Source organism: Manduca sexta, chromosome 17, assembly GCF_014839805.1.
Source record: "Manduca sexta isolate Smith_Timp_Sample1 chromosome 17, JHU_Msex_v1.0, whole genome shotgun sequence".
NCBI lineage: Eukaryota > Metazoa > Arthropoda > Insecta > Lepidoptera > Sphingidae > Manduca > Manduca sexta.
In genome coordinates, this window is record NC_051131.1 from 6,259,328 (window position 1) to 6,403,506 (window position 144,179).

The 144,179-nt window shown below is 33.2% G+C and overlaps 1 protein-coding gene across 2 annotated transcripts; it reads right to left on the reverse strand.

The window, feature by feature from the left end:
* Positions 1 to 56,420: 56,420 nt before the first annotated feature.
* Positions 56,421 to 113,745, reverse strand: LOC115454644 (sex peptide receptor). 2 transcript variants are annotated; one of them, XM_037439757.1, is made up of 6 exons: positions 113,583 to 113,745; positions 89,226 to 90,092; positions 80,187 to 80,367; positions 63,194 to 63,360; positions 61,541 to 61,614; positions 56,421 to 56,919 (listed from the first exon to the last, which is right to left on the reverse strand). In XM_037439757.1, the coding sequence occupies exons 2-5, from the start codon at positions 89,985 to 89,987 to the stop codon at positions 61,597 to 61,599; spliced, it is 1,128 nt and encodes a 375-aa protein (XP_037295654.1). In that variant the 5' UTR covers positions 89,988 to 90,092; positions 113,583 to 113,745; the 3' UTR covers positions 56,421 to 56,919; positions 61,541 to 61,596. The 2 variants fall into 2 exon arrangements, with proteins under 2 accessions (XP_037295654.1, XP_037295653.1); XM_037439756.1 differs by having other exon boundaries at positions 63,182 to 63,360.
* Between the last annotated feature and the right edge of the window lie 30,434 nt (positions 113,746 to 144,179).

Below are 144,179 nucleotides of genomic sequence, written 5' to 3' on the forward strand. Positions count from 1 at the left end.
GATTGGCTACATCCTGAAGCGTGCTTCAATAAAAACCTATTTCAAGCCGCCTAAGAAGATTAGTCAATTTTACCACCTGTCAAGTGCCATATACCTCTGCAAGAACTGGGTGTATACAAGATAGACTGCAACTGTGGCCTCTCTTATATAGGACAAACAAAAGAAATATAGGGACCCGCGTAAAAGAACATATAGCTGACGTGAAACACCGACGCTCTACGAAGTCTGCAGTCGCTGAACATTCTGAAGGAGGCTCAATCATTATTTGCGATTAGACAAGCCACAAATCCTTGCCAAAGAACACCGATTCCTGCCTAGGATGATTCGCGAGGCTATTGAAATTAAAAAACACCCAAATTTCAATAGGGAAGATGGTTGGAAGCTTGCACAAGCCTGGGATCCTGTTCTACATTTAATTAAATCGGATCCCAAAAGACCGGCTGCCAGACCTCAAGACACTGTGAGCTCATTCTGCGTAGATCGGACCGTCAACAGATAAAATTTTAAAAAGTTGTATATTTGAAAAATGTAGGTAGATATTGTAACTTTGACTTTACGGATGAACAACACCTCAGTCCCCCGTGACCATGAAGGCTGCAAAGTCTTCGAAACGTCGGGAGAAAATAATAATATAAAAAACCGCGATAAAATCCGTTTAAATAGTTTTTAGTTTTTATTTCGGTTAATTGTGTCGAATTTCATTCCAATTTATTCAGCTGTTATGTTTAATTATGACTTTAGTTAAATTAATAAAATTAATAGTGTGATATAGATCCCAATATTTTTAATAAATGATTTTAATAAATTATGAACAAAAACAAGACAGACAGCTGAGGTATACCTCAGCTGTCTGTCTTCTTTTTCTTCATTTGGTATACCAAAGGATAAATTATTATCACATAATCGTGGTTACCTGCAATGCTAGAGGACACGTGATTACGTAATTGGAGAACATTCATCAATTTATCTCACTGTTCGCAACCCAACAAATCTTCCAGCTCACGTCGGTTTACTGTGTGACAGAGGAGTAATTCGATCAAGTCACATGCTGTAGCCGAAACTAGTTTTGGCGTGGTTCTAGCATTATGAACGAGCTTGCTAATTCAGTATCCGCTATAGGACACCGTTTGATTTATATGGTTACTTATTAAGGTACATTTGAGGTTTTTATAAAACAAACATAAACAATGCCTAAAAATCTTTAATAGCTTTTCAAACCATCTAGTCCGCACCTAATTATATCTTGGGCATATTACACTGTTGGGCACGGGCCTCCTCTACTACTGATAGGAATTAGGCTTTAGTCTACCACGCTGGCCTAGTGCGGATTGGTAGACTTCACATATCCTCAAAATTCCTATAGACAACTTCTCAGGTATGCAGGTTTCCTCACGATATTTTCCTTCACCGTTAAAGTAAGCGATAATTCAGAAAAAATACACACTTAATTTAGAAAAGTCAGAGGGGTGCGTATACTTACTTAACTATAGTATTCTTTGCTCATGTAGAGCTTGCTTTAATCGCCTGTGTAGTTTAACAAAATACATTATTGCCACGGAAATGTTTTCGCTCGGCAACACAAAAGGCCCTTTTGAAGTTCTCTGCTAAACGTTTAATTAAGAAGTTTCTATAGATTGTGCTTGAGTAGAATACGAACTTTCTCGTTAACTAACAGACATGACGTTTACACTTTCACCGCTGGGAGGTAAGTTTGGTATCAGACAAGCTCGTTTTATTTCGTTGTAACCTCGACATAAAACTAAAAAAAATAATTACATATTTATTAAATACTTCATATCTACGTGTAGGATTTTGTGTTAAAGTTCGTGCAGAGTAGTTTTCATAACACATTTATATAGGATAGGTAAACGAGTGATTTAATTTCTAAAGTTTTTATTACCTTCATTCTATTTAATGTTCTAGTAAAACTGTGGCAATAACGTCCTCCGGATCTCGACTCCCGAGTCACCGCTGAACTCTGTAACATAACGCCACTCCGTTAAAATATGCTGAAAGTCAGTACATATAATCACGTCTGTTATCCCCTAAGTATGCAGAACCGTAAAACTAGTGCATCTACTTTTCGTCATGTTTGTTCCGTCCCATGATATGACCAGAATAATTAATACTGAGCAGAAATCCCAATATTCAGTTCAGTTCAGTTGTTTGGTTTACTGTCAAAAAGTTTTTGATATGGATGAATGGCTCTGTAAATAAAATTTTGCCTCAGGGGCTTCACAGTATGGCGAGGTTATTCAATCTAATTTTTATAGGTAGTCTTCTGGCTATGGCTTTAGGTTTCAAAATACTAAAGTATGATATCTACACAATCGCCATTTTAGAAAATATTATTAGGTCTTTAATAATCATAATTTCTTAGATACATACATAACTATCTTATACAATGCAAGTGCTTTAAAAATAATTATATTGTATTCAATAAAAATAGTAGCGAGGATCTTTGTATACGTATGTAAAATAAGCGATTCGCTGGAGCCACTCATTTCGCCAGCTGCACCGTGTCGAGGTCAAATGAAACTGGTTCACACAAAAAGATGGGGCTTTACAGTATTACGGGTCACGTGACAAAAGAACTAGTTCTTTGTACCTTAATACTGACGTTATTTTGGTAAAAATGGAATGCCAGTTTATAAAGAAACTGGGCAGTGAAAAGAACCCTTTTCAACGGCTTAAATATGATACATTTATGAAATGCAACTCCCAGTTATATGGTTAGTCTGCGCTTTTTCAATGTGGCTAAAGAGTAAGACCTAGATTTCTTGAGGCATATTTTCTCTTCGGCGACAAATTTTGCGGATTTACGTTCATTTAAAAAGCTGCATAATTGTTACATTTTACGGCAGTTACGTTTAAAGCTGACTGACGTCCCAATTGTTCGAATTGAATTGTTTGTAAGTATTTTTAGAAGATAAATACATGTATTTCTGTAAGTGTAGAGCCGTTGTTTACGAATTCCTATTCTAAATGAATAATATTATTAGGCATAGAATATTTTATTGATATAAACATTTCCCCATATCTTTTTTTACAAATTATTTTAAACTTATTTTAAAATAAATCATACTCTCTGAAAACAATTTACCCCTATCAGAAGTTAATGCGGAGTCCAATGCAAAGCCTAACCCTCGGTGAATTAAGGTAAAATTTTGGCTTCCCTGTCGACTAATTTAAAAAAAATATTTTTTAGTATTAAAGTTATTGATCTTTATTTTTAGTGTAAATCCTCTGTTGGTTTTATTTTATCGTAACAAATCCGCCTAGAATCTAACGCACCAAGTACCAACGGACTGTGTCAATGACATATTCATTTGGCGTTACATCACCTCCTCCTCTTTGATATTAATATCAAGGGGGTTACTGATACTTTTTAAAAAGAATATATTATAAGTTAATAAAGTTTGAAATATATCACAGTATCGATCGGTGATAATAACTTACTCTCCTTGTTCACCATTATATTATATTACAGCTTTTAACTACTTGGACTGCCACAATGTTTCATGAAAGTTTAAACGGAATGCCTTCCAAATTTAACTGCTTTACGGGATGTTTAATGATGTCTGTTGATAGTTTCTCTTGTTACTAATTTACCTCTATCAAACACTGTCAGATAAAGACTTACAGAAGTTATTTGACCGACAACAATTATTGGGATGAATAGGGGATACGGAGTCGAATATAAGTATCAATAGTAGAATTTTATATATTTCTGTAATACGTTTGAAATAATCAAACAAATCCTGTAAATTCATGTGTAAGAGTTAGGAGTTTTATCCATATAACGTACTAAGAATCTTAACCACCACTTATTCCTTCATATTTTTATTAAATTGAGTTTTATCATAGCTATGTGAATTTACTCCAGTTTTATTGGTATAGCCGGCAATGTTTCCAGAAATAAGAATATTTTTAACGCGCAAAATCTGTGATTCATACCTTCCATAATGATAGATGATTCCAGTTTATTATTTTCTTAGTTTAATGATGTATTTGTTTATTTGATTATGTATCAAATAATTTTATAAAGGAATTTAAACCACAATGTGTTTGGTAGAGCTTTACGTTAAATGCCTGTTCACTGCGCTGGTTCATTGAATTTGTAATAACTCAGTCAAATCGATTCTGCGACAAAAGTACTTTGTAAAAATAGTTTGTGCTGACACCACATTGTAGTGGCATAGGGGCATGAGTAACACTTTTACCCGCAATGAATAAAAAAGAGAAAAAAGGAAAGAACTATTTCACTTTAAAATTCCTTTAGAAATTGACGCGGGATGCTTACATTGCGAGCGGGCGCAGTACTTACCGGCTATTTGTTGAAATCTGAAAAGTTAAGTGAGTCTTTTAAATCCTTCAAAACAAAGTGAGCGATCATCTTTGTTTTCAATGTTATAAAACTAAAATGATATCCAGTCCTTTATTTCTTTTCAACTACGTATATGGTTATATGAAATACAAAGTTTGCTTACGAATAGTACTACTAGCGCAGCCTTGCTTGTAGATTGCGTACTTGAAGCTAAGCTTTTTAGTATTCAGTTAGATACTCTAACTCATAACACAGAATACGAGTGTATCAGAAGTTTCAAAAGAGTATAAACTATAAAATAAACTCAAAATAAATACCTATTAAAACTTTGGCAATATTCTTTGTAGCTGTTAGCATAGTGAAAATTATGTGTACTAAATTACCGCAAGCGCACTAGCTAAAAGGAAAACCCCTACCTATTACCTAAGGAGATATTTAAGACTATCGCCCTTTATATTATGTCGATAAGATTCCTATGTCAAACAGACTGAAATCTCGTTGCAAAGAAATAACAATAAGAGTTTATTTTTCGAAATACTAATAGCGACATTGACAACTTAAATCTAGAACTTGGAACTGGGTCATACGGAAATAAAATAGCTGCAAAGCAATATTAATATTATAAATTATAGTATTTGACGTAGTGTTTTATATTAGAATGAGTTAATAAATCTTATTGTATTTGCGAAAATAGGTAGTTATAAAAGAGTATTAAAACAATCTGAGACGGAGAGTAATAAATATGTTGACTAGAACCAAAGAGAGCGTTCGTTCGGTTGCCGCCAAACTGTAAAATTCTGTAGTGTTAAGTATACTCACATAGTATTATATGATAATAATAAAGACTATTTTTGCAATAAGTATTTGTAATTACACATTTTATTGTGTTTCGTGCAATGAATAAAATATAATTAAGAAATTGTACTGAAGCCTTGTTTCTTTCTGATTATATCTGACATATCTCATGCCATTTTAAAACGAGGGCTAATATAACGGTTTTGCATTAAATATTATAAGTTTGTAGCATTTTCATAAGAGTCGTTATACTTTAGTTTGTTTGTAAATGAGTTATGAGGAGTCTAATGCTCTATATAACTTATAAACTACGTTCCTACTTTCTTTATCTTTCATTTAATAATCATTCACGTTCCAAATAGGATTCAACCAACTTACATCAAGCAACTGTGTGTAAACATTACTTTGTTCTAATTTGAATGACATTGAAGCAAGTTGAGTTGAGTTTAAGTTGTGAAATTACATGTTTCGGTACACATAACGTGGGTGTATTCAATCGGTCTTTGCAAATATTACACACAATAATCCGCTCTATATTACGACGGAAGTGGTTTAACTTTTATCTAATTTACATGATCGCCACTTGTCCTTTCAACACCATATCTTCTTCAATTTGTGTATTACTTTGTCCCGAATTTCAAATTAAGGGCCAACTGTACCCTCTCGTATTCCAATTTAACTAGCTGTTTATGAATTATCTCACTTGGAGTGGTACGTTTGTATTATACGCTTATACGATTTTCAATTAATATTATTTAGTAAAGTTATTTAGAATATATTCGTATTTCAAACCCTGAAATAATTTGAAGTCGGAGTCTAATTAATCCGTAAATTTCGCCTGTCAGGACTTGAAGTTAATTGCTGGCTAACGGGTATTTTATTGGTTATAATTACGTGAAGGTAAATACCGAAACCAAAGGTGTTGTAACACAGTGGGTTACATACAAATTAGATTCTAATTAGTAAGTAGTAAGTACTTAATACTTACCATTCATTAGTTGGATACATCATTATGCTATAAAACAGGCGACCCGGCCCGGCATTGGACGTATAGGACAAATAATTTTCAATAGTCATTAAGCAGATGACTTTTGGTGCGGCTGCCTACCAAACTTTACAGAAAAGTTCACAGGAAACATACATACATAGATTTATTTTTTATATTTATACATAGATAAATTTCCCTCAAACAATTATTATTGCGATGTCTACTTTAGTATGTTTATAAGTTCTTTGTAAATTGAATGATTTAGGTGCTGAATGGTGATCACAATTGTATATATTTTTTTATTGCTTATATTTTAGGGTACTAGATACTTTAAGCAGCGCGTTTACACGAAAATAAGCTTCAACATATAAATATAAGTAGATACAAGAATTAAAAAAATACTATCAAAACGTAAATTTAAACGAAGCCTCAGAAAAATAAATTAAATATTTAGGCCGGAGGAAAGTAATTCTATGTTAACAAAGTTCATTCATAAGAATTATTTGGGCGGGCTTGGCTACAAATTAACAAAAAAGGACCAATTACTTACGCAAGAGCTAAATTAGGATTTAATTAATTTAATAGCGTTTACTGTACTTATTTTTGATAAAATATTAATAGTTTATGACACTTAAATTACAAAAAGGTCTTGAGAATATAATATAAAAAATGTATCTATTTATTATTTTGTAAATGTCGCCAATACAAATTATCATTTAATGCTATTTTCGCATATAATATGAAAATATTACAACTTATTTAGAACAGCGCATTTATCTGTGGTTCCTATCTAGGTGCAAGTAATAAACGATATGATACTCAATTAAAAGATAAAATATTCTTACTATTACTCCTGTGCATTCTACGCGAGTACAATATAATATTTAGTTATTATCTTGTTGCAGAAAAATCTTATGATTTTTGTGTGCGATATACAAAAGATGTTTTCCTGTTGAGAGTAGTTATACATCTCAGAGACGCCTCTCCACACCAATGGTTAACGGTTCAATGAAATTTCGTGTTCACAAGCCAAGAGTACAGCTTCAGACCTTTTTGAGTACCTTGTAAGTGGTTGTTTCATGCTCTTATTTTTTAGAATATTCCAGCAACATTAAAATACAAATTCGCACAACAGAAAAAATGAATGTCATAATATAATTATGCAAATGTTTAAAATTTTACACGTGTCGAAATTACAAGTCATGTTTGGAGGTCCATTATAAAACCTTGGTTTCGTTACAATGTATAATGTACCTACTAATATCTAAAACACACAAAAGAAAAATATGTTCGGGCATTATTGTTTGTAGAAATGCCGTCGGCGTTTATGTTTGGGACTAATGTGGGTACAGCGTACAGCGTTTCTATTTGTCTTTTTGTAATAACGTGTCCTTTTAATATTATAAGCTAATTAGCGAACTAAATATTATAAAATTCTCGTGTTGTAGAATAGGTAATAGCTTTGATTAGTTATATTTTTATCTGTAAAAGTTTGATAATAATGTCTTGTTAATAGTTTTGAGGAAAAAAGTCTGAACAAAACTACATGCCATCTTGGCTGGTATGAAAAGAGTGTATAATAGATCCAACCTTTTTTTAAACGTCCACGGCAAATTAGCTAAATTGCTTCTGATAGTAAGTGGAGTGGGATCCAGATAGAATGATTATTGACAAGACTTGATTACCCTTCAACAGTTGACACAATTACGTCGGCCGGTTAGAACCGAATATGCACTGGCTAATCCCGGAACTCGATAGTTCCACTTACGAGGCCAGTGTGACAGGTTTAAACACCTTATGCATGGTGGTTGCTATCCGGGCGGGTGCTAAACGTATTTTATAACCATTGTTCCATGAGCCAAACACACAGCTATCCGTTATTTTTGTCTGAATTGTGACGTAAGTCATTAATAAGCCATGTTAGTTGGAAACGGTCGTATGGATGATCGCTCTGTTCGGATCCATTAGGTGCCTGTCACATAATATATCCCTGAATATAAATACAACTGGTATTAAGTGATTATTGGTTTTTATAAGATTGAGTTTGCCTCATGCTCGTGCTTGGTAATCCGTTAAGCCGCGCGACGACGTTGATTCCCTGCCGAGTGTCAAAATATCTCAACATGGATTAAATCCTGAAAAGAAACAAACATTAAATCTACGCTTTAGTCATTTTTAATGTGTTTTGTCTTTGAGGAAAATGAAAACTACTAGGAAATACTAATAGGGACATACTCGGTGCACATCGGCCTATATTAATGCCTTCGCCGGCATGCGATTTTCCGTAATACAAGTCCCTCTGTGCTGCTTTTGCAAACAAAAAACAAACGTAGAGGGCTTTACTTATCTGTATGGCATGTTTCATCCGAATTCATTCAGCGCTTTGTGTACCTACTTGTAATTCCAAAATTTCTCATTCAGGTAAGGGTGTGTGCAGGTTGATAAATCTTTTATGATTTAATTTAAAAAACTTCTAAACATATTCTAAGGCGCCGTATTTTGTTTTAATCAACGGCGCTTCAACGCATGACAGGCAGATTCAACAAGAATGGAGTCAAAACCCATAAATACGCAGAGTAATTTTGACATTGCGTTACTAAATGAAACCACATAAGTACTTATCTTCTTTAAGATAATAATTTAAAATATGTTACTTGACACGTAGATGTAAACAAAATATCTTCACTGACTGTCGCATTTATAATATTAAATCATTAATTGGTCAAGTAACTACTGCTACTAACTCGACGCGATATTTAACCAACTAGTGTCTGGCCGAAGACCGATTTCTTGCTGTAACCAAAATGGATTAGTCGGCTATCGTCACACTCTTCAGTCGAAGCCGAAAACGAAAGCTTGAAAACTCAAAGAAATTTGTTTCTTTATTTTTATTGCTTTGAACGACGAGACGTATTAGCCGTTTGCCTGATGATAAGCGAAACACCATCCAACACCTTGAATTATAAAGTATTGTTTGGTATTCCATTGTACTCGCGATCCTGAAACATGAAGTATTAAGTCTTATTATGTTCAGTAGTTACACTGGCTACAATATCCTTCAAACCGGAACAGAACAGTGACTACACAATGCTGCTTGGCGTTAGAAATAGACATTGCGGTGGGACCTACCCAGGCGGACTATCACATATGAGAGACCTACCACGAGTAAAGTTTGGTTCAACATTAGCTACAAGCTACAGTTAATAATATAGTAAATGTTTAGACCTTTAGAATAGAAGGTATATATTGACTGAAGTTTATCTAAAGATGCTAAAAATGACTGCCATTTGTCAATAAGAATAGCCTTTTGAAGTAACGGGAATTATATCAATTATTTTCTGTTTTTTTGCCAAAGATGGCCGAAGCCGAAGCCGAAGCTTCCGTCGGTCACTAAAATCAACACACCGTGAAACAAGGGCCATTTTCAAGACAGCTGTTTGAAAATACTTGTAATTATGTCAAACAATTGAGTCATGTTTGCCTAAAATTCAATGTCAGCAGTGTAAGCCTGTGAAACAGAATCAAGAACTTTGTTAAATGTGCTCAGTCGAGTAATTTCACGTACAAATTCGCGCCTAAGCCTTGCGGCAAGCAATTTGCGACTTTCAGTTAATACCAGCTTCAGGCGGGTACGAGCGTACGTTACCCAAAAATACTCAGAATAAATTAAATATCGCGTTTAATTCGTGAATACTGCGGTAAAATTACAAAATTTCTAACATTTTAATTAAGTGTTAGGTATTGAGACCAAAAATATGATAAAACTGGGTAATTATGGAGCAAAAAAGATTTTAGAGATTTAGAAATAACGATTACGTCCAGTTACAAAAACTCATTATAACGCTCACACACAAATCATGACACCCCACACACAAACACGCACATTAGGGTGGAGCGTCAATTTTTTTTTTATATTTTCTATGTTGAATAGCACTATAAAGTTGCATATCATACTCAGTTTCATGAAAAAAATATTAAAAAAAATATTGCAACCTATTTTTAGCCCTCTACCGACGTTTGAAGGTCATGAAAAATCGTCAAATCGAGATATTTTTAAATATATCATAAAGCCAGAAGTGATTATTTCTTATAGTGTTATGTAACTCATAATATCTTAAATCACCATATTTATATTTATAAATAGTCAGTACATTGAATAATTAACAGCTAAGCAAGAAAACATAACGTCCATACGAACGAAATAAACTGTAATTGCGGTTACAAAAGAACATATTTCTTTAATAATGGAGCCAGGATCACACTATTTAGGGCATATAACTACGTTGTGTGGTACGGGAAAAAACCATAGCGGATTCAAAACAGTTGTTTTTTTAATAAAAATAATATAAATAAACAAATCCATTAGCTATTGGATGCGACGGAACTGCTACAAATACTGGTTAGAAAGGTGGGGTAAATCGTTTCACATTGAAGTAAAATAAAATAGTTTATTTATCACGTAGGCGAACAAAGTTACACTTATGATACGTCAAAACAATTTATAATATTATTATTTCCAAATAACAATTAAAATTACTTTTGTAACTATGGACATTTTAAATTAGGGATAAAATTTGTAATGTATACAAGGTACAAACCGATGTAATCAGCTCGGACTGGCGCAGGTAGGGGGAAATAAAAGGATAACGCGTCGCGATCCTCACCGGCGAGTACATGAGCCCTAGCCTAGCTAACCTACAAGCTTTTCTCTAGCTACCTAAGTGATGACTACTCGAAGAAGAAAGGCAGAAAGAAACTCTGGGCTTACTTTTTTGTCATCAATTGTTCAGTACATCTTTTGTATTTTTTTTCCAAGTCTTTCATGTAATTAGGCAGACCACTGCAATGGTTTATTTATCTACTACACGCGCAGGAATGAACCCTCCGGCATTTGTTTATAAAATAAGTTGGAGAAACCAGCGGCCCTCAACTCTATTCCGGGCAAATAGAGAAAGAAAAAAACTACTGATTTTCTTGTTACTGAGTTTTCTCCTAATATACCGACAAACATACCCGTTTTACTGAAGGAAACTGAAAATAATCTGTGTACAGATCAGAAATACCAAATGTGTCAACCTATAAGTAGCAGCTCATGTTCTCAAGGCTTGTCTAACAGAAATCCAGGAAAAATAGCTCATTTCAGGTGGTTAACAACGGCTAACAGAATCTTAAGACTATAATATAGTCTTAAATAGTAGTAGTACATATTATGTAGTGTCATCAAACCCTTCTTCTCAATTAATTAAACTCACGTAATACATTTTAAAAGTTTATACCCCTGTCTGGTTTTGTATAAAGAAAGAAAGTACGTTTAAACAACGACCAACCTACATTTTCAAATAAATAGAATTTTTTCGATGTTTGACCGTTGACGTTAAAAAGGCTATTGATCGTGTTATATAAAGAAATTCATTTAATGTATATCCTAAAAAACCTACTTTTAGCAATGCTGTACAATATCCGACCGCATATAAAAGTATAAGGAGAATAATCGGGGCTAAAAACATCAACAATCTGGGCTAAGAATATTTAAAGTTCCGAAGTTAAACTTTGAGTCTAAAAACTATACTGATATGGTTATTTGGAGCGATTTACAAGTTACATGTCCTCCGATGTTATATGTTAATGGATATCAGTGCCACGGAATTGAAAGATCTGATGGTATCAAACTCCAATACTATGATAGAGTTGCCGGATTATCCTTGTCATACACAAGCAGTAGAGCGATGTGTAAAAATGGTCACTGAAGCATCAATTATGGTAGGTGGTGAAAAGGCAAGAGATGGATTATTTGATCTAAAATAAAATCGCGCGGAATTATGCCATATTTTGAAACAAAAATACTATTTTAAAATACACAAAAAATCTGAATAATTTACTCAATTTTCCACGATTTTGTTATTATTGCCTAACAATTTCATATTGATTTTTCATGCTTTTCCCTCAATAAAGAATTCAGTTTAGTTTATTATTAGTATTTTAATTTTAGCTTTACGCTAAAATATAATAGTTTACAGATTTTGGTGTTATTTTGTACTGATTTAAAAAATATCTTAATTAATGTATTTTTTGAAACTTTGAGCTAAGGTAGAGGGCTAAAAAATATGTCAAAAAAATAAAATAAAAATATATTTACATATAATTTTGCCATATGCAACTTTCCACAGGTGTTCAAAATCGATTTGATGACATTTTTTTTTCTCCATACATTGACGCTCCACCCTAACGCACATACACATATACACTCACACACCAACACAAGTACACACACATTAGCAATAAATTAGGTAATACATACATCTATTAGAGATTGAACAGCCGTGTTAAGCAATACTATGCTATTATCGTGTGGCTTTTTAATTTTAAATGTATTTTATTCTCTATGTATTTTACACAATTAATTAATGGCTCAATATATTAGCTGTAGCATGTAGCTTTTCATGAGTAACACCTTGTTCTGTAAAATTTCAGCATCTGAGACACAGGATACCCTAGTTCAGATGCTAAGGTCCCGATGAATTTGTAAATTTCGGAAGTGTTACTATAAAAAAATTATTTGATTATTTTATTGTTTGCGACTCCGCTTACGAAAAGAACTCTTCCGGAATAAAAATCTAACTGATCACTATGTTTGTTTCAGTATACATTTACGCGGCCTATTTATTATTTCAGCAGATCATTTATATGTGTGTCAAAGTTTAATTGAATAATTCCTATAGCGGGTACCTGCATTTTCTAAGAAACCTCCAAACATCCTTACTAACTTTCGTATTTATAATTTAGGAAAGAAGTAGGTAAAACAAAACCATGCTTTTGTGTTAAGTCGGCGACAGCACATTTGTGATTTTCATTTTATTATTATATTATATTTCTTATAGTAGGCAAATTACCATAAATAGCCGCGTTATGTTTAGTATTGTATTCAGTAGGGTTCCAGAGGATTACTACCGTACCTAGTGAGGAGACAGCACATAACAATAACAGCAAATCATGCGCTATGAGGTGACAACCCTACGTGACAGTTGGCAACCGCTTAACTTAGGTGATCCGCTTATTCGTCTGCAAAACTAAGGTCTCCACCAAAGTGTAGAGTTTCAAGGGATCCTTACGGATGATCCCCGGCTTCAGACTATATGTGCCACGTTTCTTTGTTCTCAGAGCTGTTACAAGATATGGGAAGCTTTGTTGGGGCGTGTTTTCGTTTTGTTTCGGATATACAATGCTACTTTCACTTCAAGGAGGATTTATGTTGTTCAGATCAAACATATTTATTACTACCATGTAACTCAAAAGGAAGCTTATTATAACTTAAACTTTCTAGTATTTTAAAGTAGTCATTATGATACCCTTACCATTATTTCTACGGTATTTGTTACAACATATGGAAGAGTATATATTAAAATTTTACTAAAAACTAAAAATAGAAATTGATAATTATAATAAGCCGTATGCTGTCCTCAGACATCAACATAAAATAGTCAGCTTATTTGTTGCTAAAGGTAGTTAATACTAACTCAACTGATGAAAACTTTTGAATTTGGACAATTGAAAATTGTTTGTGTTCTTAGAGTCTACGAATTTTGTAATTGGCGTTATTGAACTATCAATTATTCCAATACCTATAAGGTACAAGTTTTAAACATCAATTCTAATACATTACTCTACACAAATCTTATTATTAAACCAACCAAGGAGTAACTCATTTCGTTATAAGTTTTTAAATATTTCTCCAGTTTTAAGTTTTGACCCCGTCGGCCGAATTACATTATTATTTCGCATTGGATGTCGTATATATTTTAAATCTATTGACATAGAACAGTGACGAAGGGACCACATAATCCGATTCCTGTCGGCTTTCCTGTCGTAATTTATGTAAAAGCGATTTATCATTAGAACGAATTTCAAACCGCATTTATGCATATTTATAGTACCTATAAGTTTTGTCGAGTTCTCTTTCGAAAAAAATGATCCTTCGCTACTGGTATATAACCTTGCACTTTGAAGATGTAGAAGGGAACTGCTCAAAATCAAATAAGATTTTGATTATTATTTTTGTGTTGGGTTCAGTATAGCTTCATCATGCTAATCTGTATGGCCTTCATAAAGTATAACATATTGTAAATATGATTATAAGTTGATAATGTCAAAAAACCTACACTTGAAACAGTAGTAGACTTTTCATACTTACGAGCTTTATCAAAATTTACTGGCTCGATGTAAATCCGGGCCTTACGTACACTTGAGAATATCAGGTGTTGTATAATTCCGATGACTTATGTACTTCCAGCGCCTTATATTCTTTCGGTGTTTTATGTACTTTTAGCGCCTTATATATATGTGCACATGCGCCACAATGTGTAGGAGTTAAAGCTGCAGTTGATAATATAAATTAATTTCCCCCGGTGACTGTATTTCAAAGTTTAAAATTTAAATCATAGTAAAAATTTAATTGCTCTGCAAAATAAAATCCAGGCCGGTATGATATAAAATTAGTTTACGCTTTTCATTGTTTGACTCTTAGCACTCTTCAAAGTGTATATGATGTATACAAAATTCAAGAAAACTCCTACACGAATGCTGATTTGCGCTTCGTCGCGTCCCGTGGCACAGATCTTGTCTAGACGTATACAATGTCTTTATAACCTGTTTTATTTCTTCAACATAGTTCGCAGGAATTTCTTTTTACCTTTTCTCAACTAACTAAAAGGAATCAATAAACCTACATGAAATCTCTGGGATATTTTAAGCTGCTTATATTAAAATCAGTTGTATTTTACTAGAAATTAGAACATCTTTTACGGACAGGGATAATCAACATACTCGTTAGTCATACCATAAGTTCACGCAAGAAACAAATGGTATGGAACGTGCAGTTTCGTTCACACGATGAAATTTGATTACCCTTACAGAGATTAAAGTACCCATTTCCAACATCAGTGCCCTATAAAGTGTTTATATTTTGCCGGTGAAACATAGAATCGTCCCATAAAAAGAATATCTTTATTTTTAATCTGTGTTTTTCTACCTTGGAACAAAAACAATCTGCACGAAAATTATAAAGATGATAAGTTTGTGAGTTTGTTTGTTGGTAGGAGCTTAATCTATGGAACTACTGAACCAACTTTTTATCCCGGTAAAATATTTATCCCGGAAAAACTTTTCACACGAGCGGAGCCGCGGGCAATAGCTAGTAATTAATAAAGTAGAGAAGCGACAAGCAGTGGCTGCCGGTTGAGTTAGTGTCGTTTAATAAAAGTGGCTTCCGAGCTGTGCCGGATGAATAGCAGCTACGTCGCTAGTCCTGCAGTATCCATCTCAGCGGGAGTTCAACGACCCGACAGTAAACAGGCCTTATCTTCTTAATTATCTCAGTGCAACAAGCATGTTTATTTTTATAATTTAATGTATCATAAATATCAATTTAATTAGGCCTTTGTAATATAAGTTTTATAATATTTTCATCTGTAATGGTTTTGTTTGTCAAGTAATTATAAGGAAACAATTAGTAAGATATTCTTTATATCCACCTACCTATTGTAAAACTTGGATAGATAAAGACAAATGTTGAAGATACAGTTGCTTTGTGTTACTTGGGCACGCGATCCGACGTAATGATTACCCATTGTACGAACTTTTACGACTTCATTTCTTAATGATATAATCGCCTGTTAGCACATCGTTTTAACCATAATTTTGACATAAGTTATTATGTACAGGTCCTAGTTGTGTAATTTTTTTACACAAGCGATTCATTTTCTACATTCAAGGCCATTATAATGAGTTAAAATTAAATAGACTGGGTGTTATGATGCCCAGTTTACATATTTAGATTTTGTGTCACCTCTACACATACCTATATTACGAGCGCGGCCATATAATTTTCGAGAATTTTCTATTAATATTATCACTATTAATTAATCATTAAAGCCAGTTTTAACTTAGCAAAAAACGCAGTAGTTGTCTTCCGTAAGCAATTATTACTATGTAAAGAATCAGAGCAAGCTGATTGCTGGCGGTAGGATATATTTTCAATCGCTCCGATAGCGACCACTGTACACAAGGTGTTAAAACCCGCGTTAGTGACCCACGTTAGTTTCAACAAGCCGGCATAATTGTGTCGACTGCCGAGGAGTAATAATTTCTCGCCGGTCGACATTCTATTGGACTACACTCCTCTTACCTTCAGGTGCAGTGCAGGCACTTTGTTGTGCCTGCACAAAAAATAATAGCAATTATAGCTGAATGACTTGAGGAATCGAATGCTGAGGTTAGAGTTTAGACTAATAGTTCTCGCAGCAATTTATTAGTGCAATATAGTTGATTCAATTGTGCTTGATGGTTCAATAAGTTCACTACAGAAACTAACTCAGCATAGTGTGGGTGGATTAATTATACCTTTATGTTACAATTCTGGGTAAGGTAAATAATATTATGTTGTGATCTTATTATATTGGTTATTAATTTTATTTCCTATCGCTTCTCAATTAATTCAATTTGGAAGTAAATTTAAGTCAATGTGAAATATTAAATATATTATTTTACCATTTCTTAACTGGCTCGAATGTAGAGCATTCGAAATACATTTTTAAACCGTGTTGCAGAATCGATTTGTGTTAGTTTTTACCGTTGATCGCCTACTCGATGCTATAAACTTTGTAGCATAAATAAAAATTTCGGCAAAATTGAGTTGTAGAAACAAATATAAAAACATTAAACGTTTGCAACACACACCTGTCCCAAATTTATAGAAACTTATATGTCAATAATATGATCGTTTGAATAAATCGCCTAATAATCAATTTTAAACATAAAATTTATGATCCATTCTGACAGTTTTATTCTATTACCTTTCTAAAGCAAAGGCTTTTGCGTAATCGGCACTAAAGATAAATGGTTTAGTCATATTTTACTACTAAGATTTCTAGCCTTCAACTATTATCTAACTCAAAAAAATATAGCTCCTAAGCATGGTTTCAGCCATGCCAAGTTATACTATTTTCCTTAAACAGAGTGAGAAAATGTGTTAGTATAATCATTTAGAATGTAAATATTTCGAAAGCAGTGGAAGGTTTTGGAGGAGGCCTTTGCTATATGGCAGATCGAGCAGAGGGACATATTGTAATTAAGATGCATCTATAAGTCATTCATAATTGTATAAAAGTTCGGAAATAAAGACTTTATTATAATTATATTAGAAAATGAACATGGTCGAACTAAATATTTAGCCGAATTAATTAGTCCGAGTTACTTTAATATGGTAAATGCAGCGTAAATATTTCGAATTACAACATAGACGAGGCCTGTATGATCGATTAGTCTTCAAGAAATGTAAATGATTGATGTACGGTAGAAGCTAGTCCACTACTAACATTTTAGGCTAGATTATTAACACCTGAGTCGCAATAGTCCATATAATATGATGCCTTTGTTTAAAGAACATCTAATTTAAAAGTTTAAATAACATCATCAAAAGAAAACACTAAAAGTAAAAAAGTATGACGTGTATCTTTATATTTATTACCTAAGCATCCTCCTTCGGGCGACTTCTAAAGTAGTATTTTCACCCCCCGGTCCAGGGTTCAGTAGACCTTAAACTCATAAACACGCCACTCTTTCCGTCGTGGTTTAAAATAGAGTTTCAGACCAATTACGGGTAATAATCATCCAATGATATACCTGGCTCAATTACTAGATCTACTGATTCGCAATAACTGGAACCGAAGGCATTTCGTATCCACTGGAGCGCGGGACGAACCGAGCTACAATCGAACTACTTTTATAACATGCTATGATTTACTTTCTCATATTTATTTAGAAGCTATAGTATCAGCATGTTACTGGCTTTTGGTCGCGGTTCCGTCCGGGTGATACACTTTTACCGGGATTAAAGTCATATTATGTACTTATAATATGTACTGGTGGTAGGTATGTATGTATACGAGAGGCTCTCTGGGTAGGTGCCACCGTAATGTCTATATCTACCGCCAGGCAATAGAGTGCATGTAGTGTTGTGTTCCGGTTTGAAGAACATTGTGGCCAGAGTAATTACTGGTCATTATGAGATTCTTATGTCTCAGGTTAACTAGTGAAATCTTGCTCCACGCAGTTCTTTGTAATTCAAATGTTATAGATTGTTGTTTTTGGGCGGCCCTATCATTTGCCATCAGGTGAGCGGCATGCTCGTGTTGTCATTAAAACACTTTTCCAAGATTAAAGGCAACCTATATATTTTCTTATGGTTTATCTTTACTTCGTACTAACTAATATCATAATCGGTTAAATAGTTAAGATGTGAAAGCATAACATAAATAAAATTATATTGCATTTATAATATTAGAATAAATTTGTTCTTTATATATTAATCACTTGACTGAATAATATAAAATCTCGATTAACAAAATCACCTAAGTCTGTAGAGTGTAATCTACTAATAAAACCAGCTTTTTTAAATTTGTTAGTGATTTCGTTATTAATGAGCGAAAATTAAGAAACAGTAAAAAATATGCCACAAGGAATAAGCCCGACGGGGTCATGTGTATTCTATACAATACAAGATATGTCTATATATTTAGGATTATCAAACATAATTTCTGTATAAATAAGTGTGTAATGTATTTTTTATTTATCTATACTATTATATAAAGCTGAAGAGTTTGTTTGTTTGTTTGAACGCGCTAATCTCTGGAACTACCGGGTCAAAATGAAAAATTCTTTTTGTGTTGGATAGCCCTTTGTTCGTGGAGTGCTATAGGCTATATATCATCACGCTATACCCAAAAAGAGCGGAGCAGTAATGGCTAATTTCAGGAACTACCGGTTCGAATTGAAAAATTCTTTTTGTGTTGGATAGCCCTTTGTTCCTCGAGTGCTATACGCTATATATCATCACGCTATACCCAAAAGGAGCGGAGCAGTAATGGCTAATCTCAGGAACTACCAATTCGAATTGAAAAATTATTTTTGTGTTGGATAGCCCTTTGTTCCTCGAGTGCTATAGGCTATATATCATCACGCTATACCCAAAAGGAGCGGAGCAGTAATGGCTAATCTCAGGACCTACCGGTTCGAATTGAAAAAATATTTTTGTGTTGGATAGCCCTTTATTCCTCGAATGCTATAGACTATATATCATCACGCTATGACCAATAGGAGCGGAGCAGTAATGGCTAATCTCAGGAACTACCAATTCGAATTGAAAAAATCTTTTTGTGTTGGATAGTCCTTTGTTCCTCGAGTGCTATATATCATCACGCTATGACCAATAGGAGCGGAGCAGTAATGAAACATGTTGCAAAAACGCGGAAAATTAATTAGTTTTGAGAGCTTCCGTTGCGTGCACTGCGTAAACGGTTAAAGTTATGCAACAATGATATATGACGGGATCGTTCCTCTTAAAAAGTTCTACAAAAATATATTATAAAACAAAGTCCCTCGCTGCATCTGTCTGCCTGAACGTGTTATACTCAAAAACTACCCAACGTATTAAGATGAAATTTGGTATGAAGACAGTTTGAGACCCTGGGAAGAACATGGGCTCCCGGGAAACTACTCCTTTTATAACGGAAAACTTTAGCCTGAAAAACTTTATAACGCGGGCGGAGCCGCGGGCAAAAGCTAGTTTAATATATTTCTAATGCTTATTAATAATATAGTTTTTTGGCCTTCTTGTCCATTTTAACTTAAACTGTAAAAATTTAACTACTCCTCCGACCGCGTAATTTTCGTAAGAATGGACTACAAAATTTTTTGTTTCACGTATTAAATATAGATTAGGAGATACTTATCGCTACCTGCCAAAGTCAAGAACCGTCATTACTCATTAGACAACGAGTGGTGTTTGGTTTATTTCAATTATAGTTATTATATTTGTACAATTTATAGATTATAATAGGTAGTTTATTAGAATCTCATATTGAAAAAAAACTTATTCCTAATTGCTGTAAAAATATTCCTGAAGATTTTTCAATTACAGTTCGCAAGTTAATCTTGGAAGGCATTGATATTAGATGTTCACATTTAAATTCAATTCTATTTAATTTATATTTTGTGTCTGAGATTTAAGCTAAGAGTGCCCGAAAAATAATGGTTATAATTATTTCAAGATTAAACACCAGTGATTTACTTACGTTTAAAATTTACAGAATCTAAGTATTTGACGCGTTGAAACTCCTATTAACACGTCAAATATTCCTTTTCTTTTTTTCTTTCTTTCTAAATATATTATGAACGCGGTAAAACGAGACATCTCTTTTATTTTCGATACTTAGCGGCTCTGATCGTTAAAATACTTTGACCTATATAATATTTCTTAATACAACTTGTCATAATATTGTTAAAAATATTACTAAAATAAATATTATGTACGGTTGCGCCACAGTATAAAGCCTGATTATTTTCCTGAAAGTGTTGTCTACGGAGTACTCGTGGCTTGCGGTTAATTTAGGAATTGCGTCGACACGCGTCGCTTCCTATGCGGCAGTAACAAAATCACGTCGACTGCATAATAATAATTAAATTTTTATGATAGCTGTTCCTCATGGTTTCCTACGTTGCCCTTAAGGGCCCTTTAGGATATAACCACGGACACGAACCACGAACATTTACTTTAAGACTTGGGATGTATGTTACTTTCATGATAAAAATTAGATATTCATTATTTCCTGAGTTTCATTAATAATATTATTATTATTATTATTTCCTGAGTTTAGGATTAAGGACGCCTAAAACTAATACCATGGCTATTTTATTTTCCCAGCTGGCAATTAAAGTTAATTGCAGAAACTGCAAATTAATCCGACCTATCTTAATTGGATGTACATCGACAGATCCTAGAAATGACTCTGCGGAACAAGGTTTTTCGTCGCATTATTCATCGTATGGACGGTAGTCGTTATGGCAGGAATATTCAGTTCCAGAATGTACATTTCTGTCGGAGTATTCAATATCTCTCGATAGTATTTTTTTTCTTTAGGCCTGGTACTGAATATGGTGATGGAGTTTTTATTTTTGGTTACAACGTGGCAGGTTACTACAGATCAGTGCAATAATAATAATAATATCAGCCCTGTATTATATACTTGTCCACTGCCGAGCACGGGCCTCCTCTACTACTGAGAGGGATTAGGCCTTAGTCCACCACGCTGGCCTAGTGCGGATTGGTAGACTTCACACACCTTCGAAATTCCTATAGAGAACTTTTCAGATTTGCAGGTTTCCTCACGATGTTTTCCTTCACCGTTAAATCGAACGATAAATTCACAAAGAATACACACATGATTTTTTTGAAAAGTCAGAGGTCTGTGCCCTTTGGATTTGAACCTGCGGACATTCGTCTCGGCAGTCCGTTCCACACCCAATTAGGCTATCGCCGCTTTTCTATCGGAATCGATCAGTGGAATGTTTATTTTTAAATATTGCGTGCCGAAAGATGATGCTCTAATGAATCATTGGATTTAAGGTTGCTTGGTACGTTAGTTTAGTTTTCAATTTACACTCGTTAAACAAAAAAAAACTTTCGGGTTTGAGTAACGTCGAGACAAAAATTTAATTATTTAAATAATAATAAACAGAAAAGTTTAAGAGAGCTACACTGACACGCACCTATGTCCTGGCTTTAGGTATTATTCCGAGCTAATTCTATTAGTGTTCGAAGAAAAATGGAGAAGCAAAATCCTACTCACATGAGTGATAAAACCTCTGAGGTTTTATCTAATAAGTCTTCCAATTGAAATGTGGCTTATCGGGGTAACTGCTAAGAAAACATTTCAAGATAATCAATTCCCTGACGAGTTTTAAAACCTCATATCAATTTATCATGCCTAATTTGAAAAGCATACCACAGAGTTTATTGTGTGTATTGTATGTGTTTGTTCTCAAGAAAACTGCCTAGACTACAAAATAATTTAGGTAACTATTTGAACTCCCTTTGATACAATAGAACGTAAAGAAAGTTTGCCTATTCAAAGGGATTTTTGTAGTTTATTACTTCGTATTTTTAAAAATGTGCCTGTAAAATGATATAGGAAGCAAAATGGATTGCTGGAGGCGGTCTTTTAATAAGGGTAAAAATGTGCAGAACCGCTAGAATCTCACAGGTAGGTAGGTACAAAGGCTGAAAATTGCTTTTGAAGTTAGTCTGTTGTGTCACTTTAAATAAAACTCATTACGTTTTAAAGGAGAATGCCCATTTTTGTATGAGAGTTGGGCTACGCTTGCGTCTGTACAAAACCTTCACAAAACTATAGGGAATATATCCTAATTTTTATACAAATTGGAAACAATTAGATATTCGATGGGAGTTCGGAGTAATTAGAATTTTTATAGCGCGGTTATTTTGAAGTTAAGTATGGACTGCAATAATGTAAGGTAGAAAGTACCTACGTGCCTGATTAAGTTCAATATTGCAGTACTTACTTGTTATTGCTATAAACGATTAGTGGACGGTCTTTTCACCTAGCTTTAATTGCCCTCATAAGAAACTGATAGGTACTAACATATCTGATAAGACGAAACTCCAATAAAACTTCTAACATATTATGGCGGAATATTAGTTTTTCACGGAGCATACATCTGTATACATATGTCGGCGATAGCCTAGTTGGGTGTGGAACGGACTGCCAAGACGAATGTCCGCAGGTTCAAATCCCAAGGGCACACACCTCTGACTTTTCTAAAAAAAATCATGTGTGTATTCTTTGTGAATTTATCGTTCGCTTTAACGGCGAAGGAAAACATCGTGAGGAAACCTGCACATCTGAGAAGTTCTCTATAGGAATTTCGAAGGTGTGTGAAGTCTACCAATCCGCACTAGGCCAGCGTGGTGGACTAAGGCCTAATCCCTCTCAGTAGTAGAGGAGGCCCGTGCTCAGCAGTGGGCAAGTATATAATACAGGGCTGATATTATTATTTATTATTATTATACATATGTTACCTGACCTTTTGTCTATGCTTTTCTGACTTACAACTTATTCTATTACATGGATTACCTAATCATTATTTCCACCTACCATTATCTCACTCCAATATGGCATCAACACATATTGTAGAATAGATTCAGCTTAGTTTTTATGACCGGCCGTATGCCTGACGCCAACCCTATTTGGAGGATTCCGATCCCAGGCAACTCATGTTAAAAATACCAGATAAAATGTTGCTTGGCTTGGAAATCGAACCCAGGAACTCACTTCACAGACTGATTAGGCTAATAGTTAATTATCATAGGGAAAGAAAAATAAAACCAGAAATACGAAATCCGATGCATATTTTTATATAAATGTATATTTTTAATAGAGGTTTATATTCTTGGCATCCCAAAATAAAAACAAGAATTTGATATAGCTGCAGCACGTTTATATATACTCCTGAAGTGAGTGTATGACTTCTTGCAGCACTGGTCGGGTCATGTCATGTTGTTGTCTATGAACCTCGCTATTAGCTGATCTCCAGCAGACAGCATAAACTCATTCCAGCCTTGAAACCTAAAATATAATGTAGAAGTTGAGTAAACATGTTTAGATTATTATTATTGTTAAACTGGTTTCTTTAACTTTGGCAAAATATTTCCCACATTGTGGGTATGTTAATAATCATCTACATAACTTAGAAACTGGACAGCTCGTCCAAGAAATATTCTTGTCGTTGCTGTGGCGCCGCAAAGGTGCAGTCAATACACCGCCGGGATATGCCGTCTCGATTAACTGTGCTAGGTCTAGGCTCTAGACGACATCGTGTTGCTTACTAAAAGCCTTCCGTCTCCAAGTTCGAAACACACACTATACACGTTGTTTTTTAACGGAGGATTTTTCGACTCAACATTAAAATACATAAGAAAAACACTCCGATCTTGAGTAAGATAAAATATATTAAAATATTTTAATGATTTAACATTCAAACAAATCTGAAGTGTCAAAATGTCATTAATTTCAGTTGCCAGTGCAATAAAAATCTGTACTCATATATTCATCAATTAAAAATAAAGTCCAGACATGTTTTAGCTGACTATTGTATTTCTGTCAATGCAAGTACAAGTCGCTATTAGTTTGTTTTTGGAACAATTAATATATTCTCTTTTTTTACCAGCTATTTGGAGTTTGGTCACAATTATTAAGTAAAATATATTATTTTATAACAATATATTTGAGATGAATAATATATTTAATACATATATTATAGATTCAAGTACGGGCACATTTATTGTACATAATATTTTCTTTTTATTCCATTTAAAAAGGGAATTTGTTATGAATTGGTATCAATTCGCCATATTGGCAGTATATTATCCGGTGTTTCATTTGCAACAATTAAACAACTTTTTTTTTTCATATCTTTTAAACCCCCATTCGCTTCCGACGGAAATAAATACAAATGAAGTAATATTTAAAATGATGATTTTTCGTGGATATTTGGTTAAGACGCATGACTGACGCAATGATAGCCTGGTTTTGGGCATTGTCCTTTATCAAATCGGTTAAAAAATGATAGTATGAGTACGAAATAAAGCAGTCATTTATGTCAGGTACATTAAAGAACTAGCTCTGCCCTACCCACTTCCACCTGCTCCAAGTCTTGTTGCTACTGGCACTGGAACTATTACTGACATTGATACTGTAATGATTTAGTATTGTAACTATTTTATTTAATTTCGATACTATCAAAAATACGCACTTACCCATCTACCGTTTTTTTATACAAAAGTGGATAACTTGTTTTATAATTAACACTTTCCAAAGTAGATTCGTCTTCTCTTTGAGCAATTACCTCATCGGATAATCAAATTTAGCTTGTACCCAACAGATAAAAAACTTTAATTTGTCAGTCGTAATTTGCGAGATAGCCGTGACCAGCGTATTTTCAGTAAATCATTTAATAAATATTTTTTTAAGTGAAAATATTTTAATTACAAAGGTTTTCAATAATACTTTTATAGCTATGATAAATTTAAGAGATATTAATTGAATTGCCTAAAGATTACGTCGAGTAAACAATTTGAAAATTGAACATTATTATTTTATTTGTGTTCCTTGTCGCTTTAATACACATCGGGGTATTATAATTTCCTATTGGTCTATACTATATAGACTGTCTCGGTCTCGGCATTCTCGGCTATAAATCCCACCGAGAAATTTGTCTCGGTTCTCGGCTAAAAACTGCCGAGAGTCTCGGTTATGACCGAGATGTAACTTTGTACGGAACAGAATGAGATTCAAAACAGCGCGCGGCCATATTCGTCGCTCGGTGTGAGTGAGTGAGTAGGCAGTCTGCGTTGTGATTGGTTAGAGTCCCAGTTGGTGAACTGCGGCCGCCTTCGCGCCGTTCGTTCACTGTTTATTTAGCTATTGTTGTTACATAGAAATTAGTTTAAATTTTGTAGTTAATAAAAGTAAGTAACAAACCCACACTAGGCTAGCTTGGTGAATGCCGAAACCGTCTCAGTAGTAGAGGAGAGATGTTCCCAGCAGTAGGATCCAATATTTAATACATCGTATAAATTGTATTAGCGATGATATCCCGGACATCAGTCTGTGTGAGATTGAGATGGCCCTGAAGCAACTTAACAACAACAAGGCGCCGGGTGAGGACGGAATTACTTCAGAGCTTCTGAAAGCGGGCGGAACGCCGATACTGAAAGTCCTTCAGACGCTCTTCAATTCCGTTCTCCTCGAGGGTTCAACGCCAGAGGCATGGAGCAGGAGCGTGGTGGTACTGTTCTTCAAAAAAGGTGATAAGACTTTGCTGAAGAACTACAGGCCCATCTCGCTCCTGAGCCATGTCTATAAGTTGTTTTCAAGGGTCATCACAAATCGTCTCGAACGCAGGTTTGATGACTTCCAGCCTCCCGAACAAGACGGTTTCCGAAAAGGCTTTAGTACCATGGACCACATTCATACGCTTCAGCAAGTAATACAAAAAACCGAGGAGTTGCCGCTTTGCTTAGCGTTTGTGGACTATGAGAAATCCTTTGATTCGATCGAGACTTGGGCTGTTCTACAGTCTCTCCAGCGGTGCCACATCGATTATCGGTACATCGAAGTGTTGAGGTGTATATACAATAACGCCACCATGTCGGTCCAAGTACAAGATCAGAGCACGAAGGCTATTCCACTACAGAGAGGCGTGAGACAGGGAGATGTTATATCTCCGAAACTGTTCCGACGGATCTTAATCGTTTATCACTATACTGTCAAAATAATTTTCTTAATTTAAATATAAACAAATGCAACATAATTACATTTTCACGCAAGAAGTTCAATTTTATCTATAATTATAATATTAATGAGCAAATTTTGGAAAGAGTCACGGTGGTCCGCGATTTAGGAGTATTTCTGGATACTAAGTTAATCTTTGACGTCCATATTAAAACAATAGTGGATAAGGCTTACTGCATGCTAGGCTTTGTTTTAAGAACCTGTAAGGATTTCAAAATGATATCCACTTTTCAAACACTCTATAATTTTTTTGTGCGGTCTATTTTAGAATATGAATCTGTTGTTTGGAATCCTCAATATCGCACTTTTATTGACCAACTTGAAAGGATACAGAGAAAATTTATAAAATATTTGGAATACCGCTGTAGTACATTACATTCTAATTATAGTTCTAATATCTCGGAAGTCCCAAAAATGATGTCTCTTGAGCACCGTAGATTGATTAAAGAACAACTATTTTTACACAAAATCATCAATAACTTTATTGACTCTCCTTATCTTTTAGGTGAAATTTCATTCAAATGTCCCCGGATTAGTTCACGTAAGGCATGTTTGTTTCAGCCTCCCGCGTCTAAAACTAATTATGGTTCTAATATTTTTATTAGTAGAGCAACTGTTAAGAATAATAAGTTTGCTTCAATCTCCGATATCGATATATTTGGTCAATCGTTACAAATCTACAGGAAGGCATTAATTGCTATTATGGATAATTTAGATACTTGACTCTATTGAATTATTTACCACGTTTGATTGAGTTTGTTTGTTTATTTTCTTTTTGCAATTTTTAATTTGTAATATTGTAAATTAATTTTCGTCTACTCTCTTCTATGTATGTATTACCTATTAGTGGAAACTGTGTTGGATTAAGAACCTTAATTTACATTCATTTATTATTAGTCATAATTTGTTCTGTTTGTTTCCCAAATAAATAAATAAATAAATATTGTAGTCTTGGTAGAATCGCTGGAAGACCTTAGCACTATGCTCGAAGACCTTAATCGAGTCTCCCAACAGGTGGGTCTTAAAATGAACATGGATAAAACAAAGATCATGTCAAATGTCCATGTTGTGCCCACCCCCATCGGAGTTAGGGGCTCGACTCTCGAAGTTGTAGACGAATATGTCTATTTAGGACAAGTGGTCCGGTTAGGCAGGTCCACCTTCGAGATAGAGGTCAATCGTCGAATCCAAATCGGTTGGGCAGCGTTCGGGAAACTTCGCGACGTCTTCTCGTACAAAATACTTCAGTGCCTTAAATCGAAAGTCTTCGATAGTTGTGTGTTACCAGTGATAACATATGGCACCGAGACGTGGCCTCTCACTGTGGGCCTCATTAGGAGGCTCAAGGTCACTCAACGAGCCATGGAGAAAGCTATGCTCGGTATTTCCCTACGAGATCGAATCAGAAATGAGGAGATCCGTAGGAGAACAAAGGTTACCGACATAGCCCATAGGATTAGCAAGTTGAAGTGGCAGTGGGCCGGGCACATAGCTCAAAGAACCGATGGCCGTTGGGGTCGAAAGGTTCTAGAGTGGAGGCCACGTACAGGCAAGCGAATTGTCTGACGCCTACAAGGTGGACGGACGACCTGGCTACGGTCGCAGGAAGTCGCTGGATGCAGGCCGCTTCCAAGAGGTCGACGTGGAGATCCTTGGGGGAGGCCTATCTTCAGCATTGGACTTCCTGTGGCTGAGATGATGATGATAAATTGTATAAATGTAAGTACTTTTAAGTATTGTTTTGCTGAGTTATAACTTGTACGAGGAAAGGAGACACTCTTTGAAAGGTGAAAATGAAAAAAAAAATGTTTTATACTATATTAGGTTATTTGCTGCTTGTTCTTGTTCTGAGGTTATTTGACTTTGATTGTTAAAGCGGTTTTTTTTTGTATAAAACAGTGCCTACAGTAGTAAATAACATTTTTATAGTTTATTCACGATTTGTCTATTCTCGGTTTCGGTTCTCGGTCTCGGTCTCGGTCTCGGCTGAGATTGAGAAACCCGTCTCGGTCAAGCCTTAGTAATTTATATAGTCGTGATTTTCTTAATTTGCTTGGAATGCCTTGTAATGTTACCAATTATACCTATATACTCTGTTAACGTTAGTAATATCCTTCTAATTAGTCTTCTGTGGTTATAATGTGAATGATTTACGCCCTCGCAGTTATAACTACCAATCAGCATCATCATTGCTTTGAATTGTCACTTGCTCTGATCTATGTACGTCTTAATGGCGCCTGTATAAATAAGCGTGCAACGCCAGTCGCCGTTTTTTTAGCCATTATATTTGGCCGTGGCACTACATATTGTTACACATATCGTTGTTCCCACTAGGGTGAGTGTGCCCATTTTATTAACCGCTAACTATGTACTCTGGGCAACAGGGCTTGTGAGCTGTCACGAGTCGCTGGCGCGGAATGTAAGCCTAGCTTGCATTCCGACCTGGTGGATTCTGATTCCAGGTTCTTCCACGGTATTTCCACGGGGCGCTTTCCACGGCGTGCTTTCCACGGCGTGCTTTCATCGGTATACTGTCATGGTGCCTACATGGTGGGCCGCAGCAGATGGACGGGAGAGCTGCCTCCCGACCACGTCCAGCAGCTTCTCACTGCTACCTATCTGCGTGCAGGCCCTAACCGCCGCAGCCTCACACATAAAATCAAATTAATAAGAAAATATGCACGTTGCAAACTGTAAAGTAACCTAAGCTACACTAAAATCTTCATATTATATCGCACTCTTCGTAAAATAATGACTCATTCCAAAATGCCAATTTGTGGGAATCGTCAAACAACCAATTTCTGTTTGCAACCTTTTATTTTTTTCATTTTTTTTATGCTAGGTATAGGTTTAATTTTTTACCTATCTTTAATAAGCTCAATTTTATAGCAACTTCAAAAAAATGGTAGCAAACAAAACTGAGTTTTCCGACGACGACGATTTTGAAATAGATCATTAAAATAATGATCTATTAGGATTAAGAGTGCGATATATCACTTCAGTAAGGTTATGTCTTAATTCATTCTAACCCAATATATTATTTAAGTAGGAGAAGGTTCTTATGAAAGAAAAAATTCAAAAATTGCGAGGAAAATTAGAAAATTTAAGAAAACTTAACGAAAATATTAATTTTATATAACTGTCAATTGTTTGAAATAACTGTCAGCGATTGACAGAATGCGCGCTGCAAATTCATAGTTAAGACGGGACAACGACTGTCGGGTCAACTAGTAAAATATATAAACCCTTTACCGTCACTTTCATTGTAACAATGTAATAATACGTATGCGGTGTTTTTGTATGAATTTTTAGTGGAGCTGTAATTTGAATTCAAAACCAACTTTCATTTCCTGCGACTTGCGCGTATGTTATGTTCAAATACTTATAGTATAACTATATACTCTCTTTGCAATTTCGAGTTAAAACTCTAGATTGTAAAAGTGAGAATATAGTTTGCCTCCGTTACCAGTTCGATACGAAACAAGCTGTAGTATTTGTGTTTCGTGCGCCAATATTAAAGTTTGTATTGGTAACTAACAACACATATGGAATGTAGAATTTGGTTGATAGTCTAGATGAATAGTTTTCATTTTAAATCTTAGTATAGGTAATAATCGATGCATCGATAATGCCAGAGTCATCAGACAACAATCAAACTTAAGCGTAATGAATAGCGCTATACCTGCGGCTATCATCAATCAGGATTTTGTGGGATTTGCTTTAATTAGAAAACCGTCCAATGGCATTTTGTAGCCTGATTTATGGTCAAACGAAAAAATGTAGAAAAGTGTTTAATACTAGGCTGAGAACGTCCAAGGGGATTGTTTTTGCATACCTTACTTATAAAGCTACGTCTAAATAATAGCTAGTCAATAATTATTATTTATTTTATTTCGTCTTTAACTTTAAATATAAATTAAATTTATTATTATTTTAATGGAACTTGTACGCGTTGCCTAATTTGGATACGCGTTGTATACATAATACTTCTATATGGATTCTGACTTGTCATTAGATCAATTATAATGTAATTTAGATGATTATTGTTAGTTATCAGTTTAGTGTATCTTTATAAATAAAATAAAATATACATAGTGGTTGATTTTGTGAGGTAGGTATAGTTGTAGTTCTTATTTGTCCTTGCTCTGCCTATTTTGATTGTATAATCATTCACATAGTAGGGATTGTTTATATCATAATCATATGAGTATGTTGATAGCAAAGAGCCGTAACCAACATTTTCAGTAGCTTTTAATTGGCCGTTAGGTTAGAGCCCAGATGCAGAAGGCAGTATTACTGGACACGGCGCGCATTTTGGGGGATTCCTCACTTTTAGTCTATAACCACCGGTGGCTTAGGTCTTGAGCTTCGCCATTTGAGGGTAATGCATTTTTTATATTTAATATGCATTGTTATTTATAAGATATATATAAGATGTAAAAAGTAACATCCATGATAATGAGCACGAATATCTTATTTTTGTGGGAAAAAAATATCATTGCTCCCGTTATATAACCACATGAGTTATGACTTGACACCATTAAGAAAGGATATTGTGTAGTATATTACTTTACCCATAAAATACCACGTGTCTTTTATGTCCCCTCGTGATAGCTCGAGATACATAAAACTTGGAAAATAGTGGTCTTTGTTATCCACACTGTTGCCCACTATAATAAATGTAAAGAGGTTTTTTGGAGATGTTTAAATATATGGTAAGTAGTAAGATGTTTGTTAGAAATCAATTTATAGGTAAACTTTAGGACAGATTTCGATGAAATTTGGCACACAGATTGTTTATGTCCTGGATTTACATGTAGGTCCAGTGGCGTAGCTAGGCGTGGACGAAGTGGGCCCTTGCCCACGGTCTCGCATTTAAAGAGGCCTCGCGAGGCTTATTTAAGTGAGATTTTTCAAATCTGTATGCTTTTCAATATTCACCCACCGCACATTTATATTTTTTCAATATCATAAATAGGCATGTTATTCCAAAGCATGTTTGATAAAATTTATTGCGTAGATCTTGGGAACGAAAAAAAAGGAGCCTTACTAATGCGACTTCGCCCACATCTATATTAGTCCACATTACGTCACTGTATAGGTTATTTGATTTTAGACAAAATGTACATTATTTTAATCACACTCTGTTGTGTGTATCCTGTAGGTAGCTGCTAGTAAAAACACCGTTTTTTGTTGTGAAAAACCAAAGCGTTTTGATGACTTGTAAGCCTGGTATATTTATTTTGATTAGTCAATTCCGTCGTCTTTGTGGTTACCTTTGATATTATAACAAATTGAGGTTGTTTACCTGTCAGCCATCTTTATTTTTCCATTATAAGGTTATCAAGGCTCTTATTCACAAATTTTTAATTTAATCTTTGAACCGCGAGGATCTGGCCTTTATTCTTGGGTGTGTGATAAAATAATCTGTCACAATATCGATTTGAAAAAATGTTTATTTAGTTTGGAAAGCTGCATCTGTTCAACAGATAGCTTTACCTTCATCCATCTCATCATGATGTCTGTTTATTCGCTATGAATACACAGGTATGTACATCAAAATGTTTCATTTAACTTAAACCAGTTTCCCCAAGATCGATAGCTCTCAGGGATTAATGAGGAAGCTAACTACTTCCTAGTTACGCTTGAAGAAATATCGTCAGTGTGGGTTAAATAAATGCAAAATTATTTAAATATGAATATTATCTTCGAGAGGCATAAGCCAAGACGTCTTTTTACAATCGTTAAAGCTAATAAAAAATAAATAAATGGGAATGAGATATCCGATTGATAAGTCCTATCGTGAAGTCATGTCATACCCATATATTTTTTTATCCTATTCGCGTTAACCATTATAGAAAGTCGTTTTGGCTACGGACTTCGGGTGTTATTTATCAATCAATATCGGTTATGTGCTGATCTCGGAATGCGACATATTTATGTGGCCCATTGTGGCGGAATCTACACCTTGTGCACGGTAGTCGCTGTCCAGGCGGCTACATTATCCAATCAATATTACTTGGTTACCATACCGTTTGTAATTAATATGCACCTGTACGGTCTACAGAATATAGATACTACAGAATGTTCGGATATCCCTAAAATTATGTATACTCGTTAGGAACACCTTAGTGAGCAGGTTACGTTACCCATGCAAATAAACGCCCGAGTTTTGAACCGACAGCGTAGAAAGCGCGGTGGCGATCGTTTAATATACCGACAAATTAAAGTCAAGCTTATCGATGTAAATCACCTAATATTATTAAGAGCATTGAGGTAGACTATGATTTTTTACTAGGTAATATTGGAACCCCCTCGGTAGTAGCTGAGGGCCAGCAGTGGGACAGTGTTCTTTTTCAATACAATGTTCTTCTTCTTCTTCATTTAAAAATAGCTCCGCCGTCTCATAGTGTACACAATGTTAGAACTTACATTAAATTTGACATTGAAGCATTTGTGATCAACGCCTAGTTGTGCAAAGAGGAATAGAAAAACTGACAAGATAGAAAGTCGTAAAAAATATTAGTTCAAACTGGTTTCAAGTGGTTCAGGATTGGGACAAATATTATATTATCTAGTAGGACACTTTTGGCTTAGGAGACGGTGTTCTTGCAAATCACAGATTTTTTTTACATTAAGCTGAAAATACGAAATGTTAAATATTTTTGAGATTGGATATAATGTTCCAAAACTTCATTCACTTTACAAGCGTTTTGCTTCCCTAGTCTCTCCTTATCAAGTATCACAGGGCATTTAATAAAAAGTGAACTCCTTGTAAGTAAAGTATCTTCCTTCTCGGCACCTGAGGCGTAATGAGCGGAGTTTTCAAGTGCTTCGAACCATGTTCGTTATATAAAGTTTCTCAAGATTGTTGAAAACGCAAAAAAATTCAAGGAATATTTACATACTGCTTGCAATTCAAATTTGACAAGTTTCACAATAGTCCAGGTTTGAAATATATGGCAAGTGTATAGTATATATGTATACTCGGGATTATAAAACTTACATCTAACGTCTCAGAACGACAACCACTGATAACTTTATGCGGTAAATATGTAATGTTTGGTTATATAAAACATTGTGATTTACCTAGTTTTACTCCAGCCGCTCTGACGTAGTCTTTTTGGGCTTTTAGAAATTCAGTCCCTAGCTAATAGTGTTCAAAAACGAACAAAGGCTATTGCGCCATAAAATATGTATATCAGTTTCATTTCTCAAGCAAATAAAGACCGTTATTTGAGTAAATACATATTTTGGTAGATAAAATACGAATAAATTATAAGAAGATCGTGTTTTTTAACTAAACTATGAATATCTAACTGAAGAATAAAAAATATTATGTTTATTGAGATAAGACTTTACTATTACCTTTATTGAGGACGCGTCATAGAAACTGCAATTAATAAACTAATATAAAAGCGTCGTTGTTAGAAACAATGTGAGAATATCGTGAAAGTTATCAACTAGGGTAAAGTTGTTAAAATAAATCACATCCCTTTTAAACTTCAGGAAATTCAACATAATAGCAATGTATGTCTTTTGAGGCTTGATAATTTTATATTAAGTGTACTTGTTAAATGAGAATCATTTATGATCCGTATACTTTTAGGATTCAAAAAGAACCCTTATAGGATCGCTTTTTGTCCGTCTGTCTGTTTGCAAGACTTATTAGGAACGCGTAAAATTACGCAACTTTCAAGTTGAAATTTGTGATTTCACAAGGAAATCTAAATCTTCAACTATGAAATTTGGCAACACGCGATGTCTTGTAACACGCGTAAATAAAAAAATCTGAAAACCCTAAATATGTACTTATTTATTTAGAATTACAAACTGAGTTTACAATGATAATTTACAAATATATCAGTACTTGTAGGTATCTTATGTAGTTAGATATCTACAAGTTTTTACAAAGTCCAATTCGCACCTGTAGAGTTTTTTTTAATTATACAGCCCGCGTCGTAGTGGTTCTCCACATAGGCTGAGAACAAACCGGTCAACTGGAATCCCCAGTCGGGCAATTATTAGTACGAGTTTCCGAACTGACGGACGTGCGTTGACCAATGTCTTAATTGATGTAGATTACTTTCATCCCGAAAAAAATCAATGGAATATTTTTCGGGAAAAAATATTTTTAGCAAGCGGAGTCATGAGTTTAAAGAGTTAATTTTACTTTATAATTAGGCATTATCAGTAATTACTATATTATTAGAGAATAACTAGAGAATTAAAACAATAACGACATCGTCAGACAAAGTTTATGAGTACAAACTTTATTGCCGTCGGTTCTGGTCGAGATAGCTTAGGCCTTTGTTACGCTGGCCTAGTACAGATTGAGAGACTTCACATACCCGCAAAATTCTTATAAAGAACTTCTGAGGTATGCAGGTTTCGTCAAGTTCTCGTTCATTGGTAAAGCAAGTCATAATTCACAAATACCCACATAACTCTAGAAAAAGCAGAAGCGTGTACTGTTTAGGATTTAAATCTGTCCATCTCGTTCCAATCCCACTTAGGTTATCGCCGTTACATCGTGTTATATGATTGAACGTATCCACTAATATCCAAATATTTCATCTTAGCTTTAGAACAACGGATACTAAGAGAGTTACTGACTAGTTACATCTATCAGCCTGTTTACGTAGGCTACTGAAACACTAAAACACGAACAAACAGATCATTATATCAGCTCGTTTATCTTTTGACATAATGTTATGTATCGTTGATCTTAAAGTAGCATTGGTATGTGTTAATCCTTAACTTAATATCACGAACAACAAAATAATTAAAAGGTAATTACTTTATGTACCTAATACGCGCATATTTAAACAACTTATGTATAAACTGTCCAATGTAAAACAGAATGTCCTGTCATTGTATATAATTTTATTTCACTAGTAGAAAGCAACATTACTCCTGAGTGTTATAAGCTACTAATGTTTTAGGAAAATATCTATTCCGGAAAAAAAATTCACGCAGGCGAAAGCTAGTGAATTACACATAAACTTTCCTCTTGAATCACTCCGTTCGTTAGCGAAAACCATATGAAAATTCTTTCGGGAGTTATTAAGTTAATTGAATTCAAACAGACGGCCAGAGGCGAAGGGGGACTGTGTTTGATATGTAAAGAATACTTCATCGATGTAAAAAAGTTTCCGATGTAATAATCCGGGACGTGGTTCGTCCGAGTGCTATTTATCCAAATCCAAAGAATAAACAATAAACATCCACATTGAAATATTCGTAACATCTTAAATAGGATCCTACTAACTAAGGAAAATTAGTACGTAAGTGATAAAATGTACGGTAAGAGCAACTCAAAAGATGTGTAATGTACGGGAGAGCCCATCGTGAGAGCTTGAGTAGTCAATTCCTATGCATTTCCTAACAAAAGGTCCATTTCAGCTGGCAATATAGGCTGAAAGTCTTTCTAGCCCCTAGATCATGGACTTGTTTTGAGTCCTAGACATGCTTAAGATTCTAGTAAAGTAGGTAATCTAAGAATACGACTGTTGGGGGACATTCTGTTTTACACTGGACAGTTTATACATAAGTTGTTCAAATATGCGCGTATTAGGAACATAAACTGTTAAGTTAAGAATTAATACATACCATAATATGCTACTTTAAGATCAACGTTACGTAACAGTATATCAAAAGATATACGAGCTGACATAATGATCTGTTTTCCGTGTTTTAGTGTTTCAGTAGCCTATGTAAACAGTGTGGCAAGATGTAAATAGTCAGTAATTTTCTTAGTATCTGTTGTTCTAAAGCTAAGACGAAATATTTTGATATTACTGGATGCATTCAATCATATACACGATGTAGCGGCGATAACATACTTGGGATTAGAATGAACTATCGAGATGGATGTTCACAGATTCAAATGCTAAACAGCACGTGCCTTTGTTTTTTCTGGAGTTATGTGGGTATTTGTGAATTATCTCTTGCTTTACCAATTAACGAGAACTTGACGAAACCTGCATAACTTAGAAGTTCTCTATAAGAATTTTGCGGGTATGTGAAGTCTCTCAATCCGTACTACGCTAGCGTAGTGGACAAAGGCCTAATTCACCTCAGTAGTAGAAGAGGCCCATACCCAAAAGTGGGGCAGTATTATATAATACAGAGCTGATTTTATTATAAAACACGATGTACCGTAGAGATATTCAGAGAATAGAAAGGCTACTCGCATGTTTATAAAGAGCCAATTATTCATATTGCGGGCAACATAAGGTTAAACCTCCCTTTTAGCAAGATTGAATATGTTCGTTTTAGAAAATAACGTTGTTTGTGTTGGAATAGGTAAGTCTGATATTTTTTTAATACACATACAATATGTATATTAAGTATTATCTATATTTTAAACCTATTCTAGTATAACAAGTGTGTTAGTGGGTGTGTGCTGGTCTCTAAGGAAATATCTCTTATTATATTATCTAACATCGTTTACTCGATGGAGAGCAAGTCCTGAGAGGCGGCTGCGTAGTCATCCATAATTATATTTTTCTTAAAAGAGCCAGCGCAGGAAACCATTACGTATTCCAGAAAGAAAATTTTCCTGCAACGCCATAGCAACGGGATTTCTAATGCTTTTAATTAAATAATTTGACTGATTCATATTTTTAATTTAAAAGTACATAACTCGTCCTTTCCTGCGTCTGTTTATGGTAAACATAGTTTTAATCAACCTTTCATAATCGGTCAGAGATTGTTATTACGTTATTCTCTTTGTTGCATAGCTTGGTTACTAACAAACGGATGGTATTTCAACCATATAGACAACTTTTTAATTTTAAACGGTATAGAGATAGACCCCACGGGGTATTTAGAGCGTATGTACTATGTTCGTTGTTGTCCGAATATGTGATCATACGAATTGTCCTTTTCAAATTTTACGGTTATAAGCACGTTACTACCGTTCAAACGACCTTTTGTATTTTTGGGTATTGGATACTTGTACGTTCGCACTTATTTTGAAATAACTAAAGAAGGTTCATCATAAAGTTACATGATCAAATTGTTTGTTTGCTGCCCTATTAAATAGGATGTGATAAGTGATAGGACCCTTTTTTTTATTTTATCCGTGGTGCTTTATAACTAGCTTATCTAGTTGTAAACGTTCCTATTCTTGAGGTTAAAACGCCTCCTTAGATCATAATTTTGTCACGCGCATTGCTATGGAGGGAAGTGGACAATTAATATTTTCAACTCCTCCCTATCTTTCTATTTGATTAATTTCGTTGCGGGATAATAAATGACATATTAGTTTTCCCTGAGACTCGCCGAGATTCACTGCGCGGTGTCATAAAATGCGTGCCACTGCTGATCCTGGCTTACAGGAGTTGTAGTGGTGAGTCTGAGGGCGGGAAAGTCTCTGCCCTATTAAATAAAAAATGCCTACAGTATTATTATATAATTATCTAAAAAAATCTGTAATATTTTTACAGATTAATTGCTTTCGAAATATTCAATGATTCTATTTGTAAATAAATATAAATTTAGTAATGGATTGTGTATTTATCATGTTATCGATACGACCGTTAAACTCCAGTTTGCTATCCATTATAATTCCAAGATCAAGTGAGATTCAAGAAGTTTTTTCACAAGTTGTGACTGAGCACTTTAAGGTTTAAGAGAAGCTGATTGTTTACAAAGTGTTTTAATGGACTTAAAACGATAATGAATTTTAACTAGTTTTAGTATTGACTCAATAAATCGAACGTAATGGCGATCATTTAAATTACTTACTTTATTTTTTAAAATTTAGGACGTCATGTCAGTTCTTTGTATGTTTGTACATAATGGTACAGCAAAACAATGCTCTGCCTGTGCCATATTTTCGCAACAGCTATTACAGAATGACATACCTCAATGTTGAGTAGAATCAACTTTGCTATTTCGTTTCCTACAATAATTATTAATTGTCGGAGCTCCAACGAGTCTCTCTCTATTTCTAGTCATCATATCCCTAGCTAAAGTTTCGACAATTCAAAAATAGGCCGTGTGCAGAGATAACGGCCTTGCTTATTGCTTGTAGTGCATATAAAATTTGGAGCTCGCACTGCTACGACTCCCGGCGTCATACCGTGCCGTCCGCTAAAGAGCTTAGCAACGACATTGACAAATGTTCTCTATGTTTTGGATCCTACGTTTAGAGCCTGAAGGGAAGGGAAGCCTGTCGGGACCTTAGCTTTCGACTAAAAAAGCCGTCTCATTTATTAAACAGTACAAAGCTAATTTAACCACGCTTTTACATTTTTACAATAGAGGGGAATGAGATCCGTGATGTTATTTTGTGTTTCTGGATTAATTATACTTGCTTTGATATTATTAGAAAAGAGAAAAAGACGCGTATCTAAATTTTAAAACGAAACTTGTAAATATACAGGAAAACCTTAGAAATTCATAATTCTAGTATAAGTAGTAGAATAACGTACCATACATTTACTTAATAATTTTTTTGACTAACTGACAGACATCGTACAATATAAACCAGCGACTCTAGATGTGGGGATATTTTTGTACGAATTCCATAAATAACGGAGATCAGCACTAAGAAGGGATTTGTGAAATTCATCTTCTAAGAGGCTTATGATGTCGATGGAAATACGTATCGAGTACACAGCTAGTACATAAAGGCAAAAAATTAAACAATTTATAAGAAATTCAAACAACGTATTGGTTCTTTTTTATAATATTTTTAGAGTTCCGTGTTTTAAAAGGAACCCACATAAGATCATTATGATGTGTGTCTGCCCGTCTGCCAGTCTGTTAAGACTTTTTATCCCCTGTGCGCGTAGAGGTTGTCGAAATTTATATAATATACTCGGGTCTACGGTCTCTTTGAGCTGTGAAACAATTATACTTGTAAGACAACGCTGTGAAAAAATATCAATGTTTATATCACATATTTTGTGGTTTTACAAGGAAATTAAAACTTATAGTGTATGTCCCGTTGACCTAGAACCATGAAATTTGATATGAAGCAACATCTTACAGCACATGAACATGAAAAAATCTGGAATCCTAAAATATGTATTTTAATAGCAAATAAAAACAGAACCCTCAGAGCGCGAGTCCAACTCGCACTTATCCGGTTTTTTTTTCTATTGTTAAATTATTCTACCTATATAGAAAACTTTGAACTTTATTCTGCTTTAGATACAGGTATTGTTTATTTTTTGCACACACCTACAGCATTATCTATCAATGCAAATTTATGCAGTTTAAAATGCCCTATCAGTACTGGTGTTGGCAGACGTGGATCGTTCTTAAAGTTATTACGATATACAAATATTCATACTTCGTCTGATTGATATATTGATCTAACTTCGTTTGTTTCGATGCAGGCAATGTAAATTCTAGTTATTTTATCAGTGAATATTTTACGTAATTATTGATATAGTTTAAACTATGAATCATTGGTCTAGTCATTCGATTCTGTTAAACTTTCTTAAGTACCTGGAGGTTGTACTACGTTTTGTTAAATTATTCTGTGCCTTTACATTATAACTTCAAATTACTTGTTAACTTTTATAAATGTTTGAAAGAGATAAACATAAATCACAATTATTGTATGAGTGCTCTAGTAACCTGTGTAAGTATTATTACTTAGGAGGAGGTGCCTAAGTAAATAATTGTACATCAGCGAATCATACGTGTTTCCAAAACTTTATCTTCAAGAGGGAGCGTTCTCTATGTCTTTTGTCTTTCTTTGTTTCCTTTGTTTGTCTTGAGCCGAGCTTTAAAACGTTTTATGGACCCTTAAAGGTCCTTTTATTACTTTTCGCTCCGATATTTCTTAGTATAACGAATAAAATATCACGAGCTCCAAAAATCGCTGTCTATAATCTAAATAAAATCATCTAGAAAAAATTGAAAGTACATTTGTGGAGAAACGAAGGGTTATGTTTATTTTCTATGATGAATTAAACGACTCACGCTCGTATAGCTTAGAAAAGAAGCTAGGAACTAAGTTAAGTACAACATGTTTATCCAATAATTATATTACATCTTTGACCATAATTTTGATTTCTAATCTTTAGTTTTTAAACTTTTTGCATAGAAGTATCCTTTGAAAGTTAAATAATAGCTCCTTTTAGTTTAGTTTTCAATACAAAGAAGACTTTCAAGGATAGTTGGACTTTATTAAGCTGATTGTGAAACAGCGTATAGAAATTTGCAGTTAAAAATATTATAGTGTAAGAGTTCTAAAACCTTACTTAGATAATATTATAAATGCAAAAGTTTGTGAAAATGTTGGGACGTTTGTTAGAAGTAAAAATGAAATTCGGCACATGGGTAGAATATGCCCTGGATTTAACACATTGGCTACTTTTTGTCCCGGTAATTTACTCCCATGGAAAAAAATATAATTATTTCATCTAATTTTTAAATAGGTTTGCGGTAAGGACTTTTCACGCGTTCGAAGCCGCCAACGGTTTCTCGTCTTTAATAAGTTTCCAATTATATAGTGATAATAAGAATTATTCAATTTTGATTATAAAAATGATGTAACATATAATTGTACTTGCCATTTCGTGGTTTGCATAACATACATTTATGATTAGGGTTTTAAATGGACACCCAGATTGGATGACGAATGTCTCGATATCTGTCTAGACAGAGGCCCTATATGCAGTCTTCTTAAACAGTTTTAAGATACAACAGTCACTAATCGAGTAGTTGAAGTTAGATTACAACGGAATCATCTGATCTTAGATTTTATATGTACTGTGCAATAGCTAATCAGACGAAGTGCTACAATTGACTCACAGAATACCTACGTCATGTTTCTGTTACGTAACGATAGATCAAAGAGATTGCATGAACCTCTACAAATCCTTAAATCCTCATACCTTTCCTTATAGGTCGGCAACGACCCTTTTGGCTTTAGATGATATTAGGCGTTAAGGATTAGGTACAGCGACAGCATGAGGTGCCTAACTAGGTGGATTTTTGTTTTCTGATTTAAATAAGACACTAGGAAAATTGTATGACGTTGGAGAAGAAGCCGTCTCGCTGAATTAAAGTTTTAAATTCCCTCGAATATAGCCGTCATTTTTTATGACAGCTATATTCGAGCCGTCATAAAAAATAACATGTATCTGCAATGCCCACATGGGAATGGATTATAGAACGAAAATTAGTCTGAAAGTTTAGAGATTTAAACTACGTTGGAATTTTGTATTGCAAACTTTCCGAGCAACAATTTAATTAATATCCAGCCCAATGGGTATATAATGTGGATCGTGGCTTGTGTTACTGTTTCAACATTGTATAATTCGTGTTATAAGGTCCAATATATATTTCGTGTATAATATGTCCAATATAATGCCGAGTTGTGAATGTCACGTAATAAACCAAGTGACCGGATGAAATTTACTAGAAAGTAAATTGTATATTGTAACAATACTGGAGTTTAACATTGTTGTAGTTGATACATTTCATTGGACATTAAGGGATCTGATCTTTTATGAATATTATTTGCAATGATTGTTTGTGGAGAGATTTGTTATGAAGACAACTGTTCTCTTACGAATATCATTTATTACTATTCGATTGATTATAAATGTTTTATGTTTATATACCATAGATCTTACCTTTATAATATGTATTATGTTCTTGTACAACTCACATATAGGATACCTTTAGCTATTGTACCGTTATCAATACGAATGATACTTATGATGTTATACTTTATGAAATGTTAATTATTATCATTATTGTATGTTTTACTGACCCCATACCTCGCGTCAAACCTCTTACAAATTATTCACGGTAATTATAAAAATTGTAACTTGGTCTTTCAACATAAAAAAATAAGACTTATTAAATGTAAGGCGACTAAGGAAATTTTAGATATGAATTTATTTTTTAAAATGGCTTCGATTGTTAGTAAGGTCTTAGGCTACAATTGATCCCGGAAAATGGAAGTATTCTCGCGGAATAGAGTTCAATCCCTCCGTAGAGTGCGCAGTCACGCACAAGCGACGTCTGTTCAATTTGTGCCTTTTAAAAACATCTTACCTGGACTTCTACGGGCCGAGTCAACTATAAATCCTAGTGTATAATAAATCCCAAACGAACTAAAGTCCGCACAGCCTTCCGAGGCTCCATCATTAAAGTCCTCGAGTAACCCGAAACTCTGAAACCATTAAGTAAATTACTGATATTAATTAAACGGGATCGATAAGCGTTCCAATTAAATTTAAGAAACATTAAGAAAATATCGACAGTTTTAATAGTGATTTAGGTCTGTACCATATTGTTAATACCTACGTCACGTCAGAAAATTCTGGCGAACCAGGGATGACTTTAATCATAAGTACAAATCGTTACGTTTGAAAAACTGGCAAAGGGCTGTTGATTATGTTTGAATTATTAAAAAAATAATAAGTCTTTTCTCGTGATATTGAAGAGGTAAAACTTATGAAAATAAATATATTAAAAAAAATCATTTATTGTTTGTTCGAGACTCTGCGGAATTTGAGTTTCGATAAAATTCTAAAAGTCTGAGCAGCTTGTGCTGGAAACTTCTTACAATATTTGCACAGCTATGTTAATCATCAGCTTTAACTTTGATATTTTCAGAATATACTGTAATGAGCGTGGCTGAACAGTTTGTTTGAATTAAGTGTAATAGATGTCAAAAAAAGTATTATATATTTTACTTGTATACGGAAAAATGAAATTATAAAACCTTTTTAACAAAAATTAAACTGCCTTCAAAAACCACCAACAACCAAAAAATATTTTAACATAACAAGTATAATATATTGGTGACTAATTTTGGAATCGGTGACGACTTACAATTTAACTTTCTATATTATTTACATATATATTTTTTCATGTATTTATCTAGCTTAGCTAGCAAATCAATTAGCCGACTTCAAAAAGTGAGGCGTTGTGAATTAGACGTGTATTTTTTTTTGTTTGTTGCGTCATAACTCTATAATTTATTAGCGATTTGAAAATTTCCCTTTTTATTTGAAAGAATATACTTACATCCAAATTCGGATAGTTACAGAATTCTCAAGTAAAAGGTTAGAATATATTCACACTCCACAACTTCAATGCAGGCGTTTCTGTTTTATTTTTGTAACAAAAACCTATTTTCTTTCTACCTTGATAAAAAATATTATTCTCCTAATTTAAAATCAGTTCGAGTGTAGTTTTTTATATAAAAAAAAACTGCATTTGTATTTAAACTCGGATTTTTCTGATTCAATTGCCCTATTAATTTTAGTTTTCCGTAGAATTATATTTTTCCTTTCATGTTAAATGTATTAAAGATCTATATAATAATAAATTTGCAGTATTTACCAACAGATAATAAAACGTTGGGTAATGGGCTCGATAGACGAATGAAGAAGGTCAATAGATCATTCATTTAGCATAGGGTTAGGTTACTTGCTATTGGTATTATGCTGTGCCTCCGCAAATAAGCAACGTAATTACAACCAGCAAGAGATGTCGGAGCTTATAAAACGTGTTTCGAGGAAAAAAAAAATAACTAGAAGCTCGAAAATATTAGTACCAAAATATATTTTAAATCCAAGACCTATTGAACAGTAGTGAGGATTTCTTTGTATTGTTGTTCAATAGAAGTCGAGCTTCATTATTATGAAAGAAAAATCACGATTCTTTATACAACGATCCTATAGCAGTAGCACCCAATTGTCTTCAAACCAACCTCACTTGTAACTACAAACTAGTTGCGGGTTAGTTAATTAATGAAACTCACATTTCTTTGCAAAATGCGTCTGTGGTCTGGGAATGATTGTCAAAAATAATAATACAAAATAATCATTATACCGTAAACATAATCAAAGGATTCCACTTTTTGTATTTCTTTTTGACCTATCGTGTTGCGCTGTGTCCGATCCTCTGCCACGTGGGCGTGTTTAGTTTTATTACATCTTAATAATATTATATTCAAGGATATCATTATCAGTTAGGAATTTTCGAGGGTGTGTGAAGTCTTCCAACCCGCACTAGGCCAGCGTGGTGGACTAAGGCCTATTCCTTCTCAGTAGAAAAGGAGGCCCGTGCCCAACAGTGGGACAATATATAATACAGGGCTGATATTATTATTATTATCATTGTCAGTAAAATAAGGTGTGCCGCTTCAATAATCCGTTTCGTTACTCATATAATATTATATTGTGAAAATTCTTATGAAGTCCCTTAAAACCTTTATTGCCTTTTAGAAGGTCTAGTCAAGGTGGTACTTACTGTAATAAAAAATATTTTTCATATTCAGTGTCCTAGTTATATTGGTGATGATGTTGAAAAGTTTTAATGTGATTCATCATCATACACTTTTGTACTATTTTAAATGATATATGTCTCTGATGGCAGAAGCGGTACTCGTTTGGCAGTAAATCCCGCATCGTCGATAAGTATAATAGCGCCATTAATATAGTTGCGTGTCTTACGGTATGGGAGATTGAGGGGACCCAAATATAAAATAAATATTTTTGTAATTTATCCCACATATACGACATAAGTACGTCATACTGCAAGGCAATTATTATAATGTTATTAAATTGTATAAATATGTAGCAAAGACGACCGACATTCAATTTCTACGTAATATTAACTTATAAGATTTCAGTTCTTTGCATTTATAAACCTGGAGGCGTTTGAATATTTAACTTGCATTTATTGAACTACAAATAGCATCATTTGTGAAAGCTCCGTTTTCTAGGAAAAACCATCAGTATAATTTTATTGATTTTCAAGTTATCATAGCTGTCTAGCAGTTCTTTTTCTATATGGCGCACGTATGAATTTCTAAGTCAATTGCGGCTCCGAACCATCTCCGAACGTTGGATTTAACAATAGTTCATATACGTTGGGAACAAAATACAGTTTCTAAGAATGACCTTCGGGCTTTGAAAAGCTAGATGTCGATGGCCAAGTCAACTAGTTAGGTTTTATCTTAAAAACTCATTATATCTACCGCTATCAATTAAAATTTTGTTGTCTTAAGCGCGCGCCTTATAATATATACTAAAACTATAAACTATCTACCACGATGAAAAGCTAATTTGTTCCTACTTGAACTTGTTCCTGACTTGTGCTTGTTCCTGTTATTAACGTGTCTTAGAAAAGAGTGATACCAAGAAAGTTCCCCGACGAATTAAACGTGCAAATGTACTGCGCATGATGTACGAATTACAATTGCTTAGTAATTTGTTAATAAATTTAATTGGTGCCTGTTGACTCCCAATATTTTCAATTTCACCTATAATGTGTGTGTGTGGTTCCTGCACCAAAAAAAACGTGTCTTATCATAGTAAATATTGTTTTCTTTTTGTTTACTATTGTTTTATGTAATTAATACTCTAACATTATTTAAATCTATGAATGCGTAATCACGTTGTCATTATGCAACATCAATTAAATGTAGGTAAAGTTTTCGATTCACTAAACGAGCTAGCATTGATAACCTCGTGCGTGTAACCAAATACTATCCCTAGGGCAACAGCAATTTTAATCAGCTTAAGTAATTGGAGCTTACGTGAATTCTATTTTTTCTCATTCATTTTACTTGACTAAGTAGTCCGTATTGTGGACCGCATAATCTTTCGTCGAAATCAAAGTTCCACAAAAATGACTTTGCCCATCTGTGCCAAAATTTAATCCAAATTCACACACTTAAACGTAATGTGCTATCAAGTACCCAAACATCTTTACAAACTTTCACATTAATTAGCAGGAGAAAATTTCTTGCAAATCCAAACCCTGTTTTCTTTCTTAAATACATAACGCCGGTAACAGTGCGTGACTTGCTGATTCAGTTTTAACAATGAATCAACGAGATAAGTTAGCTATCAGGTTCCCCTGGATGTCGCGTTTAACAAATGTTTCCTCTGAGATACTCGTAGCTTTCAGTGTTTTATTGCTCTTTCTTTTTCTCAGTAATTCATTCGGAGGATTCATTTTAGAGATGAATAGACATCTGGGTATTTGAATTATTCTTCTTTAGGTAACTAATTTAGGGACATCATTTTTAAATTATAAACTTTTAACTCAAGGTTTGGTACTTGGCCGTTGTGTAATAAGTACTAGTGTATTGAATTTAGACTCTAATGTCGGGATCAACCTGTGTATATCCGATTCCAAACGGCCGGCATAATTGTGTCGAATGACGAGAGGTAGTCATCACTCGTCAGTCGACATTCTATTGGACCCCATTCCATACTTCCTGTTGGCTTACAATCATGAAATCGGGCGAACAGCAATGTTTTACAATATTATATGTAAAGGAAAAAATCTGATAACCGTAAATATGTACTTAAGTACTTTAATAACAATAAAAGCAAATTTATTATATACTTATTAGTAGCGGTTGGCGTAATCACCGTGTATGGATCGAATGCCAAAGTTATGATATTATCAAGGTTGAACTTAAATACGTAGATACCTATCCTATAATTTTTTGTACGGAACCCTCGGTGAACGAGTCCAACTCGCACTTGTCCGGTTATTATACTGTCTAAGTATATATTCTTATTGATCTAGAACATGTTAAAAAATTAAACTTCGCAAACGGCATTCGATACTGACGATGTCGCTGAGCTGTATTCTTTTATTTTTCAATATATACAATCCATTCAGCCAAGTGATTTTCAAGCCGGGATGCAGAAAATGTTTATTTTCTTATTTCTCGTTCATGAAGTTACTACGGTGCTTGTAGTCTGCAAAGTAAACAAACTTCTTCTTTAACAGGGTAAATAGCCAAGATAGAGTGCTGTTGAATTTGAATTGACGCCATGATCCCATCAATGTTCACAAATAAAAACCAGTTTTAATGTTTTCCAGACAACCTAATAGCTTCCAGCTTAGCAAAATATCCAATAAAAAGTAATGAACTGTAAAATATTTGAGACGGCCTTAAGAAAATCGTCTAAGATTCGTTAGGCACGATAAAAAATTAGCAACTGTTATAATATTAAAACGCTCTTTTGTTTACGTTATTTTTAAGATTATTCCAGCCTTTTAAATAGTCATTGCTTTGATTTATTATACTATTATGGTAACGGGCAATTTAATTTACATTAGAGGAAACTTATACAAAATCTGATTTAGCTTATGCTTCTTTCTACGTAGTATGAGGATCACCGCTTACTATGTATCTATTTTTTGTTGTTCATGATTTTACAATGTTTATATTTATTATTTAGTTTTAGGCAGTTGTTCACGCTAGTAAGATGTCGGGTAGGAGTGGAGAGGAGCGAGGGTCCGCTATTTGATACGTACGTAGTTTGTCCCCTGTATTTATGTATAGCTAATAAATGTAAATCTGTAGAATAGATAAATAATTTATAAATTATATTTTTTGCTATACCTACCCTTAAGAATTGATATGTGGTTAAAGTATTTTTTGTGAAATTTCAAACTTTGGAATAGGTTCAAATATGAATATATTTCAACATTATAAATTGATTCACTTACAAATTCGATATGATACTTTTCATGTATCAATTTGCATAACATAATATTGCCTTTGTAGAAAATACAGGCAAACAAATAATAATGCAAATTTGTTTGAATATATAGGTATATCGCGTCTCAAGTTTTATTTTATAAAAGTGAGGTAATTGAACCATTGATGGACCACCTTATTTTGGAAACTTTATAAAATTATTGTATAGAGAAATATATAAAAAAAAAATCGATTTAATTTAACAGATTTTGAATAAAAAAGTCATACAAATTACCGAAAACATGGATGATGACTATGTTAGGGAAGGTGGCCAACATAGCCCATAATATTATATCAACGTAAATATGTATGCTATCGACATTAGAGTATTACTTTCTTCTTATAACCTAAGGAAAGATAGTTTTATTCCTAAATATAATAAAGTATAAGAAGCAATTAAAAAACTTAGTCGTGGCGTATGATAGTAACTAAAAATTTAAATTATAAAGAAATAAAAATTATTCACTGAATTATATATGTCAATTTGTTGTAATCTAGCATAATATTTATCAACAAAATAACAATAAATGATGTTAATATTCCGTCATATACCTATTTTTGTTGTTGTTTGGCAAACCTGTGGTGGGCTATGATTAGAACACTTCATTTGAGTTCAGCAAAATCTTGTGAAAATACATATATAACTCAATGACGAACAGAATAGGTGTGTTCTTACAATAGAAGAACAATGCAGTGTATTTTAAATTCCTTTTTTTAAATTTACTTCGTGGATATCATAATTTGGTCAGTCACGACATACTACAGAAAAATGGCAACGCATTTGGAACCATTATGTATATTCAACTTCGTGAGTGTCTGCAGACGCATAAACCCAAATAATTCTAAAAAGATTGTAAAGATTTACAAGGATTATTTAAAACTGGGCTATGTTGGGAACCGGGCTATGTTCGATCAAAGTACCTTACATGTAATTTATATGCGACGTTCTCAATAAGAATGAAATATGAGTTTTTTAACATCGATTCTATAACAATTTATTATTAAAATATAATGTTAACGCCTTATGACTAATTTATCAAATCGATGCGTAAGTTCTTTTGCGCGGATAGCCTTAATCATGACTTATTTCCATTGCGAACTAGTTATAATTATCAGTATAAATTACGTGACGATGAAAATCTCTATATCCAAACATGTTATTAAAATTTATAAATGACACAACGAGCATAATATAATCAAGATAGTGCTAGTAATGTTGAAGATCCAAGTATTATTATTCAACAGTTTTAATTTTCTTTTAGTGATGTTGGGGCATCGGCTAAGTCTCTCTATTTCACCATTCTGGGGTACTAGCGTGTTGAACCTTCTACTTTTATTATATACGGTAGGTCTAAGAAAGAGGCAAGTAAATCTATTTATTTAGATGTCATGATGCATCACGCGTGAGTGCACAACATAATGGCCACGATCGAGAGCAAGCCCTCGTAACAAGCCCGAACCCATCCGAGCATAAACCTCAGCGAAATGCATAAAACCATTAATCTTTAAGACTTTCAAAGTGTAGGAATATCGTTTGTCTTGTAATTAAGTATTGTAAATTAGTCTCCCTTATTTAGCTATTTTTAAACTCAAAGTAAAATTGTTTAGTGAAGCCTTGTTATCATAAGCTGCTATAAGTCATAACAGAATTCAGTTGCGTAATCTGACAAATTACATTTTATTATGTAATTTACTCTATATATAAAAGCGGTTTTAAACGTATTTTCATAAAGAGAACCATGTTTTTTACAAATGTGGCAGAAGATGAATATACATTACGTGAGTAAAATAAAGAACAATGTCGTCATTATTTACGCCTCTAGTTTGGGATTGTGATTTCTGCTTTCCGCTAAATATTATACTTAACATATTGTATACATAATTAAGATACGCTTTGACACGTGATTTATATAGATTGGTGTAAAAATTATCGCAGGAACATATTTCTTAATATTATTCCTTAAAAACACACAGTAAAACAATACCTACCTGAATGTAAAATAACCGTGATATCGTGACTTCATACGTATGTACTTACCCCGAAAATAAACGATAAAAAGAATAACACATTATCAGCATTTTATTTTAGAAAGTTTGTAGAAAATGAAACAAAATGTCTTAATTGAGGTTTTTTATGTTGTAAGACGATTCTTACGAAAGATTTAATATTTTTTAGCTGTTTAAGAAGTTTGCAAGGAAACCGTTATTGTATTCGTTGCCACGAATGAAGTTTGACCACAATTTTAATATTTTGGCTCCTTTGTATTAAAAGCCTGTTTCATGTTTACCGATAAGTTGCTTACAAACTTTGATGTCTCATTATTTATTTTTGGTTCATTGTTTCCACAACAATGGAGTTTTTTTTTGTGAAACCATAAATACATCGTAGGTATAAGGTATATCTCATTTGATATTACGAAGTATTATAAGATAAATTTTGTGGTTACGGGTTGTATACTCGTCGGAGTGGAAGAGATCAGCGCTTGTGGCGAAGCGGCTTACGAAGATCGTATCCTAAGATTAAATTGTAAGCGAGGCTCAAACATGCCTAGAAATTAATTTCGATTACCAGGTTTCACTGCTCGTATAAACGAGAAGTAGAAAAAGGCGTACTAAGTAAAATTTGTGGTCTTACACTCAAATCAATCGTTTAATATTTAATAAATGCACTCATTCTAAAATGTGACAATTAATACATGCATCGAGATTAGTACTTCAAGAAGTAGTTGTTAAGTACCGAGAATGTATCATAAAATATCCTTTAGTTCATTTAAAACCTCCCATGCGACCAAAACTTTACGCTTGCCGGAAAGCTTTTTTATTTAAGCTCTCCCAGAGAGCTGCTTTTTATTTTCCGTAGTACTATTTACGGCTAACTGTAATTTACAAGCAACCAGAGCCGGCGACGGTACGCCGCATCATTTTGGCATTTCTATCAGTCCCAATGAATTCAATGTGACGTAAGAGGCGAAGCTTGTATTTCGGTTTACAAAAGTGATGTAGATAGGTAGGTATAAAACAATACCTATACAATCTATAAAATTATGTACTTGTATTTATCTGTGTAATATAAAATCACAGAGTATTAACACAGCCTCTTTGATATCAATTTAAATGCTCGTTAAAAGTATTGTAATATGAATACTGGCATCATTAATTTCTGTGTAAAGTAACATCATTTTCAATTCGCTTTTTCGAATGTATTTTTATCACGAGGTATTTCATTATATGAACTCATCTTCGATGTAAATTGTTCAAAATTAATATTGAATTTTCATTAAATCATATTCTGAAATATGTAGTTCATCGAAGTTCAAATAATTATAATTGTTTAACATTATAACTCTTTAAATCTTATCATTTAAGCATTGTTTGAGCATTTGCCTATAATATAATACATTCCCTTTATTGTGGTATAACTAAAATGTATGTTACCTTGTCATAAATTGTAGACCTAAATCCCTATATTGAGGTTAACGGAGTGGATGATTTAAATTTTTTATATTGAAATAAGTTACTTTAGACACGAAAGTATATTTAGATCGGGTCAAGGAAATTGCGCGAAACCTGACGTAACGGCAATAACAAGGAAATCAATATTTACGAGTCTATATTTTTTAGGATTCTGTAGGTTAATATGGAAATTGTATAGTTCCATTTTTAAAAAGCGGCGATAGCCAAAAAGCGGCGATAGCCTAGTTGGGTGAGGAACGGACTGCCAAGACGAATGTCCGCAGGTTCAAATCCTTTTCTAATAGTCATGTGTGTATTCTTTGTGAATTTATCGTTCGCTTTAACGGTGAAGGAAAACATCGTGAGGAAACCTGCACATCTGAGAAGTTTCTATAGGAATTTCGAAGGTGTGTGAAGTCTACCAATCCGCACTAGGCCAGCATGGTGGACTACGGCCTAATCCCTCTTAGTAATAGAGGAGGCCCGTGCTCAACAGTGGGCAAGTATATAAAACAGGGCTGATATTATTATTATTATTTATTATTATTATAGTTCCATTTTACACCATCCTTTTATTTCGTCGTATTTGAAGGTGAATTATTAAAAATAGTTTAGATTAGTAAGTTTGACGTCTGCCTCGAGCTGTCTTGATATGATCTAAATACTCATCCTATTATTTGTAGCATTACATATGCCTGTAGGTTTACGAGCATATTTGGTAGATAGAATCCATAACTATATGCAATGAATTGGACCTACAGATTGATTACATTTTTATGCAGACATAAGATAGCTTTGCAGTTATGTAAGTGTCTACATATATTGTGAGTATTTATTCCACAGAAGCTAGACTATTTTTTTCATGCCCTAAAATATCAGCCATGGTTGTTTTTTCAGTTTGCTATTTGCATTAACTTATCATTAGCCGTATTCAAAATGAAAAGTTAGACTTCAAAGACTGACAAGGGAAATTAATCTTAGAAAATTTTGATGTTTGCTGGAATTACCGCTTGACAAATGAAAGCGAAAAATATAAGGTATATCCGCAGAGATTTTGAGAAGGAATAATAAGGAACATCATTTCTTTCGTAGATAATGAAACAGATAATGCGGTGGTATCTACTAGCTACAGAGCTTTACTGTTGCGAAATAAAAATTACTAGTTAAATGACCTCTTTATTATGTCAAAGAAATTTAAGTGTTATTTCCTTAATTAATCAGTCTGCGATTGACTGTCTTATATAATTAACGCTTCCGTGTACATAAACAATTAGGTGTAGCTCGTAGTCCCGCTCCCATGAAAGACCTCGCTCAGTATAAATTTTCACAATACTTTTCCGGAAAAAAGTATCTTATAATGCGAACTATCATCCAAATTTTATTAGCAGTTTCTGTATTTACTTTTAAAAATCCATCAAACCTCCAAACATCTTAATCTTGCGTATTTTTAATATTAGTAAGACGTTGCTATAAAGAAAATATCGTTTAGAGTCGACTTTGAAACATAAATCTTTATTTAGTAACAAAATACAAAGCGATGTGTATGCTGATATTATTTAACCTCGGTCTGTTCAAGTAACATAAGTTTAAGCTGCGAACTCGTACAAATTGAATGACATGTTTCTTTACACTTAAAAGCTTTTAGCTAACACCAAATGTAATCCAATGTTAATCTACTTATTCTGGGTGTTTCTACAGGTTTGTTGTAGTACTTTTGTTACATGTATATCTTACAAAGGTAGGAATATATTTATAAGGTAACGAAACCCTTGAAGCCTAATTTTAATATTTGTATAAAATCACTTCATGAAATAATTTAAAGACAAACCTTTGATTAAATTGTAACACATTAGTATAATATATTACAAATTGTAATAATAAAAGAAAAACAAATATAATAAATATATCTTTTGTTGATTAATTGAAACCTTTTAACTGCGCTATTAAATCATGGAAACAATCATTAACAGTTTAGATAATAAATTTATCCAGCTCTATTATTATATTCACAGTCAAATCTTATAATATATTAAATTGTGGGATATACAGAATACGTGATACCTGTGAATGTCGATACCAGTGTATTACTATAGATGTCTCTATATCTCTGGGAATTAGTGTCTCTATTTGGTAACGGACTAAGCAATGCTTCATAATTGATCAATCCATAGACAGATACTCACAAAGAGTCTATACGTCTGTGGTCCTGACATTCTTTACCTATATATATGGCTCCATGTTGATATTATTTTATTTTTATTTTATTACACTTTATATACAAAGACTATAAAGGCGGACTTAATGCCGAAGGCATTCTCTACCAGTCAACTTTTAGGTTATTATCTCTTTCTTTCTTTCGGTACTTAGTAATTGACTTAGTAAGTGAGGTTTTCTGAGGCCTAACCACGGGCTTCTTTCTCCTGATCACTATTTATTTCCTTTAAAGACGACAGCACATAATTATTTTGGTATTACGGTCCTGTGTGAGGCATATTCGGTTAAACTCAGACCACATATGCATGAGCCTTGCTAGTTGATACTATACCGAGTGGTCAGATGTTATAAAACCTTACGTCTTGTGTATCGTAGTTTATGATGTGTAGTAGTCCCTACCCACGGCACGTTTAGTATTCACCACAGTATATTAATACCTAATGGACTACCTACCCAACGTCGTAGAAATCGAACGTGTTTACATTCAATAAGTTATGTATTTCAATGTGCTATCAAACAAACGCTAACACTGTATTAGATTATATTGTTAATTAAAGTGTTCGTGAAACAGTTAATTAATTTGTGGTAATCTCTGGTTAATTATTAAGCTGTTAGAAAGTTCAAACAGGTTTTTGGGGCGCCTAATTTGTTGTATTGTCAGATTACATTATAAAGGTAAGTTTCCGTTTGTATTATGTTGTTTCAGTTTTTAGTGGCTGTTACTTAATTTAAACTACGACAATAAATATCATTTGTGTCATAGCAAGTACATCAAGGGAGTTCAATATAAAATTATTTTTAGTTCTGGAAGTAGTATTAAAATATATGAGTATCCAGAATTACTGAGATCAATATGATAAAACTTGGGTCCATATGTTTTCTAATCAAAATACATATTTATGAATAATTTATAAAAGCTCTTAATTCGTCATACTTTATTGTTTATAAGAACAATATCTTATGTATGCAAATGAGTATGAAAGGCAAGAACGAGGACACGTGACATTCAAATAGACAATGTGTTGGTTTATGAAAGGATTGCGAGACAATATAATTTTAAAGGGATGTAAATCCTTTTATTCCCTTGCCGGTTCGGTAACTTGCTGTTTAAGTAAATACCTACTTTAACCCTTGTGAATAAATATCTCACTCCCTCGCATATTATCGCATATGTTTTTTAAATATTTTTCATCAATACCTTTAATAATGTCTGCATGACAGCACTTATAGGCATGTTATTATACAGCCTATTTTTTTGTAGAATATGGAATTGTTTCGCATAACGATTATATACATAAAACAATTATCACAATCGGATCAAACTATAAAAGAAATGCGAAAGCGTACAAAATAGAAACAAAAAAATATTGTTGAATTAAGTATCTTACATATTTGTCGGTAGAAAACGACGCTTTCATTCAAATCAATGGCCATGCGGGGAGCGGCTTGGGAACCCATCACCGTGCCACTCACTACCCGATGTATTTCACTAATGTATGGCTATTTTATTCGCATTTTAAGTTCGTAACTTGTCAATTTCATGTTTAAAATATATATTTTATACTTATGTGTTAAAAATACAAATCTATCTTTTTTTTATATGACCCAAATCACACACCATCGAGTAACCAATACATTCTTATCGGCTTTCCGCTAAATAAACTTTTCCTTTTTTTAATTATTTCAAATTATTTGTCTGGTATACGGAAAACTAAACTACAATAAAAAGGAAAAGGAAAATAAATAGAAAACATCATGCCGGCATTTTCAAATGAACTTTAATTAGGTAATGTAAATGAAAAGGAGCGGTTGAACACTTACGAAAATTATAGTCGTCATATGGAACAAATTAACAAGGGAATATGTTTTATTACTAGGTGTGGCGTCACACACAATAAACCCTTGGAAAGACGTACATAACATGAAATTAATGCAAACAATAAACCTTTTGAAGAATCTAAACATTTAGATATTCAATCAGATGAAAAAATAAGAAATACAAATAGTGAAAAGATACTTTGCGATCCTTAGAGTATCAAGACATCTTTTATTTACAAACGATAATGTTCTTTGCTAAATAATTTTTTTTTATTTATCATTCTTATCGGTATGACAAGTAAAGAATAAATAAACCAAGCCTTTGCAAGCAAAGGTCATGACACTTTGTTTATCGTCTTTTAACGGTGACTGAAAAACAGTAATTACTATAATTGTCAACTGCACACAACAAACCGACAATCGAAAAATCCAAATAAAATTGGCACGTCAATCATCGATATATAATATGCAATTTCTCTTTATAGTCGGTACGACACTTGGTCGAGTGTGAATGTTGTGAATTGCTGTTGAATTATTAATTTTGTAATCATTTATTTCTGTAGGTACTTGAAGCCGTTTGAGATACTAAAATTATAAAACAAAATACTACAATACCTAGATTCTGGCTTGGAGTCACTAATTCTGACGTATTTTTTCGTAATAAATTAACTAACGTAATTACAGGGTTTTAGGAAACCATTTGAACGAAATTAACTCGGGTTCATTTTTTAAGTTCAACCAATGAGAGAGTCATTCGACGTAAATTAGATTAAGATCTATGCCTAATCTTGGATGTATACCGGCTTTCCACAAGAAATTCCAAATTAATTTATTTTGGCAGGATTTCTTCACATTGTATATATAGGTCGCCATTTAATTAAAAGAAATAGTAAATATTTCTTTAAATAGTTACGTTCCAATCAACATAGTTCATACTTTATTAAATAATGTTAAGCTGTTAATTGGATTAAAAAAAAAGCAGAATGTGTAATGAAATATTTTTATTTGCACACTTTTGCGCACAGCCTTGGTTAAAAATGAAACAGCCAAACATACCGAGTCCGCCAAATGGCTAAATATAGGGGCTCTAAAGGTGTCAGGAGAAATAAAACAACCACATTTAAAATAAGATGTTATTCGAAGTCAGATTAACAAATACAGATCTGCATTAAATTAATATAATTTATAAATGCTTAATATTTTACAATGGTTCACAATAATTACACTTACGAAGACAATGTAATCAAAAATACAATACAAATTTGCAAAATTTGTAACATTATTTTTAACTTTAATAATTTAAACATTCGTTATGTCTTAATAAATTCAAACATTATTTAGTTTTATTTACAAGGTCGTAAGTTATTATGTTCAGTAAAAGATCAATATTTGGACCCTAAGTAAACAACTACTATACGATAGAGATATTAAAAATATCTTCAAATATTTACAATTGCTTTGTTTAGTTCTTGCGTCATGGCTCATTAGACGCAATAACTACCAAAAGCTTCCATTAATAGACATTTCTTACTTAACTATTGCCTTATATCAAATACATTTATACTAGAATTATAGTTAATTAAATATTAAAACTGATTCACTTAGAGAGCGTAGTTACCTGTAACAAAAAATCCATGTAAGTAGCTGGAAAGTCTTTTCTAAATTAAATTAAATCGATAAGCTGTGATTACACTGAGCGAGACAATAAATAAAATGAAAATTTATCTGTAATATTGTGGTAAAAGTCAACAATTTTAGAAATATGCCGACTAATAAATATTTCATATTTTTCGACGCATTATTAAAATAGATGAATCAGAGTTAAGATTCCATTTGAAATGCCAAAATAATTGAAAATTGTAACTGCTACGTTGTCTGTGTTATTTAAATGATTAATTGAAATAAACATAATCCATAGACTCAGGGCTTCGGGATTTCGGAGGTTTAATTACCTATACTGTGAGGTCTACCCCATGAACCGCCACGGCAAAGCGGGACCGTCTAATGCCTTTAAGAACTAATTTTGTAAATCATCTAGAATTACTATAAGGGATCCGCATCAATATTATTAAATCTGTGCAGGTTTATTTTTGTAGGTATGATCCCTTCAGGTTAAGATTAGAAAGTAATATCGTATTAGCATTCAATTACTGCGCAAAGAGCTTAAGTGGATGGATTGTTATTCGTTACGTACTTTAAATTGATTGCTGAATATTTCAATTTATTTATAATACAATAAATGTGATTCGTTTATGATTAACTTTTAAATAAAATAAATACTTACACTATTTAGATTCTAGACGTTTAAAACCACTAAAACGATCGGTACATTCGTTCGAAGCTATAATGTCGCAGATAACTACTTATATGTACACAGATACACAACTTAAATAACATCAGTGTAAATTAAATACAATATTATTAGGAGAACATTGGTAATAAACCCATTATACTGTAACTAGGACAGGCCACTTATTAAAACATTTTAGAGATTTTAGAATTTTTAAAAATTTTATCATAAATACTGACGAGGTTATCATGTGTGGCGTAGACTGAAATTTTCCGAAAGGAAACCCGACACAACTTATAAGGACTAATAATATGCATAAATGGGGTCTGCAAATCGTTCTAATGATAATAAAATTTTATATCAATTACGAAGAAGAAACAATTTTCTTTGTGAATTTATCGTTCGCTTTAACGCTGAAGGAAAACGTCGTGAGGAAACCTGCACATCTGAGAAGTTTTCTATAGGAATTTCGAAGGTATGTGAAGTCTACGAATCCGCACTAGGCCAGCGTGGTGGACTAAGGCCTAATCCCTCTCAGAAGTAGAGGAGGCCCGTGCTCAGCAGTGGGCAAGTATATAATACAGGGCTTATATTAATTATATCAATTACGAAAGGGGAGTCGACATTAATCGGGTTATGTGGACGCTGCGTCACATATGTTTATATATTATAAAATCTAAGGTGAAAAATTTCGCAAATAAAATCATCAGTCTGAAGGCAATAGTCACTAGATACTAGATTGACTTTAATACTGACAACACTGTACTGATGAATATGATGAAGATAATGATTTGGGAGTGATGATGAATGATGATGATGAATAATTATTTATCATAGTACTAAGAATTTGATGAGACCTGCATATGCATCCGCGAGAATTATCATACCTGCAGGATTTTCAAAGTATTTGATGAGTAAAGGACATGTTCTCTAGCTTACTCCGCTACCTACTCAGAACAAAAAAAAAATTACGTGTGAACCTCGATATTCGATGACTACAAATACAACAAATACAAATTTTAAAATTGCACAAAAGACTGACCAGTAAAATATATGACAGCTTATAATTAAAAAAGAAAACAATTATTCGATTCAATAATAAAATATGTAAAATGTTCTTTATTGTTTTATAGTTTATGTTTAAAATTGGAAATATTTCAAAATACAATATCTTACGTGACTGCCTCGGTGGCGTAGTTGTATTGCATGTCCGGTACAATAGCGCTCTGAGGTCCTGGGTTCGAATCCCGGGTCGGCTAAAGTGATATTTGGTTTTTTCTGCTCAGTATCAGCCAGGAGTCTGGAATTTGTGCCCGATATGGCGATAGGTTCGCCCCCTATCACATCATGGGACGGAACATACTTGGCGAAAAGTGGGTATAAATGCGTGATGTTATGTATGTATGTATGTACAATATCTTATTATGATACACCAAAGTGGTATAACTGACAATTTGATTATTTATTCTGTTATTTGACAAATTCGCTTTCGAAAATATGCATTAAAATTAGGTGTACGGGTAAAAATGATTTAGATCTTTTGAAATGTAAATGTAAAAGTTCTGCTGTATTGAGTGATAACACCTAGTGGGACAACTTTTGTATTTTCATTCATATTTAATGTTTCAGAGTGAAGTGCGCAGTGTTACATGCAGTAACTTTTTAATGCAGGCCAGAACAATACAATCATATTTTAAAATAAACATACTTCTACCTAAAAATTTAATATATATTTTTTTATTGTTTGTGTGTTTATTTAAAATTACATATATACATCATTTTATATCTTCTTTCCTGCCAGCCCGAGCTGGCTTCTTTGTTTACTATATTTTTCATTTATTTTATTTTCAATATCAATTGTCTTTGTTTATATAAGCTAATTTAATTAAGTAATAATTAAATATTCTCATGTACCTTGACTTATCATAAGTGCAACTATGTTCGCCTACGTGATGAATAAAGCATTTTATTTTATTTATTTATTTTATTTAACACATTAAAATATCTTTGTGATGTGGAAAATTTATAATTACTTTACTGGAACCTTTCAGCGCTGTTACTAACCGAAGGATAAAAAGGCACGTACGACAAAATTAAACGGTTACTTTTTCTGCAAAACGTTAGCAATAAAAACAGATCGCTTGAAAAATGTCATGAGTCATTACCAATTCAAAAAGAAAATGTAAATTTGCTACATTTGTTATTGAAACGTGGCGTTGCAATTTAAATGAGACGGTTGACCCTATGGACAGACCTCAAAATATATCTTCTTGTGAAACATAAATATGTCTGGTTAAGACCACGCCAAACCTTCAAGTCACGTCTTTAGTTCTTTTCAGACGTCATTCATGGCGTCTTATTTGACGGACAAAAGATTCTTTATCTTCGTGACGCTAAATGGCCACAAAAGAAGTTTTTGATTAAATTTACTATTCAACGTATGTTTAATATTGGTATTGTATTTGAATCATTAAATAAGTTCTATTTTAAGCGACGTGTGTGATCAAATTAAATGTGAAAGGTTTTTACCCCGGAGTTTAGAAACTACGTGAGTACACTGATAGCTAATAAACATCGGGGCAGCTGAACTGTAAGTATATTAGTTCGAAGCAGTCTGGGATTAAAAGGCTTATAACTATTCTAGATATTAACCTTGCGTATAATTTCTGAGTAATAAGTGACGGATAGATAGCCTTAAGAAAATCTCCACTCAGTTATTATTTTTCTAAAGAGAAACGCTTATGTACAATGATTTTTTTAATTCTATATGATTTATAATACTTAATAGTTATCAGTGTTAAAGAACAGCAGAACGCTCAAACAATTTTCTATGTTTAAATACTTTATATAATAAATGATTTATTACACTTAAGTTAACTTAAAAGTAAAGTCAGTATGTATTAATTTTAATCACAAAATTCAAAGTGTTTTTCTAAAAATTGCAAAAATTTTTACACCTGTCGTTTTTAGTTTAAGAAACTTTATTTAGACTTATAATTTTAATTTAAGAATATCACATCGTATTTATAATTTAATGTTTGACTTTTGGCGTTTAATTATTTAGAAGACTATATTTATAGGTTAAATTTACATAGTTCTGAATTTGGGGGCTTATTATCTATACCACACGTTATTTTGACAGTGCGTAACAAGCACGTAACGCACCGCGGCGCGTTTAACACAATAGAAATTGAAATACTAACAGAATACCATTCCACGCGAAGATATGGTAATTTCAAGAAAATATGGTAACGCGGCCGTGTTACCAATTTAATATCATAGTATATGTAACCCATTGGAAAAAAAAGTTGTGGATGGCATGCTGCGAGTGTAGGTTTATGGAAATGATAAAGTAATGGCATCGATTAGACAAGCCCTATTTTCGTTCCATCGTTTGATACTAAAAGAAAAATAACATACAGAGTTTCATACGTTAGATGGTTAAAATGTACTTCAAGGCACTGTGCAAAAATCCGGGTGTTTGCCCGTTTCCCCCAAAAGTCGCCACTGCTCATGATGTTATCGTATTAGTTTTATTAAATTTTGCATTTGACCTTGCCAAATATGTTTACCTAATTTCGTGGGAATTTTAAATATCCGGCATAGCCAATTGTTACACGAACCGTCTACCCACACATGTTAAGTGTTTTGACGGCAAATTTTTTATCTGTGTTATGAAAATAAATAGTAATAAAAAATTCTACAATACGCAATTTAATCAGAATTCGCCAGCAAAAAAACACTTTTAAATATCAATTCCATCTAATCAAAAACATCTAATAGAATTATAAAGCGAATCCGCTTAAATAGTTTCCCCTAAAAATTTTAAATTAAGAATGATATTTTAAAAAAATCTTAATCGAACAAAAATGTTTTTTCTTGCTCATGCATTTACTCATAACATCGATTTAAATTATATTTGCTGGTTAGACCAACAGTTAATACAAACCTTAATACTTAAATGATACTCTCCTCCACCACCCTGATGAGGGCGGGGATCTGTCGCTATAGCGGCCCGGTGACCTGTTTGAGATGATTAATCATTAGTCATCGCAATATCATCATCTATCACACTGGGCATTCATAATTGTGACATACGTCATCTTCATCATTGGAGAACATAATACTTGTTCTGATATTGTATTATTTCCCAAGTTACTGTTACTAACTAAACGACCAGATTTTTTTTTAATTTAAGTGGACCTATTAAAAGTAACATTATTATAAGTAATAGATACAATATTCTTTAAAAACAAAAAATACCAAAGTTATCTTTTATATTCACAAATTAAAGATAAACGTAACGACATTAAGAGAAAGCGCGCTGGTGTCAATATTAGATTTTCTTACTTAATAAACATTTATCAGCCATTAACAAAATAAATACTGAAATAGCTTCAATAAGTAACATCATTAGGGCAGCGTAAGATTATTTATTAAGTAACTCAGAGTGGTATCGACAATCGACTTAGAATTATATGAACCTATTTCTTCATTAACTGGTGATAGGTCTCTCATATTTGAGAGTCCGCCTGGGTAGGTAGCACTACAATGTCTATTTCGGCCGCCAAGCAGCAGTGTGTAGTCACTGTTCCGGTTTGAAGGACATAGTAGCCAGTGTAACTACTGGACATAATGAGACTTAACATCTGAGACTCAACATGGCGAGCGCAGTGAAATACCAAACAATACTTTGTAATTCAAGGTGTTGGATGGTGTTTCTACTGTTTTAGGGTGGTCTTATCGCTTACCATCAGGCGAACGGCAAGCTTGTTTCGTCATACAAGTTGAAATAAAAAAAAATACAAACAAAAACTAAAGTAAAAGCCATAATAGTTGCCACGATAAACGTTCTGATGCACCTGCTGGATGCAGGCCGCTTCTAACAGATTGGTCTGGAAATCTTTAGAGGAAGTGTATGTTCAGCAATGGACTTCCAAATGCCGAAGAAGACGAAACGTTATAATTTAGACAAAAGTAACAGTAACTTTCACTGACACTGCCAATGAATAAAAGAGCCGTTAGTCTGTCTGTACCAATTTTTACGTATCCTAGAGGAGTATTTATTACGGACACTTCAATTTATCGGGTTTTTGTCTTTGTAGTCAACGTGACGCACGCATGGTTCCGATGGGGCTATTGTTTCGTCTGTATTTTCACGCCGTCGCCTACACACTCCTTCGTGAAAAGATTACGTCTGCCAACGAGATTAGTTAATGCTATTGCTTTATTATTGAGTTAAGTTGTAATAACATAGACAATTACGAACATAAATCCACATGCGTATATGTTTTATTTTACGCAGATGAGATTCGACAAAATAATATATTATATATCGACTAATACTTTTTCCAAGCTCATTACGACGTACATCTTAAAGCATTATCAATTTAAATAAGTATCTTAAAACTCTGCCAACAATATCACGATGCACACAGAATCCTAACCTCGTATTTAATATTATGCTATATTGCGATAGAATTAGTTAGACATGCTGCGTTACGATAAGCGATGGTATCAGTCACATTGGCGGTTATAACATATTACCTCGCGACAGAGACCACGTAATATATCGATGGTCGATCCTTACTTGAAAATTTACCTGTGTGGTGGGCTCCAACTTTGCAGCGAATTTGGCGGGTTCTTCTGAAGCTGACAGCATGCCTCGAGCCAGTCTGGCGAAGGTGCATCGAAACTGTCTACTCATGCTGCAGTAGAGTACAAAATTCACCGATGAAGTGAATAGCGCCAGCATGTCCATTAGATCTCCTGGTAACAAGAATTGATAATAAGAAAAAAGTTGTGACACAAAGAGTAAAGAACAATGGTGATTATTACTAAGGTAGGTTATTGTCCTTCAAATCTTATTTCTTTTCAATAATGTAAATGCGAACGTTTGTAAATGTTTGTTAGAAGTAAACGTAGAAAATGCAGAACGGATTTGGAGGACAATAATTTGTGTACAAATGAACCTTGTCCTGAATATATTTTGAGATACTGTGAACAACATCTTGAAGAAGACAACATATTCACGGTGACACATTGGCTTGTAAATTTATCTAATGGCATCATTTTAGCTGTTATAAATGATTTGAGTTAATGAAACTTGTTTCTTAAACGTGAAACCATAATTTTAAGAACCCTAAATAAGTTTCATGCTATTTGGCACAGATCGTATTGTTAACGTATTTTAACCGAATTTCTACAGCCTACTTTTACATAAAACAAATATAATTAATTAATAACATTGTTATATAAATACATTACGTTATTTGGAGTTGAAAATATACAAGGTTTAATTGTACACCATTAACTAGGTGGTAAATCTTTCGCATGTTACTTGTGAGAATCAGCCTGGTATAACTAAAATGATTATAATTAAAACTAGCTTCCGCCCGCAGCTTCGCCCGCGTGGATTTCGGACTTCAAAAATGGATCCGGTCGCGAACGTTCGGGAATGTTCGTTTTACGAAGCTACTCGCTAGGTGATTCGTTAGCCTCTAGGTGCCAAGCAAGCCGCCTGCCTGTGCGTTCGCGACCTTATATATATACAAAAATAATCCTTATAGCATGATTCAGTATTCACGCATGATGGCTTATTATTAGCGTATTTCATGTATAACTTTGGTGTTTCTATACCGATTTCTATGATTCTTTTTATGGAATATTTAATAATGTTAACTTTTTTAATTAGGGATGACTGAGAGTGTTATAAACGTAAGAGTAGACAAATATAATGAGAAAGCTTCGAACTGCTAAGCTATTGGGAGTTACACGTGTTATTGTGAGTCAACCATAAAAGATAGACATATGCTGTTGTGGGATATTTTTTACATAATTTTAAGGAGAACATTTCCGTCATACATGATTTCTGTGTAGCTTTAACCATTAAGGTTGCACACGCGACGGAAGCTTAAGAAATGTAACTTCTCCCGTTTTCCCAACATTTCCCTTCACTGCTCTGCTCCTATTAATTGTAGCGTGATGAAAAGTATACTATAACCAGCACAGGAGTATGACAAATAATTGTACCAAGTTTCGTTAAAATCCGTCGAGTAGTTTTTGTTTCTATAACGGTTATACAGACAGACAGACAGACAGACAAAAATTTTACTAATTGCATTTTTGGCATCAGTATCGATCCCTAATCACCCCCTGATAGTTATTTTGGAAATATATTTCATGTACAGAATTGACCTCTCCACAGATTTATTATAAGTATAGATATAGATAGAAGATAGAAGATATACATTTGTATACCCTGAGAAGACTTTTAATCTATTGGATAATCTACTACAGTATGAAAACACATAAGTATATCAAAATCTAATACCCAACAGGCACAATATTCTTTCAAAACCAATGTAAATGACCAGACCCGCTGACTGCAAAAGTTTATGCTAATATAAAGGTTTTGATCCAGTCATGTTGTTCGACCCTAAATTATCATAATTTACCTTTCTGACAGATCGCGATAAATTGTTCGTGACATTGAACTTCTCCACTATATTTAAATGCCACTTTTGAAATCAATAACATGGTTGTATATATAAACGTATTTTCTACATTGACTACCCGTACTTTATGTGTAAATGGTAAATATTGTATCGAAGCTTGGAGGAACGTCACAGCTGGCGGCAAATCGTGGCTATAAAGGTTAACGAGTTGTATGACAGACTAGTATCTACCTTACAGAGACTAGGTGTGGTACAAAGAAAATCAGCGTAGTATCAACATTAAAAAGGTGTGTTTGGCAAGAAAAACTGCTCAGACAAATTGGTACGTGACTTTTTAATTTATTTACCTATAATATTTCAACCGCTACGAGATATTGCGTTCGCTCCTGTCTAGCGGTTAATATATAAATATTATATAGCATGGCTATAAACTCCTGCCCTCAAATATAACACTAACCAACTATTTACAGCTTCATGGTGATGGGGAATAATCATATTCAATCGCGTGTGCAAATGCAACCAATTTGATGTAAATTAGTAATTAATAGCATTTGCACACTATAGAAATAGACCTTGCGGTGATAATGACTCAACGAGTTTCCTGTAGGAGGACTTATCACAAAGTAGGTAATATAATTCTCTAGAAAATTACCGCGGCTATTTATTTCATTTTTGATTTTTTAATCTTTACCTACAATTCATCGTTTTCGAAATAGCGTTAGAGTTAATTTTGTATAATATCTATAAGTTAAAAATATTATGTAAACTTTAGATAGGCGAAGCACCTGAAGTTCGTATTTTATTAACATACCTCTTGCGATACGTCCAAGTTTTCTTGTGAAAGCTTCAACGAAATATGAAAGTTAACGTTATTAAAAAAGATAACAATTTAACTTGACTACAATACTGAAAGCTCCCGCACGCCACGGCATTCTTCAGCGTAATGTGAAATTCTGAAACCGTTTTATTTACTTTGAAGTTGAGTTTGTGGTAGATTTTACAGGTTTTTATTTTATTAACCTGAAAAACAATACTTACTATTTTTTTTTATTTTAATCAACATTTGACTATATTTTGATCAATAACATTTTTCATATTTATTTATACAAATTTATTGGAACAATGCGAAAGATTGACATATTTGATGTATTTTAATTTAAATTATTGTTTGTTTAAATTTCAAATGAGATATTGAAAACGTTGAATGTATAATGAATCTTATTCTTAACTTATATCAGTCATCCAAAATATATTTTATAATTACATACAATGGAGCTATGATTCAGCCAATAATTCAGACTCTTTTTAGTACTATATGCAATATAGTATCCAACGTAACTTATACATATGGCATGGTAAAAATCTATACAACATATTTTATTTAATACCATTACAACAGTGTGTAATATCGTTATTCTTTTGTAGGAAATTGTGGAATGTTATCATATTATGGGGATATAAATCACCCACTGTCATGATTTAGCAATACAAAAGTAGTTCGTTTTGTTTTACGCGGCACTAACATTGCAATACAAATATACATAAAACATTATTGCCCACTTAATCCCATCTAACGTGTTGTATTACACTAGTTATTTAGGATGTTTGGTTGAACTCAATGTAAACTGTCTCTGGGGAAATTGCGTCGAATTAGCACAAAGCCATTTTACTGTGTCTCGCCCTTCAGGGCATATTTTATTCCTTTGAGAACAGAATAAATGACACACTTTAACAGCGAATATTACATTCATTACGTTCTTTATAGCTTTTGAGGCATATATCAAACACAAAGGACGTTTTCGAGCAGATATAGAGATTATTTATGAAAGACAAAATGATTTAGAGCAATTAAGGCTAAAGGCCTAATGTTTCCGATTAGGTAAACATAGGTACAGATACTACTTTCGTCGCATATGATAGGGGCGGGCCTAGCGTTATTTCGAATGAAAATAGCAAACGCATACAAAAAGTATGATGATAAGTATATATTATACAACTATATATTATTGATTTCTGGTGTCAATAAATTATTTATATCTTTAAATTATGATTTTTAATGTCATACTGCACAGAATGTAGTTCATCAGTTACTCAATTCGATGGCTCCTACGTATATAATCGTATCCCACAATTTTGCTGTTTTTACTTTTTTGTGTTTTCTAAATGAACTAGATGTGTTCCATGAACTGTGTAAATTTGAAAGTCAAATATTGAAAATTAAGTATTTTAGATTTCCGTTTTCTATCGTATGTTGTCTTTGCAAGCGACGTAACTGATCGTATTTACTTTGGCCACATTTTACGGGGGAGAAGGGTCAAGCGCCGTGCGTCGTATGTATCACTTACCGGTCGATACGTTGAGCATACGCATGTTCGAACCTAAAATATTAGTTTAACTCGATGTGAGCATTATTGATTGGTTCTACTAGAAATATGTAATTACATATTTATACCTATCAAGAAATATTCACGAACACAAAAACTCTGTGTTATTTGCTTGTGGATTGGTTTAAAATGACTACAATGTTTGTAACGTTGTAAATAAAAATGAAGAGGATCATTGCATTTCAAACAATTACACTGAAAACAGGCTATTGGGTAAGTCTTTTTGGATTATATTTGTAATATTTACGCAGTTTATTATAAAATACAATTTTTAGTAATGCTTATTAATCAAATCAAGTAAGAATATGGTTAGTAGCACATACGATTATGTACGTTGTTTTTGTTTTTAAAATTATATCGCATGTGACACATACATTTTTTTACATCGATCATTATCGAAAGTTATTTATCGTATCTAATACATGCAATATTTTACTTAGTTCGCACAAAAGTGTTTACTATCGTATTTATATCTTAATATAATTTACGTCGCTCTATCTCTTATCGTAACTATCAATACAATAGTATACATGGAACTCAACAAAAATAATGCTGTCTTATGTCAGTTTTTTAATGTTTCAGTCTCTCCGTCACCAGCCAGGGTCGACCTTATTGAAATTTTAGCCCTTTCTGAACTCTTGGGAGAAGATTTTGAAAGTATATCACCAACATTAACGACTTTAACTACTTGTGATATTATCTATGAGGTTATTTAAAAATTCGGTATTATTATTATTATTTTATTATTGATGGATTTTGTATGGTGATTGTTTTTCTCCATACAAAGTAAATGAGATGAATCATGTAAATTTTCTTGATTTTAAGTTGACGCTACAAGATAAAAATTGGTGAAAAAGTTTGCAGGGTAATACTGTTCAGTGGTCTAAGATTAAATAATTAAAACTACTAGCCTTAATATCATTCTACATAAATATGACTGATGAACAGAAGTATATGACAATTGTTCATACCATAATTCACCCATAGGGGTAGAGACAGACTATGGATTGCCATTTTGAAAGATGCTGACATACTTCTCTCGCTTTCTTCACCTTCATCAATCTTTTCATGCATTCCCGCCGGTTCCGGGTACTTTTGTCCTGACCTATACTAAGAATGTCAGATCTGACATTCAAAGGTACGGTGCGTTCGACCCCTATCAGCTCCTCCATCCACATTCGCCTTATAGATCGTCTTTGTCAGTCTCTTATCATCCATCCTCTTCAAATGCCCAAACCACCTTAGACTGTATGAAAATTGTGACGAAAATGAATACCCGGCGTCGACAACAAAACAATGTTTCTGTAAATCCAATTTACTACAATGCATTGGCCATACATTAAGCGAAAAAAATGATTTGATTAGTCTTTCTACTAGTGGTGTCATTTTAAAAATTCACCACAGTTTTTACAAAGGCCTTTCATTAGAACCTTCATCCTCTCGATATCGAGAGAGAGACTTATGAGAAGGATTCAGAACAAGACATCATTATCTTCTCAAACCGTTATAGAAGATACCGATTGTTCCTTATGACGGTTACGAGATCTCTTTTATTCTTGATTTTAATATTATCTTAAGTACAGTAAATCATGTGATACTAATCCTTGACACTTAAAATGATCTATGTAATTATTATTTCATTTTTATTTTACACTTTATATACGTAAAATGTGTAAAGGGCATTCTCTACCAGTTAATCTTTGTGTGATGGAGTCTAAAGGCAATAAAGGTAAGTGTAAAAAAAATATAATATGGAATGAATAAAAATTGTTAAAAATAATAAAATAAATGTTAAATGTTAAAAAATGTTATAAATAAAAATATAACTACACGGACATACATATGTTAGGCAACAGCAGTAGAACCTTAGTTTTGGATGCAAAACGATTCGTGGTCGTCCTAATATCGGGGTGAGAGTGCATTCCGGAGAAGAATGGATTGATTTGCAAAGGCAGAGGTGAGTAAAGTCGAAACTGTGAGAGGGACACTTAACTAGAAGATTGTTTGAGGAGCGAAGGTTTTTATTATGAGTACTAAGTACTTAGATACTGGAATTGAGAAGGTAATTAGGAAGGAGACTTGGGATGTGAAAGTATAGAGAAAGTATAGTGAGTGCCCGTAAAGAACGGCGTTGACGTATGGGCAGCCATTTCAACTGTGAGCGGTAGGAAGACACATGACCATATTTACGGAGATTCAAAATGAATCGAATGCAGTTATTTAGGAGGCAGTCAAGTTCATTGAAGTGGTCTGCATTCAGATCAAAATAGCACGCATCATCGTAGTCTATTATAGAAAAGATAAGGGATTACACAAGCATTGCCTTAGTTTTGGTAGGGAGAAAGTTTTTCAAACGATAAAGAGCACGCAGAGTACTCATAACTTACTGGCAAACAGAGTTTATTATGTTATGTTTTTATATGATATTAAATAAGCTTTTAAATGATTTTAGATAGCCATTATTACTACTTTTACGGGTTAATGTTCCTCATGAAAGTTACCTACTAAATCTTTCTTATAACGACTGTTAAAATCTAATTAATAAAAAGATTATTACGTAAATTGTGATACTCAATTATAATACTGCCAATCTATACATAATAAAATATCTAGTATATAAATTAAACTTTTATATCTAGATGTCACTGTGATTCTAGAAAATTAAGGGTAATGAAAGGGTCACTTTGTTTATTTAAGATAACATTTAGTTCCTTGTTGCATGTACGTAGGTAAAAAAAATTACCTATACATTGGTTACATACATTTCAACTTGTATACCCAGAAAAAAACGAGAAATTGTGTGTTAATTTCATAATTATCTTTGGCTATTTATTACTGTATAAGAATAGTACCCACCTAAATACTTTATAATAAATATAACATAAGGTAAAATTTACTGTTTTTATTTAAACCTATTTTAATAAACTATTATATTAAAAATCCGACTTATTTAATATAATATTATAATATAAATACATTTTTGATCACCTAATCATCACAGACACTAATCAAGTAAGTTTACAATGTACGCAGTTAATTATGGCATGTATATGTTACGTCTCAATTTTACTTGAATAAGATCATTGTATACTACCGTAACTTTTATATACGATATTTCTATAAAAATTTAAGCAGGCGTAAAAAATCGTAAGTAGCACTTACTATTTTTTTACAATATGCATTTCCGACAGAAATCATCGTAACTGCAATATTTAAAAAACTACAAATAATTAATATTTTATTTCTACCCTATATTGTGCCTCCCTAGATCATCTATGCATAGATTAAATTTCAAAACAAAAGGGTTAAAATTAACGATACGGTGCAAGAAAACACCTTTAAAGCTCTGTCCTGAAAAAAGTGCAAAACAAACATACGATTATATACGTAGGAGCCATCGAATTATAGTAATAACCTTTGTTTTTTGTTATTAAAACGTCAATCTTAGCCTTGAGCAATGGAATTCAGATGCCATAACATATTACGTCAAGTTTTAAACGTGACGGTAAAAAACCAGTACTTATGGTAATTTTAGTTTATACAAGTAGCATAATTAGCAACTGTTTATTTAGTATTACAATAGTTTAGATGGTCATGGGTTATTAGAAACCAGTCAAGTGCGAGTTGTACTCGCATATCGAGGTTTCCGTACAAAATTGTGGGTAAGGTATCTATGTACAAGTTCAAACTGAACAAGCTTAACGTTGCTGTTAGATCACTAGATACTGTACTTGCATCAACCGCAAATAATAAGTTTAATTTTGCTGTTTTTTGTTATGACCTATTTACCGTTTTCAAATTTTTCCTTCATGTGTGCTGTAAGATATTGCTTTTCGTCAAATTTCATGATCCTACGAGACATGTCAACGAGAAACATATTTCAGGTTATAATCCTCTTGTGAAATCGCAAAACATGCGACATGGTAGGACATATCTTTAATCGCCTTGAGTTCCAAATTAGAATTTTATATTATGTTTGAAAAATTAGAAAAATTCTTACATACGCGATTTTATACGCCACGGAAGTTGGATGTAAAGTGGAGCAGCAATTTATATTTCAAATATTGTCAGAAGATGAGCGATTGGTAAAACATATCGCTACTCCCGACATGCCACCGTAATAGTGTATGCCGGTGAAGTGACTGCGGCGACACATCTATCACTATTTGACACTTACCTCCTCATTAAAAACTTTTTATTCCGAATAACTTGTAATGGTTAAGTTTTTTATTATAAAATATGACTATATTTTACCAACCCTGTTGTACTATTAGGTAATTAAACAAATTAAACGAGGATTAAATTATGAACACGTTTCTAATTTAACTTGTGGAAAAAATATTTATGTTTTTTATTTTAATACAGTGGATTTTATTAAGTGTTGCGACGATTTATAGATTACAATTGACGCCATTGCGTGTTTATATATTGCCACTGGTACATCGACGCTGTCACACTATTAATAATGGCCGATTCAGCATAAATAAAATAAATAAAACATATTTTTTATTCAAAAAGAATGCTTTAATAAAACTAGCTTCAGCATGGGGCTCGGTATTACTGAAATTAGTTAGGAATTGGGATATAACTTATACTAATTCAAGACTTATGGCATTGTCTGCACAAAATTTATTATTTGACTGTTTTACGTTTATTGCTTACAAAATTCTGGAAAATTCTCAAATTTATTACAACTTCAGGTTCTTTACGTTTAGGCGCTTTATTATTTAGTGTATCAAATACGATATAATTTATAAATTATCAATAATTCTAAGCGACCAAATGGATATTTAATTAATTACCTCGAAACTGTGTCACCAAAGGGGAACACGAAGATTAATGAAGCTATATTAAATCCGCCGTAGAGAAGGTAAACATGCGTTGTCGCACCCACATGTGTCACTATATTACGCTCCGACTTCAAATTAAACCAATAAAATAGTCAGGGAATATCATTAAAATATTATGAAGGAGCTGAGCTATTTAACTGGTTTTCAATCCAGTGCAAATAGAAAGTATCGAAACCGAGTTACTTATACAGATTGCATTTAAATGCTTACAGATTTCTTCAATGTCTGCAATTAATCTTATAGCAATTTTCTATGTCTGTATTTAACGTGTTACACATTCCAATCATCGCTGCGAACGCCTTTTATATAATAAAACTTGAATATGTGCGTAATGGAGTGTATAATTCCTCCATATCGACTGACATGAATGAAAAAAATCTCTCCGATTTTTGTGAGCACCATTGGCACATCTAACCTAAATAATAAACATAGATAAGTCTATGTAATGTATTATATTTAAAACAGATTAATCAAACATACCTACTCCTTCCCAGTTTATTAATAAAACTAAAAAAATATCCATAATAATAAACTCCACGCTCATACTAATGATACATACAATAACATACTTATATATAATGATCCATTGATATGGGAATGAATAGTATATTTGCTTTACGAATGAATAATATGCTCTCAACACTCGTTGAATATTTAAAAATATTAGTTATATATTCCATAATTTATTGCACGATCACTCAATAACAGTAAAGTTTGAAAAACGGAATGTCAATATTAATTGAAATGTGTGTACACATGCGTGTTTTATATTTTGTGCATGAATATAATAATATTAATTGCAATACAACTACCCCACCGACTGCCTCGGTGGCGTAGTTGTATTGCATGTCCGGTACAATAGCGCTCTGAGGTCCTGGGTTCGAATCCCGGGTCGGGCAAAGTGATATTTGGGTTTTTCTACTCAGTATCAGCCCGGAGTCTGGAATTAGTGCCCGATATGGCGATAGGCTCGCCCCCTATCACATCATGGGACGGAACATACTTGGCGAAAAGTGGGTGCCCTAGTTGCGCCTCTGCATACCCCTTCGGGGATAAAATGCGTGATGTTATGTTATGTATGTAATATTAATTTCAATTTCATAGCCATATCATATTCGGTATAACTGACGTTTCAAGAGTGCTTTGAATTATCTAGTTGAAAGCATTCCATTCAAGTTTAATTTCATCACGTTGTTCTTAGTTCTATTCCAATTGTATGTAGATATAGGCCTATGTATTTGCTACCCTATTGGAACACAATAGGCGCTTGAGAGTAAATTTTCCGAAGATTGCCGTCGGCTTGTCATTGCCCTGAATATATTAGGGGGCCGTTCTTATTGCGGAATACGTAAACTTTATCCTTACATATAAATTGGAAGTATCTTGGCTGAAACCCGGGAGGTAGAATTAGAAAAATATATCGTATCAATGTTTATATCTATGTTTTTCCAATGGTTTTCATGAAATTAATTAGTGAGCCAATTTTTACTGACTGAAACTGAATTTATAGTCTAATATAAATTTTATAGATTCATTAAAATGTAACGTGGTATCTCATTTCAGTTTATACGTATAAGACGCACACAACTGCGTTACGTCCTGTTTATTTAAAGCAATACTTTTTGATACATCCCATTTTATAAAATAAATCCGTATCAGCTTGATGGGACGCATGCTCACCTCTCTATCACTGCCAAATCCTACCTTGTGCCATCAGAATAAGAATCCGTTATTCGGACACGACATTAAACATTTCTTTAGTGGCATCATCTTTTATTTTCTGCTATGTATGCTTGATCTATAAAAAAGAACATTAAAATATAAATGTATACATTGTTTACTGCCCATACGTTAAACTTACATACAAACTAAACAATGTGTATTAGATTGTAATTATGAGTAAAAAATAGCATTTTTAATGGCCACCTTTTTTTTATGAATTATAGTCTTTTCTACTTGTTCACAGCTGAGTTTCTGCATTGTAATAAATTAGTTATTAAATTAGACACTATTGGATACTTGATTATCTCGAGGGGATTAGCGCTGTAGACCGAAATAGAGGTTCTTCCTACTTCGGCTACAGATATTCCCATATTTTATCAAAATTGTATTATTTATACGGCTCTACTCAGACTGTTAGAGGTTAAGTATTAATACTGTAATAATATCAGCCCTGTATTATATTGTGTCCCACTGCTGGGCACGAGCCTCCTCTACTCATTAGTACTGTACTTTTTTTAAAATAAATAAATTATTATTATTACTTAATTCGCCGATGTAACTACCAATATCATGTATTATTAGTATGCCTTTCCAACTTTTATATTTATAACCACTTTTCAAACGTTCGAGCTATTTTTCAAACCTACGTAGGATTTGATAAACTGACAAGATTTCGTTACTACGTCATTATTTATATGCCAGTACATAGCAACATCTAGACGTGAAGTAAACAACAACGAACATGATTTATCTTTGCATTCTTTCTGACTTTTGAAGCATTTGCTATTTATATCACATATTCTACAAACATAAGACACTCAGATATTCCACAAAATTAATGACACTTATTATGTTGTTGGATCATGGATAATGGAACGTGATAAAACTAGCAAAAAGAAAAAACAGATTTTCGTTCCTTTTCTATTTGGAGTAGGTGTATGCCTCAACAAGGTTTCTATTTTTATGAATATTACTTTATTATCATTAATAATATTATAAGATTTTCTAAGTAATAACAATAAGTAGTACCTAAGCCGCAGTTCATCCACGACAATATATTTAAAACTTAAAATTTAAACATTATGCTTAAAACCCAAAAAGTAAGTAATAATGTTTTATTCTGCTTATTTCGGTTTGAGCACGTTGAGCCATTTTGTTTAGTATTATGCATATCTTTGGTTTACCTTGAAATTTTTAATATCAGATTTGATATATTTTTGTGTATCCAAATATATTATAAAAATAATTTCTACAGTATAATGTGCATAAAAGAAAATAGTTAAATGCTGAATAATAGCCGCATCTACTACTGCACTGTTATTTTTACCGATAAGGTAATAGAATGTACGATTTATTGATAATATATATATATATATATATATATATATATATATATATATATATATATATATCCGCATACCTTGAAAGTTTAATTATGCTAATTTATATTTAATGAAATAATTTAACAAAAGCAACTAATATATTTTCACATCGTCCGCGAATTTATACAAATTGTCCTAATTAATAAGAAAATTATGAAGTGTCGTTTTTATTACAATCCAGGGGCCTGTGGGGTTATTTAATTGAAGTCGGGGAATGACTTCGTTTAAACTAATAGAGTGATTGAATAAAAACGTGGCCCGCGCAAACTGTACTTGTAAATACGAGTGTAAATTATAAATTCAAGGAGAGAGCTATTTCAATAGACCACTAGGCACTTTATTTAGGAAAGTAATAGTAAACAGTAAATGTAATATAAGATGATGGAGATGGAAGTTAAGCTCTTGTGATTGAAACCTTGTTTTATATACACTTCAGCAGTAAATTGGTATCTTAGCAGTGCCTAAAATACCCTCACGTGATCTACTATCGCCCACGCGGACTCACGTACGTTAACATTAACTAATTACTAGATCGTTTTTAGATATTTTACTGGTGATATGTGAGAGTCCGCCTGGGTAGGTATCACCGCAATATCTATTTCTGCCTCCAAGCAGCAGTGTGTATTAGTAGAACATAACTGTTGTGTTCCAGTTTGACGGACATTGTAGCTAGTATAACTACTGAACATAATAAGACTTAATATCTCATGTCTCAGAATGGCGAGCGTAGTGGAATAGCAAACAATACTTTGTAATTCAAGATGTTGGATTGTGTTTCTGCTGTTTTTGGCGGTCGTGTCGCTCATTATCAGGCGAACGGCAAGCTCGTCTTCTCTTTCAAGGCAACAAAAAAGCGTGAGTTGTGCTTGGCGGTCAGTAGAAGTCCTAACATACCATCACGTATTTTCTCTTGTCAGGGGTCGGCTGAGCTACAGCTGTGAGCTGACACACTCAGATTTCCTTAGCCATGTAAGGTTTTATAATAAACGGCAAGTCTATACCTATTACCGGGTATAATATCCCTGACTCTATTCCAATACTGAACAGAAAACTAAGTATTAGTTTACGGGACCCAGAAATCGTAATCCAGACGTCAGCGCAGTAGTTGTAACGAAACCAAGGCAATGAGAAGAATTATTTCCAAAATTAAATAATGTATAAAAAAATGCTCAACCCCACATACACAGTACACGTACTATGCACTTTTCGCCATGTGTGTTCCGTCTCATGATGTGATTAGGGGCGAGCCTATCGCCAAATCGAGCACAAATTTCGTACTACATTTGAACAGAAAACCCCGTATCATCTTTTCTGATCTGGGATTAGAACCCGGGTCCTCAGACCTGTCTGTATCTTTACTACGCTCGCAATACGACCACGCCACCGAAACAGTCAAGGGAATATAATAGAGTTTATATATTTACTGTTATATAAGTAAGAACCCTTTCCCTTAACCAACAACGATTATATTACACGATTATATTGAGTTGACGTGTGACTTGTTTGATCTCGCAAAAACATTATGGAAATTGAAGCGTCGCTATCATCATATTAGAAGAGCAAGAATCACGTCAGTAGACCGATATCATTATACGGCGGCGTTAGCGTTGGAGAATGAAACGTATTTCTACAAAAGGGCGAGAATTTTATTTATATATTTTTACTTATATCTATATGGTGTGCATTGTATCCAATTTAGATACATAATTAAAGTAATAACTCGTTTTATATTTTATTGAAAAACTGATATTTAATAACTAACTGTCCTCGAAATGACATTTGTGTAGTTCCATGGACTACTGGACTGTATTTTACTACCTATAATGGTTGTATTACAAACTTTATTTACAAAATAATCGCTCTTAAGGCTTGTATATTTTGCTGTTTTTGTGATACGAAAAAACTATTTAAAAAAAAACATTAGGTCCTACTATTACTGTTTTTGTTTGGAAAACCGCCTTACATTTTTATCATTGTTTTTGTATTATTAATGAAAATATCTGGTTTAATGCCATAATATTGTATTCTGTAGAAAAAATTACCGTCCCGTTTGAACATTTTTATTATTTTACACAATTCAGAGTAAAACGTCTCTGTATAATGTCTATTATCTCTTAAATAAATTTGTTAGGCCGTGTACGTTACGAATTTTATCTACTTAAATTATGTCTATTTAACTTTGGTTTCATTGCAAAAAAGATAAAATGAGTAATCTACAGTTAGTTGAAATTAGGACGGTTGTAAAACAGCAGCTGAATACTTGTTAGTCTCCTTTATTCCGTGGAGGATAAAATAACAGTGCCGAAGTCTTCCGTTTGTTTTTACATAACGCAAATACAAAATTATAAATGATTTTATAAAAATCTTTTCTTATGAAATTTATGTTCGTTATAGGTTACAGGTACTAATTATATGTAACTTATATTATTATAACAATTATGATATAAAAACAATACTGGGAATGTTGAATAAAAATGCGCAGCTTTAATTACTATGCAATATCTTTGTTATCCTAAGTCATCAGGAATTGAATTTCACAATTCCTATAAATAAAAATGGTCGTGTTCTGGAAAACGACAATGGTTACTTAATATGTACTGCTTAATAAGAAATAGTAATGTTACCCATCCCAAATGTTTTCGGAATGCAAGTAACTTTATATAACATGCACAGAAAATACTATTGGTACAAATCTGTCCATCTTACGTTTAAATTACAAACGCTCTTTCCTGATTTAGAAGAACGCAAAAACCCTCTCTCTATAAACATTTATAAGCCTACTAGAGATTTCAGGGTATCAAAATGGGTAGTAATCTTTTTTCGATCGTTATCACGTACAGAAACTGGAGAAAATTCGCAATATTTACATCTGGGTTCTATTTATTGTCTCATGAATAAACTATGAACTTTTTATAAGGGTCGTCCGTAATAAACAACTTCGTTTAAATCTAACATATATTTAAACGGACTAGTAGTGTAGAGTAGGGACAAAATGCTAATAATAAAAGTTTGCCAAAATGTATACTTTGTCCTTTCATAATTTGTTGCGTTTAGTAGAATTAAGAAGAGAGGAATTGGTCGTGGCGTTTCCTTTTGTTTTTATTATTTAATTGGAATCTTTTCTTGCTCTCGCCCGGCGGCTAGGCAAATTTTGGGTCGTCCCAGGGTGACGATAACCCACGCTACGTCACTGAAATGTACAAGTACGATACAGCAAAATTAAAATTAATTTTCAAAACTGAATTAGAACATGGTAAAGGACTGGAAATTTGCACTAAAGGTTTATTATCCTTAAAAGGAATTCTGTATCGACAACTTTATATTTATAAGTTAAACCTTTGGCCCAAAATATAATTTTACGCAAGATTTCTTAGTAAATAATTAAAGTTAGTGATTTTTACTCCACTTCATTTATATTTTTTTACTTAATACCTATGAGACAAACCGGTTCCTAAATAACTCTTATTATTCAATGAATTTCTTATGTTTACGCGAATGTTTGAAATTGACAATTTTACTCCCAACTGCAATGTTTCGAAGGCTTCGTGGCTTTTGTGGACTGAAGGTCTTCAAAACGTCGGGAGTAAAGATAAAACAGATTTATTGCAAATTAATCCGTAAATTAGTTGTATTTCAATGTCTTATATATTTTGTCAAGCGCGTTAATCTTAGCTGTGTACTGGAGGTCACTTTACATAATCATAAAGTTCTTGGTAGTCTCACAATAATATAATAAGCAATTTCGCACTTGCATTTCAAAGCTCGTTATGGCTTCTCGACTTGTATTTACAGAGCGTAACTATGTTTATAAACAACGCCTTGCGCGTGAATAAGTAAATTGTTTATGTACAACCAAACAGACATATTGCGTTAACAAGCTTACAATTAATAACCGTAATAAATAAACATATTAATTAATAACTTTTGCTATCAGTTCCGTTACTGTGAAAATCTTAGCCCGGAGTAAAATTAACAAAATGAGTTTAGTGTCATTCAGTATTGTGTATTATTATAGTAAATTTTTTAGTCAAAATTTGTATTGCAGGATTTTGGTCTCTCATATGTGAGAGTACGCTAGGTAGGTTACCACTGCAAGGTCTATTTCTGCTGCCAAGCAGCAACGTGTAGTTACTGTTGTGTTCCGGTTTGAAGAACATTGTAGCCAGTGTCACCACTGGACATAATAAGACTTAACATCTCATGTTTCAGGATGGCGAGCGCAGTGGAATACATAGCAATAATTTGTAATTCAAGGTGTTGGATGGTGTTTCTACTGTTTATGGGCGGTCGTATCGCGTACCATCAGGCGAACGACAAACTCGCCTCTTCATTCAAAGGAATAAAAAAAAAGAAAATTATGTAGATGAAACGTGAACGATTTAATAAAATATCATAGTATTCGTATAATATTCTTTCTATTCATGACTTGTGATTACTTCAAATATGCTACATATCTCAATTTAAATGCAATGCTGCCCTGTATAAATTATGATATAAATTCACATTTTTTTAAATATATGGGTTCCAATTCCGAACATTTAATTCGAGACAGTTAAAGGTAATATAATAATAATATTTTTTATATACTTCTTATGCCAATGCACTTTTAGAAAACGATGTTATTGATTTTGATATTTTTGTTTATTGAATTAAAATATTTGCTAAAGCGGGGTTAAGGTAGTTGTCATATGGTAAACAAATAATCAGAATTATTTATAGACTTCAGTATTACGAAATACCTAACATTTTAAAATCCATAATAATATTTGGTACTAAATAAAAAAAAAACTTTTACCATACCGAACATTGCGTAGCAGTTTTTGAAGAAGTTCGGAGCTAGCGCACTGGCTAGTCCCAATAATCCTTGTGGAACCTCTGTAGAGAGGAAAAGGCCCAAAACCGCAAGCAGCATGCGCGTGGTGCGGTCTGTGCGACTCGACCGGCGCGCGCACGTCTCCTCCGCCAGGCATTGCTTCTCGGGCTGGAAACAAAAGGTACAGTTATACATACTATGCTTTAGCTCGCAGCTTGGCCCGTGTGAAGAATTTTCCGGGATAAAATTCCCGCTATATATTTTTCCGGGATAGAAAGTAACCTTCCCAGGGTCTTGAAATATCTTCATATCAAATTTCATAAAAATCCGTTCAGTAGATTTTGAGAAAATCGATAACATATAATCAGGAGTTTGTTTGATAATATCTATAGATGACATAGCATCATGCTTTTTTCCGCTTTCAAAGGTAAACAGGGTTGTTATTACAATCACAGATCCCTACTCCCTAGTTATGTAAGATTCCATGTAGCTTGATATGTACTTCAGCGTGGCAGACACAAACAAAAAGTCACAGTTTATATAGATACCAAGCAATTTTCAATCTTCTTGAATGTAGGAGTTAATTACTCGTCCTTTAACTTCTTGCTCATCATAATTTGAAAACAACAAACACGATACAATTCGAGAATGCGAAACTCTCGAATTTTATAGCTGAACATTATACAAAAGAGGTTTTTTTCGATACATTGTCCTATTGCTTACGGATAAAAGAAATCGTCAAAGCATATTATGAGGTACAATAAGGTTTTATGTTAAAGTATCACAGCCATCTATAAATGCCTATTATGGAATGGAATCGTGAGTATGTTATCGATCTTCCTGAGAATTAACTAGGAACGTGAACCTCTGTAAGAATATTATATGAAATGTTTGTAGTCTTAGCCGTATAGAATACCAATGTGTAGAATTCTGGTATATAAAGGGGGTAAATGTCGAATGAACAAAAATGATTTAAGGATTAATAATAGACTTGTCCTATAACATGTTCAAGGATAAGTCTATTATATAAAAAAGTTATTTTTTTTACGTATATTCATGAAGTGATTAAGAATGATGTCATTTAGCTAATCATGCATTGTCATTAAAACTGGTAATTGGTTAGGGTTAATGCTTGTAAAATGAGTAAGTATACTATTAGTTATGCTATTAAAAATGTAACAATAAAAAAACGTGTTTGGAATCTGTATCTTGCATTCTACTTTCATGACTTCTCTTTTCTTGAATGCCAGTCAAGATACATACATTACATTCTGTCTGGTAGTTACACACACTGATGCGGAGACTCATAACACTATCCTTCTAGGGTACCTATACCACATTTCTCATAATATTACTAAACAAGACTGTCTCTGACTATTCTAGTCCTATATGACGTAGTTAAACACTATGAAAGTATTTGGAAAATATTTTACGGGTTTGAAACCCCATTGAATTAGAACTAGTTTTATTTAAAATACACCACAGCTTCAAATAGAATACCAAATCGTAATGCGAAAAGTGTTTTACTTCGCGTTGTTTACTTTCCTATATCTTAGGCCCCGAACATCCGTAAAAAATTACAGAGTTCTGTCAACGCCATTCCAGTAAGATGTAACTACATAAAGGAAAAAAATCACAGACACGCGTTCTAATATTTTTCGATCGAGAAGCGAGAAAGCTTTATAAACAAGTCTCTTTCGTGATTCTATAGACAAAACATATTTTGGTTATACACGCACACATATACATTGTTGATGCCTGTGATGCTATTTGGGAATGCTCGGAGTGCAAACAAAGTAGATTAAAAAACTTTTGTTACATTTTATTTACGTTTTTTGTTTATCTTCATTTTATGATGGGAATGTTGGCTTGTTCCACAAAAAGACGTAATAAATGTAGTTTATACGTCATAAAAATATGTTTGTGTAAATTCGCATTCGTATTCGCAAATATTATGGAAATTCGTATTTACGCAAGTTCAAATATTATAAAATACACAAATAAAAATTTATTGCTCTATTATAATATGAAAGAGCCAAGAAATTTGACATCAATCCTCACTGCTCAGATGACATCGCCCATAAATGACCAGTTAACCAATGAGTTTACTTATAATTTGAACCGATGCATATTTTCTCTATTATATTTTTAACGAAATACAAATATTTCACAAGAAAATTTATTGTTCTGACTTTGAACTGTTCGACTAGCTATTTTAATAACATAGCATATATGATGTACCTTAAAAGAGAAGTAGTATAAAACATAAGTTACGTCGTTCATAGTTTACATAATAATATGTAATATACCTAAGCAATAACCGGCTATAGCCTATTCAGCAGTTCAACGGACTGCCGAGACGAATGTCCGCAGATTCAAAACTTAAGGGCACCGATCTCTGACTTTCCTCAAGATATGTGAGTGTTCTTGGTGAAAGGATATTATGATGAGAAAACCTACATACCTAAGGAGATCTCTATAAAAAAATTTGGTATATTTGAAGTTTGCCAATCCACAGTAGACTAGTGTAATGGATTAAAGACTAATCCGCCTCAGAAGTATAACATAGAGCTGATATTATTATTATTATTATCTATACTATTATATAAAGCTGAAGAGTTTGTTTGTTTGTTTGTTTGTTTGTTTGAACGCGCTAATCTCAGGAACTACCAGTCCAAACTGAAAAATTATTTTTGCGTTGGATAGCCCTTTGTCTGTGGAGTGCTATAGGCTATATATCATCACGCTATACCCAATAGGAGCGGAGCAGTAATGGCTAATCTCAGGAACTACCGGTCCAAACTGAAAAATTATTTTTGCGTTGGATAGCCCTTTGTTCGTGGATTGCTATAGGCTATATATCATCACGCTATACCCAATAGGAGCGGAGCAGTAATGGCTAATCTCAGGAACTATCGGTCCAAACTGAAAAAATCTTTTTGCGTTGGATAGCCCTTTGTTCGTGGAGTGCTATAGGCTATATATCATCACGCTATACCCAAAAGGAGCGGAGCAGTAATGGCTAAACTCAGGAACTACCGATTCGAACTGAAAAATTCTTTTTGTGTTGAATAACCCTTTGTTTGTGGAGTGCTCTAAGTTATATATCATCACGCTATGAACAATAGGAGCGGAGCAGTAATGGCTAATCTCAGGAACTACCAGTTTGAACTGAAAAATTCGTTTTGTGTTGGATAGCCCTTTATTTGTGGGGTGCTATAGGCTGTATATCATCACGCTATGACCAATAGGAGCGGAGCAGTAATGAAACATGTTGCAAATACGGGGACAATTTATTAGTTTTAAGAGCTTTTGTTGCGTGCGCTGCGTAAACTAAACAGTTAAAGTTATGCAACAATGATGTATGACGGGATTGTTCCTCTTAAAAAGTTCTAAAAAAAATATTATAAAACAAAGTCCCCCGCTGCATCCGTCTGCCTGAACGACTTAAACTCAAAAACTACCCAACGTATTAAGATGAAATTTGGTATGGAGACAGTTTGTAACCCTGGGAAGAACATAGGCTCCCGGGAAACTACTACTTTTATAATGGAAAACTTTAGCCTGAAAAACTTTATAACGCGGGCGGAGCCGCGAGCAAAAGCTAGTATTATTATAAGCATTATTTCCGAAGCGTTACCAAAAATAAAGTTTGATAGAGAGAGTGTTTATTCGTCGTCTAGTGATCATTGCTATGATATAATTTGAAAATACGCGAAGAAAGAATACTGCGCGGTATATTGAAATCTACAGTATCATTGAACATTGTTTACAAAATGAACAAGATTATTAAAAAAGAGTAAATGAATGCGCCTTAACCATTATAACATAGTGATGTAAATTTTGTTGGTGGTAGAATATATTTTATATCCGGCAGGATAGCGAACACCCTACACAAGATGTTATAACACGCCATCGTGGCTCACATAAGTGTCACGTTCCGGGATAAGCCTGTGTATATTCATTTCCAACAGGCCGCCATAATTGTGTCGACTGCTAAGGGGTAATCATCTTTCGTCAGTCGATATTCTATTGGACCCCACTCCACTTACCATCAGGTGTAGTGGGGTCACTATGTTGTGCACGTAACAAAAAGAGTTCAAACACATAGCTGTATGATCTTTACTATATTTATACTTTATAATAATAATATAACCTAAGAAACATTCTCTTAATTATATTCGTCGAACTTAAGTTGCCATTTTTTAAGCGAGTGCAGCCGCCTAATAGCAATAATAAATTCACTTATAACACTTTATTTTCAAAACCTAATTACTGTAATTAGATGTTTTAGAAATGACAATTTAATATTCATTATTAACAGTACCATCAACGTCTAGGAGTCCAAAGATAAATATAAAGTTTAACACAACGCTTTCAGTATCTGTAATATTAAGTAAATACAATTGCATTGGCAGCAGTTGAAATAACTTTGCTGCTACATAAATTTCTGTTAGACGTGAATTAAACATGTCTATGAAAACACAAAGCAGTTATCAACAGACTTCGTAGTAAACTGAATTGAATTTGTAGTTTATATTTATCTTTGATAGATACCGAATTATATGCAACTTAAAAAGGTCGTAATATGCATGAAAAAGTTCAAAATGTGTAACACCAATTAATGACTACAAACTAATTATTAGGTTCTTTATTTAAAATCAGCAGACAATTCGCGAGGGCATAATAAAGGCCCCCGATTGCAACCAATTCGTACGTAACAAGCCATTTGTTTTCAAAATGGTGACCTAAAAAGGTCTTTAAGTAAAGATCACAGAATGTCGCGCATTCAATTTTCAGAAAGTTGATGTAAGCTCCTTTTGACACTTTCTACAGAGCAATAGTTTTTGTGAGGATATAGCTTCAAGATTCATTCATGTGTTACGTCATACGTAAAACACTTTCTTCAGCTAAGAGTGGCACCCACCCTATATGGTAAATAAAAAATATAAATTTCTATTTTACAACGTAATATTTGTTTTACATTATGTACAATTATGAATATATATTATGGCCAATCAATTTCTGCGATGCAGTTTAGCTGTAGTTTCCTAGTATTCGATTTCCTTCCATCCTACAACTTGAAATCCTTTTGAAGAGCGTTAAAAAGTGATAAGGCAGGCATAACTGTGCCAACTGGCCGGGGATATATTTATCTCTCAGCGATCGATATTTTTTTGTGCTTCACTTCACTTACAGGTGCAGTGAGGGCACTTTGCTGTGACGTAAATAAAATAACAAAAACAACTCATCCATAAAACAACCTTTTTGATACCGATCTAGCAATTTATAATACTTGTCTCTCTAAAATACTTTAATGTGTTTGTATTGGCGAAATAAATGGTTTCATTTTATACTGTTTATGGCTGTCACAGGTAATAAAAATGATTCGCATGAATAAATTGCCAAAAATATATTATTGTTTTAAATGAACACAGTATTTTAAGTAATCATGCAATTTATTTTATAACCCTCGATGTAAAAAAGAGTGTAGTAAGTGTTATAATATACCATAATATAATTGCCCAATATTTCACATAGCAATTATAGTATTCGTGTTACTAAATGTGATTGAACTTCAGTCTTATATAGTACCTATAACTTATTAGTTTATACAAACTGATAGGTTATTATAATACATTATTTATTTATTTATTTATTTATTATTAACGGACTGCTAACGGAGTTTACAATTCAATTTAAATCCACACATGTATATAGTAACAGTCTCTTATGTAATTGTAACTCTAGTTACAATTAATAGCTATCGTGTAAGAATAATGACTCCAATAAATTAAAAGCATTAGAGCAGACCGACTCCACATTGACACTCCTAACAATTTAACTATTTAATACTTCCAGCTGACTAAATCAAAATTATTGATTAAATTAGCAAACACACCCTTAGTAATGGATATTTCTAATTAAATTGAACCCTGGTGTGGGTAAGTAAGCACCTGTCGAGAGATCGTTGGACCATGAACTTGGGTAATGACTACTTGTAACTTATTTATGTATGTACACACATTGTACTTAGTCACAAAATTAGTTGAACAATCCCAAAATCTCAAAGCGCTTCTACATATAAACTTCAATCGAAATAGTCTTTCCTTTTCATCATAAAATCATCCCTTAGATTTTTTATTTTAGAAAAAACAGTTGTTGATAGTGTACGTAAAGAAACGGTTTGAAATTTGAATTTGTGCAGCTACTTGTGTGGTTGACTGTACACAGCAACCACAACATGAAAGTTATACATATCACAAGAATTACGGTTTACTTTCATACAAAGATGTACCAATATGTCTTTTTCCTTGCCGAATATATGTATAAAACCTATTCTTTATTATTACAAACAATCCCATAGGAAAATGATGATTTATTATATTAATTTTAAATTTTAAGAAGTATTTATTTTTATTATGAATAAGTGCATGTGTATTGGTAGACACCAACTGATCGGTTGCAGTCATATGGCCATTGTACAAGGAAGCCCTGGCTTCGAGTTCCAAGGCGAGCAATATTTTTGTGTAGATTTTTAAACAGAATACCCGGAATTGGGTTTCCCAGAGGCCGTAAAAACTATGACAAATCGTTTCTGCAAGATACTTGAAAAACTATGTTACAACTGTTACGCCGACCCCACATTATTTATGAGCAAACAGAATAATAAATATAAGGTTTATGTTGTAAAATGCATAATGCTTAAATATATTTTAGACTCTATACTTTCAAAACGATTACCTACTTCTTATCTATATACTTCTATACATATAAAGCTCAAGAATTTATTTGTTTGTAATAAATAAATTAATAATAAAATAATAAACTGGGTAATCTCAGAAACTGCTGATTCGAATTGAAAAATTCTTTTAGTTATAAACCATCACGCCGTGGCCAATAGAAGCAGAGCATTAAAGAGAAAATATACAAAAATGGGGAAAATGTTTACATTTTGAGAGCTTCCGTTGCGGGCGCTGCGTGAAAGTTAATGTTACGCAACAATCATGTATGACGTAATTGTTCCTCTTAAAAAGTAAAAAAATATATAAATAATAATAATAATAATATCAGCCCTGTATTATATACTTGCCCACTGCTGAGCACGGGCCTCCTCTACTACTGAGAGGGATTAGGCCTTAGTCCACCACGCTGGCCTAGTGCGGATTGGTAGACTTCACACACCTTCGAAATTCCTATAGAGAACTTCTCGGATGTGCAGGTTTCCTCACGATGTTTTCCTTCACCGTTAAAGCGAACGATAAATTCACAAAGAATACACACATGATTTTTTTAGAAAAGTCAGAGGTGTGTGCCCTTGGGATTTGAACCTGCGGACATTCGTCTTGGCAGACCGTTCCACACCCAACTAGGCTATCGCCGCGTAAAAAAAAAATAAAAATAAATATATATATATCGTAAAACAAAATCCCCCATCGCATCTGCTTGCCCATGTAAATGCGGTAAACTCAAAAACTACACAATGGATTTCGATAAAATTTTGTATGGAGATAGTTTGAGACCCTGGGAATGACATTGGGTACTTTCTATCCCGCTAAAATATATAACGGTACTTTTATCCCGGAAAACTCTTTCATGTGGACGAAGCCAAGAGCAAAAGCTAGTATAGTTACATGTACAGAATCATAAACCTTACGAAACTTTTTAATATGTGACAAATATTATTGAAATTCTGGAATCAATGTCATAGTGGAGTGAGGTGTGTGAGTGGAACAGGTATAATTTGCTTGCGAATATACTATCCTAGAGCATATTTATAATTTTTTACGTAATAAATTCGTTATAAAAACATTACTTTCATTAATAATTCACTGTCATACTAATAAAAATAATTTATATTCCCCGTTTTTAGAAAATGTTTAGAGAACATTATAAGCTGCTAAAGTCTATGAATTGCAAACCCGAATCGAGAGCATAAACATGAGATGTAAACTAAATGGAAATTTGTCTATTGAATATTACTGACACGTACCAATGTCTGCCAATTTTACGAAAAATAAGTACGGATTATTTTCCAGCTGGAAGTAGAAAGGCCGTGAACATCCGACACTACACAAAGATTATAGACGCACGATACATAAATTGGAAACGGGATATTGACAATACATTTTTGCTTCGGTTTTAGTAAAATATTGTATGTTTTGTATCACTATCCAAACTCTGATTTTATCCTATTTTAATTTATAACTAGAAGGGAGGATCGTAACAGTTAAATAAAATAGATTGTATATTGTTTCGAACAACATTTAGGGACTGTTATTTCAATGTCTCTGGAACAAGTGTGAGCAGTATCTAATTTTGTCTTTTATGGCTTATTACACCAGTGGACCCTGCAGATGGTGTCCTTCCACAGACTGCTTTCTGTGGAGACCGCATTTCGTGTGGAAACATTTCAAATTGTTAGATCTCGACAGCAGTGCTACCTATGAGGTGCAAAACTATCTTAAAGGCTGGAACCAATCCAGCACATTAATAAAAATTGCCGCAAGTGCAAAAAATAAGTTAACAGAGTTTTATCTTAATCGGATGAACAGTATAACAGCATATTAAATACGAACAAACAAACATTGCGCTGGCTTCCACGCATTATGTCTTAAATCAAGTAGTATAGTTTTACACGGAACTCATTTCATTAAACGTTTCATTTTTCAACTATCTACGTTTAAAAAAAAGATCAATACTTGGAAAACATAGTTGAATAATGTTTTAAATATTTACCAAAATAATAATGTTCATTAAAACGGGTACACTATAAAATCACACTTTTTGATTTACAACGTAATTGCGTGGAAGCCATAAATTTATTTTTACACTTATATTAGTTATTTCGTTTCACACCAGATCTACGAAATAATGTTGGAGACACGAGTTCTAGCGACTCTAGTTTTTCTCTTATACGCGTATAAGGTCAATCATATCATTGTACGAAAAATATACAAGTCTAAATAACATAATAAGAGAACTTTCATAAGTTGGTTACACAAATAATGTCAGTTGTAACTTACCTCATTTGGTCCGACCGTGGAGCGCTTTAGAAGTTTCTGCCTTCTCCGTTCAGTAGTAGTTAACTTCGATATTAAACACGTACTCAATATCGACAAAGCTATGCTCGGAACTAGTTTTAATATAACACTGTAAATCCACATAATTGCAGTGACTAGTTCCTCATTCCTTGACATCTCTAACACGTAAACGGTCCGATTATGCGGCAAAGACAAGTCCTCCGCAAATTCAGAATTATTTTGCGGCGTCACTTCACTTGAAACAATATTCATCGCGAAATAAATAGGAAGACACAAAAATGGGCATATCACGTATGCACTCACAATAGCTAACGTTGTGTTTCGTTTACTGCACCATGTCCTATTTCGTTGTGGATAAGCTATTGCAACGTATCGCCACACTGCTAGAGTTACGGCTAGCCAAATCGATATCGTGTGAAATGTTTGACTAAATATGGAATGAAAATAGACGAAGACAGCCCAGGCATATGTATTTTTGTTGACTTGCGGTCCAATCTTTATGTTCATATGCAGCGCGTACGGAATATACTCGAGCATGACGAGGAGGTCGGCGACGGCTAGTCCGGTGAGGATGGAGTTGGTGGAGCTCAGCATCTCCCGTCGGCTGAGCACAGCGATGTTGATCGAGTTGGTCGCGGAGCCCACGATACAAATCACCAGAGCGATGTACCCGTGGACTCGGCTGTACGCCTTGTTGAAGTCGGTGGCCCCGGGCACGCAGTACGCGTCGGTCGCGTTCGCCATGCTCGCGGTCCACTGTCACCCCACCAAGACTGGTCATCGGCACTGCAGTGACAATAGATTTGTTCTAAATTATGTTCATCCCGTTCTATGCTTCGACGTCATAACCTGTGAAAAAGAAATACGGCCATTAGGCGATAGAAGATAAACTCTCAAACTGTATTTCTATTGTACGGATCAATTGAGAATAATTCAACTCTGGACTGTGACCACGTAATTTGTAACGGCAAGTCATCGAAAGTCGTTTGAGACTTATGGAATATTTGACGTGGCAGTTAAACAAACATCAGCCTATGTTTTGAATAATACAATTTTCACGGAGTTAGTAAATATTCGACAATAGCATGAAGGTCGCTGTCGACGGTTGTGGGAATGTGACCGCGAATATAACACGTTGTTGATATCGCGTTTATCTTACTCGTAGAGCATGTGTTTCACACGTGTATAGAAATAGAAAATGTGTTAGTGATTTATTGGTTGTTAATTGCGTCATTGGGACCTTCAGAGGCGCTTCATTTTGACTTTAATAATGTGGCTCACTGATTTATAATGCTGCTGCGCTGTAAAGGAACAAAATATACAAAGTATGTTTATATATTTGTACAGTACGTTATAGGTTTTGATAGTCAATCTGCGTTTTTACAGTGTACCTACTTGTTTCAACTTTAATAAATACATGCAATGAGTCCCTTAGAATATGTGCGTCTATAACAGATACAGACAAACAAAAATGTGTTTATCGAGTTCTGTTTTTACATACGGAACCTTAAAAATAATTCGATAAATTCTTTTTTAATTAACTGTGTTGTTTATAGGTATAATATTATTAACATATTAAGTGAAATCGATTTCTTCAATACAAAAAGACATATCGAATAAACAGATAATGGAACCTTTTAGATTAATGTATTTGCCGGAGATTCCATTATGCTAGTCTAATAGGCAATTATCAGACGGTGTCTATGGTACTTATATGGCCATTAGTCTGGCCACATGAACATAAGATTAGAGAATAATAATGTAATTATATATCGATAGCCACTAATTTTATTGCGGCTACGCCGCCGCACCGTGTCGTCCGACGCAAACAAGTCAACATTCTAGTAATGCCTCTAATAAATCTAATCGTCCATAAATCACGTATTTTTCTCACGAAAAATATTAATTGGTTGACGGCGTACGAGTAACTCAATAATTTAATGTTATAGTTGCGAAATAATTTCTAAATTCTGTGGTAAATATGTTCCCTACATAATTTATTATAGTAGAAGAACTAATTATAAAACTTTTTCTATTTATTGTAATATGACATAAGCGGAATTAATTATGAAATAAATCATGTGTAACGAGAACATAAGGGAATTATAATAATATCTGAAACACACAGACTAATGAGTATAAACGGACACAAGGGAGCCACTTTTACAAGCATTCTGTTGTGTGTTTTCATAATTACAGTTAGAATATTTTTTATTTTAGTCCTTATAACGCCGGCTTTCTACAATAGTTATTTAATGAAAATGATTAATAACTCTCTAGAATTTAGGAAACTTAAGTGGTTATTGAAGACATAGTAAGGTAGTGTGATTACCAGAGAGCCCGATGAACAACAAGGCCATCCACTTTATTTTTTAGTGTAATAGTATAAAGAAAATATTTTTTGTTCGCCTTTTATTATACAATTTTAAATTATGTCGTAATCTGTTGCAATTTATTTATATTTCATTATATTTTTCCATGAAACGATTTTATGTGGATTTTAATATTAGATGGGCCTTCAAGGTTTTCGTTGCCTTACATTTTATTTATTTACTTACTAAGCATTTGGATAGTGCTTTAATATTATCGGGTATGATTTGGCGTCTTACAGATTAACACTAATTGAATTAGCACACGATATATTATATTAGCACCGTATCATATTCATAAGATTTATTTTGTCGGTGCGTCCACGTGGATGGCCGTAAAGCAGTTTTGTACTACACAAAACTTAGTCATATTATTATGTTATACATTTTTTTGATATTTTACTACTTTCTGGGTATGAAAATATAGTAAACTCGGTGTAACTCGCGTGAAAAGCCTTTTTTCACGCGAAATTGGAATTGTCACAGTGATGAAGTTTCTACATCACTGTGACAATTCCAAGGCGCTCCCTGTACTTCGCCAGCGCCATCTACTTAGAAAACCATATAGTCCATTGAAATGTTACATTTTTTAGGCCTTACCTTGCGTTTTTTAGAGGACGCAATTTTATTTTTTTGAAGTGTAGGGGGGGTCAATGTAAAGCTAAAACCAAGTTTGTGGGGTCGCCACCCTTGTCCCACGGCCGCCCTCTTGAAAATAGGGGGTGAAATGGTTTTTACGATGAATCTCTTAAACTATTTATCTGACAAAAAAAAAGGTATAAACATTTTTTGTTGCAAATTAAATTCTCTACAACTTTGATCCAGTAACTTTATGTCGTAGAACTATAAATAAAAAAGTTATAAGCGAAAATGTTAAGAAATTCAATGTTAAGCAATGTCCATTGCAACGTCATCAGAACGTGTGTTTATAAGGTTCATAATACTTTTTGTACTCTCATTACGTACAACACAAACCCGCGGTTGTTGGCTTGTACGCGAATTACTTGGATCCTGAATCGCTTTGGCACAGATGAAGCAATTGTTCACAAGATCAAAGTCTGGCTCTGGAGCTTCTGAAACTGACGATAAACTACTGGAGCTGCTGCTGCGACGACTGATTGTTCACAAAAACAAATTTTTACGAACTGTTTCGGAACAACTTACTGTACATATTGCGTGTTATTGTTATTACGTGGACAATCGAACCGATAATGTTGTTCGTCGTCGCAGCAGCAGCTCCAGTAGTTTATCGTCAATTTCAGAAGCTCCAGAGCCAGACTTTGATCTTGTGAACAATTGCTTCATCTGTGCCAAAGCGATTCAGGATCCAAGTAATTCGCGTACAAGCCGACAACCGCGGGTTTGTGTTGTACGTAATGAGAGTACAAAAAAAAAGTATTATGAACCTTATAAACACACGTTCTGATGACATTGCAATGGACATTGCTTAACATTGAATTTCTTAACATTTTCGCTTATAACTTTTTTATTTATAGTTCTACGACAAACAGTTACTGAACCAAAGTTGTAGAGAATTTAATTTGCAACAAAAAATGTTTATAATTTTTTTTTGTCAGAAAAATAGTTTAAGAGATTCATCGTAAAAACCATTTCAACCCCTATTTTCAAGATGGCGGCCGTGGGACAAGGGTGGCGACCCCACAAACTTGGTTTTAGCTTTAGACTGACCCCCCCTACACTTAAAAAAAATAAAATTGCGTCCTCTAAAAAACGCAACCCCAAATGTAACTTTTCAATGGACTAATATTAAAAATCCAATTATTCCTATGGAAGAAAATTATCGGAATAAAAAGTAGGTATCCTTTACTTTAATTCAGGACCTGACTAGGACGTTTGCCAAATTCCATTCTAGTGCGCTTAGCAATTTTTGCGTTTACTTCTGACAAGCATCCCAATATTTTCACAATAATTCGTATTTATGATATTTGTTAGATTAGCAAGATGTTCACCATTTTCTCAAGACGGCATCAAAGTTTATAATAGACAGATAAATAACTTTGTTAGTGCTAAAAGATAAGTTGAAGACCTTACTAATATATTACACGATTTAATATTGTGTGTAGTTACAGTTTTCACTATAATTGTGAATAAACCGTGAGCATATGTAAAACATAGATCAAACATTTATTAATGAGGCATGAACTTATAATGTGGATTAAAAATTCTGTTAAAACAATAAATTCAATTCGTGCGCTTTGATATTATGTTAATACAAAAATAAAATAAACTGTATGAATGAATTATACTCCTAGAATGATATATTAAGTATGTATTAAAAATATATAAATGCGGCCGCCGTTAGTTACGATAAGTGTTTATAAGTGTACAAGAAGTTGTAGCTAACAAGATAATTATATAAATAATTATTTCCAACAAAGATATTATTTCAATGTCTTGGTAATACCGATTTATTTAATATTTCTGTTATGTCCGTGGAGATCTCCTGAAATTCCTGTTCATATAATAATAATAATAATAATGTAAAAAAGAGCTTTAAAAATAAAGAATAATAATAATAAATTTATTTCAAACTCAGTAAGTCCATAGAATGTTAGTTGGTTAGTAATATTATACTTGTCTTTTACAAAGGTACCTTATTAAATAACTTCATCCTTTATTTCTTAGAATTTTCGTTGAAAATTATGTGTCGTTAGAAATTTGTATTTGAGATGAAACTTGCAGACCAAATTCTCTCATTCATTAACATAGTAATTGGATATGTTTTACTTTTGGATTAGAAAAATAAAATAGAAAATCACCTTATTGATATCAAACAAATTAATTAGAAGATGTAAGTAAACGTAGTACCTGCTATATCGTAATGAAAGTGTTCGTTACACGTTGCATAGAATAATCTAATCATATATTACAGAGAACAATACATAAAAATAAAATAAACTCCACGAACTGAAACGTAATAAGTTCACGTGTCTCATTTTTATTCTAAAGAGACGAATGAAAATTGTTGTTTTAATATTACGATGTGTGTATTTCTATGAAAAGCAGTTCACTTCGTGCTGGAAACAGGCTGGATGTAAACAAAGACGTAGTTTTATATTTGTAGACTAAGCGCAATGGTTCAAAAAATGCAACACAGCGAGTGAAATGACGTAGGTATGAAATATGGAAGAACGTTGCAAAATTATGGATATGTTATTTTCTGTTCTTGAGATTAGCGTTTATAATTTATTCCCGTTTTATATTATTATTCTTCCAGCGTTGTTATAATAGTCTTATCTTTAATGTATCTTAAAATGTTTTACAGCAAGGTAAAACAAGTTTTAAAATCTTTGCTAAAACGTTATGTCTGAGAAAGCTTTGGAATTAAAATTGAAGTTGAATCGAGAAGTCGTTTTAATGGGCTTTGGTGGTTTTCATTTTCAATATTTCAACGTTTTTATAATGAAAACATGACTACCTTTTTTAAATCTAATTACGAAACTGTATAGTCTCCATCAAAAGAATAATTACTTTAAGAAGCATTCGTTACAAATTTATTTCGTTAAAAAGCAATATTTTTGTTATCTTTTTATAAATCTCGCTTAACTGTATAAACCTACAATGTTCGTACTACCATCATCTTATCATGTAGGTAAGTAATTCTACAAATCCTTTTATTAATAAACAAAGAATATTATTACAACCAAATTTCAAAGCCGTACCTAAACACATAAAACTAATAAAGTGACAATTGCATCTTTTGAACTATAGAAAATAACTGTATTGTTTACTGCATAGTTTACAACAATGTGATGCATGAGTAATTGTAGAAAACAAAAAGAATATTCCGTAAGCAATAACAAAACAAAGCAAGCCACGCATTGTCATGGAAAATTTCAAAACATGGTCGCGTTAAACTAACTAATGACATCTCAAAGCACGTCTGGGCTGACGGGCCCTGACAATATTTAACGAAAACATGGCTGACAAATAATGTTTCTGTTTACGTAATTTGATATGTATCTTCTTTGTTGTTTTAACGGTTATAATATTACTCATATACGTTCATTTAGAATGTTTAAGGGTAAAGAAATTCTACACAAAATAAGACATCGAAAATATTACAAAAATAGTAAATCTAAATGGGTTTGGGAGTGGTAAGTAATAGTGATATGGATCAATTTGCGAAAATTACTTAAATTCGAGTCATAAAACACTTCAGTAAGAATGCTGCTGTTGGAGAATATTTTCTCTCCGTAGGTACAGGGAAATGTAACACCAACTAATTGTTAATACTAGAAAGCTTTTAGGACATAGCTTCTGTTTAACTATTTAATATATTTTGACATCGCCCTTTGATGATCATAAAATACGGGAATATTTTATCACTTTGTTTTGAAAACTAAAATCTAAAAAAAATATCGATATGCCACACAAAAAAAAAAATTGTTTCAATAAAGTTATTAAATATAGTGAACAACCGCCATATTGGCTGAATACTACAAAACTTTTTTACTATCGTCTATTACAGTTCATCGTATATTCGAACACCACTTGCGATTCCATCAGGTTAAGTGCAATCATGTTGTCAAACCAATAACAAAGATTAGCTTTTGTCTGAGGCTCCACTTGCGTATAATAATTTCAGTGTGATGGAAACCATAAATTTTTATCCGGTCATAAAAATGACAGGGTTATGAACTAGAGTCGCGTAGTTATTGTGCTTATATCGAAAACCATTTTGAATGCATATGTGTGCATGCATATAAAAATACAAAAAAATAATCACTAAGCCTCCCATGGTTAGAAATTCAAAGCTTCCTAGCTTTGAATTTCTAACCATGAATTTCTACCAGATTCCTATCTGGTAACAATCCATGATATATCCAACAATACTGCTTTCTACAGCTGGCCTTTGACCCAACCTGGTCAACAACCTTATTATTAATGTGTCATACATTATTGACTATGCATTCTGTAATCATACTCATGATTCAACATATTATCTCTATCATCTATTTAACATCTGGTTCGATAAGTCTGTGAGCGATTTATTTTTAATGTTAATTTCGACTCATAGAGAGTAATGAGTAGCGTGTGGATCGAAAAAAATGTATACACAATATAAATATTCTCGGAGTTATATGGCTTCATTCTAAAATTTATCAAAAAAAATAAAGCCTATGAAACGTGTAAACATATTATCAAGTTGTCATATTATAAAACTAATAGGACACGAACACCTCCCGCCTATCGTTTTTTTACCTAACCTACTTACTCGTTACTGTTGTGGTACAGTCATACCTATCGTTACATATTTATACCGTAGAATATAACTTAAAGAACTTTATATATATAAAATGTTTTTTTGTAGTGATTTACGTTTATTATTATACTTGCATTCTCATAATATCAATAATGAAGATGAATCTTTTTTTCCATTTTTTTTTATTGCTTTGAATGACGAAACGAGTTTGCGTTCGTCTGATGGTAATCGATACGACCGCCCATAAACAGTAGAAACACCATCCAATACTTTAAATTACATGGTATTGTTTGGTATTACACTGCGCTCGACATCTTAAGACATGAGATGTTAAGTCTTATTATGTCCAGGAGTTACGCTGGCTACAATGTCACTTACTCGAATTAATAAAAATCATAAAAAATTCAATGTTTTTTTGCAATAAACTGCATCATAGAACGATTTATATATCCTTAAGCGGTACGTTAAAGTTTAGAAATATGTAAGAACTCTACAATAGTCAAGTGTTATTATGTTCCCCAAATCTATATTATTGTATAAGCTGGAAAGGTTGTTTATTTGAACGCGCTAATATTGGGAACCACTGGTTCGAATTGAAAAAATATTTTAGTATTGTATAGCCCATTTATCAAGGAAGGCTTTAGGCTATAACACATCACGCTATGGCCAATAGAAGCGGAGAATTAATGAAAAATTATACAAAACAAAGATTATTTTAAATTCCATTTGAGAGCTTCCGTTGCGTGCGTTACGCATCCATCATGTATGACGAAATTGTTCCTCTTAAAAAGTTGTTTATACAATATTTTATAATAAAGTCCCCCGCCGCATTTGTCTGCCTGTTTGTATGCAATAAACTCAAAAACTACCCAACGGATTTCGATAAAATTGGGTATGGTGATATTTTGGGACCCTGTAAAGGACATTGGCTACTTTTATCCCGGAAAAATATATACCGTGACTTTTATTGCGGAAACTTTTTCATACGGGCGAAGTCACGAGCAAAAACTAGTCATAGATATTTTTATTTCATTCAAAAGTATTCCGTTGTGATTACAACATTGTTTTTATAAAAAATATTAATCAAATTTAAAACGCTTACGTGTGATATTAGCAATATAACATTGTACATATCATTGTAAATTAATTCGAATGGCTATAAAGTGTTTTGAATTTCGGTTTAGTAAAACAATTCAGTAAAAGCTGAGGTATTTTGTTTCAATTGTTTTTTTTCTTTGTAATAGCTGCAAAAGGGACATTGAATGAATTCGTATTACATTTCTAATTTGAATGTCTAAAAGCAAATTGAAATAAACTGATATAACCAATTAAAATTAAGTGGTCATTTATCATACGCTTTATATTTATTATTTATAACTATTGCTCGCGGCTCCGCCTGCCAATTTTTTTTTTCCGAATTAAAAGACTTGCTTATATTTTGCAGGATAAAAAGTAGCCAATAGCACTCAAAAGCAATGTCAGAAGCTGCCTTTTGGTAAAAAAAAATCAGAATCGGTTTAGTATTTCATGAGATTAGCGTATTCAAACCAACAAACAAACTTTTGAGCGTTATATATTAATAAAGATTTAAGGTTATACGCACTTCCGTGCTATGTTTAACTAGCTAAATAGAATACGAGCGAAGCGGGTACCGGTGGTATTTGAAAAGGTTAATTACATTTTTCGAGATTAAAATGCCAAACGTCCTCTTTAATTAAAGTTTGAAAAAGTTTTAGCTGGTGTAAAGAACCTTTACTGTGAGAATACAGAGAGGTAAAAAGTCAAGTACACGAAAATATAAACAGAAGTACGCCTTTGTCACTTTTTCATAAATAATCAAGGAGTGATGTCGTAACTGGATTTCTTTATGAAGATATATGATGTAGATGTGTGACACTTATCCACTATTTCATAGCAGTAAATCCGAGATAATAGGGTTGTGTTAGTCTTCACTAAAAAAATATTTCTTTTCCCACAATAAATGCTCATTTTTATCATTATTTATTCTACCAAATAACAATTAAGTACAGGTAAAATTAATAATATGATGTATATACCAACACGCTAACATTACTAAATTATATTAAGTATAGTTACTACATGTGTATCTTTCTTTGTTATTGTCTTTTAATTAATTTAAGAAGGTTCCAGACATAAAAGCAAACAAAATTAGACGATACTTGGGTGTAAATTGAGTTTACTTTTACTTCTAAAAACACATAACGACAATTTATAACCCAAGCTCTTCTGTTCAATTAACTTGGAAATAAAAGGTGAATATTGAATAAATTATTAAACTTACCTTTATATTTACGTAATTAAGCTTTTCATGTTAAGGATTTTATATACCTCAGGCTGGTGAGAAAGGAAAATACAATTTTCTCCATCAATATATATGTACTAGGTACTAGATCTGACGTTCCGTACACTCATTGTATTCGACTCAACTGTACTGCAATCCATACACTTGACTTTAGTAAGGCGCGTTGGGGTAAGATCGTAGGAGGTATAACATCGAATAAATCAAATAACTCGTAATTGTGTTATAATTTTTGTTTTCGGACAACACTACCTGCGACCCCATCTTGTTCCCTACGTTCCACTAGTTCACATGAGTGAATCCGTCAAGTAAATAATTTTTACGGTGCTAACAAACAGAATATCGGTGTTTTGTCGTTCCATGGCAGATCCGGATTAACCCCATACAAGAATTTGCCTAATTTTAATTGAGTATTTACTGTTTTCAATTAATTTTGTAGGTATATTACTATCATAAAGGAAATAAATCTTGTGACTCGTTTATTCAAATTTGTCGAAACACCTATATTCCCCGAGATCCGATCTTTACACATACAATTATTTGTCGTTAAAGAACGGATAAAAATCGTTCGATCTAGCACTTGTAAAATATTGCAAGTTTGTGTCAAAATTTATACACGAAAACGTCTGAACTCACTAATTGTGTATTTTTTTTTAGCTCAGATGAATGGTCGATTTGGTTTATTTATTGTTTATTTACATATGTATGTAGTATTTCTTCGAATATTTTTAAAGATACCGAATTCTTAAAAAAAACTATGTAAGGTGTATGTTTTGTTGGCTGTTCAAATAAATAAATAAATAAATATCTACAGTGTCACTCATGTGGGTTATGATCGTATGCCTAGAACTATTAAAAAAACAAAGTTCGCTTCTAAAAATATCTTACGAAATTTATCAATTTTTTTGAATGTTTATAAATGAATATCTAGATCAGAATATGCTCTTTTTATGGATTTTAGAATCCCTGTATCATAGACGATTTTAGATAGTAGTCCGAACTATACCTGTGAAGGTTCTATCTTTCTCACACATTTCTAAAAGTATGGTACTTTTTTAAAGCCCTATAAAACATTGACTGTTATATATAAGGGATTGAAAAAATATATACCATTTAGTATATTTAATAACTTATAGCTAAGTTAATGATTCATTATGATAGCTCCTATAGAATTATTGTAAAAAAATAATTCGAGAAGACTGTTTAACACGGCGAAAAAGCGTCCGATTTAACCCCAACGCACCTTATAATTTCAACATGTGTGGTTATGTACATACGGAGTGACGCTCATAAATAAGAACTCGAGTCTAAATGTAAACTTGGATGTGAATAAAAATATTAGTCAAATAAGTAAAATTATTTGTAATTTAAGTGAATAAATAGGTTATAACAGTGACGTTTCGGTTACCATTTTAGTTCAGATTTTAAACAAATAGTTTATATGGACGTTCGTGTCTATAAAATATACGTCAATGGTTTTCTCTAAATGTATAATATCACATTTTGTTGAATAATAACTAGACTTCAACTTATTATTCCCGCCTGAAGGAAATCTGAGACGAGATCTTACGTACAGTCAAATTAAAAAACAGACGAGTTTTAGATGTCATATGGAAACCATAAGGAAGTACACAATTTAAATATTTATGTAGTTTATCTCCTCAAAGTTCAACCGAACCGAACCGGACTTTCGAAGCGACAATATGATATACGTTGTTACATATTTGTACGTGAATCAGGATACCATAAGTTTTATCATAATATAATTCAACTCATTGAACAAAGAAACCCTTTAAAATAAACTTTTTGATGTCAACTCCAAATCCTAATTCAATTAAAGCGCAAAATTCATTTTATCTTTTCCTCTTATCGTAGAAACTTGGGGAAGATTAGATTAATTTATAAGCTGAGTATTTCTTTTTCAATTGTAGATTTAAAAGTATGTCTACAATTAAATTGCAACATTTAGCTCTCTAGACAGCTCTCTAATCGGTCTCATTCTTTGTTTTTACTGTGTGTACATCACGAAGGTCAAGACAAATAATCGTGCTAATTGCTGGTATTACGTCGTAACAACATCATTATTGTAGTAGTATCTTTTATTTTCTATTTACTTAGCGCCCTCTTTTCAAATAAGTATAGTTGCTTCGACATTTCATTGAAATTTTTCGTTCTAGGAAAAGTTGAATCAATGTTCCTTAAAGTGTAAATCTGAGAAATCCAACAATCATTTTTAAATTTTTTATCAAAATATTTTTTATTTTGAAGCTTTTGCCTTAATTAATTGAGTAAGTAACGAAAATAATTAACATATTTTATGTCATTTTACACACTGGCGATTAATTAAACCTAGAAGGTATTACATACATACTTGTTATATCCTACATATATTATTATATTCGCCCGGATAGCGACAACCGTACACAAGGTGTTAAAAACACCATAGTGGCGCTCGTAACTATGTCGGGTTCCGGGATCGGCTTGTGTATATCCGGTTCTAAGAAGCCGACATAATTGCATTGACTACCGAGGGTAATCATCTCTCGTCAGTCGATATTCAATTAGAACCCACTCCACTTATCATCAGGTAGGGTTACTTTGTCATGCACGTGTAATTGCTTATAAAAATAAACTGTAGTAAATCCACACACGATATTCTTAAGATCTAATTTTACTTTAAAACAAAAGTCATTACAGCATTTCAAGAACGGTAATAGACCGGACGCGGTCGCTTCCGCGCCGTGAATAAATCTGCACGGAATAAAAAGTGGTTTATTGCTAAGAAGTCTTTCGAGTCACGTGATCCAGCCTTGGGCTTACAATGAGCCTTGAATTAGAATTCAGCCATATTGACTGTTTTGAAGGAACTAATCTCCTGACGTTTTTGGATGCATTCAGCATCAATTCCAACATGAATGGATATGGTTCCTCACATTACTAGAATTATTGTGCACTTCTATTTCGGTGTTCGTATTGGGGTGGAAGATACCTATATGCCAAATAATGACAACTTTAAAATTTGCCGTTATAACATTACATATCTTTCAATTTGGATGTATCTTTCTATACAGTTTTACTGTTATAACTTATTTTCTATTTCATGCTTAAACTACGGAAATTGCATTGAAAATATAAAATTGTAACATAAATCTTTGAAACACATCGGGCGCATATCCCTTGAAATGCTTTTAAAATGGTACGACGTTTTTCCGTCGATCTTTTTATTATATAACATACAAGGTTTTACTCGAGGGTTCGCCCGCATAAACAAGTTTTCCGGGATAGATGTCTCGTTATATTTTTTCGAGGAATAGAATGTAGCCTATGTCTTTCCCAACACCTAAACTATCCCCATATCAAATTTCATAGGAATCTGTTGGGTAGTCTTTGAGTTTATCCCGTTTATATAGGCAAATAGAGATGACAGGGGACTTTGTTTTATTATATAATTTTTAGAACACAAAAGCTCTCAAAAGAAGACATGTTCTCCGTTTTTGCAACATTTTGCAATGATGCTCCACTCCTATTGGTCATAGAGTGATGTTATATATCTATCTATCTGGCTACTCATCACTAAATGAATTTTACAATGTTGAATTCGAATTAGTGGTTCCTGAGATTAGCGCGTTCCAACAAACTCTTCAGCTTTATATACTAGTATAACTAGTATAATAATAGACAATGTTATTTGAGCGCGAAAATGGATCGTCGAACAATCTTGAACTAAACCATTTCTTATTTACAGGAACAATACTTAAGTGGAAATAGATACACATTATACACGTAATTATTATGCAGTGTTATAATATTATCTACGCAAACATAAAACAATTGATGTTGACGGCCAACTCATTGTTCTATGTTAATAAAAACGTTCTTAATTACGTATATTATGTAATGTTATCATGCAATAATCTGTTGTAGATACCTACTCGATTGTATCCTATATGTATATTGTATACCCTTATGTATAATAAATCTTCAACATTTCAGATTACTGAAATGAAACCTCTTATACCTAAATGGTTTGTTCCAAATGCGGCGATTTATTTTATGATACGACATTTGTTATCACCAACTCTCCGCCATAATGACTTTAGTTTCACAGTTATGCCGTTATTCTATAGATCCTACGTACGTTACTTGTCCATGAGATAAAATTAGGCATGTGATACCGCGAAGGGCTCCCTTGGAATTCACCGTCAATGTGATCGTGAAAGTCGTCTGAATAAAATAATAATAATATCAGCCCTGTATTATATACTGTCTTACTGTTGGGTACATGCCTCCTCTACTACAGAGAGGGATTAGGCCTTAGTCCAACACCCTGGCCCAGTGCGGATTGGTAGACTTTACTCACCCTCGAAAATTCCTACAGAGAATTTCTCAGGTATGCAGGTTTCCTCACGATGTTTTCCTTCACCGTTAAAGTAAGCGATAATTCACAAAGAATACACACATATTTTTTTAGAAAAGTCAGAGGTGTGCGCCCTTGGGATTTGAACCTGTGCACATTCGTCTCGGCAGACCGTTCCATAACCAACTAGGCTATCGCCGTCTGAATAATTTTGTAAAAAAAGATTTGTAAAATTTACTCCCTAACATCTATTAAAAATAAATGTCAACACTTTTTAGATTGAATTCTTATTTGAGGAATTAGTACTAAGCAGAGTGGAATGAACTTTAGCTTACTTATGTACTTCGGGACGACGTTGTCTTTTCAAATACATACGTTTTATATACTTCAGAGAATGTTAAAGAGCTTTGATCATGGCGTGTCGAAATGACAATTAGTGACTTAAGTAACCCTTTACATAAAGTTAATACCAGACTAGATATTCCTCGATATAATACTGTACAAAATATATCCATAGACTTATTGTATTGCAAACTAGTGTACTATGTTGTATTGCAAACGTGTTATTAATAAATCTCGACAACGACATGTGTAAGCACTCGAACCATGAACCGGCTTAACGTCACGTGATGAGATTTAATCACGAGATTGCACGAGATAAGGTCACCCGATTTTATTAAAAGTGATAATTTGAAGTACACTCCATAGGTTTGCGCAATTACGTTCCAATCTGCGAAGCGGATCGGATAACCGAATTTTATTTAGCAAAATTAAAAAGCTTATCACAGTTTCTAATTAAAAAATATTTTACTAATAAATCTTAGAGTAAAATATCTATTATAATTAATCTTTATCCGCAAACAAATTCAAAACATTTAATGTGTATCGTGAAACCACGTACCTAATAATTACCTTAATTAACATCTATTAACATAGGTCATTCGAACTTGGAATATAGGGCAACATAATATTATTATCAAAAAAATAATTACGGTTCATTGATATACATTCATTATACAAAGGCTAAATTCAACGAATGTCTAAACAATCTGTCAGTATATGACATTAGTATAATATAATTAAATTAACGTATAATTTAAGTTGTAACTACCTAATATGATACCATTTCCAAGCGTAATATATATACTGATATAATTAATTAACTTTGACAGGACGTGTAGAAAACAAAAACTATCAATTTATCAAAAAAAATTGTTTACCTAATTCATTATAATTGCTAGCAAAGGTAATATATATTTTAAAAGTATTTACTATATTATGTGTCGATTATTTTTTTAATTCACTTTATGTACAGTCAGTCTCAAAAGTAGCTGATTTAAAATTTCAAAATACGTAGTAAGAGACTTCCAAAGCAGACTACTATAGAGAGCTCCAATAGGCAATCACGTCCTATTATGTCAAATTGAGATTTCCAATATCTGCTTAGAATTAAACCCTTGAGTAAATTCAAGGTAAATTAAATTAAGATGGCAATAACTGAATAACGTAATATCGTTGCAGAATAACTGATATACTAACTTACAAAATATATAATAATATTAGCCCTGTACAGTCCCACTGCTGGGCACGAGCATTCACTACTATTGATAGGGATTGGCCTAAGTCTGCCAAGCTGACCCAATGTGGATTGGTAGATTTCATATATCCTCAAAATTCTTATAGAGAACTTCTTAGAAAATTCACAAAGAATACACATATAACTAGAAAATTTAGAGTTGCTTGTGGACATAGCAACTCGATCTTCTCTCAACTAAGCTAAAAAAACTATTAAACTACTTTTCATTTAATTAAACTATATCTGATGTAATCATATCACCACTGTAATAAAAAATAATTATGTAAATACAAATACTTAATAATTACTCCAAGGTCGCGTTATACTGTGTAGCTAATACTAAGTTAAATTGTATCAAAAATGTAAAAAGTTCTTAAAATATAAATACTAAAATGTTAGGAAAAATACTTTTATAATAAATACCAAATTAACTTCCCGTTATATACAATTGCCGAAGCAGTAGCCTAGATAAATAATAGGGAAACACAGTAAGGGTGATAGCGACATATGAAAGTACTAGAGCAGGGCGCAATCTCAAATCTCCAACTGGCGCTCCCCGTGGGTGGTCCCAATTTACACAGAGATCAATCTTACATCCCTTCGTGAAATTTGCGTCGCGTGAAATTTAATTGTTATCAAGTGGTAACCATGTGATGTAATTCAAAAGAAATAGATTACACTGTTGCGTACAAAGCGACTTAAAACAGTGAAATATTCTACCTAGTTAATTTCCTGAAATTAGATACACTTTGTTTGCAAACTTTATATTCTTTCATGGAATTTATTACTATATTCTCATGAGATATCGCGAAACATCCATCTTCAGGAACTATTTATTACCAAATTCAAAATCTAGTCCCAATTATTTTATACAAATATTATCCTAACTCTCATTACTCTTTGGACATTATTTTATACAAATATTGTCCTACCTCTCATTACTCTTCGCAATAGTACGCTTAAAATGAAGATTTTGTTTTATCTTAATTATAGAAATATATAATATTGAAAGACTATTATTATTTAACTATAATAATAAATAATATTATGGAATAACTTCCGCGAGAACTTGATTACGTCACGTTAAAAGACCAATTCAAAACAATACAAAGTACTCAGAATTAATGCCAGAAACAAAATTGTATATAAAATATAAACAACAAATTCGTTAGCCCTAATTTAAAATTCACCACTCATCATTATTCCTTGAGTTTGGCATCCCTTTCACGATTATCCTTTTTATTGTAGTTTACTCGTCGGAACATTGTATCCCGCTACCCTTGCCTACTATTTTAGCTGAGGCTAAGTTTACATTCTCCCTAAAACTTTTTCGATTTGCTATCCCCTAACCTTTAATGAACAGCGATGTTGACTGATGCTGAATTTATTTAATCTAATAAAACGTGAAAGAAACAGTGAGCAGAGTAGGTAGTAGTATACAGCTAATAACTAATTTATTTTGGCCTGGTAAAATTCTATTTTATACTACATTTAAAACATTTTTTTTTATACTTTTCGTAAATATCTACCTAGGATTTACAACAGCGAATTGAAGTAGGTTATTGAGACATCACGGCTTTTTTTAATAATTAATCATTACACCTATTGTTGATAGTATTAATAGTGTGTAGAGTTATTTTTTTATTTATGTAAACATACATAACGAAGAACACCACTACATAATATAATTTTATAAGGTAAAAATCGACATATATACTAGACAATGAAGGGACTGAATTATGAAACACAAAATTTGATAACATTATCGTTAATGTGTTCTCTGCAAAAGTGATTGAAAGTGATTCATCGATTACAGATACCAATTTAGAAAAATCCGTTGAGTGTTCTTATGCGAGAATTATGCGCAGCTATATTTACACTGTCGGTACCCCATAACCCTGAAGAAACAACAGAGTTAAGACGAAAATTATAATTGCCAATTCACGCAGTTACATAAACATGAGTTGATATTGTTATGATTTCTTGATATGTATACGATAATAGGTATGAAATGGGCGCATTGGGTAGGTTTTAGTGACTCCGAAGTTTCATTTTATTTATTGGGGGAAAACAAACAGTTGTACATTAGATACTACTAAATAAGCACATACATATTTATAAACATACAACTCACTCCGTTCTTCATACAATATAAACTAAATATATTTTTTAGATATGTTAATGATATAGCTGATAATATTTTTTTTTCTTGAGATAATAAACAACTACGTAGGAGTCACTTAATGTTAAATAATATCCAACGTGTGCACTATTCCGGTGGAACCGGGCTATTCGTGTAGACAAAATATCTACACAGTGATTCTAATACTCTCTAAAGATAATTTAGAATTAACATTTTGCGGTCATTCTCCTTAAATTATACTTTAACTATTAAAATGTTTGACGGTAATCTATACTGCTGACTTCATTGACTCTGAAAAATGTGAAAGGTGTATAAGCCAACACAAATTCAGACAATTCCACAAAAGCCAAGTGATTATAATGTGTACCAAATTGATCGCCTTTACTTTAATAACTACAGTGACGTCTATTCAATGCTATTTTTCAATATATTTTTATTCCGAAATATGTGTTCTTGTTAACCTACAATCTTTGAATAACACAAAGTGTGGAAAACGAATCAAACATTTAGTACATTATAACATCATAATATTTTTATATCTACGAGCAAAATTTATTATGTAAGTCGCCAGGTGGTACATATCATCACCGCCCGTAAGTTTTTACAATATCAGCGGATTTGTCAGTAAACGAGGAACGGGAGGAAGGGGAAAGTAAGATTATATGGGTCTCCATATTTCACAGCAATGGGAACTAAAAATAACTTAAATAAAATAAAATTAAAATAATTTCACGATGGTTTTCTGTGACAGAGTAGTAGGTAGCAAAGCTATTATCACTAACTGATATAAAACGGATCACTGATTCGCCGGCCCATTTATACTGTATTTAAAAATAGTGGAATGTGATTACCAAAACACTAACGCTTCGATTTTTGTTTCATTAAAGAGTGAACTAATCGTGTAACAATATTATAAGCATATTAAACGAACAAAAGAATAAAATTAAATCTTAAATGTTGCTCCTGTTAAAGTTTTTCCTACGTGTATCAAATTATTTTGAATAGTTGCCGCGAATTCCAACTAAAGAAATTGCACAACATACCGGAAGCATCGGAACGGGTCCTGACAAGTTTTAGATAATGGGATAATAATATCGGGATGGTTATTAAATTCTTGAAAATGTCGATAGAAGTATTATAGTGCTTACTCAATCCAACTTGCAAGTACATGCCATATGTATTCAACCTGGCTATTCCATTTTTAAAACAATACTTATATAGCAATAACGTTGGAAACTTATATTTTTTTTAATAGAACGCAGAAATATAAATAACGATGTTTAGATTGTCATGTATTATGTTGACCATTCTATATTCCATGCAACTGACACCGAGTCTCTACAAATTTACAAAGCGACAAGTTCCACCAAACAAGGTCCACCTACTCACTGCAAATACAAATGACGACAGTCAGAATATTTTCTTAACTTTTCTCAAAAAATTAGCATCTGCATTATAATATGTTGAAAGTATAGTCAGTTCTTCCATATAAGGCGAAATGCCCGGCTACATTTCGTAATTTTTGTTAACATGCTAATCGTAAATCAATTAGGCCCATAGGCGAGAGGCCATTACTCGCATATATAACATAATCTCGGTTCGACTCCCGCATTCCAATTTGTCGCTTAACCAATCAAGTTACTATGTCCTCTATACATAAAAGAGCCTAATGTCAGTTAAAAAAACATACCGACCTGGCTTCATAAGTCCTAGAACCACTAATCATTTTTATCATACATTCTTATTCTCATGAATATATATAAACAGTTGAATATTTTACTTTATTACAAAGAACATTAAGTCGTCATTAGTATAATAATTTTGGCATGCGTATGTTCAGTCGCAAGAACTGACGGGCTTGTAATTATGAAAGCGAAAATGAAAAAACTTATTACGTGTATTGCGTAAGTGCGATAAAATATCTTTTACGTGGGTAACCTTTTTATACGATATAATTGGCGCTCGCCCATTCCCTTGTTAACGTAAAATTGATATACGCTTTAGACCAAAAATACATTTTTGTACCAACAATATTTCTAAAGTGAATCTATTACAAGAAACATTGATTAAAATGAATGAATGAATCCTCCTAGCCGAATTTTCGTCCCCGGCGGCCAATCTCAATGAAGATCAGTCAGGTACCACAGGAGATATTATTACAAGTGTGTGCCATTAGCACAAGTGTGTGCGAATGCACAGCAAAGGTGCACTCTCTGTTCCTTCTCTCTCATAGTTCGGTGAGACGGCAATCCGATATGACCGGAGGGAGATCAGGCGCTGGACCAGCGGCTTTACGTGCTTTCCGACGCACGGGGTATCACACCGCCAACTTCCTTGCTGCGACTGAATAATATTTTAAGATGGAACAATCCCGTCACAATTATTTTGGCCCGACCCAGGATTTGAACTCGAGCCCTCACCGCAGTAATTACAACTACGCCACCGTGGCAGTCGTTAATAAATAAAGACTATATTTAGGTAATAACTCCCTCGTGCCTTGATATCGTTTAACAAAACCTTTTACGGAGATACGAATTTAAACAACTTCGATTACGAGAACTTAGATAAAATGAAAGAATATTCGTTTTTCGACGGAAGTACAATATTTTACTGTAAAAATTAAACAAAGATCTGGTTACGACATGACGATTCCGGACCATTACATACGAAATGAGTTGACAAAAAAATGATCTTATTTGAATTCCCTTTTAATATATTTGGGTTAACTAAATAGCTAGGTAGTAGGCCTCACCATAGAGTCTATCTAAGTAGGTAGACTTAATTATTGCTCTAGCCAGATGGAATTTGTAAGCACTATTATAATCTAATTTGAAGTATATTGGAGTGAGTGTAATTTCTGGGCATTACGAAATTTGTTATCTACCATCTGGCAAAGACAGGGTTGCCATAGGCTACTTTTTATTAAAAAAAATGTCGAGTTTTGCCAAAATTTTGGCCAAATTCAAATTTCAAAACTTTATTCATTTATTACAAGGGTGACCACAAACAAAGTCATTAGGTGCATAAGATGCGAATATAAAATAAATTTATTCTCTATTATATGTTTTGAGAAGTTTCGGGCTATGTAATAATGTAAGCAGACATTTGGAATGCATGAACACTGCTCATTTAAATCTCATCGTATGTCGGAGTATGGGGAGACGAAAACTTTACAGTTGAATAAGCAGGTTCTTGAAAACTAAATATGTTAAAATATCATACAATATGTCCAATTAAAACTTCAACCAACTCATGAATTCATTGCGTCATCAAGTTTTTCGATTATTTTCAGTATAGGTGTCTCGGGATACGGACTCTAATTATAGCATTATTGGAGAAAAGGAACTTCGCTAGACTACACAAAATAAATTAAACCTATAGGCTTCTGTAAATTGAGAATTATGGCGTGTCTAGTATTGGATTTCTCGAGTCCTGAAATAAACTTACGAATGCTTACTATGCTAATATTCTGGATTGTATTTGTGTATAACATTACTAACTTCCTAAGGATTTAAATTAAACTAAAGAAGAATATAATGTTGAAGAGTGAATTGAGCAGTTTTCGCCAAACCTAAGGTACATAAAAATATAATTTTTCACTGAGTGACGAAACCAGCGAGCCTCTCAACTAACGGTAAGAGTCGTAACTAACAAACAATACTGACAACACAGAAATCATTACAACATACTGTTTTTATATTCACATCACATCAATATATCTGGTTATGACTCATTAAAAATCATATTAAATGAAGATTAAGAATTTAAATGAAGATTAAGAAAACTACAACAATCAAACGAAAATCGAGCAACATTCTATGTTTTTTAATGTGCTTATAATGTTCATATATTAATGTTCTACTGTTGTCATTAGCATATAACTGACAGTTCCATGGTTTTACTAGGCTGGTATAAAGTGGTTTCCATTTTCAATGTCCGTAAAAGGAACGACACCGGAACCCCTTTATCCCTTCCGCGAAAGTGCGCTAAGTTGTTAACGCCGATTGATATCGTCCGGCAGAAATCATTACGCGAAGATAAGAAACCAGGTCAGTCAGAAATTATGACGTTAAATCAGCCATGCATAGTTAGTTACTTAATTATTTTTTTATTTGTTTACCTTCCACTGACAATGTTTAAGCCTTAAGTACGAAAAGGCTATTAAGGTTTTTGTTATTAGCATACTAAAATTTTTACATCGCCTTTGGTTTAGTTATTGGATGCCAAAAGAATTATTGCAACTCATACAAATACAGGCAAATGTTTCCCAAGAAGTATGTACTTGCGCAGTTTGAATTCCGCTGTTGAACAATAAAAGATATTTAAGTTATGCTAAATTTATTTGCAATTTATTTCTTCATGACGATCTATGTACCTTATTTAAATTTTTATTTATTTTTTACTATAATTATATTGTTGGTCAAGTACTGAACTAGAATGGTCTTCCAGTTGTAGTGATTGAATTTTCAGAAAATTAAAAACAGGCCATTGAGCTGAAATATACATGTTATATAATATGTTCAAGTAGCTATTATAATAATATTTGTAATGCGGCAATTAAATAATATGTGAAATGAAAATTAGTACCCATAGGTACTAAATCTTTGTAATGACATTGCCGCGAAATTCGCTGTTATTGTCTCTATTACTCTAAACATTGTTCAATATACTACATCGCGGCGAGGTTGGTGATGGAGGTCGGACGAGAGTGCCACAACTTATGAAATATGTTTTTAAAAATACATAAACCGCCCAAAGTTTAATAAATTTACTAAATTTTTAACGCCAAAACAAGAATTTATTTTTAAATTTTTGCTAATTTGCATAACCTTCTTCATAATCATACTGACTCTAAATGCATGAATATGTAAAGATGCTTGTTAAAAGTAAATACAAAAACTGTTGGAACTATTTTGAAATAAATTACCACATGGGTTATTATTTATAGTTGAGTGGATTATAACCTAGTTATTAAGCGGACTGCCGGACGAAAGTCGCCGAGTTCAAAACCCTAGACACATACCTCTGACTTTTCGAAGTTAGATGTTATATAAGTTATCAATTATAATCCTCCGCTTTCATGAAGGAAAACATTTTTATGGAGGCCAGCGTGGTAGACTAAAGTCTAACCCGCTCAGTAGTAGAAGAGACCCGTGCTCAGCAGTGGGCAGTATATACAAGACTGGTATATTTATTATAATAATTATCCTGGAATAGTGCATTAGTAATTTTATTTCGGAACAGGAGTTCTACGAGAGCAGAGCCAAAGCATAAAGTAGTCCCGCGTATACGGCATTGATTTCAAAAGAAAATGTGTGCAATGTGTATATAGTTATATAGAGCAAGCTAGCGCGTGGACCGTCTGATAGTTTATAGTTATTGCCAGCCAAAGGACAAATGTGCTACGAAATCTTCCTTTCCTTGAGAAATTGAAAGGGAAGTGAGGAGAGAGGGTTTATTGCCGAGCCTCCGGCAATAAATCTGTTGACCACATGCGTCTACAGCGACCCCTATTTGCCCAAGTTACCAAACGCAATGTGCCTTGTCTGTTCAACAGTTAAACTTTACTTGGGTAGACTTAGTATTCGGCCTACACAAATTGTACATTCAAAATAGACTTTAGAAAGTGTTGAAAATATGGTAATTTTAATGAAAGCAAGCCTTTGAAGAAAGGGAATTATTCTGATTAGTTTTAGTTTAATTCCACTATTAGTATTCCGATTATTAATATGGTTGAAGTTCTCGGAACGCTTTGACAAATGGACTATGGTCTAACGGGTGGGGTGATAAAAGAAAACGATTTATTTAACGCGGCTAGAGGCGCGCCTGGAGCGTGCCCACTGAAAAACTTTCCTCCAATGAACACTTCCCTTGCTCAGCGTCTTATCTAATACAGCAATGGAGTTCCACTAAGCAGAAAATAATACTTCATTGAACTTAAATAAGATTAAAAATATAATAAGATTGAAAAATATATAATAATTTAGAGTATTCAGTAACTTAAATGAAATATTAATACAAGTATGTGGTACGTGTGTCAGTACATAATGTATTATGCAAATTAATTTAAATATTAAGACAATGAATTATACCATACTTCAAAAACTACATTGATGACTAATTGTTAGTATTTATAATTTAAAAAATTACTTATTAAATAAAAATCTATTTACAGTCATTTAATTCTATCATAATCTTATTTATTTGTATTCAAATTCATCTTAACTCTAACAGCCACATATAATTGACTATAAAATATGTTTCATTTACTCGTAAACAAATATTTTCGGCTAACATAACAGGTTTACCACTAAAACCAATTTCTTTCTTTATACTTTTGTACTTACCAATTATTCCAATAAAAAGAAAGCTTCATTTTATTCCGTCTATGCACAGTCTCTATATTTATGTGAGAATAGAGGAAAACGTTCCGTTTCCCCACTGGAAAATCGGAATACAGCGGGCGGGCGTGCGGCCGCGTGCACCGAAACCGACGTCTCACTTCGCACTGCTGTAAAGTGTAAACTGTATCAAAGAAGTCGCCGCTTCGCATCGCTCCTCTTCCAAAACTCCAAAACAATCATTAGTATTGCTTTTCAGAAAATATTGTCTAATTACAAAAAGTATGCATATCAAATGCTCATAAATATTAACACAAACAAAACGTTGCTAAATTTAAAATGAGTCTGTTAATTTAGATAGTGCCGATTTTTATCTATTGTTACCTGGTTCTGGTGGTATTTTAATACGATTGGTTAACTTACGTTTGCAATATTTTGACGAGTGCAGAGTATAAAATGTTTTAATATAAATAGATTTTAAAAATCTTAGAGCGCCTTCAAATCAATCGATATTCAAATCTGTTTAACTTAACCTTTGTATAGTTTAATCTTAGCTATTCTTTGTAGGCTTTTTTAAATATGTCAACTTCACCTAAAAAATGCAGGAAACAAAAGAAATTCTGTACGCCACGTGAATAAATAAAATAAAAATTAACAGTCCCATTATTTAATTTAACACGCGTTGTCGTTAACCTTAGAAATAAGCCTGTAAAGCAATCTTTAGAAACAATACAAAACCGATGCTGTTTTTCAGATATTAAACGTTTTGGGTGACAAATTTACATAAATATTTCTACTTGTATAATATTGTTGTATAAAATAAAAAATAAACGAGGTCGCGGACGATTATGCATTATGCAAAAATATAAATTCATACCCTCTCAACGTAGCTTTAGAAACGTTTATTGAATAATCATTTATTGTTTAATGCAATAGTCTTGCCACAACTTAAGAAAATAATCTTTCAATAGTTACTACCTATTATAGTCTTTTTCTTACTTTTTTTTCTTATCTTACTATTTTATAAGTGCGAAAGTTTGTGGAAACGTTTGAATGTTTCATCCTTGTCAGAAGTAAATTCGGATATAACTAAACGAACTTAGATGAATTTTGGCAAACTTAGTAAACTACATCCTGTTTTAACACATAGAGTTACTTTTTATCCCGGTAATTTGCTCCTATGGGAAATAATGAAACTTTTTAATACGATATTTTAAGCAGATGGCATTGATACCGTACAATTAGGGACTTTTGTAGCGGGATAGGCTTTTCCCACGAATGAAACCGCGAGTAAAGCCTAGTATAAAACCACAAAATTTATTTACAATAGTAATAATTCAGTACTTGTTAGTATTCGGAAATAAATAATGATTATTATCACAATCCTTACATTTGTTTTCCTCTTCGGATACGAAATATCTCGAATAAATATCGACGCGAAGTCCCCATATATTGCCACAACCTATATTAGTCCGAGGCGCGATAACTGACGGAAAATGTAATTGGCGCGGACCCCTAAATATAGATATCACTTTGTTCACAAGCAACTCTCACCCGACACGACTGTGCGAAATTAGAAGTTTCTGCTTCATTGATTACCCCGTGTCATTTAGTCTGTGTTTGGGAGTGGTCATTTCCCATTTCCGACTCTACAAAACCTATTTCAATCAGATTTTTCAGCAATTTGCGTAAACTAGGACTAGCTACAAAACCTATTAGCTCATCCTCTCAACCTATATCAAGTATTTTTTGTGATTCGCGAACAAGAACGTGATTAATTAAAATGTGTAGAGACTCAAGTTAGATAACCCTTATTTAACCGTAATAAATCGTTATGTCTTCGTCATAAATGACGTTTTTAATAATAATACATTTTTTAAAACAATCAATATACACGATGGTATTTTGCATTAAGCCATAGAGAGAGGAACCAGACATTACATATTCATTATACACGATATAATTCTTGTAAGATATATTTCTACATTTTTTAAGAGAAATCGGGAACCAAAATCGGTATTTATGTACATAGCTTAAATGTTATTATGACCATCCGGACAAAGAGCAGTTTTACCGGAAAATACGATTTCTCTCATAAGGATAAACACGCGCTAAGCTTGATAAAACTTTGTAATTTCCTGTACCTATATAAATAATGTAAGGCTGTATTATATATTGTTATGGTATTTGCTTTTTATAAAGTGTTATTTTGGTACAGAAAATAAACGAATATACAATAAATGAGGAGAAACAACTAAATAAGCAAAATTTTGTAATGACTTACTAGTGAGATCATCATAATAAAAATTTACTGAGTTCAGTCTTTACCAGATCTTGATGATGATACGGTTTGTCCATATTGTAACTAGACAGCATTCCCAAGCTGACCCAATCGTGGAAACTGCGTTAGCATAGATTTGGAAATTTATGTAGCGCTGGTTTAACAGAAAAGCGTTATATAAGTGTTTTTTTTATTTCGTTCGTAGCATAGCCTAGTTGGGTGTGGAACGGACTGCCGAGACGAATGTCCGCAGGTTCAAATCCCAAGGGCACACACCTCTGACTTTTCAAAAAAATCATGTGTGTATTCTTTGTGAATTTATCGTTCTCTTTAACGGTGAAGTAAAACATCGTGAGGAAACCTGCACATCTGAGAAGTTCTTTATAAAAATTTCGAAGGTGTGTGAAGTCTACCAATCCGCACTAGGCCAGCGTGGTGGACTAAGGCCTAATCCCTCTCAGTAGTAGGGCAGGCCCGTGCTCAGCAGTGGGCAAGTATATAATACAGGGCTGATATATTATGAGGCGACGGAAGAAAGAGTTATTTTAAACACGTTTATTTATACTATAGTGACATACATCATGCAGCGGAAAAGTATCTCAAACCCAATGGCCAAAAGCTTGGCGGTATAATTTCAAATTTGGGTCTTTGTAATCTTTAAATTAATGGTTTGGAACAAAGTTATAATTGGTGCTTTATTTACTTTCCGACTCATTCAATTATAATTTGTAATTCAATGGTAGTTTATGAACGCCATTCTACTGAGTATTTAAAAGATTTTTTGTATCATTAGCTTAATTAAATATGAATGCATAATTTGACAAACCTAACTAGGCTTTGTATTTTTTGTATTATCATTTTTTAACTGCGAAGGTTTCTCACCAGTCTCCTATAAAAAAACATTAGTAAAGTAGGCAGCCAGGTACATGCCACAAGTTAGTTAAGAATTTTACGCCTGAAAGACAACCGACTTTCCATTAATCTATTAGACTGCCTCCATTCCTTTAAATTAATAACGTTTCTCTCCTTTGTAACTAAGGAGTTTGAAATTCTAACTTTCGCTGTCTACTTCGTACTTTTTGACAGATTAAATAATTACACAATGTAGTGTTCAACGAGTACGCCAATAAATTGGATGTTTCTTTACCAAATGTATATATACAAAGCATATATACATTATGAAATGAATGCGACTGAACTTCATGTTTATCCAATTTCTACGATTTCCAGAAGTGCTCGAGTACAAAGGGTTATCAGTAAGTTCGGGTATAACAAGGCCTTATAGATTGAGTCAGACAAAAAGGGCTATCGAAGTTCCGTTCGGCCCTTCCGAGAAATGTGCGAGTGGGTTATCACTATTGTCCCGGATCAAACTTACTCAGACCGGACGTCAAGTTCATAAAGCTGATGTAAACTGTAAAGATATTAACAATTAAATTATAAAATTCAATTAGTATACTACGAGTTAGAAGAATGTTTTTTGCGTCTTACTGAGTTTAATTATTTTGATAACACGTGCTTCTTTTCTTTTAGACTCGGCGCTGTATCTACTGTAACTTATCAACCATATGTACAGGCATGAAAGCCCGTAATTTGATTACCGCCTACGCTTTGGCTTACTTTAGCACATCACTTGTCTATACACAGGATTTTGCTGGGATAACGTGTGTATCGTAGTGATCGAAATTTTAAGCTACTACATCCCTACATGTGTTGCAATTTGACAAAAAAATAAACGGCTCGGCTTCATAAACCGCGTCTTTACATAACATAAAAATAAATATATATTTAACTATATAACTTGTAAATTTTATTCAGTTTTATTTTCGTCTCTTGAAATAGTAGAGCAATTGCCAGTTTTAAGTCTTGTTTAATGCTGGACATAAAAAGCTTACACAATACTTCATAGTTAGTACCCGCATAAACTTTACGTGCCTACATTATATAGATTTATTAGTGTACGTTCACATTTGTTTTACTAACCAACGCGGTGTTTCTAAACCCTCATATGATTTTATCATTGCCTTATGCAATACCTTAATTTAACAATTACAAAATATTTAGATTAAGGTAGCAACAAAAATATGGCGACGCCGTCTCGTCTCTAAGTAACGAAAAGGCATTTAGAGCGGATTCTGAGAAAGTGTTTATTAAAAAAGCTTATTTAATTAATTTTAAATTTCAATTTTCTAAAGCGAATCCGATATTCTTTAATTTATTTGCCATTTGCTATTGACTGGCAGAACCAACAAAATACATTCGCTCACATTTTGTCAAATACGTTCCTGCATAGTCCAATAAGAGTGGCTTTTAGGAGTAAAGCATAAAAGAAATACGCGAGGGACTACAAGACTGAAGTAGCATTTCTGTCAAAGATTCTTCTCACACGTTCGGCTAAACAATCGCCGTCTTGGTATGTGTTATATAATTTTCTTATATATAGTACTAGAAATTTCTATGGTGTAAACGATAGCAAGTAACGAAGTCTGAAAAAAAAATTGAAATAGCCAACACAATAACATTTTTAATTTCCAGGTTTCCAAGTAATACGACTTCCACGAGAGACTTCCAAGAAATAGTTTTCTCATTTCTTTAAACTAAATTATTATAATTGATTTCTTCACTGTTACCCGTAGACTTGACAAAAACTTGGTGAGCACTGTCAGTGGCAGTCTTAAGGGATAGCGAACAGGGCAACTGTCTAGTGCCTCGCAGTATATGGGGCCTAATGCTTGCAAAGAGCACAAATAATAACATCACCGTCCTTCGGTAATTGCGCAAAAAGGCTCATAAATGTCTGCCTCACGCCTCGCATTAATTATAGTCGCTGCTGAGCTGTGTGCACACATTTGTTACTGTTATATTATTTTTATTTATTCAATGATAAACATGGCCTGAAGTGTAGAAAATCGATAGCCATTAGGAATATTTTCCTTGTTCCCCGTCTGACGGCAACGGAGCGTTGTAGCATGTCGCGTCGCCATGGCTTGTTATGTCGTTACCTGTTGCGCAACAAAGATTTAAGGCTTTATTTAACGTTATATACTTATGTCTGGCTTCATTTAACAAGGTTTTGTCCCGCTTCCACTATAAATGTCGCACAAAACTACAACAACTTTAGTAAGGCAGTTATGCACCAGCTGTTACAAAACTATATACATTGGAATTCCAAACAAATGGAACATACCACATAATTTATTGTTACAACTTACATTCTTAGACCTTAGTTATAATGTAACATCTACTGGATGTCCTAATAAATAAACATACACTAATCCTGATTAATATAACCAACTAAATGAATTCTTTATTAAGTATTCGCAATCCTATTTTCTCTCCTACAATACGTCGGAGTTGTCCATCATAATAAGATCCGATACTCAGTACAAAGGGCCCTTTCAGATCAAAGACGTAGAACCATCCATTAGCTTAACTGAAGTGGGTACTACTTGTTTCTACCAAACTCTAAGGCCTACTTTAAAAATAATGTAGTAAATATAAAGTGTACTTTACTTTCGATATTTGATTTGATTTCAAGTGTATTTTACTAATGGTCTTTTGTATGCGAGAGTCCTTCTGGGCAGGTAACACCGCAATGGCTATTTCTACAACCAAGCAATGGCCCTTATTCTGTATGATAGTGTAAACGCGTAACGCGGCTGTGTCATGTTATCTTCGAGAAATGTGCGTGGAATGGTATTCTGTAAGCCAAATTTCTATAGTCCTAAACATGATGCGTTGTGATTCGTTCTTGTTACGCACTGTTAAAATAACGTGCGGGTTAGAGAATAAGGCTCCGGTGCCATGCGCATTTGTGTTTCAGTTTGAAAGACATTGTAGCCATCGTAAATAGTGGACGTGAGTGTTCATATATTATGTCTCGGAATAACAAGGTCATCGAAGTACCACGCAGTACTTTATAATTCAAAATTTTGTATGATGTGGCTATTGTTTATGAGCGGACGTATCGCATTACAAGAGTCCTAAACCTATCATAATAAATCGTAATGGATCATAACCACGGGTCCAAAGCAATAATTAATTAATAAATTAATACAACAATAATTTACATATTAGCTTTAAATTTGGCGATTCAAGCATCGCCGATCACGAGGAAAATTTTACAATTTCGCCTATAAATAAAAGCCCGCCCTTACATTATAAGACATTAGGCTAAAATACGTGTAAGTATGTAAGTTCTCGCAAATTAACTCCTTATAAAGTCGGTCTGCTGTTTGTATTAGAGCGTTAGTAAACAAGAATTCCTAGAAGTTTGTATCCGACGTTGAATGGGAAGATGACAATTTATAGACATCGGAAGTCACGCCCTGCGTAACGTGTCACAGGGCTGTGTCTAACAGAAACGAAATAAAAATATAGTCACTTATTGCGATTTTCAAGAAGCAATCCCTATTGCTTATTCGATTTATCTCAAAAATTGACAAATAGGAACAATTTATTTTGGCATGCTTACAAACGCATTATTTCAACTAGTTCGTTCTCGAGATAGTTTTGAAGATTGAGATTGGGATCGTTTATTGAAAATGGCTATTATATGTAGGAAAACAAATATGCTATTAAAGAATTGGGTCACGACACCATCGCTCTCATCAAAATACAATTAACGGTTATCGTTGATGTTATGTTTATCGGTCAAATAATATTATGCAGCGAGCATTGATGAACGTAAATAATAACTATTTGTCGCTGCAAAATTGTGTGTATAATTTATATCACCTTTAACTGTTAATTATGACTCCATAAATAGTAAAAATAAAAATAAAATACTTTATTTATCACGTAGGCGAACAAAGTTGCACTTATGATACGTCAAAACAAAGAATAAGAATAATTATTATTTCTAAACAACTATTAAAATTACTTATATAACTATGGAGATTTTAAATTAGGGATAAAGTTTATACAAAAGACAAGGTACAAACCGAAGTAACCAGCTCGGGCTGACAAGTAGGGGGAAATAGAAGGGTAACGCGTCGCGATCCTCACCGGCGAGGACATGAGCCCTAACCTAGCTAACCTACCAGCCTTTCACTAGCTACCTAAGTGATGACTACCCGAAGAAGAAAAGCAGAAAGAAACTCCGGGCTTTCTTTTTTGTCATCAATTGTTGAGTACTGCTTTTGTATTTTTTTTCCAAGTCTTTCTTGTACATAGTCACAATAGTTATATAAGCTAATGCACGCACATCACCGTTAACATGGGATAAGATGAAATCCAATCGACTAAACCTGGAGCGGCATAAAATAAAATTAGCGATAGCAAATAAAAGAGAACATAGATTCATACTTAAATAACGGCGTACAGCGTGCATTCGCCTACATTTACAATCATAGTTTTCAATCATGAAAAAGAAAAGAAAAAAAAAGAATAAAAAAAAAGAAAAAAAGAAAAGAAAAGAAAAATACTGTTTTAATATAGGAAAGTATTAAGTAAGAAAAAAATATTTTGATTTGTTGCATCTTCATAGCACACGTTCATTCCTTCAATCCATACGCACATATATCCATTATATTATTTAAGTTAAACAAAAAGATCTATACAATTTCGTACACGACTTAGATAAAAAGATGGTCTTAAATGATTCATTCAAGACTTTTCGTGTCCAATAATTAATTAATCAAACTAGTCCTAGATACTTTTATAGGTAATGGCCACAATTATTCTTATAGCGATAATAGTATAAGGGCCGCAGCCAAGATGCCTTTCTACTTATCGAGAAAGTAATTTAACTTCGAACAATTTTTGACTTGTTTCATAATATAGAAATAAAGTTCCAGAAAAGCATTGTTATACAGTGATACATTTTAATAGAAAGAATGTCCTTCTTACGTAAATTATGTCAAGGTTTTTTATTTAATACACTAACGTATCTATCACCCAAAACCTTGTACGCCATCAATCAAGTATTCCATAGGTACATTCGTATTGATAGATCGTAAGGATAATACTTTCTAAATGCTATATATTTATCGTAAATGGCTCCCGAAATTCGGTGAATTATAGATAATGTATATTTATTTGCGCCAACTTATGATCCAAAACCATTCACCTATAGATGGAGAAGGGAAAGGCGTGTTCACTGAAGTGTTAAAAATGAGCCATTAGGTACTGGCGGCAAATCGCAAGATGTTTCTGCGACCAGCATTTGGAAATTGCTTTCATGAATTAAATATTTGGTAATGGTTTGTTTGGACGACCACGCGAGTATAGATTAAAACCAGCCATACTGACTCATGACGTATCATTTTCCGTTGTCAGTCTGTGAACATTCATTTTTCGAGGTATAATGCCATCCACCATCGCAATCTCTTGTTGTATTATTTAGACCATATTATTTCATATGGCGCTATATATTTACTTTCAGGCAGGATAAAAATATGCAACTATATTATAATTGGGACTGCTGCGCTGTTGTTTGGAGTTGATGCCCTCTGTAAGGTGCGGCGCACTCAGGTGTAGACATCATCAGCTAATGTAATAATAATGGCACTATTGGGTGTACGGAATAAACACAATTAAGCAGTTGTCAGACTGCTATCAGTCTATTGTTTGTACACACATCATGTGAACACAGCTAAAAAAAAAAATTGTCGTTCTTATTATCACATAAATCAACGAAAAGGATATAAGAGAATGGTGATAAAAAAAACACAATATGTCACGCGTATGAATTACTGGTACAGGCAATATAGCTCCTGCTGTTCAGTATACACAGTTTGCGGGGCTCATCTATTGGAATATATATTACGCGATATCTCAGTTCATAGTGCACTGGTTACAAAACATTGGGTTGATTTATTACCAGATAAACCAAAATTTATTTGCCAATTACACGACCAGCGGCAATAAAATGTATGAAAGCAATGCAATAACAATAATTTTTATGGAGGACTGGTTGCCGTATTAACCAGATGTAACGTCGCATACGATACGAGTTCATATTCAAATTCAATAAGGATGATCCTGTAAGTTATCGAATTATGTATTTAGTAATAATTTATGAAATTTCATTAAATAATATTCAAGTTGTCCGTGGCGGCGATGTTTAACGCCATCCCTTGATGAACTTATAGAAACTTATATGAATTATATATTCCCTGCTACATTTTATAGTTTGTGAAACCTAAAGTGCCCTTGGTGAGTAAGCTTCATTTAAATTCAGTGAATAGTTTAGATGAAGTAGCCGGCAGCCATGATATTAATTCCTATGCTATAGAAAGCTATCAGCGCGATACCTATACAGAAAAGTTACTAAAATACAGCCTTTCAACAGGTGTATTTGGAATTTTCACCAACAATTTATGCTGAGAAAATTTAATCGTCATATACTTGTCATTTTATATATTGTGGTCAAATCAATCAAATTATTATTTTAGTAGAATGGTCAGTATTACCTTTGATATATGAGTAAATGTTTGCAGCTTTGAGTCCGCACCGCTACCCGTCTTCGAAAATCTAACCTTTCCTAGTTTGAAGTTTATACGTTTACCTTCTGCACTTTAGAATTAATTATGCATATCGTATATAAACGATAAGGTGAAACGATCGTTAATCAGCAAAATTTCCTTCTGCCGTTATACATAATATAATAAAATAGGAGAGGGTAGCACTAAAACGTAAAACACGTTAAGCCGTTAGTCCTGCGCCTGATCTCTCTCCTGATGTTGATTCGTTGTATCATCAGACTATGAGAGTGAAGGAACAAAGAATGGACCTGTGTATTGTGCACAGATTTGTGCAAGATAATATTATGTAATGTGTAGCTGACTGATCTTCGTGGAGATGAGCCACCGCAAGTCGGCTAGGAGGGAATCAATCATTCAATAACCTAATAGTTGAGATTATATAACGCTTGTTTTTTTTAACTAAGAAATATTTGCTGTAAGATTTTCCGATTGTCAGCCGTTTTTTTATTAACTCAAGAGACTCGAGCCCAGAAGATATTTTCCAAGAATGTTTTGCTTAAGATCAAACTGACCTAAATTCAATATATTTTGTGTTTCGCTTTTTTGGTGAAAATAAGAGCACACTTTTTTTCACATATAGCTTTGAATATGTTTGTAAGCAGTCTAGAACCTGATATTTAAACTATTTATTATTATATTATATATATTTGCAAACTTTATTTGTTAAAAAAACTGTCTCGATTTCTTCTAAATAAACTTGATTATTTTATAAGAATGGAATATTGTGTTGACCTTAGTACTTACACTAATTCCGAAGATATTTATTGATATTAAAATATCCAATGCAGGAAATTTTTTAATTTGTAATAAAAGGGGCTTCTTTATCATTCATCTCGTTAAACTGAACGTCTTGCCTTCGATCTTTAAGGACTTCAGGCTTGAAAATTAATTACTTTATACCCATCGATATATACGTTCTATATATACCTGTGTCTAGGTTTGTTAGCCCAGTTTTTCAGGTTGATTTCCATCTCTGGTTTGATTTGCCAAAGTTATATCCCCACTCTTTCATGACAAGTAGGTGATGCTATGCAAGGATATATACTTTAAAGGCCCAAGTCCCGATACTATAATATTTCGATCTGCTTCCACAACTACAATTCTAAAACTTACACTAAAGGACTTAATTTTACTTATATTGAAATTTAATAACTTTGAGAAAATTTTATTAACAAAGATATTAATTTTATTAAATTGATTGTTGTTTAGACTTCGCCTTTAAATAATTCTGTCGAAGATTTCTGGAACTGGCGATGGAAAATAGAAAAGATAATAAATTCTAATAATTGTAGTCTTTCATTTAAAATTCAATACGGTTTAAATTTATAAAACTAAACTATGTGCTTCATTAAACCATACTGCTCCAAAACTACAAAGTCCACACTCACTATTAACAAGAACTTGTTATGCACTGCGGGCTAGACACAATTAACGGTTTTAACTGATTTGTCAGCCTGTTCAGTTAAATCTGTACCTACATGTGTATTGTGTAGGCAACGCCTATATAAATAAAATTAAACCGACAGCTGACGTGCTACGAATCAAAATATTGTCACCATATAAAGCCAAACGATAAATTATTCTGTTTCAAACAAAATTTATTTTGTCATACATTAAAGAGATGCAAATAAGCTCTTGCAAAAATTCGTTAAAATATTGTTAGCGTCGTTAGCATAGTAGTAAACCTTTTGCAACAGATTTACACCTGTTAGTTTATGGTTTTATAATCAATATCTTCACCAACCTCCTTTGTTTGCTAGTATTGTATGATTCTGTTAAAAGCATGACTCCATTGATCAATGACCCAACTCAAATAGAGTTGCAATAACTGAAACTTGCAAAGGACAACTGTTCTATAATTACTTATCTACACAGTCATAAAATCTTGAGTCCATTACAAATGCGTAACTTCAAGCCTCCACTGTTTCTTTCATTCTTTTTACTCCTATTAAAACCAAAATAACGTCCCGTAAAATTTTAAAATTACTCTTTCAAGAACATCTATTTTCCTTTTGTTATCTATTTTTAATACTTTCAAAAACACACACACACACGCATACACATACACACACACTTACACATACACACACACATACACAATGGTTCTTATTGTCTTACCCTGCCGCTGTTTTTTCTACATTCGTATTGATCTCAACAGTTTTGGTTATGTAATTAATTTTAAGAGTTTATAGTCATATTATATTTTTCTAGATGTTAACAGTAAATAGGAAATTCGTGCTGTTTTAGTTTAGTAGTTCATTCTTTATAGAGAATTTTGTAGTTATCATTATTTTTATTGTTATTTGTTTTCTTTTTTGTAACTTTGAGATTTCGAACTAGAGTCTGACAAACTAATTATTGTTACTGGTTTGTAAAGGATACGCGATACAAGTTCTAAACTTAGTGCGCATCTTAACGCAGTTGTAATAACCCACATAATGTAAGTGCTATGATTTGTAAATAAATAAAATAAATAAATAAATAGTAAATGATACACACCATACTCGGCTACCGAAGGGTCCCCACCTTCCCATTGTAGGATGGACAAGAGGTTAACACAATTGAAACATAATATAATTAATAATCAAACAAACAATAGCGCTAACGACGAAAGATTTAACAATAGCTTTCCAGTACTCAGCGGCTATTAGGAGAACCTATTATCTGTTCCCATGAACAATTGGCTATTTTGATAAGCTCTTTGTTAGGATTGTGAATAGATCAAAGTGCAAACTGCAAATAACTGACCGTGTTTGTAAACTTCAATATCTTTTACACCGACGCAAAAAGAAAATCGTATTTTATGTCTTAAAATATCGTGAATATATGTATGTATATCTGTCATTTATTTGTACATGTTTTTAAATCAAAATATTTTTTTAAAAATTTAATTGCAAGATCTTTTCTAATCGAATTTGGGCCACGGCGGTCAATCTCAATGGAGATCAGGCAGGTACTCAGGAGATATTATAGTGCAAAGGTGTGTGCGCAATACACAGGTCTCTTCTATTCCTTCACTCATAGCCCGGTGAGACGGTAACCCGTCATAACCAAAGAAAGATCAGGCGCAGCACTAACGTCTCTACATGGGGGTATCACATCGCCGACTTCCTGACTCCGAGCAACTGAGTAATTTTTAAGATGGAAAAACTAGAGGCAATTATTTTTTGGCCTGACCCGAGACTCGAACCCATTACCACAGCGCAATTATCGTACTCGTGTCGAATACTTATGTATTACAACGCCGCCACCGAGTCAGTAATGTTACAAGATTAATAGTAATTTGTCTCTAGTTTGTATTTGTATTCAAGACTCCTTGCATAGTTCGAGGACATAGTGGTCTAAGCGACACGTGGCAGCATTTTCTACACCACTTATTTTATCAGATTTTCTCTGAGTAACATATCTGTTCAGGTCTGCATGCTTCGAATGTTTTCTAAGGCTCATTTCGATCATACATTATATTTTTTTTAACAACTGCCGTTTAATCAGTGAACCGTTCAATTTTAGGTGCCATCGCCCCAACAATTGGGTCAAGGCTCTCGTTTTGACACACTTCTGCAATTTTCGCCTGTTGCTGCGTAGTGGTGGTCTTAAAGAAATTGAAGACTTATGTGACTTTGTACAAAATTTGTGATAATTAAATTAAATCATATTCGTTCCAGATTATTTTAGTTTAGATTAGTGAAATAGAAAGAAAGTAGAATCTTTCTAAAAATACGGGATAATAATCATAACCATTGAAAAAAGTTATAATTTCAAACAAACAATAATCTTAGACTAAAATAATTCCATCTACTGTCTAGTTGACGTAATATTCTGTTGTTTTATGTACGACACTAGTCAACATAGTTTCTGAAGTTTCAATACTAACTTCATTCCGAACTTGAAGCATGAATATGTGCCGAGCGCAGACCCTGTTCGAGGTAGGTGGATCATTGACCATTCGTGCGATGTAATTGGAGAATCTACGTTATCTGAGATAGTATTAAAGGCTAGCGAAGCCTTAACTGTCGTTGATTACGTAATTCTCTATAAGCCTCAATAATTTATCAATGTGTTATTTAATTTCATTGTAACGTCACTTATAATTATTGGCATTAAAAATCCTTAAAGATCCAAGGGCTACGAAAAATTCTCTGACATACAAAGTGACAAAACACACCCGATAATTAAATTTTCTTTTACTTCGTAGATGTTAGGAAGATTGGCTTGCTCAAAGATTGAAAACAAAAATTTACCAATATTTTGAATACAACATTTTATAAAATAAGTACTTTATAAGGTTTATGCATGCGGGATACTTAATAAAAGACTGTTCTGCTTGAGTAAATATTTAGTATTACTGGGTATTATAACAACATACATTATTTGTATAATGCAGATACACGCATACAAACGTAATTATATTCATGGAGTTTAGAAATATGCTTGATAAATAAATAATTTGATGTTTAACATGAAATAAAATAATGACAGACAGATTCTAGAGAAAATAAGTAGGTATTTCCGGACTTGGCGTTAGAACATAAAACGTCCCAGCTCACAACACATACAAAGTGGTGCAAATGTTATCTAATTCATAGAAATCAGGGATTATGCTCATCTCAAGTCGAAATACGTCCGAAAAAATTATTTCCATAGAACAAAGAATTACCAATTTTTTGATGAAATCAATATGTCTCAATATGTCTGCCATTAGTTTGAATAGATAGCTCACAATATCATCGCGTAGTATTAGAGCTTATTTTTACAACACACACACACTCACGACTTTTAATCCCGAAGACACAACAGAAACGCAACTGGTGCTCTCACTGTCCGCCATGCGTATTCTGTCTGATGATGTCATAGGGGGCGAGCCTATCGGCCACAAATTTCTGACTGGTCTAGTAAGTACTGTGTAGAAAAACTCAGTACTTATCACTGTGTCTGCTTCGGGGAAAAAACCTAACGGCTCAACACGGCAAACGTACCTAAAACAACCCTACCGAGGCAGTATATCTGTTTAGTTCTTTTTTGTGATTATATTTCCTTTCCTCTGAAAATTTACAATTTAAAATAAAATGCTGTTTCTTTGTTCCATAACCAGATTTTTTTATAACGTGAAAGGTTACTGACACATTGTTTCCTGACATTTCAAAAGTAATGTTTAACTTAAACTGTTATATTAAAAGCAACTTTTTAAGCCTTTGTCTGAGCCTATCCCGCTTTTTAGTTTAGGCATTTTTTTTATTTACATAGGTATACTTAAGGCAATTTTATATTTATATTATTTATATAAGTATATCTTATTATTTTTACAAATCAAAATAACTCAAGTCTTGACATTACCAATAAATACAAAAAAAAGTTATTTACTTATAGAAATATTGGTTTATTATTATTGAGATAGCCTGGTTGTAGATTAGATCAAAATCCCACAGAAATAACGAGTGAAAAGATACAGTGCCCGAATGTTTGCAATTGTATACAACGCAGACCCGATTTCGAGTTTTCCCTCATCAAAAGTAATCACTATGATCTTATAGAGAAAGTAATTAAAATGCTTGGATAGGCACCAAGAACATCAACATACATTACTCTAGTTCTAATCTCGGCGCGAATGTGAAAGACGCTATTTTGTTTCTGCATGTTTCACGACCTATCAGTAGTGTAACACAATATAGTTACGGAACCACTAATGTTTTTGCCAACGTCAAGATGAAACGAAAGTTAATGCACGAGGCTAAAACATCCGATCCCTTCTCTAATCCCTATTTCTTTTTAATCAATTAACATTTTGGATCTAACCTAAAGCCTAAGATATGTCCTAAAGATTAGACTCCAATAACGTGTCCAGTCTACAAAATAAAACAAAATCTTGTCAATGTCTCTGTAAATACTATAACGGCTCTATGCAATAAATGTATGTTTATCCACTCACAGGATATTTCGAATATCACAATATCAAATACAAAATAGTGCAAATATTACAATGTTTACCATTTTATAATGTTGTATAGAAAAGTTTTCAAAAGTTACATTTTCTGAGTAAATCCTTCATTTAACTACACTCGAGGTCGGGACTATCGGTCCTTAAAGCAGGATTTAAACCAACAGAGACGAGGGCAAGTGGGATCAACGAGAACTAATAACAAATCCACTTTGAGAAGGACAGAAACTGTCGATTTGCCTTTCGCTGCCTCGATTACGTAAACTCAGCTCGGATAAATCATGGAATCAATTTTACCCACCTATCACCTACAATAGATATATATATATATATATATATATATATATATATATATATATATATATATATATATATATATCAATTCAGAACAGATTGAGTATTCACTTCAAGGACATTCTTTTTCGAAATAGTGTTTTGCAACTAGTGTTGTCTACATCTAGGGCCGTAGCCAAGACGCCTTATCTACAATCGTTAACGCTAATGGAAAACTAAAAATAAATGGAATGACATATCCAAACGAGACTTATCGCTATAATATATCATTCCCATACATTTTTTGTTTTGTAAATGATTATAGAAAGAAATATTTACTAGGGCCTCCGAGGCCTATTTTCAGTTTTCGTTGTAATACTTAAGTAACCATAGCATCAACTTACATTAATGTAAGAACACGTGAAGTAAAAACTTTAAAAACGTTTCTAAGCCTTTAAGTATTCGTTAAGAGCATTGGTTCACGGCATCCACAATGTTTGCACTTCTTTGTATAAGTTTTAAATTTGTTACATAACTCATGAATATATTAACACGTGTTGCTTCAAAACATAAGCTAAAATTCCATTGTTTCTATCATAAATTATGTACAAATATCCTACTAGTAACAAATACCGAAATATGTGCCAATGATAATTATGTAGATATAATATCTGTAAGAAATTATCTGAAAATAATACCATATAAAATAAATAATCACAAAATTACAAGTAGTTATACCGCATTCACTATAATATGCAAAATTTATTATAAAATAAAAAGAAATCTGATGACATAAACAAGTTTCGAAGGAAATAAGAGAAGTTTCAAAGTAATAGTTATTATGTGCTGAGCTGAAAATTGAGGTATTATATTTTGGTGCAATCAGTTAGTTTTGTTTTTCTATTTGTATACATTTTTTTTTTTTTATTTTACGGGAAGCGGAGCGGGGAACAAGAGGTTGCCTATTTTTAAAACATTGTCCTTTTTCAAGTCACTAACTCCAAAATTGGTAACCAGTATATACTTGTTTTATTTGGAGGCACTAAAACACAATTTTATGTACATAACATTTTTTATTATTTTAATTAAATTGTCATATGAAATTTAGTAGTAAATAAAGATTATTATAAGTATAGATATACCATTTTAATGATTAATCCCTAAAGTTTTTCCAAACATGCTGTATAATATAGCCCTACAAGATTACGTAGTAAATACATGAAAAATAATAAGAATAAGGACACACGGCTGTGCTACCCCGTTCCACGTTGTGCCATCACTATTTATAGAGCGTGGGTGAGAGCATTTGCATTAAGTAAATTGTCCGCAGCCTGTGAAGAAAGAAGGTATTGCGACTGGAAATTGTATCTCTGTTATTGTATTTGGATAATCGTAGGTTGTGTACCTACGTGTCCAATGCACAGTTCTGCAGAAATACCTGTTTGTATAAATTACATAATAACATTATGTTATTTATAACACATGCAAAAACATTATGAGGAAACTTTTTTTAAATTATTGTTTAAATTATTTCAGGTAGTGCTCTAGTGAGATACCCAGAGCTATTATTATAATATTTTTATGTATTTTGATGACAAACAACAAAGCAGTATTATAATTGAACGAAAAACGATTGACGCCACGCAATATATAAGCTATAGGCTATACAATATATTAAAAGATATATAGCCATCGCCAATCTTTACAGCCGGCTACCAGCATAAAATCAGTCTCGGCGAAGCATCGCATAGATACGGCTTTAAGATGTTAAAAGGTGACAGTAAGAGGGTGGCCTAAAAGATTAACGACGACATAAAATATCTAACTATTTACTTAGCTTGGCTGGCACCGGCTTAATTAATGTAATCATTATAATGAATCAATCGGCAATAATTTGTAGACAATACATAACCACGGCAAAAACTAGTAATAAAAACATACAAACAATAGAAATCTCTCAAAGCAATACTCTATCGATAATAACAAAAAAAAAATAGAACAACACTGTGTCGATAATATGTTTTCGAAAGCAATTCTCTTTTACATTAAATTGAAACATACTTCGAATATGCAGGTTTATTGGGTTTTCACCGAATGGAATTTTTATCCAATATTTTATGCGCACATTTTTGCTGTAGGTACAAGAATTTGTATTGACATCTCAAAGAAACTCTCGTAAAGGCAAGAGCTTCACCTGACGCCGCATCCTTATGGTAATTGGACTTTCTTCGAGGACCTATCCAATACGACCTTAACACTCCTGAATTTTCGTATCGATTCACGGCTACATTGTTTTACAATGTCCACGTGTACTTTAAACACACAATGCAGTGCTAATGAATATTTAACTACAATTTCGAAAATATGATAATATGATGTAGGTGTAGTGTTCGCATCTATTAGATACTATACATTGTCTCGTGTACACGAGTAGAGGGGGTAGCCGTCAATCTATTAATCGGGAGCCGTCAGTCGGTTGAACTTAGGACGGGCGCCTGCGCTTGAAACTGGGTGTTGTGAGCCAGTGAATTATAGTTATATGGCACAACGTGGCACTCGGATGTTAGTCTCATAATACCCAGTGACTACGCTGTTTACAATGTCCTTCAAACCGGAACATAACGGTGCACGAGCACTGCTGCTTGGCGATAGAAATAGGCATTGCAGTCGTGCCTACCCACAGTCCCTCGCATACGAGAGACCTAACTCGTTTTAAAAGTTACAACTATAAAAAAAGGTAGGAACCTAAGGGTTAACACAAAATGTAGGTTGAAATGATTACCAGGTGAAGCATTGTAAAATGGATATAATTATTATACATCGCAATAAATGGCAAAATCAATTATTTATACAATATTTTACAGGCATTAATCAAAAAATTTACAGTCAACCACAAAAGTAGCTCAACAAAAACAAAACATTAGATCTCCTAAATAATTTTGGGTCTCTAGAAGAAGAAAAATTACTGCTTCTTATTAAAGTTAACGTTATTAGTAACGGTGAAGGAAAACATCGTGAGAAAACCTGCATATCCGAGAAGTTCTCTATAGGAATTTCGAAGGTGTGTGAAGTCTACCAATCCGCACTAGGCCAGCGTAGTGGACTAAGGCCTAATCCCTCTCAGTAGTAGAGGAGGCCCGTGCTCAGCAGTGGGCAAGTATATAATACAGGGCTGATATTATTATTATATATTATATTATAGTTAACATGTACAGATGACTTGACGACGCTATTGTTGTGGCTGACTGTACATAGCTAAGGTATTTTTCTACAAACATTTGTTTCTTTTTTCTAGAACAAAAAGGCGCCATGAAAAGATATTCCGCGATTTGAAAAAGTAATATCTGGCATTGTAAACATTTTCTTAAGAAAAATTGCGCCAGTTGATAATAGTAATAAGCTGCTTATTGCGCTGGGGAACGTAAGAAAAATGGTTTTCAAACTAAGAAAATATAAATGATTGCGATTCGTAAATTAAGTCTGAAAATACTTAAACCTTAACCTAATGAAGCGTTAAGTATCAATGTCCAAAACCAAAAATAAAATTTATAAAAGACTGTTTCATATTTAACTATCTTTTGCTCGCGGCTTCGCCCGCGTTAAGGAGTTTTCCGGGATAAAAGTTTCACTGTATATTTTCCCGGGATATAAAGTAGCCTTCCCAAGGTATTAAACTATTTCTATACCAAATTTCATAAAAATCCGTTCAGTCGATTTTGAGAAAATCGATAACCAACAGACAGACAGAAAAGGAGACTTTGTTCCATAATATATATAAATTCTATTTGCTTTACTATGTGCACATTTTGTGCCATGTTCATTCATAATATATTGGAAAACATGGATTGACTGCATGGATTTGTTATGGGCGTGTTGGCTTGAAAAATTAAGGCTAGCGAATTTTTCCTTCTACGAGATATAACTAAACGTAGGTAATAATAGGACTTAATAAAATTGTCGACCTCAGAGAGATGTCGTCGCCAGAAGAACCACGGCTTTGAAGAAACCAAACCAATCAACATAACATTTTTTTTATGATACAACATAGGAACAAATGGGTCACCTACAATGGGTGATGTAAGTGATGTCCACACCATATTCAAATAAAATATCGGAATAATCGTAGATCAGTTGCCGGCCTAAAAGAAAAGACTAGATATGGTGAAGGAATGGAGGTATTTGTTATTCTGGAAATCTTACTCACCACAGAAAACACAACAGCAAGATGTCAATTTACGTTATTTTTTTGAGCCATAGTAGTAATACTCCGGTCGAGCCGGTCAGTTCATGCTGCAGACATAATCGTGGTTTTACCACTTTTTTATTAATTAGTAAAATTAAAGGCAATTTTTTATCATGCATAAATAGCAGTGGGAACTTTAAATGCCCATGCGGGTGTTACTACAACCAAAATGTAAATGTAAATATTTTTTTCAAACAAATACTTTTGTTATTTCCATTTCTTTTTGTGCAAGCAGCGCCATCTAGTGCGTTACTTTAAGAATCAGCACCGCCATCTATTTAAAATAATTGGAACAAAACAGCTGTCTACCGTAGAAGAAAAGTAAACATTTCCCGCTTTTAAATGGAGGCACCACTTGTCTTATATTATTTTAAAAGAGTAAAATCAGGCTTATAGTATAAAATGTAAAGAAATAGAGCTTATAGTATAATAACTACATTGAGTTTTATTTTTATACTTATGGAGGGCTAACAAACGAAAACATCACATCTGTCATTTTATGCGTGATAAACCATTCGCTTAAACACTCACAATTACTTTGAGGAAAGGAACCTGGATCGTCGATTTATAAAGTATACCTCCGATCCCATTTATTATTAAAGCACAGTGTAGGGGCCATTAAAGTTTTGGTTCTCTATAAAATCTATGGTATTCATTCATTGGACATATCTGGCTACTGCTCGGTGTAATAAAACATATTTTTTATTTCTCGTAAAATTTTAAATCCAGGGTAAACAAAGACGCAATCATATGAATTTGAGGATAAAATCGATAAGAAGATAAAATGTCGCAGTGTCTAAATGTTATCTAGAAATAAGACTTAATATGTTATAACAACCTACATCACCTTTGAAATTTGTTTATCCAGGCTTATCTCAACAACTGAAATTAACAACTTCTTTTACGATTTTTTTATTGACGGACGGTAGAAAACTTTTCAGATAATAATAGAGTTTCACTAGACAATGCGGCGACCAAAACCTAGTATACAATATTAATTCCTAAAGCATTGAAAATAGTCAAAACGAATACTGAACATGTAACCCAAAAAATATTTGACTGGCATTGTTTCGGAGTACATTGTCCATTTTGTCGTTAAAATCGAGATCATTCAATATTCGATGTTTTTGAAATTTTGATACGATTTACATAACTTTTACCTGAGCCTATTTTTAATTAAATCGCCCAAAAACCAATTTACATTTCAGTTGCCATAGTTTACCTAATCTCAGTTTGCCACAAAGTTTTAAAGAATTACCATAATATTATCGAAAAGGACCAAGTTCCGACCGTGCCTTTAATTATGTTCTGTGCATTATCATTAATTAATGCAGAATCTCTATTCATAAGAATTCAATGAATATAACATTACGTCGCAAAGCATTACGCAATGAGGAAAAAAATGCAATTGTATACACTATACAGACTCGAAAATGGGGAATCAATTTTCACTTTTTCTCTCTTTCTGTCGTTAAGATTTGGCGTCCAGTTTCGGTTATTACGTTGATAAGCTTTCATCGCTAAAATGGTTTGGTGACAATGAAAAAAAAAACAATACCTAGTGTACGAAATTAAAATAAACCAATGTTTTTTTATCGTCTATTATTCTTTATAAATTGTGCCCACGACTTAATCGCATCCTATATCTAATAATATTATTTTTGTTTAAGAGAAACCTAACTTATATAAAAGTTGTTTCATTTAGGATTACGACTTGTAAACAAAAAATTGTAACAAAAAAATATTGATTTAATGAAAATCAAACTTACAAGTATAAAGAAGTACAAACAGCTTTTGAAATTGTCATAATTTGCATATCGCTCTAGTACCTACTTACTTGTCTGAATCCTTCATGCATTTCAGAAAGCAGAAATACGGACCCACTGAATAGCATTCTAAAAATCGCTGATTTGTATCGTGTTACTCTTCTGTAGTCATTCCCTTAATTCTTTATTACTTTTTTTCTTCAATGACCAGACACATCAGGTTCTGTTATTAAAGTTAAATCCACTTATAATAACATCGATGAAAAGTATCGGAGCAAGTCATATTAAGCGACCTCTACAGAAAGCAGTAATAGAAAATAAACAGCTTCTGGTTTTTGTTAGGTAGGATCTAATATAATAATTTGCTGGTAGTATATTTTATTTCCGCTCGGATAGCGACCACCGTACACAAGGAGTTAAAACCCACCATAGTGGCCCACGTAAGTGTGTCGCGTTCCGGAATCAACCTGTGTATATTCGGTTTTGATAGGCCGCCATAATTGTGTCGACTGCCGAGGGTCAATCATACCTTGTCACTTGACATTCTATTGAACTCCATTCCACTTACTATTAGGTGCACTTTGTCGTGCCTATACAGAAAAAAAAATACAAAAACCTTTTCGTTTCATTATAACTTCTGAAATGCATGGCTGAACACATACAATATATATATCAATTTTAATTAATTAAAATAAAACTATTTCACGGATTTTATCGCGGTTTTTTATAGTACCTATAATTTTCTCCCGAGGGGGCGTACTGACCGTGACCACGAAGGGTGCAAAGTCTTCGAAACTTTAATTTTATAGTAATATGTTGTATTTTAATGTCTAACAATCGCGTAAACATCAGAAATCATTAATTTATTTGCTTTTTTGATCACTATGTCTCATTGACTAATAGGGCATTTTGCAATCGATAGATGAAAGTTATCCATGAAATAAATTATAAACCAACCGAACATATGAGTTAGGCACACATACCCATATCAAGCATTTACCACCGAAGGGGTATGCTGAAGCGCACTCCCTTTTCGCCATGTGAGTTCCGTCCTATGGTGTGATAGGCGGCAAGCCTATCGCCAATATCGGGTACAGATTTCAGACTCCAAGCTGATACTGGAGCAGAAAAACCCAAATATCACTTTGCCCGGCCCGTCATTCGAACGGTTTTGTACCGTACGATTCTACAATTTATTACTAGTGGCTATTTTCAATAAACGATCTTTATTTTGAATCTGATCCTGAGAATAAACCAATCAAAATGAGTAATTTGTAAGGATGTCAAATAAAACTTTGTTCTGATTGGTCCACTTTCGATCACAGATCGAAAAAAGGGATCGAGATCGTTGGTTATTTATCGAAGCCTTTAGTATCCCATAGTTGACTAGGTGTTAATATATCATATTTTCTTTTTCTTATCTTTTGTGAAAATATAATCTCTGTGAGATACAACGCAGAATATGTTTTATATTACAATTGAATATCGCACAGTCGCTGCTTCAATATAACTTATTTAAAACACTAAGTTAAGATAAAATATATTTTCAGTAAAATACTGTTCTAAAATACATGTATTTTCTTTCTGCGTATTATGTCGCTCACGATGTAGTAGGTAATTCTATCAAGTCATGCTGTTGTTCACTCACGATTTAGATTACACTCTGATCTTAGAAAGCTATTATAAATACGTAGATATGATAACATAAAAGTGAATTTATGCACGACGAAAGTAACGCAGATGTTGAAGGAAAATCAATGTAGTTTTTACGCCAATTCACGATGGTGTATTTTATAGTAAAAATGAAAACAATTTTATTATAAAATAGAATATACTCAAAATAAAAACGTCAATTTTACAATCCAAAAATTTATAATCGAAAATCCCATACAATCCCTTTTCCTATCTCATGATAATGCTCTTTTGATTTTCTTAATTAATTTTATTATTTTTTGTACAATATCGGATGTTATTAGTGTTTGCAATTACTTGCTCATTTGGCAATAAAGGCTTTTATTTTTTTTTACTTCATTTTCAGTTTAAATGAATTCCTTTATCTCAGAAATTAGCGTTAATTAGAGACATCTGTTATGTTTTTCGTTTTCAATAGACCAAAATTTCTTTATTTGCTAAAAATACCAAGCGGCAAGCCGCAGTGTCTACGTTCCCCTATCTTATAATTTAATTTATTTTAACCTTATCATAAACGGACCTAACTCAATACTAAGCCAAAATATTATTTTTTCTAAGCGCGTCTGTGATATAATAATATATCCTACATTATCTAAAGAGAATCTCCTCAGAGTTAAGGAATACGCCCAAATCTATATCTGACCCATAGCTCCGATAATATGATGAGTAATGAGCCTATAAACATATCAGGAATTTTATGCTATCTTACTAATATAATAAATCCGTAACACTGTGAATTTTTTTGGATATTTCGATGTCTGTTAGAAGTAAATGCAACAACCACTCAACGGATTAAGGTTAGATTTGGCTCACGATTAGACCATGCCATGGATTAACAAACGTATCGGCTATTTTTTATCTCGGTAATTTGCTTCCATGGGAGGTAATGGAAATTTTAATCTGACTTTTAATATTGATATTAGATATTGTTAATTCTCACTATTAATTTTTTTATATTTATATCACTCATGTTGTGTTCTGTTATTAGAGATGCAATGAAAATGTAACCATATGGACATGTAGATTTATGTTTATTTTATATTGTAATTGCTGTTGATGATCCAAAAAAAAATATATGGCGTTGGCATCGTACAGAAAGCGCTATGAATCACAACAGTGTTTAAAGGACTTTTCTAAAGGCAATGCAAATTATTTTGGACAACTCATGTGGGTGTCGAGTACCTCTAATTGAAAAACTCAGTCAAGTTTCGAATGTTTTTCTTACGCTTGAAACCCAGTGTTCCTCGCCTTCAAAAGGTAATATAGACTGCCATTCTTGCATCACAACTTTCTGATAAACAAGGCAATTATATCGGACGTCTAATTACAAATATATCGCCTTCGACTAAGCAAATACAAAGTTCATTAGTCCTAGTTGATAACAGTGACTGCAGTTGAAAGAATGTCGTTTTATTAGCACTGTCTCCTTACACATATTTATGCGAATAAAGTTGTTAATGTTTCGTAGCTAAAGAACGGTAGGTAGGATAAATGATTTATATACCCTTTGGCCTCTGTCCCCTTATCCAGCCCTCAACCTGCCTTAAATCAAATCGTGAATAAAATTAACGGCAGAATCTCAGTTTTATCATCTATAAAAATGTATTTCAATGGTAAAATTTACATGAACCGTCCATTTTGCAGACTGAGATTTACGTTTTTTTCGACCTTCACTATACACAGTAGGAATTTGTTATAAATAATGATCTCAAAGATACATATGATACTTACATACAGCACCGTGACATACAGCCGTAATTTTTCAAACAAATATTAATGTAGGGTTTTGGACATAATATTACGACATTTTGCCGATGTCAGGGGAAAATTTCGTTTTATTGCAAGACTGGCAACAAATATTCTTTATACTATGGTACTTTTACCCTTTTACGACAAATATCAGACAGATAATTGATAAAATAATTGAATAAAAAATATTTTTTACAATAATTTATTTTTCTTATAATAATATTCAAAGTAGTCGAGAAAAATAAACAATAAAATATAAAACAAAATCTATGGATTAGAATCATCGTAAAAAAATTGTAGTGGAAGCTAATGACGCAGAAAGACTAAGTTAAACATTAAAGAAACACCCACGCTAGACAAACAATAGTACGATTCGTTAAGCCTAAAAATATTATTTATAAATTTATCACTATCGCTTCTTGTTCGAGTGACAGCGTATACGGGATGTGACGGGTTCAATTTCCAGGTCGGGCCAGTGTTTGCGTGGGTTAATCTATTTGCCTGTTATTGGATCTTCCTAGAGGTTAAGATTATACAGACGGCTGATCACGGAAACTAAAACAAAACCGTTTCGGCAACATTCTTGAAAAACTATATTGCAGGAAATGTGGAATGATATAAAGGCAGGTAAAAGCAGAAACAATATTTAATTAAAAAAGTTCAGCTCGCAAAACGTGTCCAAACCAAACATTGTTCCAAACCGTTGCAGGCACGTGTCTTGCCTCACGTAACAGTCAATCTTGATTATACGAACGATTATTATCTGAGAGATACGGAACAGTCAAAATTTGATATCTAAGAGCGCTCGGAGGCACATAAATTACTTATTGCATAAAAAAACATCTTGTGACATATACAAGTATTCAAATTGTAAATCTCAAGATTAAATATCATTAAATACCCTAATGTCTTCTTTGGCTGTCCATAACTTTCCTGCCAAATATTGTCGTCTCTTTAATATTCGTGAGTGTCTTGTATGTAGTTCAATTTATACAATATTAATGAATACTTAATTTACTTTCATAACTAGGTTAGCCCGCAACATCTCCTTTCTTCTAAGTATCGAAGTCACTGTTAAAGAAAGTTGGTAGCCTTTGTCGCTCTCTGGTCCATAAATACCTTTATGCAAAAAACGACTTGTATGTGCTTCATTCTTGCGTCAGAAATGTCTTTTGAAACAGCGATGGGAATAATTTATAATAATACTAAGTACGGGAACGATGGTAGTATATTATGTAGATATCTCTAGGCCTTACATGAGAAAGGTTAAAAAGCGATGAATAAACTTTTAAAAAAATGGAGCAGTCTTAGAATTGACCAAATCAATTTCACCCAGTTAAATTAGTAAGTTCATTTTTCGGTGTAATTCTATGTTTATTTTTCCAAATTATTAAACGAATGTTGTTCTTTATTGTTTAGCTTATAGATAAAGTGTGTTTCACTTAGGGTTGAGGGGAGGGACGAGGTTCCGCTATTTGATACGTAATTTGACTCCCTCCCCCTGTAATTTTAGGGTTTGCTCATCGTACTTGCAAATTGCGATACACGGGTAAATCTACCTTTAATGTAATTACAGGACAGACTTAAAAAAATATTTACACGGTAATTGTATAAATAAAACAATTTCGACGTAACTTTGTATTAGCCTAAGCTAGGGTTGCCATGACCTTAATTGCCGACACCGGATAAACACGGCAAAAATCCCGGATATTCAGGCAAAATTTGGGTTTTTCGACGGACACCTTTGTAAAAGATATTTTTTTTTCAACAAAAATAAAAACATCGTTATGTTTTTTTTTAATTTTTATTCATTCATACATGCAGGTTATTATAAATGAATTTTTAACTAAGATTAATTTTAATTTATGACTTAACTGTAACAAAATTTTAAAAAATTAAAATGTGGTCGGGGTACAGTTTTTAAAAACCCCTGCCTGACGGCCCTAGGACGCCCTTCAAACTAGGACAAATCTAGGGAATTTCGGACAAATGGCAGCCCTAACCTAAGCTGTCTAATCGACATAGTTTACGCCCACATTCTATTTACACTTTGTGAGTATACAGTCAGAATACCCTCGCCTAAACAATATTACCATTACATTAATGAATTAGCGAGCTGCTCGGCGATGTCCTCCATTTGCGCTTTTAATTTCCTCTTTGTATACAAACATACACGTATCCACTAGCCACGAAATCAAACGTTAAAAACGAGAAATTTTCAATATTTCATTTCCTTGAGTGTTGCGCCAACTATAATACTTTTAAACGCTATCGTTTTTAAATAAAATAAAATTAAATAAATAATAAAATATATACATCGTTGGCAAAGGGAATGGTATAGTTTTTAATTTGTATGTCGTAGGTAAGGAGGAGAGCTTTGTGTCATAAAAAATTAACCTCTTTATTTACAAGAATCGGTTAAAATTATTAGAACACATTGTGACGTTTACCGAATTTTTAGTTACGTAATACCCCATGTCACTTGTAAGTATCGATAAATAATCGCGTCTCATTCTGCTAACCAGGAAGTATGTATTGTTTGATTAATATCCCAAAACGGGCACTGACAAATTAATTATTGAGCGCACTGAAACCGCTTGCCTTTAATTAGTACGATATCGGTCAATCTTATAATTAAATAAATGTAATTAATCGTACAATTTTGATTTTATGTAACAAATTTCACCGTTTACTCTACGTTGCTCTTGAAAATGTTATTAATTTTCATGTTTCTATACTTTTATTATACAACGGAACTGAATCATGATTAATTTTTATTTCTAAGTGTTTCTTGACGTAGCGGATGAAAAGCCAACTACGAAGCGAGAGATCTCAGGCTCAATGTCCGATCACAGATAGAGGTTTCATAAACCTTTTATTTGTAATATTTATATAAGTAGGTAGCGTAATGGTGATTGAACCAGTTGACCATGCTCATTTACAATGACAAAGCAGTCGATCATTTATCATGACTATTAATAAAGGTAGTTAGACAAATTAATAAAGAATTTTTGGTAGTTTAAAATTATGATAAACGGCTAAAATGGATTTTTATGGATTTTATTTATAAATCTTATTATTTCCCGCCTGCAACTCGTTCGTCTCCTCGTACGGAATGTATGAGCGAAAGCCGTTTGCTCGAGGGGGTTAAGACAGTAATAACCATATCTCTGTAGCTCTGCCACATCCAGATTATTTTGTATGGTTTAACTTTTTTACCAATATTGATATTGAGAGTAGTGTATAAGACTGAATTAACTGACTGCAAGAAAAGCTACAAAAAAGTTACGAGAAGTTAGTATTGTGTAAGACAGAGATATTCACATAGCTGAACGGCCCACCCTCATTTATAATGAAAATCTGGTTTCTGCGCGGCCTTTTAAGCCTCCCTTTTTAAATATATAATTTTACCTAAAAATAGAGAATGGTATATTTTTTTATTAATTTTAATAATCCTCCAATTTGCGAAATTTTTGAGGACTGCTATAATATTGCAAAGAAGTACATAATTTGTAAGTTTGTTTGTTTGTTAACCAACAGATTTCGATGAAATTTGGTTTAGATATAGTTTAAGACCCTGGGAAGGACATCGACTACTTTCTATCCCGGAAAAATATTTTCGGGGTTTCTAAATCGGAAAATTCATTCGTACGGGCGCAGCCGTGAGCAAAAGATAGATAAAGTTTCCTACAAAATAATTGATGATAGACTTTCATCTAATAGCGTAATGTCCATATTGACTCGCATTTCAAAACCAGTCTTTATATTTGATAAGGATACTAGGCTTTACCCGCAGCTCCGCCTGTCCTGTCCTAAAGTCCTTACCAGATAAGTAGTTAGAATATGTGCTAAGCTGCGTTTCTGAAAAACTTAAACAGGAAATTTTTTCATGAAAAGTATAAAGTTAAATATTAAAATTCAACCTTTGTATGAAATTACAAAGAATTTTCAAACAATATTTATTTTCCAACATTTCGCCTGTTTTAGGGTGTAATTACATTTCTAAGTGTTCGTGCTAAGTGAGTAGCATTTCGTTTCTATCGCCAGATTAATCGGAATTATTATCGATGGAGGAAGTAAAAAGCTTTAACAGGCAGGTGAAAAAATATTCATAAGTTGTTTCAATAATTTTAATTATAAATTCGAAAGTTAACAAAGATCTTTGAAGACTTGGATATTTTTTAGAAGTAAAATCATAAAACGCTGATCAGATTTGGAAGAATTATTGAACATAGATCGATCATATCCTAAATGAACATAATATACATTACATTTTTTCCGGTAAAGTACAAAGTGGGAAAATATACTAAGACTTCAACGCGAGCGGCGCCACGAGGAACAACTTAATGATTGAATAAACCATTGGACCCCTACAGCGACTATTTACAAAAGATCAAATTAATAGATAAATCAGTCTTGTAGGTGTCTGTATTTGCTTAGTATTCGCTATAAAAGCCATTATGATTGATCGTGTTCATATTTCACAGGGCAAGGACGCGTCCGACCGTGTGTCTGGAAATGTAGCCTCTGCTCATCGTGCCCGAGGGATTAACGTCGAATGGCGAGAAAATAAATATATAAACGTCTCGATTTAAAATTAATATTTAGTCACAAAAGCGAAATATTTCACATCTATACGAACAGGCTGACTCGAAGAAGTACACTTAGTTGTATCTACGGCAAGGTATAATGAACTTTTGTCATCTGGACCGTACTTCGTCCACCATCAGGTGTAATAGACTCCTTTTATCGTATCAATATAAAAAAAATATAGAAACAAGTTTTGAATAAAACCGATTTTTAAAGTTTGGCCAATGGCCAATAACGAAAAGTCGTTCAATAGAGCGGTCCTAACAGTAGAGATATTCTTTTTTCACAAGTAATGACAAATAATTTCTAATAAGAAAAAATATTAAGAATTTTTTAATATTACTATATTTTTAAAGGATGAAAAGTCTTCCGTTGAGAATTTTCAATAAGCCTAAAAACAATCGAGCAGTTTCTTCAGAGATATTTGTTTTAAAATAAACAACAAAAGTTTTGGAATTGTATTTGGTTGGTTGTGTGTGTTCTTGTATATACTTTATACTTATAAATTTGAGGGAATTGTTTTGTTTTTATATAACTGAACTCGCTGATCTCGTAACCTACCTAAAGCTCCGATCTGATCTAAAAAT

Coding starts and splice junctions, on each gene's coding strand:
- LOC115454644 (XM_037439756.1), bottom strand. CDS start 89,987: ATGGCGAACGCGACCGACGCGTACTGCGTGCCCGGGGCCACCGACTTC. Junction 80,368..89,225: donor CCACGGTCGGACCAAATGAG/GTAAGTTACAAC, acceptor TTTTGTTTCCAG/CCCGAGAAGCAATGCCTGGC. Junction 63,361..80,186: donor AAACTGCTACGCAATGTTCG/GTATGGTAAAAG, acceptor TCTTGTTACCAG/GAGATCTAATGGACATGCTG.